General features: G+C 45.7%; 1 protein-coding gene across 1 annotated transcript; it reads right to left on the reverse strand.

The window, feature by feature from the left end:
* Positions 1-42,571: 42,571 nt before the first annotated feature.
* On the reverse strand, positions 42,572-120,690 carry UBE2R2 (ubiquitin conjugating enzyme E2 R2). Its single transcript, XM_069217297.1, has 5 exons — positions 119,777-120,690; positions 76,639-76,725; positions 74,664-74,761; positions 70,711-70,845; positions 42,572-43,669 (listed from the first exon to the last, which is right to left on the reverse strand). The coding sequence occupies exons 1-5, from the start codon at positions 119,951-119,953 to the stop codon at positions 43,450-43,452; spliced, it is 717 nt and encodes a 238-aa protein (XP_069073398.1). The 5' UTR covers positions 119,954-120,690; the 3' UTR covers positions 42,572-43,449.
* Positions 120,691-135,309: the final 14,619 nt, after the last annotated feature.

Below are 135,309 nucleotides of genomic sequence, written 5' to 3' on the forward strand. Positions count from 1 at the left end.
AAGCCTACTGCTCGACCACACTACTACAAAATAGAGCATTGGAATTATCTAATTTTGCCACTATCTTACCTCTAAGGGGAACCCTTGGACTCTCTGCACACTATTTGTCACTTTGAAATAGTATATACAGAGCCAACTTCCTACATGGACACAGTGCAGTTTCAGGCCTATCTTCCTGAAATGCGAGTCCAGGATATTCAGGCTATGATTCCGATATTTCAGCCTCTATCTTGGGTGACTCTGAGGCTGCTGGGCCTCATGGCCTCTTCCATCTTGCTAGTGACATATTCCAGATGGCATTTGCGAGCTCTGCAGTGGGACTTGAAGTTCCAGTAGGCGCAGCATCAGGGGAATCTATCCAACATGGTTCAGATCTTGGAGGGGCCTGCAAAAGATCTGCAGTGGGAGCTTTCAAATCAGGATTGGGTCAACGGCAGATCCCTCTCCCTTCCCCCAACCAGATCTTATAGTAGTGACAGATGCATCACTCCTGGGATGGAGCGGCCACATGGGAGAGGCAGAGATCAGAGGTCTCTGGCGGAGTCTGGACTCTACATCAGTTTTCTGGAGCTCCAGGTAATCAGGCTTGCATTAAAAGCATTCCTTCCTTCCCTCTCTCAAAGGGAAAGTGGTGCAGGTGTTCATGGACAACACTACCGCCATGTGGTACTGCAACAAGCAGGGAGGAGTGGGGTCCTGGACCCTTTGTTAAGGGGCTTTGCGCCTCTGGATGTGGATGGCACATCTGGGCATTACCCGGGTGGTTCAACATATGCCTGGCTCTCTGAACATCAGAGTACACAAACTCAGACATCAATGCATAGTAGATCACAAATGACTTCTCCATCCAGGTGGTGCAAGGTCTCTTTAAGCGGGGGAGCCTTAGTTAGATCTGTTCGCCTCCGCGGATCACGTATAATATTGGTTCTTTTGAAATTGGAGTTTCCAAGGTGGCACTCGCTCTGCGACTCTTTGTCTCGAGTGGAACTCAGGCCTCCTTTACGCCTTCCCACCTATACCACTTCTGTCCAGAGTTGTGAAGAAGATCAAGAACGACTGAGCCAAAGTAATCCTTGTGGCTCCAGACTGGGTACGGAGAGTATGGTATCCAAAGCTATTGGAGGAGCATGGCCACAGATCCTCCAATCAGACTGCCCTTTCGGGAGGATCTTCTGTCGCAGCAACCCGAACAGGTCCAACCATTGCCTTCATGGGTAGAGATTGTGCGGCAGCAGTTGACAGCTTTTGACCTTCCGCCTAAAGTCTGTGACGTTATCTTGGTAGCCAGGAGTCCCTCTACCAAAGCGGTATTCGCCTTTCGTTGGCATAAATTTGTGGCATGGGGTACCAACAATTCTTTTGATCCAAATTTCTGCTCCTCTCTCTGAGGTTCTTTTGTTCCTTTCTTTGGCCCAGCAGGGCTCTGCTTTCGGCACCCTTAAAGGTTACTTATCAGCTATCTCAGCCTTTCTTAGATTGCCAGACCAACCTTCCCTTTTCAAATCTCCTATTTTTTGTAGATTAGTTAAGGGACTCACCCATTTGTTTCCTCCCACTCTGTTTATTATGCCCTAGTGCAGTGGTCTTCAAACTTTTTAGTGCTGCGCCCCCCCAGTTGGAAAAATAAAATCATTGGGTCCCCCTTCAGAATTTTTCACAATTCTTTTTAGAAAGATGCCAATGTTTAAATATGTCTAAATCTATTTAAACATTGCAGTTAAGTACTGTTACCTTTTTAAAACTGCAATAACATGCTTCTGCTCAAAACAAAGGCATGTTATCTGTTTAATATTTCTTTTGGCCAGAGTTTGGCGCCCCCCCGGATCACTTGAGGCCCCCCAGTTTGAAGGCCTCTGCCCTAGTGGGACCTTAATCTGGTCCTCACTTACTTGATATGTGCTCCTTTTGAGCTGTTACATATTTGCCCCTTGCAGCTACTTACTCTCAAATCTGCATTTCTGTTCGCAGAGTGAGTGAGCTTCAGACTCTTTCTTCAAAACCCCAATTTTTGTCTGTTCACCCTAACAAAGTGGTGCTTCATACGAGGGCCTCCTTCATTCGCAAGGCCGTTACGCCTTTTCATGTAGGCCAATCCATCAATTTGCCTACTTTTTACGCACCCCCACATCCTTCTAATGAGGAGGAGAGACTCCTTCTGGATCCAAAAAGAGTGTTGGCGTTCTCCAGGTAAGTACATTTGCAAGTAAGTATCAACACCACTTTGTTTCAATTTGGCAAGTTAAACAGCTTTCAAGAAAATAGCAAATATCTGTTTTAAAAGTTGACTGCAATTTTCATAAACCATTCTAGGGGAGAAAAAAAGATAGGACGGATCTGAGGTAAGTACCAGACTTACAGTTCCAGTCTCCGGGGGTTAGGATGTCCACAGGTTGGGGTTCAAGTTAACCCCAAACACCTACACCAGCAACACAGGGCTGACCGGGTGCAGAGGTCAAGGCTGATGCAAGATTTAAAATGGATTCAGGCCTGCTTGGAGGTTTGTACCCATGTCTCTAGAGAGCAGATCTGGGGGGTTTAGGTGAGCATAGGGGAGGGGGAGGGATTTACATGTCAGTACCAAACATCTCCAGTGGCACAGGGGTGGCTTGGTGCAGGGTGCAAACACAGCATCGGGCTCCCAATGCTTTTCAATAGGGAGATGTTGGGGGTCACAAAATGCTGCAGGCTAGGTCCACAGGCTGGAAAAGGAGGAGGGCCGCCTGCTGAACGTTGCTGGACTGGTAGTCGGATTCCCCAAGACCAGGGGACTGTGGGTGCAGGGATACCTTTAGGCATCGAGAATCTTCATCCGGTTCTCTCATAGTAGGTGGGGGCAGGGGGTCCTCCGGATTTAGGCTGCAGGAGTTGTCATGTTGGCCAGGAGAGGTCAACCCAGGGTGGACACTTGGTCAGAATCGCCTGGGGACCTGCTCTGGACATGGTGGGCCACCTGGACATAGGCCATGGGTGTCAGGTGCAGAGCGGGCAGGACTCGCGGATGCAGGGCAGTTCTTGAGTCCTTTTCTGGAGTTTCTTCCTGGACAGGGCCGCTGTCCATGTCCATGGGAGATCTTGGTCCTCTGGTGTGCAGGCAGTCCTCTTGAGGCTTCTAAGAGGTCGCTGGTCCTGCAGGGTACTTCGCCTTTTTGTAGCAGGGCTTCAGAAGCTGGAGACAGGCCTGTAGGGCTGGGACAAATCGGATGGTGTCTTCAATTTTCTCTGGTGGGGGTCAGCTTAGCAGTGCTTTCTTCTTGTCATCCTCTTGAGGTCGCCACAAATCTGATGAGCTAGCTGCGGGGGAGCCCTTAAAGCCTGGGTTTAGGGGCACATTCCCCCTTTGGGGAGGGGGCGTTACAGCAGTCAGAGGGCACATTCCCCCTTTGGGGAGGGGGACACAGACCTAATTCTATTAGTCCTTGTTGTCCAAACCAAGATGGAGGATTTTGCAAGGTAGGGGATCACTTCAGCTCTGGACACCTTAGGGGTGGTCCTAGCTGAAGTGGTCACTCTTCGTTTTTCCTAATTTTCCTGCCAGACTTGCCGCCAAAAGTGGGGCTTTGTCCGGGGGAGTGGGCATCTCCACTAGCTGGAGTGTCCTGGGGCACTATAACAAGAGGCCTGAGCCTTTGAGGCTTACAGCCAAGTGTTACAGTTCCTGCAGGGGGTTGGTGTGAAGCACCTCCACCCAGTGCAGGCTTGGTATCTGGCCACAGAGACCACAAAGGCACCCCATGTGGTCAGAAATTCATCTGGAAGTAGCAGGCTGGCACAGACCGGTCAGTCCTGCACTAGAAGTTTGGCTAAAATACATGGGGAATCTCTAAGATGCCCCCTTGGTGCATTGTTCAATAAATCCAACACTGGCATCAGCATGGGTTTATTGTGCTGAAATGTTTGATACCAAACTTCCCAGACTTCAGTAGAGCCATCACGGGGCTGTGGAGTTTGTAGTGACTAAGTCCCAACCCATGTACTTTATATGACCACACTGCACTTACAATGTCTAAGAATGGACTTAGATACTGTAGGGGCATATTGCTCCTGCAGCTATGCCCTCACCTGTGGTATAGTACACCCTGCCTTAGGGCTATAAGGCCTGCTAGAGGGGTGACTTACCTTTGCCACAGGCAGTGGTTTGCGGGCATGGCACCCTGAGACGGGTGCCATGTTGTCTTTGTCTTTTTCTCCCCACCAACACACAGAACTGCAACGGCAGTGTGCATGTGTTTGCCAAGGGGTTCCCCCATGTTGGCATAATACATGCTGCAGCCCTTGCGGCCCTTCCCTGGCCACAGGGCTCTTGCTACCATGGGTACCTTTTACAAGGGACTGTGTGCCAGGGGTGTGCCAATTGAAGGAACAATGGTACAGTTTTTGGGAAAGAACACTGATACTGGGGCTTGGTTAGCAGGATCCCAGCACACACTCAGTCAAGTCAGCATCAATTTCAGGCAAACTGTGGGGGGGGTAACCATGCCAAAAGGGGCACTTTCATGCACTTTGGCAAAAAAGCAAACCCCTGAAGGCTTGGCCTTTCACTCCACAAGAGCAATTGCTGCTTCCACAGCGTTAGCACGTGGAGGTCCTGTCCTGGACATCTGCCAGGCAGCAACGTGGGCATTCCTGCACACATTCATGAAACATTACTGCCTGGACAGTCAGGTCTGCAGAGACGGCTACTTTGGTTGTTCGGTTTTGCAGGACTTTTTAGTATGATCTTGGTGCGCAGCCCACCACCGAGGATGGTATTGCTTGGGTGTCTATTCCAAGGTAAGGAATCTCCAACTGGAAATCAGATGAACAAGTTACCTTCGGTTACGATTTATCTAGTAGAGACATATGCTAATTGCAGGTTCCTTACCAATCCATCCAACCTCCCCACTTGCAAACTGATTTCTGAAGACAGGGATTCCCTTTTCAGGGCCTTAGTTTTGGTGCACCATTTTCAGTGTTCTTCATGGCTCTGCGCTTCGGCGTGGAAAGTCATGGGAAGAAACTGACGTCACTGAGGCGGCACACCTATGTACGACCCTGATGTCATTGTGGTGACCACGACGAACGCAGAGTTGACCAACACCACCTGACGGTGCACAAGGGTATTGCTCGAAGAAAAATCTCTGGATCCAGTCTGACACATGGGGGAAATTGTAAGGTAAGAAATCTGTGACTAGAATATGTCTCTACCAGATAAGTCGTTAACAAAGGTAAGTAACTTGTTCAACAGTGCCATAAAGGTTCCCCAGCTGTCCAGAGTGCGAGTCCACTCAGGTTTTACCCCTCTGGACTCTCCCAAGTTGCCTGCAGCCTCTGCATGCAGGACACCTCTCCCACACCCTGTGGTCAAAGAAAACCGGACACCTCCAGCAACCACTGCGCTGTCGCCCCGGACTTGATCAGAGGTGGGCCACTGGGGCCAATGACATCCCTTGGCTCCTCTGGGCTTGCATCCACCCCTGCTGGACTTCCCGACAATGCCTGCAGCCTCAACACACAGGATCCTCGGACCATAAGTACTCCCAGGTGAAGAAACCAGATGCCTAAGGACACCCCTGCATCCATCGGCCCTGGAGAAAAGAACCAAAGGTGTACCTATGTCCCTGAGCACCCCAAGTCTACAACCTACCTGCTTGTTTTCCCCGTCTGGCTTCTTAGCCAGAGCCTGTTTGTCATGCGGTCCTGCTCCCACTGAAAACAATTGAGCACCCGACACCTTGCTGCCCCAGTGCTGCCCGGAGTGACCTGCTGGTGTGGTTCTGATAAGTGCTCAGTACCTACCTTAACTCTCTGAGACGGACCTCGTAAGTTGTTGTTAACCTTGTGTTTGCTGAACATTGTTTTCCTCCATAAGTTAACATTAAAGAGCTCTTGAGGTTTGCACTGTTGGTTTTTGAACCTGAAACATATTTATGCTTGAAAAAGTGCTTACCTTATGATGAAGTTCTTGGGTCTGAAACATATATAAAAAGAAGTGTTATTTTCTAATTTGGTGTTGGATTTATTCTTTGAATGTGTGTCATTTATTCCCTCTGGGAGTACAACAAATGCTTAGCACTACCCTCTTATAAGCCTAACTGCTTGCCCACACTAACAAAATAGAGCATTAGTCCTATCTACTTTTGTCTCTGCAAACCAATTGGGGATCCACTCCACTTTGCATGGTGTACTTCTTTTTAGTGCACCATATGGAGAGCCAGTTTCCTACACTGAAGTCTTCAGTCCCTCTGCAGCTGCATCAGCTGAATCCAAGGCACACCTGCTGGTATCTTTGGAAGTGGCTTTTCCTTCTGCTATTTCCTACCACCCTTTGCAGTACTTATCAGGGATCTATTGGAGTAGAGCCTTCATATGTTTTCACGGTGCCATGTTGTACCAAAATGACTATGTGCCAGTGTGTGGTGGCACTGACTGCTACCCTGTTGCTAGCTGCATCAATAAGCTTACTCTCTGTCAGGAAGAGGGGGACTGTCACTCTTTTCCGGGTGGTGGAAACAACCAGGGAGTCGGTAGGAAGTGATCCCTGGTGTAGAATGGATCTGAGTGTCAGCTTCAACTTCTTTTCAATCGTAGGTGTTATCACCTGGGATTTCACCAGCTTCTTAAAGATCTCAGGGACAGATTTTACCTTCTCCCTTGAGCAGGAGAAAATACTGCAAGGAACACTTTTCCGGTAGAGGGCATCTCCACCAGAAAGTAATCGTCGTCTGATGGAGAGTAGGGACTAGGACTGGCTGTGTCTGAGTAAGACTCTAGTGACTCCTCAGAAGTCTAAAAATGTGAGGGAGAAGGGATCGATGTGGTGCTGAGGGGTGGAGGGAGGTGGGTGGGGAGGAGGGGGGAGGCGGAGGAGGAGGAGGAGGTGGAAGAGGAGTTGAGCCAACAGCCTTGTCCTTTTTTTTCCGCGTTGCTGACATGGAAGGACGTTTTTGGCGATGAGGCGGTTTCTAATAAGATGTACAGTGCACCTGCACCTGATTGGCAAAACATAGCCTGAACAGTGTATATACAACACAGGAGGATAAGCCTTGATAAAGTCCCTCATAGGACAAAACACGTGTCGGCTCAATCTGGTTTGGAGTTTGCAAGCAATTTTTCGCATTGGATGATAAGAACTTTCCTTGCCTCAAGTCAACAAATTGGACATTGCACACTCGTTCCATGGATTAATTGGACCTGGGTGCACGCACTCTGGGTCTTTGGAAAATTATTGTTTTCGACCTAATTAAGGGGCATATTTATACTCTGTTTGCGCCGGAATTGCATAGTTTTTTTTTACGCAATTCCGACGCAAAACTAACTCCATATTTATACTTTGGAGTTAGACGCGTCTAGCGCCAAAGTCCATGGAGTTTGCGTAATTTTTTAGCGTGGACACCTACTTTGCGTTAATGACATGCAAGGTAGGCGTTCCCGTCTAAAAAATTGACTCCGAGGCATGTGCGCCGTATTTACACTCCCGGGCAAAATTCACGCCCGGGAGTGGGCGGGTCAAAAAAAATGACGTCCGGCCGCTTTTGCGCCGTTTTTAGTGCCTGGTCAGGGCAGGCGTTAAGGGACCTGTGGGCTCGGAAGGAGCCCAGAGGTGCCCTCCCAAGCCCCCAGGGACACCCCCTGCCACCCTTGCCCACCCCAGGAGGACACCCAAGGCTGGAGGGACCCATCCCAGGGACATTAAGGTGAGTTGGGGTAAGTATTTTTTTTTTTTTTTTTGTGGCATAGGGGGGCCTGATTTGTGCCCCCCTACATGCCACTATGCCCAATGACCATGCCCAGGGGACATAAGTCCCCTGGGCATGGCCATTGGGCAAGGGGGCATGACTCCTGTCTTTACTAAGACAGGATTCATTTCAATGGGGGTTGGGAGTCGAAAAAAATGGCGCAAATCGGGTTGAGGCGAAAAATTTGCCTCAGCCTGACTTGCCCCATTTTTTGGCGCCCAAGCTCCATATCCCCCTACGCCGGCGCTGCCTGGTGTACGTCGTTTTTTTTCACGCACACCAGGCAGCGCCGGCGGCTAACGCCGGCTAACGTCATTGAATAAATACGGCGCCCGCATGGCGCTTCAGAATGGCGTTAGCCGGCGCAAATTTTTTTGACGCAAAACTGCGTTAGCGCAGTTTTGCGTCAAAAAGTATAAATATGTCCCTAAGTGTTTTTGGATGAAATTTGTGACATGTATGTCTGGTATTTAACAGCTTTGTGGTATTTATGTTTTTTTGTGTACAGCCATGTTTACATACATATTTGTGATATATTGAAATCATTTTGTATTAAATTTGAAATTTGAGCAGAGTAGTCTTGGAGCCATTACACCCATTAGAGATTTATTTGGATCATACCACATTTTTTCATAGAAGCTCTAGTAGTATTGTAGGATCCATGGACAGAACTATTAATTTAAGCTAACTATTTTTGGTGTGCTCCATTCTTATTCTAATTCCAGTTTGTTGGTGCAAGTTTTCTTGCCCCATTATACATGTTTGACAACAGGCATGTTTAGAATGTATTGAGCACCATCCATACACTTGATAACTAAAGGAAAGTGAGGCCTTATGGTAGGGTTTCTGTTGTCAATCATTTTTTGTAACAAAATAGCCTTGTCCTTACACCTGTTTGGGGCAGTGGTGGCAGAGGAATGTCCTCAAAGAAGAGACTGTGCTTTCTAATTAATATCTTTTCTGAGGCAGAGATCTTGCCTGCGGAAAGGTGAATAATGTGCCACTGCCTTTCATCTGACTCCTGTTGGAGCTTTGAGGATAGGCTCCTCCTTGGACTCTTCTGTTGACTGTCTTGGGAGCCGATTTAGGCCAATATTTATACTTTTTTAGCACTGCATTTGCATAATTTTTTGACGCAAAAGCGGCGCAAACGTACAAATTACAATTATATTTTGTAAGTCTGTGCCGTTTTTACGCTAAAAAAGTATAAATATGGGTCTAAGTTTTTCCTCCTCTTGAACTTCTGTTTCTCAGGCTCTGAGCCAGTGATCTCAGGACTGAGGTGGTGGGCCTGCAGAACAGGTGACAAATCAGATTCTTCATTATCGAGTTGGTCTGCCTCGTCAAAGATATTTCAGAGATATCTAGCTGCAGATTCCTTACCTTTGAATTTCCCAGGCTTCAGACTGGATCCGGAAGGTTTCTGCATGAGCAGTACCTCGTCAGGTGGCTTTGTTCGGTACCGCGCTGTGTTGTTGGTGCTGGACGTGACTTTGCAGTCACCTATATAGGCTCTACCCAGGTGCACGGATGTCAGTTCTTTTCTTTCTGTGGCAATTAGTGCTGATCCGGAGAAGAGCTGCCCCCTCTGTCTCTTTTTGACATTTTTTTTTTTTTTAAACATTTTGTCAAGCATTTTTCGTGTCGAGGTATGTCTTCAAGGCAGGAAATCGTGTGGTGCCTGTCACAATGACATGTCTGTTACAGACCCCAATCTGGTCTGTTTGTGGTACCTCAAGCACGACCATAAGTCATTTGCGGACTGATGGGCCATGGCACCGTAGCCTTTGAGGGAGCAGTCCCTAAAGCTGCTTACGGCCCAGCAGTTAACACCACTTAACATGACTCCTCGGAGGTCACAGTCCCAATCGAGGAGAAGGTTGTGGGACCGCTCCGAGAGCCACAAGTCCTCTTCGTCCCACCCTAGGTCATCAGGACACTCAGGTAATGAGGCATAAGAACCATGAGAAGTCGAAGTGTGCTTCGACTCCTCCTCATCCATTGGCCGACACAATGACTTCAGAACATTGGCGTTCCAGGCAGGGTTCAGCGGAGCCATTGCTAGTTCCAAATTCGAGCCTCCCTCCATTTCCGGGAGCCGAAGCAACCCTCACTCAGGTAAGTTTGTCGAGGCCATGCGTCATATTTTGAGTGGGCCGACCCCACCAGGATGCCTTCAGGCCCCGTGGTGCTAAAGGGGCCCCAATCTAATCCCTGACAAGACTGAGTCAGAATGACATCACTTGATGCCTACTATGGCGCCATCAGGGCTCACTGGTCCTATGTTGTTGCCTGAGCATTTTTCTGAGCAGCCAGGCTTAGGGGAAGAATGGGAGGGGTCACTGGACCCTTTACAGTACCAGCTGGGAACATCTTGGGACTGGTATGAGGAACTCTGAGATGCCGATGGAATGGAGACATTGCCAGATACTGGTTTGCATTCTCCCCCTTCAGTGGCTTTGGAGGAGGGATCATCATATGCAATGGTGGTGACAAAGGCAGTGGAGGACCTCAACCTCGAACTTTCCTCTGTGGTAGTAAAGACTAACCTCTTGAAGGAAGTGCTTCAACCTGGAGCATTGACTGATGTCCTACTGAGAACTTGGTCCAAGCCCAGCACATGGGCTCCTGTAAACAGGACAGTTGCCTGCTGCCATCATCACGCCCCAGGTGACCCAAGTTTCCTCAGCCAACACCCAACCCCTGAGAGCCTGGTAGTCCAGGCCTCAACCTCTAATGAGACATTCCCTGCCGCTCCTCTGGACAGGGAATCCAAAAGGCTGGTTACCTTGGGAAAGAAAAAAATTTCTTCCGCCAGCCTAGCATTGCAGTCCGTGAACACAGCATGCCTTTTGGGCCATTATTCCCACAATCTGTGGGATACGATCATAGCCACAGGTCCCGGCAGAGGCCCAGGCCATCCTCTCATAAGCAGTAAAAGATGGGTGAGATGCAGCAAATCTCACCATTAGGTGTAAATTGGACACAACTGACTCACTGGGCAGAGCGGTTTTGTCAACAGTGGCTCTTAGATGCCATACCTGGATGAGAACGTTTGGCTTTTCGGGGGATGTCTAGGCCAACCTCATGGACATGACTTTTGATGGGACTCGTCTCTTCGGAGAGAAGGCTGATTTACGCTGGAGCGCTTCAAGGATTCACAACTACCGCCAAGACCTTGGGCCTCTAAATGACCCCTTGTCCAAAGTCTGCCTTTCGTCCCTTTTGTGGCTACAAAAGGGGCACGCAACCGCGTTATCCCTATGCCAGCCACCGTCCTGTGCAAGCTTCCCAAGCCGTGTGAGGACGTGGTGCATTCCGACTCCATAGATCAGATAGCCAGACGTTATCCACCACCAACACACACACACCCCCCCCCCCCTCCCACCCCACAGCTGCAGCCTCTAAGCCCTCATTATCTGGTTCTGAAACTACAGGTGCCCACTTGGAGGGAGAAATAAACATCATCTCCTCTACTGGCACTCCATTACATCGGACAGATGGGTCTTGCAGATCATTTGGAGGGGCTACTCCCTCCCCTCCGAATCTTCCCATCCCCCTATACTGCCAACACAAGAACGGCTTATGGAGGATCATCTATCTTTAATCCGAGAGGAATTTATGGCTTTCTTGGACAAGGGAGATATAGAGAAGGTTCCGATATCAGAAGTAGGCAGTAGTTGCTATTCCTGCTACTTCCTGGTTCCCAAAAGAACAAGAGTCTTTGCCCTATTCTAGACTTCCAAGCTGTTAATCTCTTGCTCATAAAGAGAAATTCAAGATGCTCACTTTGGCTCAGGTCTTGTCTGCCCTAGACCAAGGAGACTGGTTGGTAGCGTTGAACTTGTAGAATGCATATTTCCACATCCCCATCATGCCTGCCCACATCCATTACCTATGGTTCAAGGTAGGCCACAAGCACTTTTACTTCACCCTCCTCACCTTTGGCCTTACCAGCACCCCTTGGGTGTTCACCAAGGTGATGGGGGTGGTTACAGCTCATGTGCAGAGATTAGGTGTTCCAGTCTTACCCTGACTTGACAACTGGCTGTTGAAGGCAAGCTCACCCCAGGCTGTTGTCTCCCACCTTGAGCCTCTGGCAGTCCTACAATCGCTGGAGTTCACTATAAACATGACGAAGTCACACCTTACTCACCTCAGACGCTCCCTTCCATCCGGGCTGTTCTGGAAACAGTGCAGTATCGGGCTTATTCCCCGGAGTAGAAAGCCCAGGATATTCAGGCTATGATACCGATGTTTCAACCTCTGTCCTGGATTTCAGTGAAAATGACTGAGGCTGCTGGGCCTCATGGCCTGGATCCTTTTGGTAAATCACGTCAGGTGGCATATGCGGGCACTACAGTGGGACTTAAGGTTGCAGTGGGTGCAGCATCAGGGGAATGTCTCTTGCTGTTCCCTCTGCAATATGGACCATGTCAAAGACATTCAGTGGTGGCTGATAAACAGCAATTGGGATAAAGGCAGACTCCTCTCCCTTCCCGAACCAGATCTGACAGTAGTGGCAGATAAGTCACTCCTGGGGGATGCAGGGGCAGCCATGTGGAAGAGGTGGAGATGGAGGACTCTGGTGTCTGGACAAATCCAGAATCCTCATCAACTTGCTGGCAATCCCTGCCATCCAGATAGCACTGAAAGCATTTCTTCCCTCTTTCATGAGGAAGATAGTGCAGGTATCCACAGACACCACCACTGTAATGCAGCACAGCAAAAAGCATGATAGGGTGGGGCCGTGGACTGTCAAGAGGCCCTGCAACTCTGTACATGATGGAAAAGCAGGGCATAACCCTGGTGGTTCAACACCTGGCCAGTTCTCTGCATGCCAGGGCTGACAAGCTCAGCCGTCAATGCTTAGTGGATCACAGGTGGCGTTGCCATTTGGAGGTGTCACAAGGACTCGTTCAGCAGTGGGGAGTTTCCTTGGTTAGAGCTACTCGCCTCCGTAGACAACGCGGATTGTCAGCCGTTTTGCACGCTGGAGTTTACAAGGCGGCTATCGCTCACAAACGCTTTTAATCTCCAGTGGAGTTCAGGCCTCCTGTACACTTTCTGCCCATACCACTTCTGCCCAGTGTTCACAAGAAGATCAGGAATGACCAGCCCAAGTCATTCTTGTAGGATCGGACTGGGCACGGAGAGTCTGGTATCCTGAACTTCTGAAAACTAGCATCAATCCTCCGAACAGGCTGCCCCTTCAGGAGGATCTTCTGTTGTTGATACTCTACCAAGACAGTGTACACCTGTCTTAAGGTTGTATTATATTGTACTTTTTCTGATATTCTTGTCTTCATTCTTACCCTTGCCCAGCAGGACTCGGTACTGGGTACTCTTAAGGCATATCTCCCTGCTTTGTCCACCTTCCTGCGGCTGACTAACCAACCCTCTTTATTTAAGTCCCCTATTGTAAATAGGTTTCTCAAAGGACTTACACATATGTTCCCCCTTCACCCTTCGTTGTGCCTCAGTGGGACCTTAAGCTGGTTCTCACCTACTGAAGGAAGCCGGCTTTCTATATGGTGTACTAAAAAGAAGTAGACCATGCAGAGAGTCCAGTGGAGCCCCAGTTGGTTTACAGAGGCAAAAGTAGATAGGACGAATGCTCTATTTTTTGGTAGTGTAGGCAAGCAGTTAGGATTATCAGAGGGTAGTGCTAAGCATCTGTTGTACTCACAGAGGGAATAAATAAGACACACATTCAAAGAATAAATCCTAGACCAATTTAGAAAAATAACACTTTTTATATATACTTTAAACCCTAGAACTTTGTTATAGAGTAAGTTTTTAAGCATAAATACTTTTTAATTCAAAAATAGACAGTGCAATTTCAGAGTTCTTCACTGTTACCTATGGAAGGAAAACACATTCGGCAAACAAGCACTTTACGAAGACTCACAGGACCAATCTTGTAGACATCAGGTGAGTACTGGGCAAGGGTCAAGACCACACCAACAGGTCACTCCGGGCAGCACTGAGGCGGCCGGGTGCAGAGGTGTAGTACGGCGTCAAGTGCCCGATGTATTTCAACAGGGATTGGTCCCCGTGGATTTAGGCTGCAGGCTCTGGCGGGGGGACCATTCGGGGATGACCAACATTTAAATTGCAAATGTGGGTTGATCAGGGATGTAGGTACACCTTGGGCACTCTTCATCAGGGCCCAGAGGAGACAGATGCAAGGGTATGATTTGGTGTTGGGTTTCCTTGTCAAGGAGCGCTCGCGGTGGAGTAGTTCTGACGTCTGAGGCTGCAGGCTTCATCGTGGTGTCCAAGAGGGGGGTGCAACCACAGTGGACTTGAGCTCAAGAGAGCTGGGGGATGTCATGGACACCAAGGGTCCACCTCAACTGGGGTTGGCTGTGATGGGTGCAGTGATTGCTTTAGGTGTCGTGCCTCTCCAACCTCAGAGGCTGCATGAGAGGGGAATTGTGTGCACAGGCTGCAAGCGACGTCAGGGAGTACAGGAGGGGCAAAACCATGATGGACTCAGACTCTGGACAGCAGAGGGACCTTCTTGGCACCAGAGGTCCACTCCCACTCGGGTCGGTGACAGCGGGTGCAGTAGTGACTTCAGGTGTCAGGTATTTGCGGTTCTGGTGGCTGCAGAGGCCTTTCCCTTGAGTTGGAGAGCAGGTCCACAAAAGGCAAGCAGTCCTTCCAGGCTTCTGGGGGCTCAGCTGCAGGATGAGGTGTCTTCTGGACCGAGTCAGTCGAGGAGTGCAGACAGGCCAGCAGGGTTGGTAACAGGTCAGCTGCTTTTTCTCCTCTTCTGCGGGTGAGACTTTGTCCCCTTTTCTTCTTAGGTCATTATATTCTAAGTTCTGCGGTTCAGAAACTTAGAAACTCAATTTAGGAGCATTACGGGGAGTGTCAGGTGGCAGCCAACGGGTTGCCCACCTTAAGGGTGACTACACCCTTTCTATGACCACTTCTGTTGGAAGAGGGCATAACCCTGACCTTAGTGCCCTAATTCCTTTCAAACTAAGAAGGAGGAATTTAAAAAGTGGTGTCCACTTCAGCTCGTCGACCTTAGGGGTAGGATTGGCATGAAGTGAGCACACCACCTAATCTGCCTAATTTTCCCACCTATCTTGCTGCCAAAAGTGGGGTCAGGACACTGGGGGGTTTAGTCATCTCTGCCATTTAGAGAGACCTGAGTCACATTACAAAGCCAGCTAGGCCTTTGAAGCTTCCTGTCCTGGAATGTCCATTCTGCCTGGAGGAGGTGTCAACACCCCCGCCCTTGCAGGCTTTCGTCTCTGGACCCAGAGAGCGCCGGCTCTCACTTTAAGGGTCAGAAATGTGGCTCAGATGGCTGAACTCATCAGGACCAGTCAGTTAACACACCAGCAGTTGATAGGTTTTCAGGGGTTCACCTCTAGGGTGCCCTCTGGGTGCATGTATTTGGTGAATCCAACACTCGCATCAGTGTGGGTTCACGAATATGAGAAATACCAAACAACCATATGTTCAGTAAAACAATCATATAGCTGGGGAACTTGTGGGGACCAGTGGCAGGTATATGTATTTAAAATGGCTTCCCTGGTCATTTACTATGTCCGAGAATAAATAAAGCCATAGCCGGGGCATATGCATGTAATATAATGAAGTATGTAGTATAATGAAACGCCTGCTGGAGGGGTGACATACATTGTATGTAGGGTTAGGGGATCTGGCACACAGGCTGTGTGCCATGTTGTGTTTTCACTTTGGTCTGCACGAAGACATGCAGCCTGCAATAGCAATCTGTCGTGCTTGGTGAGTGGTCCCTTAGGGTGGCACAATTCGTTCTGCAGCGCTTAGAGACCGAGACCCTCCCTAATGCCCCAGGCCCCAGGGTACCATTTACTAGGGACTTACAAAGGATGCTAAAGGTTTTGCGAATTGGGGAAACGGCTGTGCAGTTTTAGGGGAAAGAAATATTGCACTACAGACCTGGTTAGTAGGAACCCAGTGCGCTTTCAGTTGAAATTACACCAGATACCAGGCAAAAAGTGGGTACTGGCCATGCCAAAAAGGGTGCTTTCCTACAGCTAGCTCGTGTGCTCTATTCAAGGCGCTGCACTATTATCCCCTAGAGCTGCTTACCATCAAGACAGCCTTTCTAGTGGCAATAGCGTCTGCTAGTAGGGTGAATGAGCTGTGGGCTTTATCATACAGGCCTCCTTATTTGACTGTTTCCAGACAAAGTGGTGCTTCGCACTAGGGCCTCTTTCCTTCCAAAGGTGGTGACCCCATTCCATTTGGGACAATCTGTCACCCTGCCCACCTGCCTACGCTCCTCCACCTAATAAGAGCATTGTCGTTCTACCTCTTCATGGGGTATGTTAGAGCAAAGAAAGGTTGGCCAGTACAGAGGCAAACCCTTTCACGTTGGGTCGTTCTCTGTATTAAAATTTGCTACACCCTGGCCAGGAAACAATCTCTGCAGGGATTAAGGACCCATTCCACCAGAGGAAAGGCTGCAACTACGGCACTGACATGTGGAGTCCCAGTCATCGGTCAGGAAGCAATATGGGCGTCCCTGCACACGTTTGCATTACTGCCTGGACAATCAGGTCCACAGAGACTGCCATTTCGACCCATTCAGTCCTACAGGACTTTTTAGTTCAGACAAACTTGTCTGCAGCCTACCGCAGAGACAGTATTGCTTGGGTATCTATTCAATGGTAAGGAATCTTCAATTAGAACCTCCTATCAGGTTTGTAACCTGTGCCTCTTGCCGGGGTATGACGAGACCCACTAGTACTACTGGTCAGCCATCAGGGACAAAAGACCCTTTGGCTGCGGAGTGATAGGCTGGGGCCCACAACAAAATGTACCATTCATCTTCAGAGATGCTGAGCAAACAAGTTACTTACCTTCGGTAACACATTATCTGGTAGAAACAATACCTAGCTGCAGATTCCTTACAGACCAACTCATTTCTCCCTGCTCTGTGAACAGATTTCTAGGGATAGGGATGATTCTTTTCAGGGCCATAGTTTGGACACACAAAAATGTCAGTGCGCTTCATGGCTTTGCGCTCCTGGCATGTAAAGTTGTGAAAAGTAACTGACGTCTGCGCACCTGGGTAGCACTTATATAAATGACCACAATGTTTCTTCCGGCGCTATCAATGCCGCACTGAACGAAGCCACTAGACAGCGTGCAGTGGTACTGCTCATGCAAAAATCTTCCAGATCCAGTCCGACGCCAGGGAAACTCAAAGGTAAGGAATGTGTAGCTAGGTATTGTCTCTACCAGATAATGCATTACCGAAGGTAATTAACTTGTTTGCTCAGCATCTCTGAAGATGAATGGTACATTTTGTTGTGGGCCCCAGCCTATCACTCCACAGCCAAAGGGTCTTTCCCTGAAGGCTGACCAGGAGTACTAGTGGGTCTCGTCATACCCCGGCAAGAAGCACAGGTTACAAACAGCTAGGCTGGCCCAAGGGTACTTTCAGTGGTACTGAGGACATCTTTTGAAGGTCATTCATCCCATTACGTTCTCTGCTTCCGTCATTCTACGGCATTGGTAAGGATATCGTTACCCTGCAGGGGTGAGCTGGGAGGACTGGTTATTTGATGACCATGTCCTGGGTGGTTGATGCCAAGGAGTTGGAAGTAAACAATATACCCATTGAAAAGTCTTCTCAGTGACAGGAAAGACAAGCAGCTTCAGGGCCACAACTTTCGGTAATGTACATGTTGAGACTGGGACAAGCATATTATGGAGTTGGTGCCCATGCACATTCACATTCACAACAAAAGGAGAATTCACCAAGACTTTGTGACTCAGCTTCTTAGAAGAAAAGCACGTTGCAACAGTCTGAGCTCTATACTAAATGGCTGGAGAATGCATGCATATAGAGAGCCACAAATGCTACGAACATATTATTACAGATGGTGCGTAACTTTATTCTTTATGATCTCCCAAAGAAATACCTCTGTGGAAGGTGGGACTGCGTAGTGCTATTTAATCAAGGAAGTCATGCAGCATAGTCTGAGCAAATGACTCATCTTTGCATGCCAAAGATGTGAGGCAGTAATGCTTGGCAAAAGTATGCAAGGCAGACCAGGCATTCATCCACTTTGTACATGTCAGAAACCAGGCGGTCCCAGAAGGGAGCTGAAGAGGCATGCATCGCCAGAGTACAGTAAGCTCAGATGCCCACTGCATGACCTTTCTTAGACAAGATGCAGCAGGTCTTGAGAATGACCCAACACAAAACAGCGTGCTCGGTCACTTCTTTGCCCTTCTTAGCACCAAAGAAGTCCTAAAAGAGCTAATCGTCCACCCTTGTGCTGTCACATGTGGTCAAAGTAGTGCAATTCTGCATACCTGTGTCCCCTCCAAAACTATCATTCCTCTTGGTTCGATGAGGAGTGAAGAAACATCCAAAGGTAATAAACTGGCATGCATGAAATGCAGACATCACATTTGGTAAGAAGGATGGGCACGAGAATAAAACTGACTTACTGGGTACAGAACTAAGAAAGGTGGATAGACAAACTAAGAGCCTGTGCTTCTGTACTTGTAAGTTTCAGTTACAGACATCAGCAACATCATAAAAGGTCAAACCGGGCATCTGCTTGTCCATCAGTGTAAGGAAATGCCTTCATAGGCATGGTTATCCCCTGACGTTTTGCCTTTTGTTGATGACAATTATGACTGAAAGTGTGCTGGGACCCTGTTAACCAGGCCCCAGCACTAGTGTTCTTTCCCTAAACTGTACCTTTGTTCCCACAATTGGCTCAGCCCTGGCACACAGATAAGTCCCTTGTAAATAGTACCCCTGGTACAAACGGCCCTGATGCAAGGGAAGGTTTCTAAGGGCTGCAGCATGAGCATGTATTATGCCACCCTAGGGGACCCCTCACCCAGCACATGCCTTGCAGCTTGTGTGTGCTGGTGGGGAGAAAAAGACTAAGTCGACATGGCACTCCCCTCAGAGTGCCATGCCCACCTCACACTGCCTGTGGCATAGGTAAGTCACCGCTCTAGCAGGCCTTACAGCCTTAAGGCAGGGTGCACTATACCACAGGTGAGGGCATATGTGCATGAGCACTATGCCCCTACAGTGTCTAAGCAAAACCTTAGACATTGTAAGTGCAGGGTAGCCATAAAGAGTATATGGTCTGGGAGTTTGTCAAACACGAACTTCACAGTTCCATAATGGCTAAACTGAAAACTGGGAAGTTAGGTGTCAACCTTCTCAGCACAATAAATGCATACTGATGCCAGTGTGGGATTTATTGTAAAATGCACCCGAGGGCATCTTGGAGATGCCCCTTGAATACCAGTCCAACTCCTAGTGCTAGGTTGACCAGTTTCTGCCAGCCTGCCACAACCAGATGAGTTTCTGGCCACATGGGGTGAGTGCCTTTGTCACTCTGTGCCAAGAAACAAAGCCTGTACTGGGTGGAGGTGCTTCTCACCTCCCCATGCAGGAACTGTAAAACCTGGTGGTGAGCCTCAAAGGCTCATGCCTTGTGTTACAGCATCCCAAGGCATTCCAGCTAGTGGAGATGCCTGCCCCTCCGGCCACTGCCCCCACTTTTGGCGGCAAGGCAGGAGAGGATAATGAGAAAAAGAAGAAGTCATCCACCAGTAAGGAGTCCTGAGCTGAGGTGACCCCTGCCTTTAGAAATCCTCCATCTTGAGATAGGAGGATTCCTCCAATAGGATTATGGATGTGCCCCCCTCCCCTCAGAGAGGAGGCACAAAGAGGGTGTAGCCACCCTCCAGGACAGTAGCCATTGGCTACTGCCCTCCTGACCTAAACACACCCCTAAATTTAGTATTTAGGGGTGACCCAGAACCCAGGAAATCAGATTCCTGCAACCTACACGAAGAAGAGGGACTGCTGACCTGAAAAGCCCTGCAGAAACGACTGAGATGACAACTGACAGCGATGCATCCGACAGCACAGGGACCAGCAACCTCTGAAGACTCCGAGGACTGCCCTGAAACCGAAGGACCAAGAAACTCCCAAGAACAGCGCCACTGTTCACCAACAACATCTGTGCAACAAAGAAGCAACTTTTAAAGAACTCACTCTTCCCGCCGGAAGCATGAGACTTCACCCTCTGCACCTGACACCCCCGGCTCGAGCTCCAACACTGCAGAGAGGACTCCCAGGCGACTGCGACCTCGTGAGTAACCCGAGACAACCCCCCCTGCACCCCCACAGCGACGCCTGCAGAGAGGATCCAGAGGCTCCCCCTGACCGCGACTGCCTAGTAACAGGGAACCCAACACTTGCCAAACTCCAGTGCAGGAGTGACCATCAGGTGGCCCTCTGCCTAGCCCAGTTGGTGGCTGGCCCGAGAAGCCCCCCTGTGCTCTGCCTGCATCTCCTAAGCGACCCCGGGTCCCTCCACTGATTTCTATAGCAAACCCAATGCCAACTTTGCACACTGCACCGAGCTGCCCCTGGGCCGCTGAGGGTGTGTTTTGTGTGCCTGTTTGTGTCCCCCTGGTCTGCTCCCTGAGCACACGGGTACTTACCTGCCAGCAGACCGGAGCACCCCTTTTCTCCATAGGCACATATGTGTTTTGGGCCCTCCTTTGACCTCTGTACCTGACTGGCCCTATGTTGCTGGTGTGGTGACTTTGGGGTTGCCTTGAACCCCCAACAGTGGGCTGCCCATGCCCAGGAGACTGAAGTTGTAAGTGCTTTACTTACCCCAGAAACTTAACCATATTTACCTCCCCCAGGAACCGTTGACTTTTGCACTGTGTCCACTTTTAAAATAGCTTATTGCCATTTTAACCTATACTGTGTGTACTATTGCTTTAATTCAAAGTTCCTTACCTGTGTGGAGTACCTTGCATTTTATGTATTTACTTAAAATCTTCAGCTTTAAAAACTGCCTTGTAATCTGTTTTGTGGGTAGCATCTGTGCCAAAGAAGGCTTCTACTGAATGGGGACATCACCTTGGTACGTTTCAGCTTTTTCTTGGGCACTGGGCTGGAGGTTGTAGAAGCACAGTGACATACTGCTATAACCGCCAAGCCTGCTGAAATGTGCTCCACTTTGGGGCAGGACGCAGCCCAGAGGGTACTGGAGCCATCCTCAACAGGCTTAGTGTAGCTAGTTGCAAAGCCTCAACCTGTAAAGTGTCCGTCCACAAATTGCACCCAGGCCTTATCTTCTTTCCCACTGGGATCTTATCAAACGGCATTGCACATTCTGACATCAGGGAACAATTCCAAGATTCTGAACGATCCGGGGAGTAAGTGTCATCAAGGAAACAAATCAGTTGTCTCCTGCCTATGGCACTGGTTTCTTGTGGGAGGTCCTTTAAGTTATTGCTCCGTAACAGGTGACTTAGCCAGGGATGCGGAAGAGCACTTTGGTGTCTTCCTGGGAGCCGTGGCCAAGAACACATTGGCCTCCAACTCCCCAATAGCATCCAGGTGCATAGGGACAGTAGTGGCTGGTTGTTCAGTACCCAGACACCAGATAGTTGTCTGTGGGTCCAATAATGATTTCTAGATAAAAACAAAAAATGCCTCCTCTGACCCAGAAATGTTCAGAGGAGGCATTTGACCTTGATGAGTGGAAATGCTGAGCAATATAGTGACCCTGACAGAGAATCAGGCCTGTGTTGCATGGAGATGACTGGCAGAGCTGGAGAACCACAGGAGATGTGTGGGGTTGTGGCATGCTTATGAAGTCACTGTTTAGATGGGGTAGTGACAATTATTGAGGCCTGGAATTTGCCTCTCGCTCTGAAGTGTTGGCCTCTATAAGAGCCTCTAAATCCCCCTCTTTGGTATTCATGTTGCTGACCTTGTTTAGGTTGGGAGGTAGAAGCTTGAATCCTCCTCTAAATTGCTGCTTACAAAAGGAGCCTCTGTAATGTGTTGTGTATAGGGCTCCAATTGCTTTAGCAGTGTCTGAATCTTTCGTGAGTTTCTCTATTGTGGTGTCAACCTCAGGACCAAACCGGTGTTTCTTGTCGAAAGGCATATTTAGTACTGCCTGTTGTATTTCTGGTTTGAATCTAGAAGAACGTAACCATGCATGCCCGCATATGGTTACAGTAGCATTTACGCTCCTAGCTGCTGTATCTGCAGGATCAAAAGCAGACCTTATCTGGTTGTTACTTATTGCCTGATCTTCAACAATTTGTTGAGCCCTCTTCTGATGTTCTTTCGGCAGGGGTTATAATTCCTGCATCTCGTCCCAGTGTGCTCTATCATAGCTTGCTAGCAAGGCTTATGAATTGGCAATGCGCCATTGGTTAGCTGCCTGTGTAGCTACTCTCTTGCCAGCAGCATCAAACTTCCTGCTTTCTTTGTCAGGGGGAGGGGCATCCCCGGACGACTGATTATTGGCCCTTTTTCTGGCAGGACTGACAACCACTGAGTCTGGAGGTACTTGACGTGTAATGCAGGCTTATATTTTTTTATCTATGTGTAGTGTTAAAATCCTAGCTTTAACAGGTTCCTTAAATATTTCGTCTGCATGCTTGATCACGACAGGCAGCATTGGTAACGTGAGTGCGTGGAGGATAGCGTATTAAAAAGGAAAGCCTCTTCTAAAAGTTCACTATGCATAAGTACCCCATGGTACGCAGCTGCCCTAGAGATGACCTGTGTGTATGCAGTTGTATCCTCTGGTGGCGAAGGTTTTGAAGGATATAGGTCGGGGTCATTAGTTGGTATGGGATCTGGATCATACTGAAGGCTCAATTGTATCACCATGGGAATAAGTGTGTGAGTGAGTTAGTTAGTTAAGGCAATGGTGGTGGGCTAACGGGTGGGAGTGAAAAAAAAAGTTTTAGTGAATGTGGGGTAGAAGTATGCAAGGGTAATGGCTTCTCTTTCCTTTAAAAAAATCTTTGCTGGTGGTGGAGCAGTATCGAGATGTTCCTGAAAAGCCAACATTCTTTTTGTTTGTGGAGGAGGTGCAACAATGATCCTCCCAGTCTCTTTATGGATATGAATCCTTGACTGACATTCACCCTATTCTGGAAATCATGGATGAAAGACAGCGTCCTCAGAAATGTATTCTGAAGTTTTTGGTGATTTAGAGGACTGTTGATCAGGTCTTTGAGCTCTGCTTTAATCAGCTTGAAAGTCCTTGTTCTTCTGTGTATGAATACTTTTTCGGCTCCGAAGTTTGCTAAATTTTCAGGCCCAAAAATACAGCCTGTTTCGGCTCCGAGGCAGGATGTTGAGGTTTCAACTCTTAAGAGTGTGGGCGCTGGCTCGGAAGTGGAGCTTTTGGTGGATTTGCTCGATTCGGGTACCGAAGTTGGTGTGGCCTTTTTCAGTGCTGAACCTGAAGGTCGGTCGCAGACTATTTTCTTTCAGGTCGAACTATGGCTCTCTGGCAGTGGTGCACCCAAGTGCTTCGATGGTTTTTAGGAATGGGTGTGGGGGCAGTCGTACTCATGTGCTGACATGTATTGATGAGTTGGCTATCCTCCTCAGAGTCTTCTTTGGAGTCGGTGTCCTGAATGGAAACTGCCATCTGGGCCAGTTCTTCCTCAACGGTGTTGATGTATTCTGTAGTCTTCAACGCCATTTCCAGTCTTCTGGCTCTCTGGTCACACGTTGTCTTCTTGGATCGGAACAAACAACAGGCTTCACAGTCTTCTTCTCGGTGATCGGGACAGAGACACAGATTACATACCAGGTGTTGGTCTGTCTGTGGAAATTTCACGTGGCATCAAGGACACAATCGGAATGGAGTCCTATCCATCAGGCTTCGGCGTGGTAGGCCAGAGTTGGGCGCTCAGAAGGGCATAGTCTGGTTTTCAACGGTACTATCGGCTCGACTATAGATGGAAACACGATCAAAACAATACCGATGGTCAAAGAAAGTTATCTAAAGTTTCCGAATCAAAAATCTCAGAGCAAGAGGTAACACGTCCGAACCAGACAGCTGAAAGAAAACAATCTAACAAAGGAGTCGATGCCCATGCACTATGACCGAGAGGAGGAGTCACTAGATCTTGTGACTCCCAAAAAAAAAAAAAAAAGACTTCTTCGAAGAAAAACAACTTGCAACACTCCGAGCCCCACACTAGATGGCAGAAGCAATGCATAGCATGTGTACCTGCAGCTACACATGCCAAACTATGGAAAATGTCACTTACCCAGTGTACATCTGTTCGTATCATGTTGCGCTGCAGATTCACATGCTGTGCACTGTTCCTGCCATCTAGTGTTGGGCTCGGAGTGTTACAAGTTGTTTTTCTTCGAAGAAGTCTTTTCGAGTCACGGGACCAAGTGACTCCTCCCTTTCGGCTCCATTGCGCATGGGCATCGACTCCATCTTACATTGATTTCCCCGCATAGGGTGAGGTAGGAGTGGTAGAATGAGAATACTAAAGATGTCCATGCAATAAAATAGATATGTATGTACATAGTTTGTGTTAAAGGAATGTTTATTTACATATATACAATTTTAATGAAACTTAAACGGCTACAGGCTCCCGGGGAGGTGGGAGGGCGCATGTGAATCTGCAGCGGAACATGCCACGAACAGATGTACACTGGGTAAGTGACATTTTCCATTCGATGGCATGTGTAGCTGCAGATACACATGCTGTGCAGACTACAAAGCAGTAATCCTCCCCAAAGCGGTGGTCAGCCTGTAGGAGTTGAAGTCGTTTGAAATAATGTTCTTAGTACAGCCTGTTCTACCGTGGCTTGTTGTGTTGCTAACACAGCTACACAGTAATGCTTGGTAAACGTATGAGGTGTAGACCAAGTGGCTGCCTTACAAATCTCTGTCATTGGTATATTACCTAGAAAAGCCATTGTTGCTCCTTTCTTTCTGGTGGAGTGAGCCTTTGGTGTAACGGGTAATTCTTTTAGCTTTAAGGTAACAGGTCTGTATGCATTTGACTATCCATCTGGCAATGCCCTGTTTGGATATAGGGTTACTAGCATGTGGCTTTTGGAAAGCAACAAACCATTGCTTAGTTTTTCGAAATGATTTTGTCCTGTCTATGTAATACATTAGTGCTCTCTTTATGTCTATTGTATGCAGTGCTCTTTCTGTTACTGAGTCTGGCTGTGGAAAGAAGACTGGGAGCTCTACACTTTGGTTTAGATGAAATGGTGAAATTACTTTTGGCAGAAATTTCAGATTTGTGCGGAGAACCACTTTATGTTTGTGTACTTGTATAAATGGTTCTTCGATAGTGAACACCTGTATTTCGCTAACTGGTAGTGAAGTGATGGCTATTAGAAATGCTACCTTCCAAGTCAAGAATTGGATTTGGCAAGAACGCCTGGGTTCAAAAGGTGGGCCCATGAGTCGTGTAGGTACAATATTAAGATTCCACAAGGGTACTGGTGAGGTTCTTGGAGGTATAATCCTTTTTAGTCCTTCCATAAAGGCTTTAATAACAGGGAGTCTAAAAAGTGACTTTGTATGTTTAATCTGCAGGTAAGCAGAGATTGCAGTGAGATGAATTTTGATAGAAGAAAAAGCGAGATTTGCTTTTTGTAGGTGTAGTAAGTAACTCACAATTTTTTGTATGGAAGCATCTAATGGTGTGATTTGGTTTGCTTGGCAGTAGAAAACAAACCTTTTCTATTTATTAGCATAACAATGCCTTGTTGTCGGTTTTCTTGCTTGTTTAATGACTTCCATACACTCATTTGAAAGGTTTAGGTAGCCAAAATCTAAGACTTCAGGAGCCAGATTGCTAGGTTGAGCAATGCTGGATTGGGGTGTCTGATCTGTTGTTTGTGTTGTGTTAACAGGTCTGGTCTGTTTGGGAGTTTGATGTGAGGTACTACTGAGAAGTCCAACAGTGTGGTGTACCACGGTTGGCAAGCCCACGTTGGTGCTATGAGTATTAGTTTGAGTTTGTTTTGACTCAGTTTATTGACTAGGAAAGGAATGAGTGGGAGAGGGGGAAAGCGTAAGCAAATATCCCTGACCAATTGATCCATAGAGCATTGTCCTTGGACTGAGGGTGTGGGTACCTGGATGCGAAGTTTTGGCATTTTGCGTTTTGTTGCAAACAGATCTATGTCTGGTGTCCCCCAGCAGTAGAAGTAATCCGGTTTGTTTAGATAGTACATTGTTGTCATATTGTCTGTTTTGACAAGAATGTGTTTGTGGACTAGAAGAGGTTGAAAAGCTTTCAGTACTAGGGAGACCGCTAGTAGTTCTAAGTGATTTATGTGTAGTTGTTTTTGTTGATTGTCCCCTTGTCCTTGTATATTGGGATTGTTGAGGTGTGCTCCCCACCCAATCATGGAAGCATCTGTTGTGATAATGGCGTGAGGCACCGGGTCTTGAAATGGCCGCCCTTTGTTTAAATTTACAGGGTTCTATCATTGAAGCGAAGAGTGTTTGGCGGTCTATCAACACTAGATCCTGAAGTTGACCCTGTGCCTGCGTCCATTGTTTTGCTAGGCACTGTTGTAAGGGCCACATGTGTAGCCGTGCGTTTGGGACAATATCGATGCACGAGGACATCATGCCTAGTAGTTTCATGACAAATCTGACTGTGTACTGGTGATTTGGTTGTATGTTTGACACCATAGTTTGAAACGATTGAACTCTGTGGGCTTGGAGTGGCAATTGCTTTTTGTGTGTTGAGTGTGGCTCCCAAGTATTATTGTAGTTGGGATGGTTGCAAGTGAGATTTATAGAAAACCCTAGATTGTGTAGGGTATCTATTACATATTGCGTGTGACTTTGACACCGGTGTTGAGTGTTGGCTTTTATTAGCCAATCGCCGAGATATGGGAATACGTGCATGTAATGTCTCCTTATATGAGCTGCTACTACAGCGAGGCATTTTGTAAATACTCTGGGCGCTATTGTTATCCCGAAGGGCAATACCTTGAATTGGTAAGGTTTGCCCTGTATGACAAATCTGAGGTATTTCTTGTGAGATGGATGGATGGGTATATGGAAATACGCATCTTTTAAATCCAGTGTTGCCATGCATTCTCCCTGTTTTAGTAAGGGAATTACATCTTGTAGTGTGACCATGTGGAAATGCTCTGATTTGATGAAGCGGTTTAATGTCCTGAGATCTAAAATTGGTCTTAGTGTTTTGTCTTTTTTAGGAATAAGGAAATATAGGGAGTAAACCCCTGTTCCTTTTTGGTGGTGAGGTACTAGTTCTATGGCTTGTTTTGTTAATAGTGCTTGTACCTCTATTTGTAGCAGGTCTAGATGTTGTGCCGACAGTTTGTGCCCTCTTGGGGGAACATCTGGAGGGAAATGTGTGAACTCTATGCAGTAACCATGTTGGATAATTGATAGAACCCATGAATGTCTGTGGTTATGTCTGACCAATGTTTGTAGTATTTTGTTAATCTTCCCCCTACCGGTGATGTGCGTTGGGGAAGTGTGACATTGAAGTCACTGTTTGTTACCGGGGGTCTGCTTGGTAGGCTGAAATTTTCCCCTTGCTCTTGGGAATTGTCCCCGGAATGAACCACGAAACCCCCCCCTCTCTGGTATTGTGACTGGTAGGTGGGTTTTGTTTGAGAGGTGGATGCCTCTGAGGGTTGCTGTCTAAACCCTCCCCTAAATTGTGGCTTTCTAAATGTTCCCCTATACTGGGAAGAGAAGAGTGCGCCCATTGCTTTGGCCGTGTCAGTGTCCTTTTTAATTTTTTCGATGGCGGTGTCCACCTCCAGCCCAAATAGTTGCTGCTGGTTAAACGGCATGTTTAACAACGCCTGCTGTATTTCAGGTTTGAAACCTGAACTTCGTAGCCAGGCATGCCCCCTGATTGCAACTGCCGTGTTTACAGTTCTTGCTGCGGTATCAGCAGAGTCCAGTGCCGAACGGATCTGGTTGTTGGAGATGGCTTGTCCTTCCTCAACCACCTGTTTAGCCCGTTTCTGATATTCTTTCGGTAGATGCTGAATGATATCATTCATTTCATCCCAGTGGGCTCGGTCGTAACGGTCGAGGAGGGCCTGTGAATTCACGATACTCCATTGGCTGGCAGCTTGCGACGCCACTCTTCCCTGCTGCGTCAAATTTGTGGCTTTCTTTATCAGGCGGTAGTGCATCCCCTGATGATTGCGAGTTTGCCTGCTTCCTTGCGGCTCCCACTACTACAGAGTCCGGAGGGAGCTGCTGTGTAATGAACACAGGGTCCGACAGGGTGGTTTATATTTTTTCTCCACCCGCGGTGTGATGGCCCTTTCCTTGACCAGCTCTTGAAAGACTTGTGCATGCTTAAGCATGCCTGGTAGCATAGGCAGGCTTTGATAGGACGCATGCGTGGACGCCAGCATATTGAAAATAAAGTAATCCTCCAATGGTTCCGAGTGCATAGTAACATTATGGAATGTCGCAGCCCAGGCTAGTACTTGTGTATAGGAGTTGCTATCCTCTGGAGGAGATGGCTTTGAGGGGTAGCACTCAGGGCTGTCGTCTGAAACCAGTGGGTCATAGAGGTCCCAGGGATCTACATCATCCTGTGTTCGCACAGTATGTGTGGGTGACTGTGCAGTTGGCGTGCCAAATGGCAACCTTGTCCTTTGTGGCGAATGTGGTGGCAATATTTCTGGTGAGAAATGTGGAGTTGGTGACTTCTCTAGCCACTTTTGCACTTGGCTGATCAGTTTCAGTCTCTGCCTGTGTGTGAAAAGCCAATTTCCTTTTAAATTTGAGAGGAGGGATAGTTTGAATTTTTCCAGTATCCTTCTGGATCTGTAATCTTGGTTGACTTTGATCAAACTCCTCCACATCCAACTCCTGTGCCTCTCTTTAAGTTGTTTGGAGAGCCCATTTTCTTCTGTGTAAGAAGTCTTTTTCAGCTCCCAAGCCGGCTTCCTCGGCACCGAAATACCCATGGTTACGGTTGGCCTCGGCTATGAAAGGCTCAGTGGTTTCGACCAGTCGATGTCTACTTTTTTCGACGCCGGTTTCTCGACTCAAGTCGAAAGACTTCAGCACGATTTTGCCTTTTTCAGTGCCGAAGATGTTGCTTGGTCAACGCTCTTTTTGTGGGTCGAGCCATGGCCTTCAGGCAGTGGCGTCCCCGAGGTCTTTTGCTTTTTTGGCTGACTTTGGGGTTGGGTAGGCGCAGGCGTACTCACTTTTTGGCCCGCTGTCTGTCTCCGTCGGAGTCGTCCGATTCTGATCCCTGGCTAGAGATAGCCATCTCCTCCTCTTTGACGTCGAGGTGATGCACCGATTTCAACGCCATCTGTAAGTGCCTCGCCCTCCGATCTCCCAAGGTTTTTCGACCGAAAGGCCTTGCAGGTATCCTCCCGTTGCTCCGGTGACAGACACAGATGACAGACCCGATGCTGGTCTGTATAAGGATACTTGGCGTGGCACGTCGGACAGAAATGGAAGGGGGTCCAGTCCATGAGGCTGACGACGGGTGTGGTCAGGTCGACCAGGCCTCGGCTGGGCGCAGAAGCCCTGAAGGGCCGCCAAAGCAGTTGTCTCGTCGGTGCCAATGTATCTATAGGAAATCGGTCCCAGATACAACAATACTGACGGATTTTCAATGAATTTAATACTTTCCCGATTCGAATCACGGAGCGAAGAGGAACACATCCAAACCTGATGGCGGAAAGAAAACAATCTAAGATGGAGTCGATGCCCATGCACAATGGAGCCGAAAGGGAGGAGTCACTTGGTCACGTGACTCGAAAAGACTTCTTCGAAGAAAAACAACTTGTAACACTCCGAGCCCAACACTAGATGGCAAGAACAGTGCACAGCATGTGTATCTGCAGCTACACATGCCATCGAACATATATATACATATATATACACACACACACACTCTTCCCCCCCCCCCCCCTATTGTGTTGAGAAGCAATCCATCTAAATTTTACTCTTAGATGTGTCTGTGGCATATATAGAGAAAGGTGGTGTTAAGAAAGCTGATACCCCATCTATACAGCATAACTGCGCTGTGCTAATTATATGCAAGGTGTTCTATCCAATATAGTCTGTACAGGGTTATTACTTCAGAGATTAGTACTGTTGGAAGCAGTGCAAATGACAAATGCAGATACATCAGTGTATTGTTGGTGCGGCTGTCTGGCCACACAGGGCACTGTCAATAACCTGCTGAGGACGTGGATAAGGTTGTCCTGTAATATGAAAGAATACAACAAATGCAGACAATACTTAACCTTACAGAAAACCTCCAGCAAGTGCCTGTTGTTGTGCAAAGCTAATTTGTAGGAGCCTTGTTGACCAGATCGCAGCCCATCGGCTATTATAAGGGAAGCAGATACTATGCAAAACCTTAGATCACCTAAAGAATCAAGATCAAATAAGAAAGATAGGTGCTGAAAATTGCTGTTGAGGAAATGAAGAAATTCAGCCCAAACCTATCTAGTTTAGACTACAAATGTAGTCTGGCAATTATCTAAGAACAATGAATTATTTACTTTTAGTGGTGTCCCTTCTTCTGCATGAAGATTCTTGCAGATTTCCAACTTGAATCCTTTTCAGGCACCAGGGTGGATATGGAAACTATCACAAGCAGCATGTGGCATTTCTTTAAGTACAGAATTGCACCCAGTGGCTCCACTGTTATGGGCCCATATTACCATAAGGGATCACTTTCCTTGTTTGCGCAACAGCACACCTTTAAAACAGGTGTGCCTGGGTCAAACAGGGAAAGTGTGCCCTATGATGGTGAATACAGGCTGCCACGCTGTGCAAAGTTTCACAAGTTTTCTTCAAGTGAAATACAGAGGTGGGGGCAGGGGGAGCTATAAGGGAGGGCAGGGTGGTGGTCAATGTGCCCTTCCCTCTATAGGACTCCTTTAGGGGGTGCATGTTTTCCTCTGCACCCACATCAATAATATGGTGTGGTGCAGAGGAAAAGTGATTCCTTCATTTGCGAATGAGCCCCAGCACTATCAATAGTACAGAAGGGACCTTGTAGGAAGCTGTCCTGGTGTGTGGTGAGCCCCTACGGTGTTATCACCTTATACCAGGTCCAGGTATCCAGTATTAGTGAGGTGTAGGCAGTGTCTAGAAAGCCAGGGCTCTCTAGAGGTAGCTGTGGATGAGCAGCCAAGACTCATCTAGGAGACATGCAAAGCTTACGCCATACCACTATAGTCACACAGCACTCTCACATGAAATAACCACACAGTGTTGCAAAAAAAATAAAGGTACTTAATTATGGTAACACAAATACTAAAATACTTTATAGGCAATACCCCAACTGGAGGTAAGTAAACACATTATATACACATCAGCAATCCAGAAAGAGCATAGGAAGCAACAGGAATTAGTAACAGCAAATATTGAGGGCCATAGGGGAGGGCCAAACCATATACTAAAAAAAAGTGGAATGTGAAAGGCAGTCCCCACACAAGGAGGTGGAATCAGTGGAGGGAAGCTGGAGGAACTTGTAGATGGCATCTACAAGTATCTCTGTCTCTCCTTTACTCCTGCTTTTATACTACTGCCTTTTTTCACTTCGGTTTTTTTTCTTCTATAGTTTTCTGTCTCTTCCTTGACCCTCTCCCTCCTGCGCCACTGCTGCCCCACCCACCCTCCCACCTCCCACCTCACAGCTGAATGGACCCCCCCAGCCCCCAACTCCCGCCCCTTCTTAATGGTGCTCGCAGCACTGTGAGAGGGCAACTCCACTGACTTTCTGGTCTGTTGCGCTCCCCAGCTCCTCTGGCCTTGCCTTGGGAACGAACTGAGAGCCTTCCTCGCACCCGCAGGCCTCCTCCGTTAATGCCTAGTGGCCATCTACAAGTATCTCTCTGTGTCTCTCCTTTACTCCTGCCTTTTTTCACTTCGTATTTTCTTTTTCTGTTTCTCTTCATTTTCTATCTTTTCCTTCACCTTCTCCCTCCTGCATCACTGATGCCCCTTACCCCCTTCTCCCCCCGCTTTTCCTGCCCTCTCGCGTCCCTCCCCTTCTTAATGGTGGCCGCAGTGCAACCATGCACAGCGGGCATGCCAAAGGTAAGCCCATCTGCGCCCATCCACATTCAGCACCAGGAATCGTTGCTCTCCAGCAAGCCATTCCTTGGCCAGCCTCCATTACGACACCAAGACCCTCCACCACCTTAACACCGGACATCTCAGCACCTGCTACACCACATCTACTAAGGACACCCACAGACCTTTTTCCTGCCAGAACTGCAACCTCAAGTTCAACCACAACAAACCGGAACACCACAGACTCCCGCCACGACCTCATCAGCTGCATCCTTGTACATACACACTCCCTCCATAAGCACACCACAGGACACACACTAGGCTCCATTTTCACCTCAAGCAACCAGATTACCATCAAGAATATCTCAATCCCAGACTGGATCGACCATCACTGCCTGAACTTCGCCATCACCGCACCAACAGCCACCTCCGTGTCCCCAGGCGCCACACCCCCCCATAAGAAATGGAATAAAATAACAGACAAGCAACTCACCACACCCCTTGCCAAATCACCAATGATGACGCCAACACTGCAGCATGCAACCTCAACGCCTGGATCACCGAATGCACCAACTCCTTGTTCCCCCCCCCCCCCCCCCATGATCAACTTGTCAAGTGCATCCCAAAAAGAGCCAGCTGGTTCACTACCAAACTCCAACAATCCAAGTGCACTTTCAGGTGCCTAGAGCAGAAATGGAGAAACAGCAAAACCGGCTAAGATCTTGCCTCCTTCAGAGCAGTCACTGCCACCCATCACGGACGCATCAAGAACGCAAAAAAAGCTACACTCCGGGAATGCATCAACACCTCCCCACACAACACAAGAGAACTCTTCATGGTAATCAACAAATTCACCAATCCTCCCTCCAAAACCACGAACAACCCTTCCCCCGCCAATTGCAAGACCTATGCAACAAACTGGCCACCTTCTTCCACCGCAAAATTAAGGACATCTATGACAATTTCCTCCTGCTGAACCCACCCAGCATCAGAACCTACGACAGCCCCAGCCCCCCCAGAACCCACCCAAACTGTCCACAGATGGTCCACTCTCACCACAGAAGAGACTGAAATCATCATGAAAAGCATTCACTCCAAAGCACCCACAGACCAGTGTCCGCACCACATCTACAACAGAACCAGTGCTTCCATCACCCCCAAACTCAACAAGACACTGAACTGCTCTATCAAAAGAGCCACCTTCCCCGATGACTAGAAACACAACGAAGTTCGCCCTCTCCTGAAGAGATCCACAGCCAACCAATCAGAGCTAAAGAATTTTCAGCCAATCTCGCTATTACCCTACCCAGCCGAAGTCCTGGAAAAAGCCATAAACTCACAGCTGCGACAATTTATCAAAGACAGCAACTCTCTGGATACCTCCCAGTCTGGCTTCTGCAGCAACCACAGAAGAGAGCCAGCTCTTCTTGCAGTCACCGATGACATCCAGACTCCTCAACTGAGGCCACACCGCAGCACTCATACTCCTCGACCTCTCAGCAGCCTTCTACACTGTCTCCCACAGCACCTTATGTACCAGAATCCACGAAGTAGGAATCCACAGAAAAGCCTTACAATGGATTCACTCCTTCCTCACCGGAAGAGTAGTCAGGCGCCCACCCTTCATATACAAACCAACAGAAGTCCGCTGCAGAGTCCCTCAGGGATCCTCCCTGAGCCCAACACTCTTCAACATCTACATGGCCCCGCTTGCAGCCATCGTCAGAGGCCATGGAATGAACATCGTGTCATACGTCGATGACACACACAACTAATCATATCCCTCACTGAAGACCAGGATAAAGCCAAGAAGAACTTTCACACCGGAATGAAAGCAGTCACCGCCTGGATGGGGGGAGAGCTGCCTCAAGCTCAACTCATAAGACAGAGCTAATCTTCGGAAGCACCACTTCAGCCTGGGATGACTCCTAGTGGCCCACATCACTCAGCATCCCACTTACTCCGACTGACCACGCTTGCAACCTGGGAATCATCCTTGACTCCTCCGTAACAATGACCCGACAGGTAAATGCAGTCACCTCTTTCTACTGGCACACCCTCAGCCAACTCCGCAAAATCTTAAAGTGGATCCAGGACTACTGCCGCAAGATAGACACCCACGCCCTAGTCACAAGCAAGCTAGACTACGGCAACGTACTCTACCCCAGCACCACGACAAAGAATATCAGGAAACTACAACTCATCCAGAACGCCGCCGCCAGACTCGTCCTGAACCTCCCCCGCCAGGAACACATCTCCCAACACCCGAGACTCGTCCATTGGCTCCCAGTGGAGAAGCAAATCAACTTCAAACTACTCACCCACGCCTACAAGGCCCTCCACAACATCCGACCGGCCTACCTGAATCATTGCATCCGATTCCATAACCCCGCCAGTGGCTACCCAGAAGGCACTAGCCACCACTCCACGCATCCAGAAAACCACCGCTGGAGGAAGATCTTTCACCTACCTCACAGCCAAGAACTGGAACAACCTACCCACACACCTTAGACAAAGCTCATCACTCACCATCTTTAGGAAGAACCTCAAGACATGCCTCTTCGAATGAGGCCCAGACCCTCCACCAGCGCCTTGAGACCCTCACGGGTGAGTAGTTGCACTTTATAAAAACTGAGGCACTAGGGACCCCAAGAGGTAAGTACCCGGGTGCCCCCAGAAACCAGGACCGAAGTACCTGGTTTGCGACCCCCAAAACTAACAGCGAGAACTTGGAAAAGAACTGTGCAAGACCTAGACAAGACTGGAAGAAACCAAAAGTGGATCCTGACAGAAGAGGACCTGCAAAGGAAGGGACCAAGTCCAGTTCGAGTTGAAAGTCCAGCTGTGGCAGGAGCCACTACCCACCCTTCTGTGGATGCAGGACCGGATCGACAGTAGATGAAGGCCAGCAGTGCAGCACAAGAGAAGAAGAGGTGGCCCAGGAGTGATGCAAGTGATGTCTCATGTCGGCAGTTGGTCAGTGGTGCTGGAAAACCACCAACAAGCCTTGGCAAATGCAAGAGTCGGAGACGGTTTTGCAAGGCTGAAGAGGAACAGCAAGGTGCAGGGGAATCGACCCAAGGAGTGGAGGCCAAGGTGACCCTCAGCAGCTGGGAGAGTCAAGAAGAGAAGGCAGCACCCACAGGCGGCCCACAGGCAGCAGGCACAGGAGATGCAGTGAGGCCTACTCAGCACACTTGAAGAGCAGTCCCACACTGCTGGAGCAGCAGGCAGGAGACTGCTTCGCAGGTGTGTGGGGAGGGGATGGGGGGGGAGGAGACAGGGTAGTGCTGGGGGTACACGAACCCTGAATATCCCTTGGAGGAGAAAAGAAGCCTTGGTAGCTGCAAGAGTCGCAGTGCACAGGGGTACTGTCCTGCGAGGAGAGGCAAGGGCTTACCTTCTCCCAAGTTGGACAGCTGGTACAGAGGACCAAGGGGACCACTCCAGACCACCACCTGTGATGCAGGAGCCACGCAGTTCCAGATGAGAAAGGATCAACACAGGCCAGTTGTTGCAGTTGGTGCCTGCGAATGCAGGGGAGTGACTTTCACTCCAAGGGAGATTCCTTTTTACTTTTTGTGCAGGATGAAGACTCCTCGCCCTTGGAGGATGCACAGCCAGGGAAATATGTTGCAGTTGCTGGAAGGAACTGGAGAAACAATGTTGCAAAGCAGAGTTGTAGATTGTCAATTTCTGGAGGGTCCGGTTGCAGTCCTGGTGGGCAGAAGATGACTGCAGAGGAGTCCTGCTGGAATCTTGCAAATCGAATCAGAGGACCCACCTGAGGGGGGGGGGGGAAGACCCTAAATAGCCCAGGAAGGGTGATTGGTAACCTAGCAGGGTGACCACCTAACAGGAGGGGGCTGTGAGGTAATCTGCCTGACCTGGCCACTCAGATACTCCCAGGGACCCCTGCCCACCTTGGATTCATGTTTGTAGGATCAAGTGGCGACCTGGAGGAGCTCTGGGAACCACCCCTGGGGAGGTGATGGACAAGTGAGTGGTCACTCCCCTTTCCATTGTCTGGTTTCACAGCAGAGCAGGGGTCCTTGGTCTGGTGCAAAATGTAAGTGTATAAAAGTAACATCTCCCTGGAGTTCTAGACTTTCTGGGCTCACGGTTGCATACATGAGCTTTTGTGGCTATGTTTACAATCTTCAATTATATTTTTAATTACCTTCGGGACTTCCAGTAGTTTTTCCAGCAGTGGTCCACAGGCTTGCCTATCCACCTTATCAACCACAGCCTGATACTGCAGATTTTCCCTTACAGCGCCCTCTACCAGGGCCATCCTATAATCGATAGTCTTTATTGAGGCTGTAAATTGTTTGGCAGGCTCAAGTTGATTATCAGGTTTAAGGGACTGGGCCATGATCATTGTTGAAATTGAGTCCAAAGTTGTACATTTAACTTTCATAATGCTAATTGGTTCATGTAATGAGAAATCTCTATTTTCCCAAGCTTGCCCGTTTTTCTTGTTAATTCTTTGGTCTGCTAAGGTCTTGTCATTCTTGCCCTTAAGGCCTTTTATTAGATAGCCATCCAAGAAATGTAGGTCTTCCGATGTGTTTAATGGGGATCTATGTTGCCAATTACAGAGTTATCAAGTGAGGCGAGCTCTAGACTAAATGAGCTTATTTTGTGTCTACGTAGTGTTGAATTGTTTTTTTTCCTACTTGGCTTCCAAGATAGGACTGCGGTGCTGAAAGCTTATGCGTCTGCTTTCTCGATGGTTGTTCTGTTTCAGGCCCCTTTATATTCTGATGTAGTATTGGCTCTGCTTGGGCGCATTCTGTGGGGGTTGTTTGTGAGGAGTTCCCAAGGTTTGGTAATCCTATTTAGGCTCGGGAATAATTCCTATGTAATTCATGACTTGTTCTTTGCTCCCCTAAGGAATGACCCTACTCTGGTAGCTTGTTTAGTTCTGCTTCACCGCCCTTTGGGGAGTCGTTCATTGGTCGGGATGATTGCAGCGAAGATAGATGAATATCCGGCTGCTAAGTCTGATTGCTCTAGCTCAACTCCCCTCACATTGGCGTCGCCTCACCCCCCCGTGACTGTACTATGGAGTCACTAGCCCTGGAGCTTCGCATCTGCAGCCAGTCAGTGCTTGACTTAAGATAGTAGTTGGTTATGGTGTTTGCTTTTGATTTGGCTCTCCTGGTCCCCAGCTAGTCCCAGGTGCGTCGGTATGTTCTGTTTCCTACTTTGAGGACTTGTGGGCCCCCCTCAGTTTCTCCTACATTCGATGTTGCATGCCCAGTATCGTGGGTCAAGCTCGGGCCGTCCCCCCCCACTGGGTCACTTGTCCTCCGTATCGTCAGGGACAGCGCAAACTGGCAGTGAAGGTTGCAAATCAGGCACCCCACCAGTCTTCTCTACTGATTCACTTTCATCGAGGTGGCTTCTGGGTTGAGTCCCCCCAGCTGCGGCCTCTACTTGCCATGCGAGTTTCCCTTGGGTTGGTTGTGAGGTTCCGGGATTCTGATCTAGCCCATGATCTTGCGGATGGTCGAGCTTCTGCTTTGAACGTTGGAGTTTCATTGGGTAGGCTAGTCCTTCATTGGCTTCCTTAGCCCTCTGTTTTTCCCCTTGTTCCGAACATCCAGGTGACTGACTTCACCTTCGTTCCTTGCTAGATCTTGGAGAAGGACTTTTTTGTTGTTGGGCTCTTGCCATCTAACAGTTTTAGCAGTTCTGTTTTTACGGAAATATACGAGGTATAACTATCCCTCTGGTGTCGTTAGCATCTGCTCCACTCCCCTCCTTATCGGTCTCCTTTCTGTCTCCCCTTAGCAGCCACTCGTTCCGCAGCTCAATTGTCTATAGTTAATCAATCAAATCAAGCAATTTATCAAGTTGCTTACTTGCGTCTACTGGGGTCTGGCATCTCCACTCCTCTCCTCCTCACATCGCTCAATATATGCCTTGTGTCACACGAGGCTAGTGGGCCATGCAGGCCAGACGGCAGCCGGGCAACCAGACCACCAGGAAGCAGCAACAGCTGGAACGTTGGGGGGGTGGTGGGGGTTTGGGGGGTGAGAGGAGAAGCAAAAGGCGACCGGGCCCCTCGTCTCAAGCCAACAGCAGGGACAGCAAGGACCAGCACAGGGGCACAGGATCAGCTCACCACACCACCAACACTGCCGGTGGAAAGGCAGCACACTCCACGGCAGGATCCGTGCCGCACTGCCCCTGTGATCCACGACCCGCCACCACTCGCCTCTGGGAGCTGGAGAGCAACGAGCCACCCCGCACCAGCGTCGGCACAGTCCGACCGCCAGCAAAGCATGCTTTCGATCTGTTGCTCCTGAAGCAGATTGTCTTGGGACTGAGACAGATGCGTTCACAATTTAGGAAAGTTAGTAGAGCTGTCCTCGAATTTGCACAATCCATTTCCAATGAGTACAACGACTTGCAGAAAATAGAAGCCCAGAACTGCCAACAGGTTCTCAGCTCAGAGTATTTCCTCAATGCTGCTAGTAAACTACATCCTCAATGCCGCTTGTAAACTCAATTTGCAGTTTAAAGATCACAGGATTCCATATATCATCTTTCCAGATATGTTAGCCCAAAGTCTCAAACGTGATCAGAAATTAAAAGATCCCATATAGATGCAATTTACCATTTAGGTTTTCCCTTTACCTACTGTAAGGAAATGGCTCCCTGTTGCAGTTACCCCCCACTTTTTGCCTGATACTGACTTGACTGAGAAGTGTGCTGGGACCCTGCTAACCAGGCCCCAGCACCAGTGTTCTTTCACCTAAAATGTACCATTGATTCCACAATTGGCACACCCTGGCATCCAGATAAGTCCCTTGTAACTGGTACCTCTGGTACCAAGGGCCCTGATGCCAGGGAAGGTCTCTAAGAGCTGCAGCATGTATTATGCCACCCTAGAGACCCCTCACTCAGCACAGACACACTGCTTACAAGCCTGTGTGGGCTAGTGAGAACAAAATGAGTAAGTCGACATGGCACTCCCCTCAGGGTGCCATGCCAGCCTCTCACTGCCTATGCAGTATAGGTAAGACACCCCTCTAGCAGGCCTTACAGCCCCAAGGCAGGGTGCACTATACCATAGGTGAGGGTACCAGTGCATGAGCACTGTACCCCTACAGTGTCTAAGCAAAACCTTAAGTAAGTAAGTGCAGGGTAGCCATAAGAGTATATGATCTGGGAGTCTGTTTTACACGAACTCCACAGCACCATAATGGCTACACTGAAAACTGGGAAGTTTGGTATCAAACTTCTCAGCACAATAAATGCACACTGATGCCAGTGTACATTTTATTGTAAAATACACCACAGAGGTGCCCCCTGAAACCTAACCGACTATCTGTGTAGGCTGACTGGTTCCAGCAGCCTGCCACACTAGAGACATGTTGCTGGCCTCATGGGGAGAGTGCCTTTGTCACTCTGAGGCCAGTAACAAAGCCTGCACTGGGTGGAGATGCTAACACCTCCCCCAGGCAGGAGCTGTAACATCTGGCGGTGAGCCTCAAAGGCTCACCCCTTTGTCACAGCACCGCAGGACACTCCAGCTAGTGTAGTTGCCCGCCCCCTCCGGCCCCGGCCCCCACTTTTGGCGGCAAGGCCGGAGAAAATAATGAGAACAACAAGGAGGAGTCACTGGCCAGTCAGGACAGCCCCTAAGGTGTCCTGAGCTGAGGTGACTAACTTTTAGAAATCCTCCATCTTGCAGATGGAGGATTCCCCCAATAGGATTAGGGATGTGACCCCCTCCCCTTGGGAGGAGGCACAAAGAGGGTGTACTCACCCTCAGGGCTAGTAGCCATTGGCTACTAACCCCCCAGACCTAAACACGCCCTTAAATTTAGTATTTAAGGGCTACCCTGAACCCTAGAAAATTAGATTCCTGCAACAACAAGAAGAAGGACTGCCTAGCTGAAAACCCCTGCAGAGGAAGACCAGAAGACAACAACTGCCTTGGCTCCAGAAACTCACCGGTCTGTCTCCTGCCTTCCAAAGAACTCTGCTCCAGCGACGCCTTCCAAAGGGACCAGCGACCTCTGAATCCTCTGAGGACTGCCCTGCTTCGACGACAAGAAACTCCTGAGGACAGCGGACCTGCTCCAAAAAGATTGCAACTTTATCCAAAGGAGCAGCTTTAAAGAACCCTGCAATCTCCCCGCAAGAAGCGCGAGACTTGCAACACTGCACCCGGCGACCCCGACTCGGCTGGTGGAGAACCAACACCTCAGGGAGGACCCCCGGACTACTCTACGACTGTGAGTACCAAAACCTGTCCCCCCTGAGCCCCCACAGCGCCGCCTGCAGAGGGAATCCCGAGGCTTCCCCTGACCGCGACTCTCTGAAACCTAAGTCCCCGACGCCTGGAAAAGACCCTGCACCCGCAGCCCCCAGGACCTGAAGGACCGGACTTTCACTGCAGAAGTGACCCCCAGGAGTCCCTCTCCCTTGCCCAAGTGGAGGTTTCCCCGAGGAAGCCCCCCCTTGCCTGCCTGCAGCGCTGAAGAGATCCCTTGATCTCTCATTGACTTCCATTGCGAACCCGACGCTTGTTCTAACACTGCACCCGGCCGCCCCCGCGCCGCTGAGGGTGAAATTTCTGTGTGGGCTTGTGTCCCCCCCCCGGTGCCCTACAAAACCCCCCTGGTCTGCCCTCCGAAGACGCGGGTACTTACCTGCTGGCAGACTGGAACCGGGGCACCCCCTTCTCTCCATTGAAGCCTATGCGTTTTGGGCACCACTTTGAACTCTGCACCTGACCGGCCCTGAGCTGCTGGTGTGGTAACTTTGGGGTTGCTCTGAACCCCCAACGGTGGGCTACCTTGGACCAAGAACTGAACCCTGTAAGTGTCTTACTTACCTGGTAAAACTAACAAAAACTTACCTCCCCCAGGAACTGTGAAAATTGCACTAAGTGTCCACTTTTGAAATAGCTATTTGTGAATAACTTGAAAAGTATACATGCAATTGAAATGATTCAAAGTTCCTAATGTACTTACCTGCAATACCTTTCAAACAAGATATTACATGTAAAATTTGAACCTGTGGTTCTTAAAATAAACTAAGAAAATATATTTTTCTATAACAAAACCTATTGGCTGGATTTGTCTGAGTGTGTGTACCTCATTTATTGTCTATGTGTATGTACAACAAATGCTTAACACTACTCCTTGGATAAGCCTACTGCTCGACCACACTACCACAAAATAGAGCATTAGTATTATCTCTTTTTACCACTATTTTACCTCGAAGGGGAACCCTTGGACTCTGTGCATGCTATTCCTTACTTTGAAATAGCACATACAGAGCCAACTTCCTACACCTACAATAATAGTCACAACAGAAGGGAAGGGAAGGGAAACCGCTCAAGTCTTGAATCTAAAAGCAGCATTTATTGCTGAAACCCCAAGTATGTAACATCAAAGACGAAGGGAAAAACATTAGGAGAGAATACTGCATTCTCAGACAGCCCTGCAACCAGTGTGTAAAAGAAAAAACAAGCATTTGCAATGCTACGGGTTTCGCATTTGCGAGTTAGAGCTATTGGCATTGTAAATGCATAATTGGACTTTTCTTGCAACATAAATTGGCCAACCCTTCCTTACAATTTGGTCCTTTCCTGCCACATAATTCCAGTGGCCCTGCATATAAATATTATGTTATGAGGATTTATAGAGTGCATGGCTACCCAAAGGCCTCCCAGATCTTAAACCTTGTTTAGAAGTGACTCAAACCAGTTGGAACTGGCTCTGACTATGAAGTAGATTACTGCCTGACCTCCTGATTTTCCTGCTGTGATGACAGAAGTGGTGTCCCTATGTGTTTTTGTCCCCTCGTAGTCTTGGCAAGCCTCAACCTCCAACAAGATCTAGTCCTGTATTTGCTGTGTGCCCTAAAAGGAAGCATTCAACAACTTATTCACAAAGGCCTTAAAAAAGCATTTGGGGAGAGAGGGGCAAAGTTTAAGTTTGTGATGCATCTTTTGGAAACAAGTTGTATGCCTGGATTATGCTTGTTGCCTATATTCAAGAAACATGAGTCAGTTACTAACATAGAAGAGAGGATAACTAAGATGAAATACTGAGAAACAGACTACAGATGCTGCTGCTGCATCCAATTAAGCTATGGAAGGAAAGAAACAGGATTGATGTATGTGGTGCCTTATATGGCAGACCAGCCGTTTCCAGTGGGGCAAGGAAACCCTGTGGTCAAGCAGCATCACAGGACGCAGGAGACTGAACAGCAAGGAAAATAAAATCGAAATCCAGCCCGATAACTCCGGTCAACGGGTTAGATCACAAAAGTAAATAAGAAACTGGATTGTGTGCAGCATTTATGGTCTCAATACAGAGAATCCAAGAACACAAAGTAACCTATCTCCCGTTTCTTAGAAGATCCAGCACAAGTAGTCGTGGGGAGTGATTTTAATACACAGAATTTTGGGAAGATCTTCCACCAAAAATACCTCAAAAAGCAATTAGGTTTTTAAAAAACATTATCTATCAGTTGGTGCTAGGTAACCGTGGTTGGGGGGATGAGATGTGCTGGTTTATCTAGGGATTATACTTTTCACTGAACAAAATATGGTTACTACTCATACCCGTGTGTCTGACGCTAATTTCTGAAATCTGGTGTTTTGGGCGGATGGTTTAAGGGATTTGGGGTGGAGGTAGAAGGGCACAGCTGGGTCAAGTCTGCTGGAGCATGGTTATCAGGAAAAATAAACTGGTCTGAAATAAGTCCTTGAAGGTCGATAACAAGGAAGACCAAACCAGACTGTCACAGTGACCAACAGTGTTCAAACTAGTGATAGTACTGATGTGCTAGCTCAGTGATCTTGATGAATGTAGTCAAAAATGAGGTAAAAGTGCTAAACTGTTGGCATGCAGCACTATACAACCGTACACCTAAAGACCCTTTTACACACAATAGTAAGTTAAAAAAAAAAAAAATACAGTCCAACAGATCAAAGGTTAAATATTAAATGTTTATTTCAGGGCTCAAATTCACAATCATTTCAAAACATAAAAAAAACGAATAGAGACCATCTAGGCCTCAACTTTATCCGGTGACATCAAACTAGAGAAATGTGTGTTATCTAAAGGTTATATATATACATATCTTCCCATTTATAAAGATAGATATACATATATGCAAATGACAAACGATACTGGAATATTGTACCTTTCAGTAACATTCCATCAAGCTCACAGTAGCTCACTTCCAACCCACACCTTAAACAAAAGAAAAAATTAAAAAAAAAAAAAACCAAAACAAATGCACCACAAGAAAAAAAAAAAAAAAAAAAAAAGAGGAAAAAATTAAACACGAATGTGCACACTATCACTTTTTTGATCAGCTAAACCTTGGCATTTTTTTTTTCTCCATTTTTTAATGCTACAAATTACTTACGACTTAGGGTCCGGCGCCCTTAGGGTGCCCCAGCTCACAAATACATTAAACACCTCGATGTGAGATTCGTAGGTTTTACTTCCTCACAGAATCTAAACAAACTTTTGTGTTAACTATTTTTTAGATATTTTGTTTCCTAAAAGAGGGTGTTATGTCTTTCCTTTAAAAAAAAATCTTAATACAGTGATGAAGGATTAAAGAATGCAACAATTCAGGGTCAATCTATGGAGGTTCTTTCTCAATCCGTAAGAGGTCCATAAAAAGGAGCAATCGAGATCCATACAACAGGAGACAGCAGAAGACAAGTTTTTTTGGTTCCCCCCATATATATATTTGTTTTGTTGGCTGCCGCTAGATTATCGCTACTCCTTTTGGCCTGAGTCATCAGGGTAGTAAGGGGGAAGTGAGGATGAAAAAGGGCCCATCCAAGTAGGTCACGATTCCTCATTCCCAGAATCATCGTCATCATAACAGTCGGCATCTTCTGCCTCTTCATCTTCATCATCAATATCATCATCATATAAATCGTCGTAAAGCAAGTCTGAACTGTTGTCATGCGAAGGCACTTTAGTTTTGATGCAATATTCCGCTAGCGTAGTTGGGACCTTGACACCATCCTTCTCTGCTTCAGCTTTTGTAGCCAAAACTTGTTTTCTGCAAATTAAAAGAAGAGGAGTTTGTTAATGATGTGGCTTCAGAAAAAAGGAAGGTGGCCTTTTAAGTTCAATGATGCAGAGTTAGATATTTAAGGCCCAAGCAACAAAGACAAAAGAAAAGATCATTTTAAGTTAGGGAAATGATAAACAGAAAGAGGTAGTTACTAATAAACACAAGAATGGTGTAGGAACAATATAGGATCTGAAGTTACACCGTCAAAAGTAGAAGAGTTGCATCAGTCCAGAGATGAACTACCAAAACCCCTTGTATTTTCTCACTGTAAACCCAGGATAGGAGATAAATCCTTTGTGAGAAAGATGGCACAAACTAAATACAAGCTTTCCAGAAGTGTAACAATGAAGCTACCACACTAACGGTAAATAGCAGTCTTTTCCTGCCCTGCTTTTCATTGGTTCCATTTATTCTACCTCAGGACTATGTACTATTCTACCTTTCTGGTAACACTAGTTGAGCCAGGCCCCTAGATTTGCATTAAACAATCACTTCAGTCCCCAAGCCAAACCCCTGCAAAAGTGACTAAAACCTGGTCAGGTTTGTCAAGTCTGCTCATTTTCTAGCAACAAACTAGTCCCTGAATGAGTATCCCAAAAACTTGAAGAAATGCAGGAGCAGCATTTCAACAACCACTGTGCAACCACATAGTGTGAAAATGAAGACACCAACTACATTACCATCTTCAACACTAACCCTTACAATTACCAGATTCAATACTAACCCTTACAATTTGCCTGACCCTTCCCACTGTGTTACATTAATCTGATAACGACTGAAATATTAAAGTTCTTCTCACGTTCTTCTTATGGCATCTCTTCATTTCCCAGCCTTAAAAAGGCAGTTGGGGAAAGTGAGTGTGATTAAATGAAAATCAGGAAGAGCTGGTCTCAGATTTACAGTAATGCTCGGGTATAGGGGTTATATCTAGGGGAAAAAGGTAGCTCTAATGTGAATAAGAGGCTTAACAAGAGAAAACGTTCAGTATAACTTGCTTCAATAACCCAGAGACACTGGTCACCATACCGCACCACATTCTCTACTAGTAGCAGCCAAATTCACTATATATCATGGGTACCAACCTAGGGAAACCAAGTAACTTGAGTCCCATTCTACACCCTATAAAAACTTTCACTTGGTTTTCTAGGCAGTGGGTGGAAAAGACAAATGCATCAAAAAGAGAAAGAACCACCAACTGTCTAACCCTCATGAAAGGTCCAGCCCTTTTAAAACATTTCTACCCATTTTACAGTGATAGGTCAGGTTTCCCTGCTGGAAAAGGGCATTTATAGTTCGTAGTTCTAACAGTCCCAACATGCATATGAACACCTGCATACCAATGAATTATAAATAGAGAAACAAATGCACACCCAAAATTATCGTTCCACCAACTCTGTAAATCTGAAGCCAAAAAGGGGAGGTTCAATGGTGAAATGGATACAAATAAGTTACAGGAGAAGAAAGAAAAGTGTGAAAATGAAATGATAAAAAGCAAAGACGACAGACTGTGACATTAACACCAGACAGACAAAAGATGTAGGATCAGCCCCCTGTAATAAGCTCACGATCAGCAGAAACGTGAGCTGAATATTTAAGGCTATCGCCTGCCATGGCAGGAGACACAACCATCTAGAATAAGGTCAGATACGACAGAAGGTCAGAAACAAAAAACAGGAGATGTTGCTAAGAAGCAGAAGTTTTGGGGGCGGGGTGAAGCTGGGAGTGAGCAGGAAGTGAGGCACCACTGTTCCTCTATAGCCTGGAATGTTCTCACAAATGCTCTCCTTCTAGTAAAATAATCAGCCGGGGCTGCAACGTCTGGCAACTGTGGAAGACAGTGTCAGAAGCAGCCAGGAGCTTAACCCACAGGGAACCTTGCAAACAGCCTAGGTTCCTAGCAAGCGCACTTGTGGTGACCACAGCCATCATCTTGCTTTGTCACATAGGAGATGGAACCAGTCCCTCTTGCAGTTGTTTGGCCTGCTCAAACCGAAGTCCCCAGTTTAGAGCCAGTGACAGTGCACTCAGGCCCCTGAGGGAGCCAGCAGTGACAGGGACCCAGGAATGGATCTAGTGGGCCCTGATCCGACCCACCTACCCACGCTTCACCCTTAATGGACTATGCATAGCAGCATTTTTCCCACTCATCACATAGCCTGGCAGGATGCCCTGCCACAAGCCTACTGGGGCAGATTTAAACGTGAAGCACCCCCTGAAGCAGAAGCATATTTTCCACTGTAGGAGATTGTGGTACACTGTCCCTCGCCCCCTTCCCCCCCCAACCTCACCCCCCCATCCCAAACCTCCCCACCCAACCCAACCACTCCCCCCCCAACCCCCGGCACCTAAGGCAATGACGTCCGGCTGGTGGGATCTTGTGTCCTCTGGATCCTCTCTGCCTTCTGTCCAACGTGGGAGACTGTAAGCTATTGCCTCTGCCACTGGGACAGACCCCCTGTGCACCACGACTGTTGGACCAAGAAATGCTTGTTGACTCCTGCTCCGAGGGATCTTCAGGCTCCAAGTAGCCCCGGGCACTTGCACTCTACCGCTGCAAGGACAGTCTCTCCTCTGGCACTCCAGTGACATAGGACTCCTCTTCAGATGTCCTGACTGGGACTCACTGCGACTTACTGTGTCTGCTGCCAGTGGGGGCTCCGACTGCCTCTCCTGGCTCGCCTGTCTTCTGAGGGTCAGCCCAGACTCCCTTCTAAGGGTCAAGTCCCTAGGACTTTGCTGGTCCTCCACAGCTCCTGGGACCAGCAAAAAGGTCCAACAGCCCCCCCCCCCCCCCTTCACATTCCATTTTCATATCTTGTGTTTATATCTCCAGTGGGAGGTATACCAACAGTAGTCTAGTTTGGTGTGCCTATAATAAAGTACCTTTATTTGTGCAACACTGTGTGGTTTTCTTTCATTCGTGTGATAAGTTACTGTGCGACTACTGCAAGAGCTTCAAATGTCTTCTAGATAAGTCCAGGCTGCTCACCACAGCTACCCTAGAGAGCCCTGGTTGTCTAGACACTAACAGTCTAACAGTAACTAATAGGGTTTTTTGCTTGGACCCAGTATAAGGTGTAACACCATAGTTGTCCACCACACACTGGGCCAGCTTCCTACATAGCATTTGGACAAAAAAATATTACATGGATTAATTAGCCTGTTACGATTGCCACTTGGGTCACACATCCTCTAGACATATGCTTAACATGCAACATTCATGCCCCACAAGGATGGGCCAAAGACCCAGTTGTAAGGGAAACTTTTTTTTTTTTTTAAAGGCAGCAGAGGCCAATTTGCAAATCACTGGCGGACTAGGAAAAGGGCCTGCCCTGCACCCAGAATTACCACGGTTAGTCTTGTACAGAGGGTGAGCAGATGGTGGCCATGCTTAAAGGAGAGGGTGCACATTGTGTGCCCCTCCAGGCCAGAGCCTTATTGGGGATAATCCTTATTATACAAAGTCTTCCAGGACACAAGCATGTTCCTCATGTATGCTGAGAGGAGGCTCAAGAAAGCTTCAACATATCAGGATGAATGGAGGGAGTCGTTGCATGAACTGGGTGAATGCTGCATGCTCTGCAGAGCCATGCGGGGCTCTCAACATCCCATAGATCACAATGGTGTCAGACATGGTTCAAAAGAAGCAACAATGGTTCTACTGCATACTATTCAGGAAGGCTACATCACAGCATTTCAACAGGTTTGGTAGGACCTCTCCATGTCTTTTGCTATCTGCCTACCTCTCTGTATACCAGCTCGATCACTGTTGTCCTGAATTTTGACTAGGGTCCTCAAATTTTGACATACATCTTAGAATTGTACCATAATATATAAACAGACACTAACTCCATCCCAGTCACAACTCAACTTGGGCACTGCCATAAACAAGGGCTACAGTGATGTGTGCATGGAAGACTAAGTCCACATAAATTCTAGAATTTCTAACACTTTTGCTAATACTCCACACACACAAAAAAAAAAAAAGAAAAGTAGTTACAGAAGAATGACAGTTAAATGAAGTCAACCACCCCTTAGAAGCTGCACAAAGGTGATAAAGTGGATGCTAGCAAGTGCACCTTGAAAATAGAATGGAGGTGGAGGAGTGGAGAGAGGGAGACAAACCCAAGGCTCGAGAAAACAAGGGACTTAAACAAAAAGGAACATAAGAATGGAATGCTGAACAAGTGTTCGACTGCCCTGGTTTTAGATGCCATTTCTCAATATTATTATTTCCTGGCCAAGGAATCATCCTGCTATAACAGCCAGGATCAAACACCAATTTAACCCAAGGATCTTTGCAGAGGATAAGCACAATCACACTCCTATTTAGGGATGACTAAGATACCTCCAAAGATAAGACAGAATGTGGTTAGCCAATGTGAATGAATTGGATCCAATCCAAACAAGGCCACTTAAGTCTCCAGGGATTGTGGCAATAGTCACACAATAAACAGGTGAGTTAATCACATGCACCTTAATGCGTTTCACATACGCCGTTCACGGGGATTGGTTCACGAGCACTAAGTGTTAACTTTTTCTCTATTCGCTTGCACTTATCGTTGATTAATGTTGATGCTGCTATATATTATCTTGCTTACTGTTTTGATAACAAACATTCTACTTGGGGCTTCCCTTCTGAGTTTTTATTCCGTATATGTTGATCATGCCACGAACAGATGTACACTGGGTTAGTGACATTTTCCGTTCGATGGCATGTGTAGCTGCAGATACACATGCTGTGCATAGACTGGTAAGCAGTTATCTCCCCAAAAGTGGTGGTTTAGCCTGTAGGAGTTGAAGTTGTTTGAAATAATGTCCTTAATACTGCTTGTCCTACTGTGGCTTGCTGTGTTGTTAACATATCCACGCAGTAATGCTTGGTAAATGTATGAGAAGTAGACCATGTGGCTGCCTTACAGATTTCAGTCATTGGTATGTTTCCTAGAAAGGCCATGGTGGCACCTTTCTTTCTAGTTGAGTGTCCCTTTGGTGTAATAGGCAGTTCTCTTTTTGCTTTTATATAACAGGTTTGAATACATTTAACTATCCATCTGGCAATGCCTTGTTTGGATATTGGATTCCCCGTATGAGGTTTTTGGAAAGCAACAAACAATTGTTTTGCGAATTAGTTTGGTTCTATCAATGTAGTACATTAGTGCCCTTTTGATGTCTAATGTATGTAATGCTCTCTCAGCTACAGAATCTGGTTCTGGGAAGAACACTGGGAGTTCCACTGTTTGATTTAAGTGGAACGGTGATATGACTAAGTAAGAATTTAGGATTTGTGCGTAGAACTACTTTATGTTTGTGTATTTGTATAAAGGGTTCTTGTATGGTAAAGGCTTGTATTTCACTTACCCTTCTGAGAGATGTGATCGGTATTAGAAAGGCTACTTTCTAATGTTAAGTACTGTATCTCACATGAGTGCATGGGTTCAAATGGTAGACCCATGAGTCGTGTTAATACGATGTTGAGGTTCCACAAAGAAACTGGTGGTGTTCTTGGTGGGATAATCCTTTTCAGACCCTCCATAAAGGCTTTTATGACTGGGATTCTGAATAATGAAGTAGAATGCGTAATTTGCAGATAAGCCGAAATTGCTGTGAGATGTATTTTAATGGATGAAAAAGCTAACTTGGACTTTTGTAAGTGTAGTAGGTAGCTTACGATGTTTTTTGCAGATGCGTGTAATGGTTGGATTTGATTATTAGGGCAGTAATAAACAAACCTTTTCCACCTATTTGCGTAGCAATGTCTTGTGGTTGGTTTCCTAGCCTGTTTTATGACCTCCATACATTCTTGTGTAAGGTCTAGACCTCCGAATTCGAAGATTTCAGGAGCCAAATCGCTAGATTTAGTGATGCTGGATTCGGGAGTCTGATCTGTTGTTTGTGTTGAGTTAACAGATTTGGTCTGTTTGGCAGTTTGATATGAGGCACTACTGACCGGTCTAGTAGTGTTGCGTACCAAGGTTGTCGTGCCCAAGTTGGTGCTATCAGTATTAGTTTGAGTTTGTTTTGACTCAATTTGTTTACTAGATACGGAAGGAGTGGGAGAGGGGGAAAGCGTATGCAAATATTCCTGACCAACTCCTCCATAACGCATTGCCTTGAGAGGGAGGCTGTGGGTACCTGGATGCGAAGGTTTGGCATTTTGTGTTTTCTTTTGTTGCGAATAGGTCTATTTGCAGTGCTCCCCATCTTTGGAAGTAAGTTTGTAGTATCTGGGGATGAATTTCCCATTCGTGGATCTGTTGGTGATCCCGAGAGAGATTGTCGGCTAACTGGTTTTGATTTCCTGGTATGAATTGCGCGATTAGGCGAATGTGGTTGTGAATCGCCCAATGCCATATCTTTTGAGCTAAGAGACAATTGTGTCGTGTGTCCCTCCTTGTTTGTTCAGATAATACATGGTTGTCATATTGTCTGTTTTGACAAGAATGTGTTTGTGGGTTATTAGTGGTTGAAATGCTTTCAATGCTAGAAATACTGCTAGTTTTTCTAAGTGATTTATATGAAGTTGTTTCTGTTGAGTGTCCCATTGTCCCTGGATGCTGTGTTGGTTGAGGTGTGCTCGCCACCCTACCATGGAAGCATCTGTTGTGATTACGTATTGAGGCACTGAGTCTTGGAAAGGCCGCCATTGGTTTAAATTTAAATATTCCACCATAGTATTCCACCATTGAAGCGAGGTGTATGTTTGGCGGTCTATCAACACTAGATCTTGAAGTTGACCCTGTGCTTGTGACCATTGTGATGCTAGGCACTGTTGTAAGGGCCGCATGTGTAATCTTGCATTTGGGACAATGGCTATGCATGAGGACATCATGCCTAGTAGTTTCATCACTAATTTTACCTGGAACCTTTGGTTTGGGTGCATGGCCTGTGTTACGTTTTGGAATGCCTGTACCCTTTGTGGACTTTGAGTGGCAATTTTTTTTGTGTTGATTGTTGCTCCTAAGTACTGTTGTATTTGACACAGCTGTCGGTGTGATTTTTGGTAGTGGAGTGAAAACCCTAGCTTGTGAAGGGTTTCTATAACGTAGTGTGTTGCGAACACCGTTCTTGCGTATTGGTTTTGATTAACCAATCCTCCAGATATGGGAACACATGCATTTGCTGTCTTCTGATATGGGCTGCCACTACGGCAAGGCATTTTGTAAAGACTCTTGCCGCTGTTATCCCGAAGGGCAACACTTTGAACTGGTAATGTACCCCTTGGATTACAAACCTTAAGTATTTTCTGTGGGAAGGATGTATGGGTATACGGAAATACGCATCCTTGAGGTCTAATGTTGTCATGTAGTCTTGCTGTTTGAGCAAGGGGATTACATCTTGAAGTGTCACCATGTGAAAGTGATCTGATTTGATGTAAAGATTGTGTTCTGAGATCTAAGATGGGTCTTAGAGTTTTGTCTTTTTTGGGTATGAGAAAGTACAGGGAGTAAACACCAGTTCCTTTCTGATGATTGGGTACTAGTTCTATTGCATCTTTTTGCAACAACGCTTGGACCTCCAGCTGTAATAGATCCATATGTTTTGACATGTGTGTTTTGGGTGGCACATTTGGTGGAAATTTTAAGAATTCTATGCCATAACCATGTCGGATAATGGCTAGGACCCACTTGTCTGTTGTTATTTCCTCCCAGTTTTGGTAACACTCTGTTAGTCTCCCCCCCCCCCCCACCACTGGTGTCATGTGTTGGGGATTTGTGACACTGAAGTCACTGTTTAGTTTGATTGGTCTTGGGACTTTGCCCTAGTTTTAGGGAACTGTCCACCTCTGTATTGTCCCCTAAAACTTCCTCTCCGATACTGGCTCTGGTATGTGGGTCTGGTTTGTGAGGTTGAGGGTTCTGTGCTTTGTCCCCGAAACCCCCCTCTAAATGGTGTTTTCCGAAATGTGCCTCTGCCCTCTGGGGAGTAGAGCGCGCCCATGGCCATGGCTGTATCTGTGTCCTTTTTAAGTTTCGATAGCAGTGTCCACCTCCGGCCCAAACAACTGCTGTCCATTAAAAGGCTTATTAAGCACCGCCTTTTGAATTTCGGGCTTGAATCCTGAGGTGCGTAGCCATGCATGTCTCCGTATGGTGACCGCTGTATTTACAGTCCTTGCAGCTGTATCTGCTGCATCCATTGCTGACCGTTCTGGTTATTAGAGATACTTTGGCCCTCTTCCACCACCTGTTGTGCACGCTTTTGGAACTCTTTGGGTAGATGTTCTATGAAGTGTTGCATTTCGTCCCAATGAGCTCTATCATATCTCGATAGCAAGGCCTGTGAATTGGCGATGCACCATTGGTTGGCTGCTTGTGCCGCAACTCTTCTGTGCTGCGTCGAACTTGCGACTTTCCTTGTCGGGTGGTGGCGCATCTCCGGAAGTGTGTGAGTTCGCCCTTTTGCGAGCTGCACCTACTACCACTAAGTCCGGTGTCAATTGCTGCGTGATGTACACAGGGTCTGCTGGGGGAGGTTTGTACTTTTTCTCCACCCTAGGAGTGATGGCCCTGCCTTTCACAGGCTCTTGAAATACTTGCTTTGCATGTTTCAACATTCCTGGTAACATAGGAAGACTCTGGTACTGACTATGTGTGGACGACAGTATTAAACAAAAAGTCATCTTCAATTGGTTCTGCGTGCAGGGTGACATTGTGAAATGCGGCTGCTCTGGACACCACCTGTGTGTAAGCAGTACTGTCTTCAGGTGGTGAGGGTCTTGCTGGATAACTGTCGGGACTGTTGTCTGATACAGGCACATCATAAAGATCCCATGCATCAGGATCATCTTGGCTCATCCCTGTGTGCGTTGGAGATTGCATCATCGGTGGGGTAGCCATTGGTGATGGTTGTGGTGATGGTGGCGGAGTTACTTGTTTTGCCACCTTTGCCTGTGGTTGTTTGTCTTTTTCTTGGAAAGCAAGTTTCCTTTTCATTCGGATTGGAGGGAGAGTTCTGATTTTTCCTGTCTCCTTTTGAATGTGGAGCCTTCTCTGAGTGTAATCTGGCTCCCCTGCTTCTAGCTCCTGTCCTTGCATTTGTGAGGACAGGCCTTGTTCCTCAGTGTAGGAACTTTGTTTCGGCTCGGAAGCCGGATGTTTCGGTATCGAAACCTTTTCAACCGTCTTTTTCGGCTCCGAAGACACTTTTTTGGCTTTCGGTGTGCCGATATCTCGGTGCAGACTTATTTTGGTGCCAGTATCTCGATGTCGAGATTGCTCTGACCCGGTGTCTTGGGGCAGAGTCTGTTCTGTGCTGGTATCTCGACTGAGTCGGATGACTTCGACACATGCGTGCCCTTTTTCGGTGCCGATGGACGGTCACCTAATTTTCGGGTTAAGCCATGGCCTGTCTGCAGTGGCGTCCCCTGGGATTTGATGTATTTTCCGTGAGTCTTGGCCAGGGGTGTTTTACTCACGGTTTTCGGCATCTGTTGGGTTTCGGCCTCGTCCGAGTCACCAATGGAGAAGGTTTCTTCTTCCTCCAAGTCTTGGTGTCCTGACGGCGCAGACGCCATTTGAAGTCTTCTTGCTCTCTGGTCCCTTAGCTTTTTCCTTGACCAAAACGCTCGACAGGCCTTGCAGGTATCCTCTTTGTGTTCGGGAGACAAACACAAATTACAGACCAAATGCTGATCTGTGTAAGGATACTTGTTGTGGCATTCGGGGCAGAAGTAGAATGGGGTCCGTTCCATTAGCCTTGAAGACGCACGTGGTCGGGCCGACCAGGCCCCGCCGGGGAATAGAAACCCCGAAGGGCCACCGGAGCTCTTCAAAATTCGGTGTCGATCTGAGTTATCTAATCCGATACCTAACGCAAACAATACTGTCGAATTTGCCGAGATTTAACTAACTTTCCGAACCGAAACATGGAGCGAAGAGGAACACGTCCGAACCCGATGGCGGAAAGAAAACAATCTAAGATGGAGTCGACGCCCATGCGCAATGAAGCCGAAAGGGGAGGAGTCCCTCGATCTCGTGACTCGAAGAGACTTCATCGAAGAAAAACAACTTTTAACACTCCGAGCCCAACACTAGATGGCGGGATATGCACAGCATGTGTATCTGCAGCTACACATGCCATCGAACATACTATCTATCTATCTATCTATCTATATATATATATATATATATATATATACACATATACACATACATATATACACATATACACACACACTATATATATATATATATATATACACACACACATACATACACATATACACACACACACATACATACATATAAGAAATGATTGATGGGTGAAAGGACGGCTGCAGAGGGATACATACACTCCCACAATCATCATGGATGTCACCAGCTAGAACAGTTTGTAGTTCAGGTTATTTGTTATTTTCTACATGTATACCTAATGCAGTCCCCTTAGTCAGGATAGCAGATATGCTTATATAAATATTAACAGCATATGATTTTACCCCCTAATAACTTCAAACCCCTACTTGTCTCGCCATTTACTTTAACTGCTAGTAATTTTATTGTGGAGGTTGGGGGATATATGCCCTTATCATTTATTTCTTCAGATGTATAATGTTGGATGTTTTTTCAATTTACTAGAAAATGCAAATAAAGATATTGGGAAAAAAGTGGATGCAGAGGGATTGTCAGGCTGCAGCCATTGCAGTGATGTCTGTCTTGTAAAATGTGAAAAGCTAAACAAACCAGGGGTGCCAACTCGTTTCCAAGTTGTACATTTTAGCTACATCAAATATTTGACAGTATTTTTTTATGTACAAGCTTACACAATATTATTCTGAGAAGGCAGGGTACAGGACGTTTGTTTCTAGTTAGCTTTTTTGACACAATCAGTAACACTTCCTCCAAGGCTACATATGGAATGAGATGTTCTGGGGGCCATGTTGCCAGTTACAGCTCCTAATACCAAGACAAAGCACCACGTCAGAGCTGAGTTTTCTAACACAATGCAGTTTTATTACATGAGCAATTAATTGACCAGACGTGTTAGAGGTGTTACTTACTGCAGCTCACTCTATTTAAGATAATGTCAGTTTCAATGAATGCATTGAAAGCTCCGCACAAATCTTGTGTTTTTGCCGTGGCATGCAGAAGTTATATGAAAGCGTAAGATCGGTTTCAAAAGCTTTCCAGGGGAGTGAGAGGCATGTTTGAGGTTGTCACAAAATCACATTCTCCTTGTATGGAGAAGGGTTCAGGTGAGGCACTGCGAGCTAGCCAGGAACCGGGCCGACAGTTTGATGGTGTGGAAGGACTCAGTCCCTCACATTGTGAAGTTCTGCCATCCCAAACATGCAGTCCTGTTTCATAATAGGAACTACACCGGACCATGCCGGGATGTGTGTTTTAGGAACTCCTTAAAAGGCCACTTTTGGTGCATTGTGAGCCCTCAGCATCACTCACCTGTGGACATGTTTTACGGGATCACAGTATATGATTTTACTCCCTAATAACTTTAAACCCCTACTTGTCTCGCCATTTACTTTAACTGCTAGTAATTTTATTGTGGAGGTTGGGGGATATATGCCCATGTCATTTATTTCTTCAGATGTATACTGTCATACTATTGGATGTTTTTTCTATTTACTATAAACGCAAATAAAGATATTGGGAAGAAAAAAAAAAAAGAAAAAAACAGCCAAGCTTCAGAGGAAACTTCAGCGCATTCAGAACGCCTCAGCATGCCTCATCCTTAACCTCCCTCGCCACGGACACATCTCAGAGACCTTCACTGGCTCCCCATCAACAAAATGATCTTCAAACTCCTGATCCACGCTCACAAGTATCTCCACGCCGCCGGCCCTGCCTACCTCAACGAGCACCAGCACATCCACCGTACCACTACCGGCGGCAGATCCTTCTCCCACCTCGCCGCCAAAACCTGGAACTCCCTCCTGTGAGAAAGTAGCCTCTTTCTAGCCTTGTTACCCCCCCCCCCCGACTTTTGGCCTATTTGTGAGTAGGGGGCAACACGCCGGCGGCGTGGAGATACTTGTGAGCGTGGATCAGGAGTTTGAAGATCATTTTGTTGACGGGGAGCCAGTGATGGTCTCTGAGGTGGGCTGAGATGTGTCCGTGGCAAGAAAGTAGCCTCTTTCTAGCCTTGTTACCCTACCCCTTCCTCCACCCCCCCCCCCCCCACCCCACACACACACACTTTTGGCCTATTTGGTGTTTTCACTGTCTCACTGGGATCCTGCTGGCCAGGGCCCAGTGCTCATAGTGAAAACCCTATGTTTTCAGTATGTTTGTTATATGTCACTGGGACCCTGCTACCCAGGACCCCAGTGCTCATAAGTTTGTGGCCTATATGTATGTGTTCCCTGTGTGATGCCTAACTGTCTCACTGAGACTCTGCTAACCAGAACCTCAGTGGTTGTGCTCTCTCTGCTTTATAAATTGTCACTAACAGGCTAGTGACCAGGCTAGTGACCAATGTCACCAATTCACATTGGCATACTGGAACACCCTTATAATTCCCTGGTATATGGTACAGAGGTACCCAGGGTATTGGGTTTCCAGGAGATCCCTATGGGCTGCAGCATTTCTTTTGCCACCCATAGGGAGCTCTGACTTCTTACACAGGCCTGCCACTACAGCCTGAGTGAAATAACGTCCACGTTATTTCACAGCCATTTACCACTGCACTTAACTTATAAGTCACCTATATGTCTAACCTTCACCTGGTGAAGGTTGGGTGCTAAGTTACTTAGTGTGTGGGCACCCTGGCACTAGCCAAGGTGCCCCCACATCATTCAGGGCAAATTCCCCTGACTTTGTGAGTGCGGGGACACCATTACACGCGTGCACTGTACATAGGTCACTACCTATGTACAGCGTCACAATGGTAACTCCAATCATGGCCATGTAACATGTCGAAGATCATGGATTTGTCACCCCAATGCCAGAATGGCACTGGGGAGACAATTCCATGATCCCCTGAGTCTCAAGCACAGACCTGGGTACTGCCAAACTGCCTTTCCTGGGGTTTCACTGCAGCTGCTGCCAACCCCTCAGACAGGTTTCTGCCCCCCTGGGGTCCAGCCAGGCCTAGCCTAGGAAGGCAGAACAAAGGACTTCCTCAGAGAGAGGGTGTTACACCCTCTCCCTTTGGAAAAAGGTGTCCGGGCTGGGGAGGAGTAGCCTCCCCCAGCCTCTGGAAATGCTTTGATGGGCACAGATGGTGCCCATCTCTGCATACGCCAGTCTACACCGGTTCAGGGATCCCCCAGCCCTGCTCTGGCGCGAAACTGGACAAAGGAAAGGGGAGTGACCACTCCCCTGACCTGCACCTCCCAGGGGAGGTGCCCAGAGCTCCTCCAGTGTGCTCCAGACCTCTGCCATCTTGGAAACAGAGGTGATGCTGGCACACTGGACTGCTCTGAGTGGCCAGTGCCATCAGGTGACGTCAGAGACTCCTTCTGATAGGCTCTTACCTGTGTTACTAGCCTATCCTCCTTCCTAGGTAGCCAAACCTCCTTTTCTGGCTATTTAGGGTCTCTGCTTTGGGGAATTCTTTAGATAACTAATGCAAGTGCTCAGAGTTCCTCTGCATCTCTCTCTCTTCACCTTCTGCCAAAGGATCGACTGCTGACTGCTACTTTGTTGCGGTTTTGCAGGCGTCCTGAGCAAAGACGACTACTGCAACCTTGTATCACTGATCCTGCCGCCTTTGACTGTTTCCTGGCGGTGCATGCCCTGGGGGTCCCCTGCCTCCTTTCTGCACCAGGAGCTCTGAAGAAATCTCCCGTGGGACGACGGAATCCTCTCCCTGCAACCGCAGGCAACAAAAGACTGCATCACCGGTCCCCTGGGTCCCCTCAGCACGACGAGCATGGTCCCTGGAACTCAGCAACTCTGTCCAAGTGACTCCCACAGTCCAGTGACTCTTCAGTCCAAGTTTGGTGGAGGTAAGTCCTTGCTTCCCCACGCTAGACTGCATTGCTGGGTACTGCGTGATTTGCAGCTGCTCCGGCTCCTGTGCACTCCTCCAGGATTTCCTTTGTGCACAGCCAAGCCTGGTTCCCCGACACTCTAACCTGCAGTGCACAACCTTCTGAGTTGTCCTCCGGCATCGTGGGACTCCCTTTTGTGACTTCGCGTGGACTCCGGTTCACTCTTCTTCCAAGTGCCGGTTCCGGTATGTCTGCGGGTGCTGCCTGCTTCTGTGAGGGCTCCCTGACTTGCTGGGCGCCCCTCTGTCTCCTCATCCAAGTGGCGACATCCTGGTCCCTCCTGGGCCACAGCAGCATCCAAAAACCCGAACCGCGACCCTTGCAGCTAGCAAGGCTTGTTTGCGGTCTTTCTGCGTGGGAACACCTCTGCAAGCTTCTACACTACGTGGGACATCCATCCTCCAAAGGGGAAGTTTCTAGCCCTCATCGTTCTTGCAGAATCCACAGCTTCTACCATCCGGTGGCAGCTTCTTTGCACCCTCAGTTGGCATTTCCTGGGCATCTGCCCACTCTCAACATTGTCGCAACTCTTGGACTTGGTCCCCTTGTTCCACAGGTACTCTCGTCCGGAAATCCACTTTGGTTGCATTGCTGCACTTTACACCTACTTTTCAGGGTCTTGGGGTGGGCTATTCTTCTAACCTTCACTGTTTTCTTACAGTCCCAGCGACCCTCTACAAGCTCATATAGGTTTGGGGTCCATTTGTGGTTCGTATTCCACTTTGATTATATGGTTTGTGTTGACCCTATACCTATGTGCTCCTATTGCAATCTACTGTAACTTTACATTGCTTGCATTACTTCCTTTTGCTATTACTGCATATTTTTGGTATTGTGTACATGTATCTTGTGTATATTTGGCATCCTCATACTGAGGGTACCCACTGAGATACTTTTGGCATATTGTCATAAAAATAAAGTACCTTTATTTTCAGTATATCTGTGTATTGTGTTTTCTTATGATATTGTGCATATGACACCAGTTGTATAGTAGGAGCTTTGCATGTCTCCTAGTTCAGCCTAAGCTGCTTTGCTATAGCTACCTTCTATCAGCCTAAGCTGCTAGAAACACCTCTTCTACACTAATAAGGGATAACTGGACCTGGTACAGAGTGTAAGTACCCCCTTGGTACCCACTACAAGCCAGGCCAGCCTCCTACACCTCCCCCGTCAACCTATGTCTGGCCCAAGACCTCCCAACCTTCAGGAAGCGTCTCAAGACCTGGCTGTTCAAGCAGTAGCACCCACCTCAAAAACTCCCCCCTTCCCCCCCAAAGCACCTTGAGACCCTAGCAGGTGAGTAGTTCACTTAACAAATGTCTGATTGATTGATGCTGAGCAGGAGACAAGAGGCAGAAACTGGCACTCCCTAACCTGCATGTACCCTGCAATGAGGTTCAAGCTAGTTGCTGTCTAGCTGACAGAGTCCAGGTCTGCATTTTTGACTGGGCACCACCCAGGAGTTGCATCTATCCACAGGAGCACAGATATAGCACCAGTGAATTGCAAGAAAGCAATGGTGAGTAAAAGCACTCGAGCACTGATAAGATTCTTGGGATTTAACGTCAAACTGAGGCTAGCCCCAGATGTATTGGTGAGTAGTTATATACAAGTGGTCAGGAAACTGAACAGAGAACTACGCATGGGTGAAGAAGCTGGAGATTGGAGGATCCAATGAACATATGGAACAAATCCCTCAGAAGATCGGATGAAGAGCTAAAATACTAAAGGGTTAAAGAGATGAGGTGTAGAGCAGAGAGTGGGGCACAGCCAATGGTGGTTTGCAGAACTTTCAGAACTCTACTGAACAAAATTGTTAATATGTCCAACGTAGTCACCTAATTTGAACAATGATTGTCTTTTTTGTGACCTGCAGGAATTTGGGACTCTAATGAACTGGGAAGAGCTATTCAAAAGTACTGCTGTCTTGATGTCCGAGGCAGTGCATGAGAAACCGGAATAGAAACTGACAGATCAGGAGATAACTTAGCTACAAAGTATCATAGTTCCCCTTTAGATTCAACCTGACTTATGAGAGCAGCCTGTGTACAGCTGTACGATGGAGGTGTTCCAGCTGCTGACAGTTAGGAGTCTCAGAAGAATGTGTTCGAAAGAATGCACAAGGAGGGAACCAGAGAATCAAATGCAGCAACAGAAGACAGACTAGACAAATCCAAACACTTACATGGGGGCCCTGCATAGTCTCCAACCCAAAGAAGAAAAGACTTATCAATATGGCCAAACTGAAGAAAAAACAGTCACCAAAACATTTGCTGTGAAGTACATATGACTCGAAGACTTTGAAAGCAACACAGATGTATACTCCGAGTGCACATTAGCCACTCACCCCCCCCCCCCGTAGCTTTTGACAGCCCAGCCGTTCTTAGTTCAACCCCATCCTCTCATTGTAGCCCCATCCCCCACATTTTCTTTGGAGGTTTCCCAAATAACTCTGGGCTTTCTGAAGTGCGACTGTTTAACAAGACCACCTCCAAGCTCTAAAGCTTTAAAAGTACAAAAGGGTTTTTATTTTATTTATTATTTTTTTCTTTAAAAAAGGACCGCATTTTATTTTTTTATTTCCAAGCAATTAAACTTTGGTATCTCAGACAAACCTTTACTGACTTGAGGCATATATGTTTATGTGAAATCCTTAGTTTCGTTGTGTTAACACCTGCAGGTCTGAAATGTTGTGGGCTCTGAATTGCCCAGTTATGTGGTTTTCCTTCATAATGGGATCAGATTCATAAGATAAGGATGACTGTTGGAGAGAAAGAAGCAATGGATTAAAAGGCAAAAGGATGGTTAGTTAAATGAAGGATAGAATGAGAATGGATAAAAAGATGAAAGAACAGGTGGATGGATGAAACATCAGCTGAATGTATGGAAGATTAAAGAACTTTCTTCCATGGACGTCAGTCTTTCTCGCTCAGTCCCATTAAATGTGTGGTTCAAACTTTAGAGGAGGGGGCTAGGGGAAAATATGGAAGGGTGCTTCAATTTTGTACTTTCTTCTTTGCAGGTACGTGGATGTTTGGCCAGTGGACCTAATTTATTATCTATGAATGCATAACTTCTTTATAAAAATGAAGGGGTAAATACATCCAGAACAAGAGGACTGGTGTGAGACACTGTTACAAGTCCATATGATGGAGCAAGCAATACTTTTATTTATAGAAACAACAGTTACAGAAATTGGGTCACCGCTGGACTACTCTCCAGTAAGTCCTTGTACCACCAGGACTTTATTTTATTATAGATTATAACAAAACAATTTAGGGAAAAAAGGTGACTGAATAGTTACTATATTATATTTGAAATCTATAAAAAAAAAAAAAAAAAAAACTGTAAACTTTGCACTTGTATAGCGCACTACTCAATTGTTAGGGTCTCAAGGCGCTGTACTCATACCGCTATGGAACCCCTCCTGGCTTTTCCCTGTGAGGTGCCCACTCCTGCCCCAGGGTGAAGCCAGGCATCCAAGCGCTGTTGGGGCCGTTGTGGAGATTAAGCAAGCTATTGCCCAGAGTTGCAGAGTGGGACTCATTAGATTAGGCACCGAGGCGAGAATTATCTGGTCCAAGGGAATTGAGCCGAAGACCTGACAAAGCGGGACTTGAACCCTGGTCTTGAGACAGATCTCTGCTTCAGGGTCTGCCGCTCTAATCATTGTGCCACACTTCTCCACCGAATTGATTTCCTACCGGTGGTCGCGAACGCCAGTGAACAGGAGCTGAATGAAGAGAAACACCTGAAGTAGCACCATTTAGAGGCAACTTGCGGTGTAGCTCGGCGGTCCATGTGATATAATAGCAAGTAAGCCAGGACCAAAATGGTCCCCCCCCCCTCCCCAAGACTGTTTTGAGCCAAACATTTCTGGACACCAATTTCAATTGTTGGGATATGCTTAAGTGTGCAATAATACTATGCATTCGGTAAAATGAGATGACCTGCTGAAGCACATAAAATAACCTTATTCCTGCTCCCGCCCCTACCACCCCCCCCCCCCCCTCCCTCTTGCGGAAGAAAGCCCACTCTTCAATTTCAAAAGTCTCCTTAAAAGTAACATTTGTGGTACACTTTTAAGAACACTGCTTCAATAACCACCCGCAGTAGTCACCACCTCAATCAGACAAAGTTGTACTGCAGTATGAAGGGTATAACTAGGAATGTTCTACAGACGTGGAGGCCTAACATTACCATAAGCCATACTGGGTAATGCCCAGAAAAAAAATATTTCTTGGTCCACAATTGATCCATATGAATTAGGAATCAATTAAGGAAGGACATTTCTCTTCCCTCAGGCATGCTTCTACTCCACATCACTGAGCTAGTCTCCATTTGCCACAGGCCATTATTAGGCCAGCGTAGAGCAAGGATAGGAGCTTGCTCGCCAGGTTTCTCCTTTTCAAGGAGTCTTAATATATGGGGGTAAATCATTGCGGAAGGTAAAAGTATGGGTTTTTTCTTCATGTTGTATTTTCAGTCTGGTGGGAATAGCATTACATACCTAATGTCATGAACATAAAAGCATTTGTTTCTTAACCCTCCTGTACTGTTGCTGTGATTCAGGGAAATCGCAGAGGATGCATTGTTTTTTTTACTTTGCCCCGTTCCCTAGCAAGGCACAATAGGTTACTGTCCCAGTGATTCAGGAATCACTCTAAACCAACTCTTGGTGCCACCCAAGACCTATATTAGACTTCAGTGACTGGTAGGTGGTTTCTTTGACAGAAGGTGGAGAAATACAAATCAAAGACTTGCCAGCATGTTCTCAAGCAGTTGTCCAGTCTTCCACATATCAGTAGATATGGGCAGACCCAGAATTCTGATCTTTCAGGATGGAGACTCAAGATCATGATGTTATTCCTACCAAACAGGGAATAGAGATACTCATTTGTTGCTGTAATTTCCACAAGCCACAATATGTCTGATGATTTCGAAGTGTCCTCCTCCAAGTTAGAGGTTGGAAGATCTTTGATCAAGTCACCCACTATGCTATCCCAGCTACTCTTATGCTTTGTCTACTGAGACTAATGGAAGAATCTATTTTGGAGTCCATCGCTTTCAGGCTGCCTCATTTCCAGCAACACCGATTTCATGTCTCATTCGAACCAATTGGGTGCTACTGCATCAGAGTAAGCTTCAAATCTTTGAAGTGTGAAATCCATATACCACACCAGAAGTTAAGTTTCATTTAGAATGACATATGAGATGAGATGATTATGTTCCAACTCAAACAATGCAGGCATCATACAGTAACAGGTTTTGCATTATAACATTGGCAACACGGATTGGTTTTTTTTGTACATGTACTCTGTGGCAAACTGAATTTCCTGGACTTATCGGACTAATCCGATTTTAGTACTTTCAGCTGTTACCGTTCATTCCAAGCAGAATTAAGTCTCCACTAAACAGACACTTGCATATCTGAACAATTCCACCCCAATTCACAACCCGTTCCTCCCAGCAAAAGGACTTTAATTAATGCCCCTCTTTACAAATCTTCACAGCGGGTGCAGCAATTTAACATTCATTGGCCTGGGAAGGTAAGCCTTTTTGTATTTTACATAGCCATTAAGACCCCAGGTTTGATCCACTTCAATTTCTCACAGTCATGGTTTTCACTGTTTCTCTTTGGTGCCATGTAGTACGGCGACAAATTATGGCAGCAATTTCATTATATAAGAGCTCTTATAAAAGCCTCTGATTACGCCAGGGCATATACTAGGGCTTGGATACTAGCAATTTCTTTAGTTCCACCTTTCTGCAGTTCTACATACTGGGGGTGGTGGTGGCAGCAGTAGGCAATAGTTCCAGGGTTGGAATGCCTTCAAGTCAATACAAACCTACTAACTTGCATGTTTCAAGTATTTACACCAGCTCTTCTCTAATATTTTCCTGTACTGAGAAAAGTAGAAAATGTACTCCTGATAAGGACAGAAGACGTTCTTCCAGGCTTGGGTAAAAGAGTGGTTGAAAGGAAAGTGAACTTGTAAGCGTTCAATAGATTTTCATTTGAGCAAATCTATGCATGCATATTTGCTCATGCTAAAATACAGTTCTAAAATATCTTTTAGTAATATGATTTCCTGGTCTACTTCTGTATATTCTTGTGAATTCCTAAAAGCACTAATTCTGCACTAATGCAAATACGTATACCATGGGTGCACTCGTGGCTAAGAATTGGATCCCTAATTAGGTCAGGCGTTACCAAAGACCTTAATTTTTATTCAAATTCAAATTTTCTCTCCATCTATCGGCTGGCTTTACTGCAAGTTATAGCATTCTGCTCTTTCACAAGTAGCATACTGACACACACACATAGTTTTGTTCAGTGCTAGAAACTACTGTGGCAATGTGTGCTTTTTGAGACCCAAAAATATTTTTGTCAATGTTTGATACAATGTTGAGAGCCTGGCAGCTTCCACAACAATAAAGTTTTACAAAAGCTGTGACAGAGAAGCATTGACAAAACCAATAGCCTGATCACCAATTTCGGGTTGGTTGCCTTTGTCACTGCTCCCCCGCTTTCCCATACTATTGGGTAAACTAATTACAGTGGTTTTGGATTATGAATATTTTTTGGAAATACTAGCATGCTTCAACACATTCTACTAAATAGTTCTTCAAACAAATGATACCTAAAATTTCACAATTTAGCAACACGTTTTTCCCTACTTGCAATGTTTTTCTTAACATTTTATTTTGAAAGCAGAGAACAATCCGTCCTGCTTACAAGCTTCTACAAACATTTGAATCTAATCAGAGAATTCTGGGGGCATTATACATAGCATCACTTTGTTAAACTTTTCAAACGTGTGTACATATTTTTGTATTACTGGAACCAGTCAGTAATGCAGACAGAGCTTACAACCTTTATTTACAGCGCTCACCCTAATAAGGAATTTTAAATTAACGAACCATAAATACAAGTTTGAACAGCATTAACATAGAAACAAATATTACCTAACTGCAGCCAGGCCCCCTTCCTTGTAAACTGGCAGCAAAAGGGTTTGTGCAGCAGATGATATATAGTGACAGAGTCCCTGTTGATAAGTGATGTATGTGTGTATCTCTATCTTTAGAGAGAATCCACCCAACCAAACCACTGTTTTCATTGATCCCATTGCCGGCCAAGTCCTAGGAATACTGGACTAGTCTGCAGTGTGGCAGAACGATCAGGCACTTTTCCTACACTGAAAAGCTTGCTTTCTTTGTTCGGGAACAATATTCTCCTGTGCCTCGTTATGGATGTATGAAGTAGCTTTGAGCCAGGCAGGTAAATGTCTCACTACCATAGTTAAGGCCGGGTGACAAACCCAACCCCCCCCCCCCACCTCCTCACCCCCCCCTCCCCCAAAGTGCCTTAAGGTGGTAGTGTAGCCAGGGAGTACGCAATTCAATGAGCTAAGGGAGTAGGCGAATGTGCCCACAGCTGCAGGCCAACAGCAGTGCATGTCTAGTCCAACCATCTCCACTTCAACAGCAACAATCAGTTGTCAGCATCATTAAGCAGTTCCAGCTAAATGGACACAGATCAAGTCACTTACAAAAGCCCATCTGCAAGCAGATTAGGTCTTCAGATACAGAGGCGGTCATACATACCTGATCCTGCTAGCAGACCAAAGTCCTGCCCTAGTAACAGCCAGTCCCTAACAGCTGCCTTACTCCTTGGTTGCCCCTCTCAGCCGTGGCGCCAAAACAACCCACAGACCACTTCACCCTCTGAGGTCAGCAGCAAAGGCATGCAGCCCAACATATGGCACTGCCACTGTCTTCTCTAGCTCTTCTAGAGGCTCCCCATTCTGGGGACGGAGCGTTTGCCAGCACCCCTGACCTAAAGTTGCGCAGCTTCCTGTTCTCCTGGCAGAATCCCCACTTTACCTGTCCAATAAGTTGACCGTTGAGATTGGGTCTAGCCACTGAATGGCTAAGGATGGGTGCAGAACAGCCCGAATGCAATGGATCTAGAGCCTCAGAGGGGGAGTTTGTCGTTAAGTAGCCATCTGTCAGTAACCCTCTCACCATAAAGGCTCAGCATTTCTTACACCGCATTAACAATCTGTACTCTGAAGTCATTCCGCTGCTTCACCTGTGGGCATCCATAGCTAAATCGGATTCTCATCCCTCTCCGTCACTGTGGCCAGTCCGCCCCCTTCTTGTGATGCACCTCTTTTGGTGTACAATGTAAACGCTGCTTATATGCATGTATGTGATATTTGTTAAATATGACCCAAGTGCAAAAAAATAAATAAAAATAATCTGAGAACTGTACAGGATCAATAGCAAACATACAGTCAACTAGTAGTCATAGGGGTAGAAAAATAAGCTTAGAAGAAGCTAAACAAGCACTGACAAAGCCAAATGCTATTGGCTTTGACAATACGTTTTTGCAATGTTGTACACCAGTGTGGCTGCTGTTCGGCATAGCTAAAAGTTAGTGGTGTGGAGTGTCAGAGTTGGATATGTTGGAATGTGGTAGGGTTGAGTAGAGTCACAGCTGAGCAAAGGGGAGCAGAGGTAAGTGGCAGAGTGTGTTGTGGGATGGGATAGAGTGGAGTGGGTTGGTATAGATGGAGTATAATGGGTGGACTGAATTGGGTTAGAGTGGGGTGGATTGGAGTGATAGGACTGGGATGGGGACGACTGAATTGGATTGGGGTGGGCTGAATTTGAGTGGGTGGAGTAGAGTGGGGTTGACTGGATTCATCTGACTGGGGTCGGGTGGACTGTACTGCAGTGGGGTAGACCGGATTGGTGTGGGTCAATCTGGAGCGGGGTGGATGGACTGGAATGGGTTGATTTGGGGTGTAGTGTATGGATTGGCGTGGGGTCATTTGGAGTCTGATGGATTGGAGTGGGGTGAACTGGAGAAGGGTGAAATGGCGTCTAGTGAATTGGGGTGCAGTGGGGTGAGACGGTGTAGGGGGGGACCTGGATTGGGCTGGATTAAGGTTGTTTGGAGTGGGATAGCGTGGATTGTAATAAAGTGTCATGGGTTGGGGTGGTGTGGGTTGATTGGAGTGAAGTGGTCTGGGTTGCAGTGGACTTGACTGGAGCGGAATGGATTGGAGCGGAGTGGAATGGAATGGAGTGGAATGGGATGAATCGGGGTGGGTTGGATATGGTGGAGTGGGGTGAGGAGGTGGACTGGAGTTGGGTAGTGTGAGGTGTAGTGGCCTGGATTCAGGTAGATTAGGGTTAACTGAAATTGAGTAGGGTGGAAAGAGGCAGATTGTTTTGGATTGGAGTGGGTTATGGGATATGCTGGAATGGGGCATCTTGAAACTGAAGTTGGACAGATTGCTTTGGACTGGGCTGAAGTGGGGCAGATTGTTTTGGATTGGAGTATGGCAGATTGCTTTTTATAGCGGGGAAGATTTAATTGGAGTGGGGTGAGGTGGACTGGAATGGAGAGGGGTGGGACGGGGTGGAATGAGGTGGACTGGATTTGGTTGAGAGATATTGGGGTGGCCTAGAAAGAACTGGATTGGAGTGAAGTGGATGGAATTGAGGTGAGCCGTACTGGATTGAAGTGGGGGCGTATTGGGTTGAAGGGGGGGGGGGGTGCGTATTGAGTGGGGCAGATTGTTTTGGATTGGAATGGGCAAGACTGGAGCAGGCTGTTTTGGATTGGAGTGGGGAGATTGGAATAGGGCAGACTGGAGTGAGGCGGATTGTTTTGGAGTGGTACAGATCGTTTTGAACTGGAGTGCCAAAGATTGGAGTGGGGTCAGTTGTTTTGGATTGGAGCAGATAGTTTGATTCTAGTGGAGCGAACTGCGATGGAGCAGATTACTTTGGGGTGGGTTAGAGTGGAGTGGATTGGGTTGTGAGTGGTGTGAATTATAGTGTGGCCAACCGGTGTGGGGTGGACTGGGTTGTGCTGCACGATTATGTGTTAAAGCATCATTTCAGCAATTACAGATAAGAAAGAAACAATGTCACGCTGTGATATGTAGAACAAGATAGTCATGTTTTGAGCACAGCACCCATAAGCAAAAAAAAACAGAAAAAACATGAGTGCAAAGTGTGAAAAGACAACTTGGCAAAATAAAAGAAAGTTAGCTGTAGAATTTAAAACTTTGCTATTTTGTTTGCCCTGCTGGGCACACTTTTGCCAGTCACACACCTACGGTTTGCAGGGCTCTAGAAGTTAAAATTAACAAAATACTACCTCAATCGCATTGAGAGCAACAGACAGGTAATGATTAAGTTGAATCATTAAGTGCAAATACCTGTTCCACGGAGGGAAAATGAAATGATGCTAGGCCTGCAGTGAGGAATTACAAGGCTATAAAGAAGAGTGCCACTCAAGCCAACAAATGGTAAGTAACAGGTAGGCTCCAAACCCTTTACTGTAAACAAGGGTCTCACAAGTTAAACGCATCCACTAGCACATGTACTCGCAGACTCGACCCTCAAAATAACTCTAGGTTGACTCTAGTTACCCCCAATCCCCTCCCCCTTCAACCCACAGCAAGAATCCAAAGTTGCTAAAACAGATGGGCCAATCCTTTCAAATCAAACCGCATTAACTATATATGACCAGGGAGTAGTCCAGCACCCATATTTGTTTCACTGAAAATGAATTAATGTTTCACTGTTTCATATGAAAATGAATAGTTAAGCAACTGCAGCAGATCTGAATTCAAGATTTAATTCAATGATATTACCTCCTCATTGCCAACAAGATCACCTTTTTTTGTCAAATCATATGGCTGCATCTACTGGTTGTGCAAATTATATATCAGGTAATCCAACCCTTCCCTTTCTCGAACATCAGTGCATTACACCACATTGAGAGCCCTACTGGGGTGCCCACCATTCATCCCATCCATGCTGCTTTCCGGTCTGGGGTCTTGGCGTAAAACTATCCAGTTGTACTTACACTCATCAATTGCACGTTGTTTCACTAGTAGGTGCCTCCCCAGTATTTCTCCAGCCCCATGTCCAAGGCTAGGTAAGAACCACAAAGTGTTACCTGCTGCAGAGTTGCCAGCTTCATAATTATTTGGCTAAACCTAAATGCATGAATCACGCTAGATTGTGAAGTGTTCCAGATCATATCCATTTTAAAATCATACTTCTGAATTAAAAAAAAAAAAAAAAAAAAAAAAAATCAGTAAGGGTTATGCACTGAATAAGTTCTAGCTACGAAAAGGTCCAATTAAAAACTAGACTGAAGGAGTCATGATTCAGGAGTCATACATGAATAGTGTAAGAGGACGGCAGTTGTCAGGTTCACCCCTACTGCGGTGCTGGTGTATTGACTCTGCACACTGGGGCACCAACACCCAGCACACAGTAGGTGCTCGGACTCCTTCAAGGTGTATACCAATGAGTGCATAATTGCTAATCCAGGACTGGCAAGTTTACCTTACATAAGTATCTAGTAACTCAGAGTAAACTTAGGACCTGTAGGTTAAAGTGTCACTAGTGGGTGCTAATGAACTTAAGTGTGCACCACTGCAGGGTCAACTATAATCATGATAGTTGCAACACTGTCAAATTCGACCTGTAAAATTAACCCTTTTGACAGGCCCAAACCTACCTATTTATTACCTAAAAGTCACCCCTAAAATCTATTGTAAGTGCCCAGAGGGTAGGACAGTGCAAAATCTCTAAAGTCGATTTCCCCTTTTCAGAAGCTGGTAGCCCCTTTAGTTAACTTTTGTTAATCCTAAAAAAGTGACAAACTAATAGCTACATTAAGCTCAACTTGTTGCCAAGGTCAGATTAAATATAACTAATTTAGAAAAGTAGATTTACTCTAAGTTACTTAAAAGGATACTGGCAAAACTGTGATTGACCCAGAAGCTTAGTTGTCAGCCCCCCTGTGATTAGGTGTGAAGGTGCTGGGAGGAGTTTTCCTCTCCTGTAGCAGAATGGCTGGAGAAGAGGCTAGTAAGCTAGTTACACTGCTAAAGGCAAGCTGCCGCTGTAAAAACAGATGACACTGAGCCTGTCCCAGCCCCTTTTTCTTTGTTGGCTAGCCAACCTAGCTGCACTCAAATTAAATTAGGAGTCATTCTGAAGGGTGAGTGTAGTTCCGACGTAGCCAGACCTCTGGGGTCGGCTAGGAAACTCCACATGGGAAAATAAAGGTTTGGCCATGTTGGCAGTGGATTGCATAATGAATACTGGGAAATTAGATGCCAAACTTCCCAGGAAGTAGTCTTAAGGTAAGCGGGAATGTTATTGGCTATCGAGTCCTCTTCCAACGAGCTTGTTCAAAGGATTACATTGGCAGCCCTGCAAAGAGCTCAGATCACTGCTGGACCTGTGGAAACCTGAATGACCACTGTGCCTGCTGGACCCCCTTGACTGCACAAAGGCTGACCCTGCTGCACCAAGGATTTCACCAAGTAGGGCTGTGAGGAGCAACACCAGGGTCCGGACCTGCTCCCACTTGTACCCAGGACACAAGATTGCTCTCCAAGTGCTAGTTGGCTAGTCCCCAGTACAGCTTCAAGGCACAAGCTGGACCATGCTGGTGCATCCTTGGAGTGAGTCCTGACTAGTAAGTGGTGTCCCCGAAGTCCTGGGGAACTTAGAAAGTAGAGTGGAGTCCTCCTGCATAAACCCAAAAGTTTGGACTTTAATCTTTTTTGAAAAGTTTCTAAGATAATAGGACAAACTGGAAAGCCAAGCTGCCAAAGGTTCACTGCTGATTGGTTTCAATTTGCGTTTTTGCCCTGCAGTAAGCAGCTCGAATTCCAGATATTTTTCAAGTCCCCAGTCTGCCCCCGCCCACCAGAGGATTTCAGTGGGACAAATGCCACATCAAACCCTCCATCAGATCCTACAGACAGGCCCTGCTTTAAACAGGAAACATTGAGGAAAAGACTACATCTGAAGGTAAAAGGATTAACCTGGTCCCAGTATCTAATGGCAGATAGTTTCAGCGCTAATTGGGGGGCTAGCCAAATTCCTAGGCTTTTGATATAGATTACATGGCATAGATTAAGTAAACAGTCTGAGAAGTGTCTAAAATCCACAACACGATAACTGTACTGGTATAGCAGACTATTAAACGTGGTTAACATTTTAATTTACCACTCTTGCTTACCTTATGATCTCTGCATATTCTTTGTCTTTTCCTTTACTGTCCCTCCATTTTCTAAACATGACTGAAGCATCCACATTGGCTGGTGAGAAGGTGTTGGGCTCATTGAGCAACGATATTACACTTAGTAAGATGGTCCTAAAAAGTAGTACATTAAGTTATCAAAAAAAGAGCGCTCGGCTTAAGTTGCATAAAAATATTACACATGAGTAAACAAAATATTAAAGAACTCGCATGATTTTGGATTTCGAAAAGAGGAGGAACAGCTCCATATTGTGATCATTTTGCCAGATGCTAAGCCTTAAAATAAATATTAAAAAAATAAACTGAAGTTCCTAACATTTTTAATGTAGGGCCCACTAGATGCATGCTACTAGTTTAAAATACATAAGGACGCTACGCCATTCAGGAGGATGCAGATATTCTGCTTTATGCTGCAGTGAAAGCATGACACACATCCTCTTGTACGGAGAATGTTAGCTCATCATGAATGGTTCATGTTTTGTTACCTAGCCATCTTGAAACCAAAATGACACATTCTTGTTAAAAAAAGAAGAAAAAAAAAAGTTATATTTGCTCATTTGGATAAACAAATAAGACATTTGAACCAGTTTCTTAATTATATTTATGTACATGTAAAATTACTACCTGGCTCCAGTAACTGTCTGTACCCAACTGTATAGGCTGAAGCAGCTTCGCCTTTGATATGAGGAAATTCTCTGTCCAGAGAAGGTATCAGAAAAAGCATATAGAACTAGCTACCTCAAAAAGGCATTTTTGTAACTGGTTTATATTTTGGTTTTGGTTTTATCTATGCAATAAACTGTAAATCAGCAATAAATTACATCAGGAGATGTTCTCATATACACCGTGACATAGAAAATGACTAAGCGTTGACCTGATCGCGCACACTGCAAAAAGAGCTGCCAACATTTTTAGTAAAGCCAACTGATATTAACAAATCCTCCTTCTATACATCTCTGTGGGTTAGTATTGTCGTATTTCAGTATCGCCATGTTGTCAAGGTTATCCAAAAGGCCAGGGAGCATGCACATGCATCCCCCCCCCCACCCCACCACCACCACCCACAAACTTGTGTGGTTATCGGATTGTCTCGATCATTTGGGACCCTGGTGTGTTGGTTTGTGAACTAGTATAAGCAAGCAGTTGTTCTAGTCTATCCACCCAAGCTAACAGTGTTTCCTGGGCTCTGTCAACCCTCTTGGTCCTCCGGATATGTACCTCCTCCACAACTGCCCATTCTGTCTCATCAGATTTCCATAACTTTCTTGTTGGGGCCCTGGGACTAAGGCAATGAATAGCTATGTGGTGTTTCTCAACCACTAGGCCCAGTGTTAGATAGTGTCTACTCAGTTTCCTAGCTGGGGTGTGTGGTAGGAGTCCCAGAAGGCATTGTTTGATGTGTAACAGTATTTCCAATCCTGTTTTTGCTCTTGATTGGGCAATGACCTCTCAGAAACTCCTCATTAAGGGGCAAGTCAGGACAGATGAAGAAAGTCAGCTTCCATCGACCCACATTTTAGGAAATTGCGATCGAGAGCGGTATATGGCGGGTAAATGTTAAGGGGTCAGATGTAGCATATGTATGACATTATACTGAATTAATTTAAAACGGGCATTAACTGCTAATACCTTAACTCACATGTATTTTAGTTAAAAATTTCAAGGATAATTCTTCTCCCATGTGTGTTCTATCGATTTTCTATCGGTATGGGTTGTACTGTTTTATTAACGCATAGTGAGCGGTATGTGTGTTATAAGCCTGCATCCCACTCCCATCTTGAGCACAGTGGTCTGCATTTGGGCAGGAATAGGTGCCTCAGGAAACATGGGCCATAATTGTCTGGCAATTGCCACAATTTTAGCAAATTGTAAAAAAGTATTCGGCACCTATATTAAATGATTCTTGTGCTTGTTGATAAGTGAGAAATCTACCCTTGGGTAGAGGTCAGACAGCATTAGACAAGCACCCTCCTGCCATTCGGCTGCAGACATTAACCACGTCATCTGAACAAAGGGAGGTAGTATCCAGATAACTGTTCAGACTTGGTTTGTTCCCAAATCCTCTATCAGTTAAATTAGAAGGGGGAATGTGTGGGGTTTACCTCCACCCCTCATCAGAAGTTTCCCCCAGCAGGTGGGTGCATATGCGCCTTCTAAAAAGCATCTCTCCCAGTTTGGCTCCCCATCCAGCCAATGTATTGCATGCTATAACTGGCTGGCGATGTAGTATAATTCGAGGTCTGGGACCTCAAACCCACCCTTCTCTACGGAGTGTGAAGAGACCGACCCTACACCTCTTTCCTTGCCAAAGTAGATCAATCATCAGTTGGTCTAACTCTCAAAATACCGATCCCGAGAGCTCAGGATTTACACAAAAACAATTTTTTGCAGTGCCATTCCATTACATATTAACGCCACTGCATTTCTACAGCCAGTGCTGAACTGGGCACAGTCTCCGCATCGATTATAAATTCATGGAAGATTTTGATGCTGAAAAATTACAGGTGCACATCAAAAATGACAACCTGTTTTTCCTTAGGCTAAAGGTTTAGTACATATTAAAGAACGTTTTTCCTCACATATTATGATACAACAGCTATGTCAATTGCCATGATACAAAACAGTAATGTCAATGTCACTTGTTCAAATTTTACACAAATGTCTTGATTGCTAACTAGTGTTTGGGCTCAGAAAGACAAACATGTGCAACCGGACTACGAAGCCTGCACAACTGGTTACATCCCAAATGTTGATCAGAGCAGGCTCCATTAATAGTTTCCCACAGAGGTGCTCAACTGCTGAAAATGTGCTACAGAAAAAGTACAGAAGGGCATTTAGAAAATCAATCTCATTTTATAATGAAGTAAGGCCAGGGCAAGATTCAGGAGAAGCCATTTAAAATAGTTAAGTTTTAAAACCGTGGTTCCCAACCTTTAGACTTCTGTGAACCCCCACTTTATCATTAATGGAACCCAGGGATCCCCACGGACTCATTGCTGGGATCCCCCTCAATGAGTCCTTACTGAAAGCTGGGGACCTAATCTGTTATTTAATTTTCTAGGCAGTCACGGACACCCTGAGAAGGCTTCACATACTGCCAGGGGTCCCCAGACCACAGGTTGGGAACCATTGTTTTAAAATAACTTTTCAATGAAATACTATGCCAACTTTTTAAACATTTAGTGCCCCAAAACTTGTCAGGCAGTGTGCTAACAGACAATTTTAAAGGAATCTTAAATATAGATTTCTCGGATAATCTTGTTGCCGGGGTGAAGTTTTGTTGCAGCACACATTTTTTAATTTGAAAAGAGCACTAAATTTGATTGCTCTACAAATACGATAAAATGGTGTCTCATGCAGCACGTGCTGTTCTCAGGCACCAACATTCAATATTCGCACCTTTCTGTATCAAGCTGTGTAGGACTGATTACACTGATTTAGCAGACATAAAATTAAAGGATTATGTTCAAAGAAATTACTTTGGAAACCTCGTGCTTAAGGGGTACCCATCACAAGGGTAGAGGCAAACGTTTTTAAATACTAAAAGGCATTTAAAGCACCTCTTGCTGCACGCCTGTGTGTGCTACATCTGTGCAATGAATGACATTGCCCAGTATTCTTTGGCCTTCTGCAAAGGTAATAGTAAGGCAAGTGGGGTTCAACTGTTGGATATGTATGGAAGCAATAAGTGGCTGAACAACAAATGTGCTTCCTGAATTATTCCTGCAACTGCAAAGTTCTCCCAAATGAACATGTACGGTTCAGTGTATATTAGAACAAAATTATTTTGAAATTTGTCATGCAACACGTGTTGGTAGGAAAGTGTGTACAACTTGGTTGTAGGTCCACAGATAAAACAATCTTTAGATTCATTTTTTAAAGTTAAAAACTAGCCATGAAACAGTGCGGCAGACAGAATGACAACATAGTACCTGACATTCTGTGTAGGGTTCCACCTCTCAGATGGTAGCTCTCCACTTTGCGGATCATCTACAGGTGGATGAAGAATTGAAATGCATACATCCCCATTCTAAAACAGATCAAGATTAAGCAATACTTTAAGTCAATAAATAAGTTAAGTTAAAGCTTTCTGACACCAAGTTCAACAGAAAGCTATCCTTAGTGTATTACATGGGGAAATGATGTAAACAATGTATAGAAAAGTTGAACCCAGACAAAAGAATTGTCACGATTGTTTTATTAGGATGACCAACATGTTTTAGGCAACAGTTTTGTTAAATGTTTATGATGACAATGTATTTGAATCCAGTCCCAAAAGGTGCAACATTGCTTAGAACCGAGATATACATTTCAAGTTAATGTCATTTAAATTTGGAAAAACAAAAAACAAAGGCCAGCTTCTGGATCTTACAGCAGAATTCCCTCAAAATCTGTAAGAAGATATTACAACAAAAAAGTCTTAGTTTCTTAATTGCCACTTGAAATATTTAAGATTCCTTAAAAATCGTTCCCCAGTAGTTCTATTTCGGGTTAACATGGAGGTGTAGGGGGTTTTGTGCAGTTGGTTAAAGGCGGACAGGGGGTGATATGATTTTTAGGAGTCTTCATCAAAACAAGGGTCTTCGGCATATGTGGATGCGTATCAGTTAAAGCCACAACACAGTGACCTTAATAAAATGATTGTGTGGTTTTGCCTCAACATCCGCAGACTGTGCCGGGAACTAAAGCAACCAACTTAACATTTAGGTTACCCTCTCACAGCTCCCTCTGCTAGCCAAAAAGCTAATGTTTGCCTTCAAAGTAAAAGAAAGCCAATACATAAATCGGAAGAATCTGGTCAAGAGCAAATCAGGAGCCTGAGAGACCCTCTGAGGTGGGCTGCATCACCTGAAAATGTCAAATCTTACCAGGGAGAGGTTGATACAAAAGTGTCTTTCCCCGTCTGGGGCACTCACTAGGATTATAAAAATTGCTGCGCTTTGTAGAGCGTTTGAGAGGACTGTATAAACTGATTAGGCGCACGGACAAATGGATATACTTTTCAGAGCCAGAGGGCCTTTCACCTTAACATTTTGCTTTTAAGAAGAAAAAGACTGATCAGAAAAAAAGCCCCAGATTCAACGTACAATAGAATCATATATTTAGATATGCCTACGAGAAAAGGTTTTGCCGTTGTACTAGCCACATGTAATAAAAAAATTTTTTTTTTAAAAACACACCTTTCATCATCAGACTTGGCTAACTTCAATCAAAGGAAAAATCAGCAGCACTACCGAAAGAGCTTGCCTCAGTGGTAGCTGTGAATGCTAATGCAACTGAACAAGCTTATGTAATTCCCCCCCCCCCCCCCATGTATAAGGTATCTAGGCAGCATATGAGTGGCCATTAAGAAAACGGTTATTCTGCTTTTGCTGTCTTGGGAAGATTCTGAAATATGCACCAATATAAAATCGTTTGATCATTCATTTCAATGAAGGATACAATCTAAGATCCCAGTGATTAATATTGTTTTATATTGGATAGATTGAATTTTAAAAAGTTGTAGAATTGAACAATAAACGTTTTACTGTTCTCACTTATAAATCATTTTAATCTATGGAAGAATTTTAGCCATGAAATATTTGTATTAGCTTTAATACATGAAGAATGTAAAGAAGTGTACAGGTAAATGTATCACTTGCACTAAAGCCACTAAAGAATTCAACTGGACTTCATAAACCAGAACACATATCCAACAAGTGATAGGAGCACTCCGCGCCCCCCCCCCCAAAAAAAAACACAAAAACAAATAAAGAATGCTTTGTGAAGTTCACTTTTAAGCATTCATATCGTGTCAGTGAGAAGGCATTAAAAAGAACAAAAGTAATAAAAAAACACAAAAAAATAAAAACACACAACTTTAAAGATGCATATATTTTAATTTCAATGACATTCATTCAGCCTCACCTCGTAAATATTGGGATGCCACATTTTGGTCAGGAACCTGAAAGTTGGAGGTGAGTAAGGATAGTCCATAGGAAATTTAATGTGAGCCTAGGATGAGAAAATTGTGAAAATGGTCAATCTCCCATGAAGACTTTTAGGAACATTAACAAAATGATTACTTGTGTCCAACAAATGTGTTACCAAATGAGCAAGTTACTTACCTTCGGTAACGCTTTCTGGTGGATACATTAGCTACCTGTGGATTCCTCACCTAATGAATTCTCCCCTTACGTAGCAATCAACGGAAACTTCTCTCTAGCTCTGCATGTCGGCGAGGACGTCACGTCACAATTGCCCGACTCCACGCAGCTCTGTGTGACGTCATCGTGGCAATAAGAGGCCCTCGCCGCCGTGCTGACGTCAATACATGCCACTTTTGACGTGCCTTTGAAACATATAGAGAAAACTGACAATTCACACCCTTCAACACTTCTACATATATAGAAATCTTGAAAACAAAGCACTGAAGCGCACACCCAAGGAGACAACGGGGAGGTGGGAGGGACCGTGAGGAATCCACAGGTAGCTAATTTATCCACCAGAAAAAGTGTTACCGAAGGTAAGTAACTTGCTCTTCTGATGGATACAACTACCTGTGGATTCCTCACCTAATGAATAGAGTACCAAAGCAGTACCACCTCGGAGGAGGGTGTCCGTCTGGTCAAACCAGGAACTCTTGCAGCACAGACCGCGCAAAATGGCCATCCCTCCGCACCTCTGCATCCAAACAATAATGCTTCACAAAAGGTGTGGAGGGAAGACCAAGTCGCGGCCTTACAGATGTCCACCATCGGAACACCTCTGGCCAAAGCTGATGAAGCTGACTTGGCCCTGGTGGAATGGGCTCTGATCCCCTCAGGAGGATCCTTCTTTGCCAATGAGTAACATATTTTTATACAAAGAACGACCCACATGGAGTGTCCTCTTGTGGGCTGCCTTCCCCTACCTCTTCCCCACGTATCCAATAAAGAGAACTCTCTCGTCCTATCGATATGAAAGCTGAGAGCCCTCCTAGGGTCCAGACAATGGGGTCTTTCCTCCTCCTTAGATCGATGCGGAGGAGGGTAGCAAGTGAAATGGAAACACCACCGTGGAGGAAAGCCACCCTGGTCCTCAAAACCACCTTGTCTTATAAAAAGTCGTAAAAGGTGGGTAAACAGTTTTTGACAAATAAATACCTTAAAGGGCATGAATGAAGTGGCTCAAAGGGGGAGCCCTTCAGAAAAGACAACACCAAATTGAGATCCCACTGCGGCATAATAAAAGACTTGGGAGGAAATGTATTAGTAAGTCCCCGCAAAAATCGCAAAACTAAGGGAGTCTTAAATAAAGAAGGCTGAGCTGGAAGATATAAAAAAAAGCCAAAAAGGGCTGAAAGATAACCTTTAACAGTGGCCACAGCACAACGGCGCTGAGCCAACGACAATGCAAACAAAAGAATATCAGAAAGATGGTCACTTAAGGTATCAATTTCCTTCTCTCCACACCAACGAACAAAATTAGCCACCTATTCGCATAGACCAACTTAGTGGAGTGTCACCCGGCCGATAAAAGAATGTCCCCCACCTCTGGTGGGAGAGAAAAGGAACTCCGGTTGCCCCGTTCAATCTCCAGGCATTAAGGTGCAGGCTCTGGAGGTTGGGGGTGAAGAAACTGCCCCTGCAACTGCAAGAGGAGGTTTGCCCTGATAGGGAGACGGAGCGGAGGGCACAGTGAGAGTCGAAGTAGGTCTCCATACCACATCCTTCATGGCCAATCCGGAGCTATTAGAATGACTTGAGCCCGGTCTTGGCGAATCTTCCTCAAAACCCGAGGAATCAAGGGTATGGGAGGAAACGCGTAAAGCAACTGGTCGCACCAGGACATCTGGAACGTGTCCCCCAACGCTCCTTGCATCGGATACTGGAGGCTGCAGAACGACGGACAGTGCGCGTTCGAGTGGCAAACAGGTCTATATGGGGAAACCCCCACATCCGAAAGATGTAAAGAAACAGATCTGGATGCAGACGCCACTCGTGGTCGTCCGAGAAGAAGCGACTGAGCCTGTCCACACTTAAGTTTTGGACCCCGGCCAAATGGTTTGCCAGTACATAAAGCCGATGGTCCCGAGTCCAGGACCAGCGTCTTAGAGCCTCTCTGCAAAGAAGGCACGACCCTACACCCCCTGTTTGTTGATATACCATATCGCAGTCGTGTTGTCAGTCAGAATCTGAACTGACGGACCGCGAAGGGAAGGGAGGAAGGCCTTGAGGGCCAAATGAATCACCCGCAGCTCTAGCAGATTGATATGAAACCTCTGCTCTACTGGAGACCAAACGACCCTTGCTCTCCAGATCCTTCAGATGAGCTCCCCACCCTAAGGTGGAGGCATCAGTTATCACCGCGGCCACCGGAGTTGGCTGCAAAAACGGCTTCCCTTGAGAAAGGTTGCCTTCCACAGCCCACCATCGGAGATCCGCTGCAGTGTCTCTGGAGATCTTTATCGACTGCCAGAGATCTCCTCTGTGCTGAAACCACTGCTTGCGGAGGCACCACTGAGGAGCCCTCATATCCCAGCGTGCTTGAGTGACCAACAGAATGCAAGAAGCGAACAGACCGAGCAAACCTGGAGGACCGGAACTACTGCTCCTTCTTGAAACATTGGAACCAACACCTGAATGTCCCGTATGCGCTGTGGCGGAGGAAAGGCCCGATTCAATGTTGTGTCCAGTACTGCCCCTATGAACAGGAGGCAGTGAGAGGGCCGAGAGACATCTGACACCGACATCCGACCACTCGGCTCCATCACCTCCGACACAGGTGTCGAAGGTCTCTCCCTCGATGTCGAGGGCTGCCCTGTTGGCATAGGGGCCTGACCTGGGTCTCCAGCCGAACAAAATGGCATAAACGGCGTCTGCTTATATGGAGCCGGAACGCTGAGATTGAAAGCCAGGGGACCAGTGGGGCCAGCCGGCGCACCACCTTCCGGAGCCATATTTTGAAAATTTTGAAACATGTCATTAAGGAATGCCGCCGGATCCATACCCGGAAACGAAGGATAACTCTGTGGAGCAGGAGCCGGGCTGGACTCTTCAGGTTCTGGATGCACCGGCGAAACCAGATGACTGAGGCTCCACGACTTCAAAGACTGACGGCGCCGGGGACGTCTGCGGTGTCGCAGGTTGAGGGGACACCGTCAGACTCACTTCCCAAGACTTGCGGCGCCTGGACAATGGAGACCTCGACCGACTTCGGGAGTCACGATGACGCTGCTTCTTATGGGACGATTTTCCAGAAGAGGACCGATGGTGCCGCTTCCTCTCCTTCTTGGACCAAGAATAGCTTCGCCTCGTGTTCCTTCAACGCCTTCGGATTCATCTTCTGGCAGGATCTGCATTCTTGGACGTCGTGATCGGAACTGAGGCACCAAAGGCAATCGTTGTGTGGATCAGTCACCAACATTCAAGCTCCACATTCCCTGCAGGGCTTGAAACCCGACTTTTTTGGAGCCGACATCGTGGAAATACACAAAGTATTCCTTCCGAAGAGCTAACAATACAGGTAACAGAAAAGTAACCGTTATCGAAGACATGGAAAAAAGGGAACCGGCGTCAGAACGGCGGCGAGGACCTCTTATTGCCACAATGGCATTGCACGGAGCCGCGTGGAGTCAGGCAATTGTGACGTCCTCACCGACATGCAGAGCTAGAGAGAGAAGTTTCCGTCGATTGCTACGCAAGAGGAGAATTCATTAGGTGAGGAATCCACAGGTAGTTGTATCCATCAGAATTTTAAATTTCAAATGGTAGATAAAAATTAACTGGTGAACTTGCCCAATAATAAAAATCTGTCAAACTTAAATGGGTACCGTAGTTGGGCCTAGGTTTGTTTTGGTTTACTCCCCCCCCCCCCCCCCCCCCCAACCCCAAACCTGTTAACCAATCTACATATTCCTCTTGCCAGGCATCAATTTGCTCCACTCTCCAAACTGTACCATAACAGGAGCCCCCAAGTCTAGGAAATTGAATTTTAATACGTCACTGCATTTATACATATTCAATTTTTGCTCACTGTTTACATTTTGTGAAAAAGCTATAGTTAGAATATTTCCACAATTACTTAAGTGATGCATGTTCACTTGTACCTGAATGCAAGATAGGTTTTAGCAATAAGGAAGGATATTAGATATCAATAAACTCCCATTTAAATATGTAGATTACAATGCAAATATGCCTAGCTGTTTAAACTTAAGAAAATTGTGTCCTTTGCTAATTTTTCTGCGTTAAAACAAAGAATTATATTCCATATTTTAAAATAAATACAGACAGGAAACTAGATGACTGCTGTCTTGTTTCAATTGTTAACATCACTGAAACCGAAAATCATGACCCCCCCCCACCTCCCAATAAATACCAAACATTAAAAGCAATGAGTACCAATTCAGATTACTCAATACTTTGCCACACACATACAAATGTTGCACAGATTACTCTGCACTGCTAGTGCCACTATGCCCTGGTGTCTGAGCCTTTTCGAACACATTAACTTTGAACTCCCATTAACTATTGCATGCATCTCCTATTATTTTTTTAAAGGTTTTGTACATGTTATGTTCTTCTATATCAACAAGTTACTTTTGATACAGGCATTGATTTTGTTTAATCACCAGAATGTCCATAGCTGGCATAAATCATTCCCTGAAGCACATGCATGCATTCATTAGCAATGAAGAAAGCAATGCTACAAAACTGCTCTTAGCCTTAAATGCTGTTCCACTGCGCTGGCTTTGCCCAAGACGTCTGGGTACATCACCGACAGCTGATCACCTTCTGTTGAATTTTAAATATGTTGAATTGTGTAAAAGGCTCTGTGCACTAGTCAACCTACCTTACTGAAAAGCAATCTCATTATCAAAATACATCTTGCACTACCAGAAGCGTGACGAGTGCCAATGTGTACAAACAAGACAAGAATACAACTCCAAACCTACTAAAGCCAATCACTGCGTATATGGTTAAGTTAAAGGAACAAGTTACCTTATCGGGTACACCTTTGATAATACCCATTCAACTGTTACCTTTCATCAGAGGGGAAACTCCAGAATGCGTTAAGAGGCCTCACCAGCAAGGTGTACAGTAGGCAGCCTCATCTCCCTGTCCAAGGGACAAATACATGCCTTTGTATTCAACACCTGCCTCCAACCAAGTAATTATCAGCGGTTGTAGTTGAGTCTCCTCCTTGCTACCCTCTTAACAGATCAGAACTACATAAGTCTTCCCACAATCTTCGGGAACTTTCCTGTCTTGTGCATCTATTCAACTCAATAGGCTTGTTTGTGGTACTGATCTGTGCTTCATTATATTCAAGTTTACTCCAAATTTGTGTTAAATATACCTGCAATGTATAGACACGGTCACAGTAGCAGATCCAGAAAAGCACTACTTTACCATCATAAAAACTCAAAAATCTATTAACCAATCAAAACTACCACCTATTAGAAATACAAATTTGCATTCATACATAGAAATCAAATTTTGAATGTTGAAATGTGTAAAACCACATTTCAATCTGGTTAATTCATGATTTTTAGAAAATAAAAGTATGCTTACAAATAAAAATCTGACATACCTGCATGCAAAACGTTACCTATAAAATATCATGAAGCTTATATACGTTTTTTTAAATGCAAATAAGCCTTCAAAAGCATAAACTAACTGCCACTTATCCAGCATTAAGATTGAAAACTGCCAAAGTGCCTCCATGAGTCAATTTCGAATAAACCCTAGGTTTCCTTCATTAGTTTAAGTTTTATAAATACTCTGAGCTTGTAGTTCTAGATTTGCTGTTAAATATAAACCTGCATTACACCACAGCTAGAGAACAAACAATTTACAGAGTTGCAATCTGCCTACATTGTTCTTGGTCACTTGATAACTTTAGTTTCATTAGTTTGTTTACATTAAAAAGGCAGAAGTTTGATCGAATCGTGTGCAGAAAATTCCCATCTCAAGCGGTATCTCGGAGTAGAAAATTAATTGTTCAAATAAACCTTAAGGGAATCTGGAGTTAAAAAAATAAATTAATAAATAAAACCCCTTTCAAAACTATTTAGGACCATTTTCTGGGCTGGAGAAGGGTTTATAGGCATTACGTAAAATCTGAACAAATGCTCTAACAATTAATGCCAGTCCACTACCTAGGTAAGATTCGCATAATTTAGATTCAATATTCGCACACCTCTTCAGGGCCGCAATTGAGGACGATTCTGTATTATATGCTGCTACTACAGGTATTTTGGCTACATGCATCTGTAGTACAGCGCAGAATCTCTCTACCCCCAACGGATTTAAAAAATAAAATAAAAAATATAAAAAATAAAAATAAAAAAAAAAAGCACTGGATGTACATACAAGCTAAAAACCATGCTTTTCATTGAGAACACTGGACATTGGATGAATAGTAAATTTAATTATCCAACATTTACTACCCCTTCTCCTTTCATCCTCACAAAGCTGTAATTTCCTCAAAGCTCAGGTATTGCTTAAAAAGATTTTTGCCTAGTGTTAAGCAATGCAGTTTGGGACTATGCAGTCATAAGCACTTCAAGATTAGCAAAATACTGTACACCCATTACTCAAATTTCTCAGTTGAGGTCTGCCTTTACCCAGTCTACCTCCTCAACTTGTTTTTCTTCACTTTTGCCAATAATCAATTTTCGTGTGCCTACACTTTTGTTGCGCAAAAAAATAAAAAATAAAAAATAAATTAAAAAAAAACACAAACAGAGCAGCTCAGCTACTGCGCTTAGTTGGAAACAATATTTGCAGGTCACTTGCGTTCAAGAGTAACGAAATACAATGCCCCCTGTTCAGATGAATGTGGCCTTACTAGCTGTCCCTGCCAGAGTGGTTAGGTTAATGCATCTCATCTGCTAAATCATTTTATAACAGGTCTCCCTTCGAAGATGGCTTATGAATCATACTTAAGTTCCACAGCAGAACCAGAATATGTCCACTGCTGCCAACATTCCTTCTACATTGATGAGTCGCTTCAACTATACAGCATTTTACAACTACCCCCATTCTTCCTGGACCGATTATAATTAAGAATAAGGATATCAATAAACTAATGTGCATTAATCAGGGCTGATCTTGCATCATGTGCTAGTAACAGCAAGGGTATTCTCTGCAACAAAAATGTGTAGACCTAGGATCTTATTACAAAGGCTACAAGCACAAAACTGCAATTGGTGCTCTTATTAGCACATCTCACTTCATAATCTGTTCTCTTCTCACACAGATGCTACTTAGTGCAGTAACAGGACTAATGGTTATCCATCGACTAAGGTGGATTGCCAGCATTTGGTCTATTTACTTTCCCTACAGTCAGCGGCTCAGAATAAACTCTTCACTAAGCCAACCTCACGTATTTGTTTAGTTTATAGCTCTTGTATTAGTGACAACATTTTGACGACCAAGAAATGAATTCTTTAAAGCACAAGTTGAGGCTCAATAAGGACAACCAAGTGGGTGTATTAGTCGAGCACCAGGTACCTTTGAACTACAGATGAACTAAGGCTTGAGAGCTGGGGAAACGGAAAACAGACCTGCAATGATTTGTCAGCACTGAGGGCATGCTTATTACAGACTGTCAGGTGGCACACAAACTCAAACTGATGTTAAATTGAGAATCACTACTCAGGGATAGTATCCCCCAAATCGGACTGTAGACCACAATAGATGGGGAACTCTATGAACATTTAAATGAGGGCTCGCCCACCTGCATAGTAAGTTGAGCATCAGGACATTGTTAGTGTAAGGCTTTTTACTTCTATTTTGAGCGCTCATGGATCTCAACTCGAACCAAATATTGCACAAGTAGGTGTTTCATACAGAAAGTGTTAGCTGGATACTCTCTGGGGTAGAGGAGGAGGAGGATGATGGGAAGCTCATGGGAGGGTAGTTTGACAAGATGGCATGTGTCTGGGCTCTGTAGACATAGAAACTTAACACGGTCTAAACCATATCAAATGATTCACCGTCAATTCTGTTTTCCTGACAGCAGAATTTTTGTAATATGAGGCGCAAACATGAAAATCAAATGGAATACGATTGCATAATGGTCACATTATTTACCCGAAAAGAAAAAAAAGAAGGGCAAAACCACTAAGAGTAAGAATGTGTGCTTTATTTCAGTTAGCACCGACACATATAATGGGCAAGCTATAAGGTGAAAGACAATTCTGACCCAATTAGCACACTGTGATCCTATCCAATACTTGACCTCAAATCAAACATTACCAAAGGGTATCACTTCTTCATATTTACAAGATCATGAAAGCAGCGTTAGCTGCAAGTCCACAACTGATGTAACAAGTGTGCCTAATCCTATTTCTCATTAGCACAATTGCTCTAGGTTTAAGAGTGATAGTATGGTTGAAATGCACACACCTGAAAACAGTTCTTATTCTCATGACGTAGGCAGCGTCCCAAATAAGCCTAAGGGAAGTCAGGGCCATTCACAATATAAAACAGAAATGATCTACATATTTAAGTAAAAACCTTCGCTGTAAGATTAAAAATTCAATCAAAAGTAAAACTATGCTCAGTCTATAAGCAGCTTGTTGTAAGAAGTACCAGGAAGAAATTAGGGAAATAGTAGTATGCTTTATTGGTCTCCACTCGCTGCTTCCTCCTTTCACTCAGTCGATCAGCAGTCTGCCTCACACCACCATTCTAAAGTAGACTCCCACTCAACTGAAGGGTTATTCCAACTAGCATGTAAGAGGAGGTGGTAAGGGCTATACCATTGTATTTGTGAACACTCTAGCGAAAGGTTTAGCTAAAAGATAATCTAAACAATACTAATTATATAAACACAGCTGTTCTTCAGTATCCATATTTTCAAAAACTGTCAGGGGTGTGGAATGTAATAAAATATCTACTTGTCCATGGGAGAGGTTGCTTCTTAAATCTACTTGTCCCTGTGGTGCCATGTAGTGTGGTGACAAATTATGGCAGCAATCTCATTAGGTAAGCGCTCCAATAATAGCCTGTATATGCCAGGGCTTCTGCTATAGTAGGGCTTGAATACTTGCAATTTCAATCCCTACTATAGCAATTTCCTTAATTTGCCACCTTTCTGCAGAACTACATACTGAGACTGGAGGAAGCAGTAAGCAATAGTTTCAGTGCTGGACTGCCATGGAGTCTGCAAACCAACTATCTTGCAGGTTTTAAGAATGTTTCACCAGATCTTCTCTAATCTTTGGGGTGGGACAAAAAAAAGTGCCTGGAGGGGAAGTGAACTTGTAAACGCTCAATAGATTTTCACATCAGCAAATCTACACATTTATATTTGCTTATGCTAAAATAGAGTTGACAGATATTTTCTAGGAGTATGATTTCCTGGTTTACTTCTGTAAGTTCTTGTAAATTCATGAAAACCACTTATTCAAAGACATACCATGGGTGCACTTTTGTGACTTTCTTTAAGAATTGGGTCCCTAATTAGGTCTAGCGTCAAAGAACTTGTATTTTATTAAACTTCTATTTCTCTATATCGGCTGGCTTTACTGCGAGTGATCACATTTTGCTCCTCCACAAGGAGCATATTGGCACACAAAGTAGTTTTGTTCACTGCCAGGAACTACTACTACTATGGCAATCAGTGGTGTAACAAAACTGGAGGGGATCCCCCTGGAAAGAACATGGAGGGATCCCCTACCCCACGGACTCCCTCAGGGCAGGTGCTGTGGGGGATTCTGGAGGGGGGCTGCAGGCCTTTGTCACACCACTGGTGGCAATGTGTGCGTTTTTTGCCAAATGTTTGTTACAATCACGAGGGCCTGGCAGCTCCCACAGCAATAGTTACAAAAGTCAGGTAAAAAATAAGACCGGCATTGACAAAAGCAATAGACTCACAAAAAATAAAATATATATATATATATATATATATATATATATAATCAGTTGACTTTGCCAGTGCTTAGTTTCATGCTTCCCATAATCCTGTTGAAAATGGTTTCACTGATTTTCCATTAGGAATATTTTTTGGCAATACTAGCATGCATCAACACATTTTACTAAATGACGCTTCAAAGAATAATCAGAGAGCATTCTGGGGGTGTTATACTTAGCCTCATATGGTTAAACTTTTCAAACGTGTACATTTTTTTTTTTTTTTTTTTAATACTGGAACCACACGGTCCGTAGTGCAGTGCCACCATAAAATGTGTATTTACAGCGCACATCCTAAAAATGAAGGCTTTTCATTAATGAACCACAAATACAAGTTTCAACAGCATTAGCATATGGACACACATTACCCCAAATGCAGACAGTTTCCTTTTCTGTAAACTGGCAACCCAAGGGTTTGTGCAGCAGGGGGTTGGGCCTACATGTCCCAAGAACAAAAATATTAATACTTGTTGCCCCTAACCCCAAGCAATATGTCCTGGGCGTCGAGCGATTGGAATGCAACATTCTTGAACCGGCCATGGGCTAATTAGCTCAAAAAATGATTTCCATTTTCATGGTATTAAACTAATGTCCAGCATTCATGCACCAAGTAGTACTGTAGTCAGAAGCAGCAATATTTGATTGGGGAGGGGTGGAGGTTTCAGTAACTGATACGGACACAATTTTACCTTTAAATGTTACATTCCTTAGGCTCTGCAACAGAGGAGCAGTTGGGCTGGTGACATTTTAAAATATATATATTTCTCTTAACTAGTACTTATAACTCAAAACAAATACAAGCAGCACAACATCACATCTTTCCAAGCAAAAACATTATCTTACAAATCATAGCTCCGTTAAAGTAATTGGGAAGGCAGTAGCTAGCTCCCTTGTGAAAAAATTAAGTCACAATCGGTGTATAATGCCACCACTGAGTCCATCTTTTGGTATGCATTTTCAAGAAGCCTCTTATAAACCAATTCTTCTGTGTAGGAAGTTGGCTCTGTATGTACTATTTCAAAGTAAGAAATAGCATGCACAGAGTCCAAGGGTTCCCCTTAGAGGTAAGATGGTGGCAAAAAAATAATTCTAATGCTCTATTTTGTGGTAGTGTGGTCGAGCAGTAGGCTTATCAGATGGTAGTGTTAAGCATTCGTTGTACACACACAGGCAATAAATGGGAAACACACACTCAAAGACAATGCCAGGCCAATAGGTTTTTAAATGGAAAAATATATTTTCTTAGTTTATTTTAAGAACCACAGGTTCAAGATTTACAAACAATACTTTGAAAGTTATTTCACTCAGGTATCTTAGGAACTTTGAATCACCACAATAGCATGTACAGTTTTGGCAAAAATCGCAATAAGCCATTTTAAAATTGGACACAGTGCAAAAATCAACAGTTCCTGGGGGGAGGTAAGTATTTGTTAGGTTCACAGGTAAGTAAAGCACTTACAGAGTTCAAAGTTGGGACCAAGGTAGACCACCATTGGGGGTTCAAGGCAACCCCAAAGTTACCACACCAGCAGCTCAGGGCCGGTCAGGTGCAGAGGTCAAAGTGGTGCCCAAAACACATAGGCTTCAATGGAAATAGGGGTGCCCCGGTTCCAGTCTGCCAGCAGGTAAGTACCCGCGACTTCGGAGGGCAGACCAGGGGGGTTTTGTAGGGCACTGGGGGAGGGGGGGGCACAAAAAGTACACCCTCAGCGCACAGGGGCGGCCGGGTGCAGTGCGCAAACAGGCGTCGGGTTTGCAATAGGCTTCAATGGTAGACCCGGGGATCTCTTCCCTTCAGCTGGGGTGGGGGCATAACCAGGCCCATATTGGTTGGTAGCCACCATCCCACTATTTACTAGATGCCAGGGAATTTAAAAAAAAAAAAAAAAAAAAAAAAAGACTTTCTGCCTTCCCCAAGGTGTGGATCAGGGGTAATTGCCCCATCTGCCCACTGGTGGGCAAAAACAACTTCAGCCCCATTTATTGGGGGGGTATGGCCATACCCCCACCCTCTTATTGTGGAAAGAAAAACTTCCCTGGAGGGCTTTCTGCCCCCCACCCCGGGGGCAGATTGGCCTTCCGAAAATAGGCCAAGCTGCCCCCAAGGGGGGCAGATAGCAGATATGGCCAACAGTAATGTGCCCCTATGGGGAGCGACCCTTACCCAAGGGGCTGCCTCCTACAGAATACACACACACCTAAATACTGCAAGATAAGAGTGTAACCAGGCAGGCAACGGGGAGGTGGGAGGGACCGTGAGGAATCCACAGGTGTATCCACCAGAAAAAGCGTTACCGAAGGTAAGTAACTTGTTCTTCTGATGGATACAACTACCTGTGGATTCCTCATCTTATGAATATAGTACCAAGCAGTACCACACTCTGTGGTGGGTGCCCACCTGATTACACTAAGAAATCTTGCAATACCGAGCGAGCAAAGTGACCGTCCCTCCTCATCTCGGAGTCTAAACAGTAATGTTTCACGAAAGTATGGAGGGACGCCCAAGTTGCCACTTTACATATGTCTATCAATGGAACTCCCCTCGCCAAAGCCGAGGATGCGGATTTAGCCCTAGTAGAGTGGGCCCTGATACCTTCAGGAGGGACCTTTTTGCCATAGAGTAACAGATCTTTATACACAAGATGACCCACCTGGAGAGTGTCCTTTTCTGTACAGCTCTGCCTTTTTGTTGACCAGCATACCCAACAAACAGTTGCTCATCCAAACAAAAGTCTTCAGTTCTTTCAAGATAAAAAAAATAAAAAATAAAAATAAATCAGGGCCCTCTTAGGATCCAACCTATGGAGTCTCTTCTTTAGACGGGTGGGGAGGAGGGCAAAAAGCAGGAAGAGTGATATTCTGCCCTAAATGAAAAGGGGTGACAACTTTCGGCAGAAAAGCAGCCCTGGTTTTTAGAACCACTTTATCAGGGAAAAACACAGTGAAAGGAGTCTTAACGGAGAGCTTGAAGCTCACCAATCCTTCTAGCAGAAATAATCGCGATCAAGAAAACAGTCTTGAAGGCTAAATATCTCAATGGACATGAATGCATGGGCTCGAAAGGCGAACCCATTAAAAATGTTAAAACAAGAATGGATGTGGAGGACTACATCCGGATGGAGACGCCACTCGTGATCTAATGAGAAGTGACGACTGAACGTCCGCACGTACATTCAACACTCCGGCCAAATGATTTGCCATCAAGCAAATCACATGGTCCTGAGCCCAGGACCAAAGTCGTAGGGCTTCTCTGCAATATACCACATCGCTGTAGTGTTGTCCGTCAGGATCTGAACTGACTGCGAAGGGAAGGGAGGAAGGCCTTGAGCGCCAAACGTACAGCCCGCAATTCCAACAGATTGATATGCAACATCTGTTCCACTGGAGACCAACGACCCTTGATCTCCAGGTCCCCCAGATGAGCTCCCCACCCTAGAGTGGAAGCATCCGATATCACTGTGGCCACCGGAGGTGGTAGTGAAAACGGTTTCCCTTGGGAAAGGTTGCTGTCCACTGACCACCAATGAAGATCCGCTACATCGTCCCTGGAGATCTTTATTGAATCCCTGAGATCCCCTTTGTGCTGGAACCACTGTCTGCAGAGACACCACTGAAGAGCCCTCATATGCCAGCGAGCATGAGTGACCAACAGAATGCAAGAAGCAAACAGACCTAGCAGGCGTAAGACTGAGGACTGGAAGTGCCGCTCCTCTTTGAAACAAAGGAATCAGTGCCTGAATGTCCTGCACCCGCTGAGGTGGGGGTAGGCCCGAAACCTTGTCGTGTCCAATACTGCCCCTATGAACAGGAGGCGTTGAGGGCTCCAGGTGAGACTTGGGTACGTTCACCAAAAAACCCAGATCGAACAAAAACTGCGTTGTCATTCGCAGATGAGACAACACAATCTCTGGAGACTTGACTTTGATCAACCAATCGTCCAGGTAGGGGAAAAAACGCTACCTCCCTCTTTCTGAGATGTGCTGCAACAACTGCCATCACCTTTGTGAGGACCCGGGGTGCTGAAGTGAGACCAAACAGGAGGACCGCAAACGGGTAATGCTGCGATCCGACCACAAAACGGAGATACTTCCTGTGCGACTTGACTATGGGAACATGAAAGTATGCGTCCTGCAAGTCGACAGACACCATCCAGTCTCCTTCGTTCAACGGCAACAGCACCTGCGCTAGGGTCAGCATTTTGAATTTTTCCTGCTTGAGGAACAAATTCAAAATCCTCAAGTCTAGGATCAGCCTTAGACGACCGTCCACTTTGGGAATCGGGAAATACCTTGAATAACACCCCCGACCCCTTTCCTGCAACGGTACCAACTCTATAACGCCCTTTGCCAACATGACTACAACCTCCTGTTGCAACAACAGAAGATGTTCTTCTGAACAAAAGGAGGGACGGGGAGGGAAGGGAGGAGGAAACTCTTGAAAAGGGAGACCATAGCCCTTTTCCACAATTCCTAGCACCCACGAGTCTGTTGTAATTGACCTCCATTGCTGCAGAAAAAGACTCAATCTTCCTCCTACAGGAGAAGTGTGACTGATAAAGTGGGGAAAACTAGGGCTGCTTCTGCTGCTGTCCACCGAGGAGGATGAAGAAAAGAGCTGCTGGGCTGGACCTCTAGCCCTGCCTCTACCTCGCCCTCTGAAGGCACAATAGGGCGGGTTGGTAGGTTGTTGGGCATAAGATGGAGACCTACGAAAGGCAGAACCTCTAGCAAACCCTCGAAACCTACGAAAAGGCCTGTACAATGTAGCAGCAGGGGTCTGCAAACCCAGGGACTTAGCTGTAGCCAGACAGTCCTTAAACCGTTAAAGGGCAGAATCTGCCTTGTCCCCAAACATTTCCCCCCCCCCCATCAAATGGAAGGTCCATTAAAGTGGATTGTACATCCGACGAGAAACCCGAAGACCTTAGCCAGGCATGCCTTCTCGTAGCCACCGATGTTCCCAGGGCCCTGGCTATAGAATCCGTAGTATCCAGGCCAGATTGAATAATCTGCTGTGCAGCCGCTTGCGCATCCAAGAAAAGGGCCCCAAAAGATTTTCGCACTTCCTGTGGCAGATCTTTTGCCATCTCCTTCGCAGAGTCCATTAGGGCATGAATGTATCTGCCTAGCACACAAGTGGAATTGGTAGCTTTCAGGGCCATGCTGCAAGAAGAGAAGATTTTCTTCGAGGATTGCTCCATCGTCTTGGATTCTCTGTCTGCTGGAACACCAGGGAATGTACCGGGGGCAGATTTTGCAGAACATGATGCCTGAACCACCAAACTCTCCGGAGTCGGGTGACGAGATAGAAATGATGGATCTCCTGGGGCACTCCTATGCCTTCTCGCCACTGCCCTGTTCACCGCAGGAGAGGTCACCGGCTTTTTCCACAGGTCCACAATAGGCTCAGTCAACGCCTCATTAAAAAGGCAACAAGGGGTCAGCACTGGAGGAAGAAGGATGAAGAACCTCCGTGAGCAGGTTAGTCTTGACTTCTGCCGAGGACAAAGGCAAATCCAGATAGTCAGCCGCCTTCCTCACCACAGCATGGAAAGAGGAGGCCTCCTCAGTAAACTCCCCCGGAGAAGCAATGTCCCACTCCGGGGAAGTATCCAAACCACTTGCAGTGGCAAGTCCTTGGAAATCATCAGAAGGCTCTATCTCACCTTCCTCAAGCCTTCTGTATTCCTCTTCCTCCAGAAGCCTCAACGCCTTCCTTCAAGATCTTAAATGCGTTTCCAGAGCCGGCGTCGACAAGGACTCCATTGACGCCGATGATCTCCGACCTTGAATTGGTTCCGGAAGGCTCCCGGATTCAACCGGCACCGGAGCCGGCACCAGCCCGAAGTCGGCAGATGACCTCCTCGACGCCGAATGCGCAGAAGGAGATGGAGCCGGTCTGGATGAGCCACCAATGACGCCGGATGGCGCGGAGAAGGAGTCGGACGAGAAGCCGACAGATCCACGGTCCCAGGCGAAGGACTCCTGCCAGGGGAAACCCCCGGCGCCAGACCACCAGGCTCTGAAGGGCAGAAGGGCATGAAAGGAGCAGCCCTGTACGACACCGGTGAGCCCAAATTGAATGCCAATGGCCCAGTGGGACCCGCCGGTGCACCAGCAGGGGCTATGGCTTGAAACACAGCATACATCGCATTCAAAAATGCGTCCGGATCCGTCCCTGAGTCGGGAACGCTGGGTACTGCTGTGTAGACGCCTGGGGAACATCAGGATCCCTCGGTGCGAAACGAGGACTACCTTGAGTGACCTCAGACTGAAGGCGCCGGTGACAACCCCGGACTCTCCGGCTGAGGCGTGACCGTAGGACTCATTTCCCACGTCTTCTGGCACCGTGACGAACGAGACCTCGACCGACTCCTCGATTGGCTCCGCTCTGACCGGCGCCGAGAGTCATAACGGCGCCGGGAGTCATGATGACGCAGCTTCTTATGTTTTTTGGGAGAAGCATGGGAAGAAACCTTCTTGTGTTCCTTCTTCTTTGCCTTGGCCAAGAAGAGCTTTGCTTCTCGTTCCTTCAGAGCTTTCGGATTCATGCTCTGGCACGAAGAACAGCCTTCCACATCATGCTCAGAGCTCAAACACCAAATACAATCCGAATGGGGGTCGGTCACCGACATAAGACCCCTGCATTCCCTACACGGCTTAAACCCGGACTTCTTCGGAGGAGACATTGTAACTACAAGAGATCGCTACAGTAACCAACGGGCCAGGAAGAAAAACCGTTGAAGTCGAATGCACGGAAAAAGGAAAACTGACGTTAGTACTCCGACGGGGACCTCTTATTGGCACGCTGACGTCAGACGGAGTCACGCGGAGCTGTGCCATTATGACGTCGACAGCTAGGAAGAAGACTTTCCGTCGGATGTTGGAGCAAGGATCGAATTCATAAGGTGAGGAATCCACAGGTAGTTGTATCCATCAGAAACAATTTGCCCCCCAGGGGAGCGACCCTTGCCTAAGGGGTCGCTCCCCACCTCTTAAAAACAGGTGGGGGTGCAGAAAAGGCCTTGAAAAAAATTGTCCCCCCCTGGGGAGCGACCCTTGTCCAAGGGGTTGGTCCCCTAGGCCAATTTCATTTTTAGAATAAATCGCTGCTGTCTAGAGTGCATTTCAGAAGCCGGATCGCTTTACGATCCGGCTTCTGAAATGCTCTGAGAGACTTCAAAAGGGAAGGAAATTCCTTCCCTTCGAAGCCTCTCAGGCCCCCGTCACATGATCGGAAGAGGAATGCAAAGCATTTCTCTTCCGATCGCACTGGAAGCGGAGCTTCAAATGCGATAGGGAAGTGGCCTCAGATGTCATGGGGGAGGGAGGGATGTTGTTTTCGGGGAGGGCTTCCCCTTCCATCCCTGCCTTGGAGGGAAGCCCACAGAGGGAGCACTAGCGCTCCCTCTGAGATCCGTGCCGAGGATGTAATGGTTATATCCCCAGCACAGAAGGGGTTAATCAGGGCCTTTGAGCTTGTACACTGATTACAGTTTGAGGGCATCACCCTCATATGTTGCCATGCAGTGACTAAGGTGCTGTGATTAAGGTACTATTTTATTTTGGTTTCCTTCTTTACCCACCCATGTTGCTCCTGGTCCATGCTGCGCTTGTGTTTATAAATAAAAAAAAAAATAAAAAAAAATAAAAATAAAAAAAAAAAAAAAAAAAAAAAAAAAAAAAAACTTTCCAACCACACATTTTGCTTTTATTTTTTCTCCTTCTCCGTCCCAGCTTCTTCCCAAACAGTCCCATCCCTTCTAACACCCCACCCACCCCTATCTGTGTTCCTTCCCTCCCCCAATGACCCCAGTTTCTTATCCAGCTTCCCCACAGACAGAAGGAAAAAAAACTGCCATGACCCTTCATGGTGCTTGTGTGTACCATCATGCTCTTCACCCCCACCTGCCCTTGTGCGTACCACTAGTTTGGTAACTACCCCATACTTCCATGATTCCCAAAAACAATTTTAGGGTCGAGCTCTACTGCACTCCCCAAAACATATCTTATGGCAATATCTGACAACTATGGGAGACAACTGCAGGGCAGTCTCAAATCATTAAGGAAGTATTGTTGATTCGTATCTCAAACAGTAGGGATCCCATGCCCTACCCGTCTACCAAAGCATTGTTGGATTGGACTAGTTTCTATGGAAGTATTTAGAGTGGTTAAGATTGAGGCAGGAGGATACTGCCAGAGACCTCTGTGCCATCTTTGCATCTGACCATTCTTCATCGTTTCACAGGACATACTCCCATTTGCTCTTCGGGTTTCATAAAGGGTTGGGAGAATTACTCACCAACAATCTATATAACTGCAAAATGCTATTTATCAAGATTAGTGGGAAGTTTCTAACATTTAAAGTGTTCGCTGTCAATATTTAGTTAATCCAGTGGGTAGGAAAAAACTGACAAGTTCTTTAAACAAAGTCTGAATTCAACCAATTATTTCCCCACTGAATAGCAATTGAAATGTATATATTTGAAGATAAAAATAAATTATTTTTAGGGCATAATGTATTATATGTCCCAACAACATTTTCACTCAAACAGAACACAAGCACTGGCCAGGAACTACACACACCTGCCACTGTTTAGAGCACATTAGACAAAATCAGTGCCAATTTCAGATGGTGGCTCACTTAAGATGGCTTGGCTCAGTGTGGACATAAAGCATGAGTATTTGTGTGACAAGCATCCGCGCAAACCAACAACTAGACATTTCTACTGCCTCTATGCAGGATGGTTACAGCAGCCCATGAGTTAACGCCACATTTGAGGCAGAACGGCAGCCATCCCTAGCAACAGGCAGGCTGCACACCCTGAACACAGACTATTTATGCCAAAGCCTTGTCAGCACCTGGCTTCTGCACGTTTGAGCAGCATGATCCAGGCCGTTTTTAAAGCCCAACTCCATGCAGGACAGGCCAGACTCCAACTCAGCAAATGTGCATGTAGATAACAACCGGGCAAACTAAACAGGGTGGTGGCCCAGAAACTAATGATGGCTACTGGCCATGCAGTGCTTTTGTTCACACCAGGCTATGGAGGCTTCCAAGTAATCAACTGTAAGTGCTGCAGCCCTGCTCTGCAGGAATCGAGATCTTGATGCAGCCACTTTGCGCTCATGGCATTTCACATTATAAACTAACAGGAGCATGTACACTGAACAAAGGCCTCAATTTCAAATATCAAGGGATTCAATTTCAATTTTCAAAAAAGAAACTAAACATTTAGGTGGTAGGGATTACGTTGGGTGGCTCTGTTGCACGCAAAATATATAGATTTATTTTCTAGAGTTACCCAGATGCCACAATAAGGGTGGCATGCACAGCTCCCCAGGCACTTTCTAGAGATTACTACTGACCAGGTGCCTACACCACCAGAGAATTTTCTTTCTACAAATTCAGCTTAATGCTCTGTTTTGCAAGTACCTTAACGAATCCGCAGGGTTGCATGCGATTCCATATAAACATTTTCGATTTAGGAACTAGGGCTACCCACACAAGTGAGGTACCATTTTTAATCGGGAGACTTGGGGAAACGCTGGGTGGAAGGAAATTTGTGGCTCCTCTCCGATTCCAGAACTTTGTCACCAAAAAGTGTCCAGCAGACTTAACAGTATATTGCTTTAAAAAAATCTGACATTGCAGGAGAAAAAGAAAAAAAAAAAAAGTAAAACGTTGTGAAAAATGGCCGTATTTTTCACCTCAATTTCATTTTTTTATTTTTTATTTCAGCTGTTATTTTCTGTAGGACATCCTTGTAGGATTTACACAAATTACCCCTTGCTGAATTCAGAATTGTCTATTTTTCGTCCAGCATTGGTTTCCCACCCATTTCTGTCACTAACTGGAAGGATGCTGAAAGCACGAAAAAAAAAAAAAAGTAAAATGCCAAAATGGTGTTTTCTGATTCAAGTCTGCCTGTTCCTGAAAGCTGGCGATTTTAGTACTGCAAACCCTTTGTTGATGCCATTTTCAGAGAGAGAAAAAAAAATAAAAAAATACAAGCCTTCTGCAGTCCTTTTTCCTCATTTTTTGGGGGAAAAAACCCGCCCAAAAAACTAACTTTTCACTGTATTTTGGCCAATTTCTTGGTCTACATCAAAGAACCAAGCCCCGCTCTCGAGGATTCCCAGTGTTTGCAGGGTTTTCCTTACCAGCTCAATCGCCAGGCTCCACTGACCAGAGATCATTCCAGAAACAATGAGCATGGCCCCTCCCTTCTTCGCTGGATCACAGGCAATCCACAAATCTAGGATGGCTACTCCACCTCCACATGCATTTCCAACACCCTGGGTTTCCAATATGGAACCTACAGACCTCCATGTAATGTACCACACACACACACTACAGCAAACATGCTACACAACGATACAAACCAATATGATGTAAGCCCAGGGGCAGGTGAAGTACACCGTGGCAAAACTTTACACAAGGGGGTATGGCTCACTCTAGAGACACAGGTAAAAAGGCCAGTTCACACTACTGATCACACTTACAAAGAGTATGCTGCCCCCTCCAAGCTGTGCCACTTAACTCTGGGTAAGGACAGAAGCCCTCTACTACTATGGGGGTTATGCTTTGCAAACAGATGATACATTTTCACCAATGACGAAAAAGCAGTACCAAAGCCTCAGATATCTTAACAGCTGGGACACTCAGGGGAGGGGTGCATGCAGTAGCAGCTGTTAGCCTAAAGTGGTGGGGCAGCACAGGGAACAGTAACAAAAAAATAATAATAATAAAACATAACCAACCTGCTGCCTGTCTCCTCGCAGCCTTGGTGCGAGGCTGTTCCTCTGCGGCTGGTCCACAGGCTCCCAGACTCCCTTGCACCAAACCAGACCTGCTGTCATGCTGGTTACTATCACCCGGCATGTGAGAAGCACCCAGATTGGTCTGAGTGCCTGGTTTTGCACTCCCACAGGGACTGTGAGCCTGTGCTTGCTGCTCTCCATCTGGCTATGCAACAGCTCAGGTTGGAATTTGCGGAAATCTAAGAGCGCGTAATGGGTCAGCTGTCCTTAGAAAACCAGCCAAACTCACATGGACACTTGCAGTGCCCACAACTCCTTTTCCATGATTGCTGCCCTACACCCCCGCCCCCCCCCCCCCCCCCAAAAAAAAAAAAAAGACTACGCTCCAGCTCCGTCATTAAAGATAAAATGATAATAACTTTTTTTTTTTTTAATTATCATTTATTGGTCATGTTTGTAATTGCATCTTCTGGCTCAAGCAGGGGGGCTAAACTCTTCTGCCATAACTGTGCCGCCTCTAGGTGTACGTCTCACCATGCAAGAGGCTTGTCAGTCCCAACGGGAATATATATTATGTCTGAAGTAGCGGTGTAAGCTGATGGTAATTAATTAGCTAAGGAATATAAACGTTATGAGGGTAAATAGCACTGACTGAAAGCAAATGTGTACATATGTTAGTAAAAAGTTTTTCACAATATATATTTAGAATGCAGAGTAGTAGTGCAAGGGTGTTCGCTGTAACAGCATTGTAATTCATTCGCATCATTTTGTTGGTGCAAAAGAAATGAATTGAAGTGGGGGTGGTGTGATGGGGAGCAAGGAGACACCACACATTTTACTTTTAAAGTGTTATCCTAGGTCCCTCCGTCACCTCCTATGGCCAGCCCACAGCTGCTTCGCTCCATGGATGCCTCCCCTTCCCCGCCCTCCCAAATTTACCCCTTACTTGGCCTCCGTTCTCGGTCTGCATGCCCATGCCACCTCCCTCCTGCCCTCTGTGGTTAACTTGCATGCAGACTTGATCTCCGTAGTAAACTTGCTGCTTTCTCCCACTTCTGCCTGCCTTACATTTTGTAGGCGCAGCCTTGCCTCCTCTTATGTCTGTTGTGCTGCACATGCCATCCTTCCCTCCCTCCATGTTCAGTGCACCACCCCCGACTCCCTCTTTTTGGCCCTCTGTTCTCCATCTGTATGGCTCTGCCCCCTTCCAACTGCTCTAGATAGTTTATTTGCTACCCCTGCAGGCCTCCCCTGTGTGGTTAGCTTGCTGCCCCTGCACCTGTCCCCATTCCCTCCGTTCTGCATGTCTCCTTGCCCCCCTCCCTCCTGCTTTCCAAGACACAATATGCTGTCCTCTTGGCCCTGCTTCCGTGGTCAGCTTGCTGCTCGTGCATCAACCCTTCCCCTACGCACTCTGTTTTCCACGAGTGTGCGCACCTGCCCCATTCATCCTGCCATCCCAAGTCCATTAGATTAATCTGCTCATACCAACCTTCTAAAACAGATGTGTATTGTTTAAAGTGCTCAGGGTGTCGTTTGGGAGACGTACATGAGGCATGTAGTCCTCTAGGCAGTGCTGCAGGTGTGTCTGTTCCCAGTGGTAATTCCCCATTCTTAGTCCTCTAGACAGTGCTGCAGCTGCATTTCTGTTCATACATCCACTATACTCCAAACAAAAACACATAGGTAAAAGACAATGTCATTTACAACGTCAATAGCTCTCTCACAAATGGGAGCCCTATTGCACTGCAAATGCTTGTTGGTTTGCGTAATAACATTTGACCCAGTGAACAGAACTGCATTGCACAAAGCGTACGAATCTAACTTGCCGAAAGATCACATGACTTTGGCAGTAAGGTATGCCATAGTGTTCAGTTCTCAACCCACAGCCCACATGTACCTATCCTGCAGGTCATTCCTTTGGCCATGCCCTACGCCCAGGCACCTTAGAGTCTGTGCAGTGGCCTTTCTCTAGGTTTGCTAACTTCCATGCAGAGCAATTGAACGGGGCTACACTAATTGGTGAATGAAACTAACACGTCTCCGACCCCCTCACCCCAACGAGGATCTACTGCACATGTGACACAATAAGCTAAATTTCAACCTAATTTACTATGGATTCATCAAACGGCACCAAATGTATGAATACTTCCTTTACCATTAAATTTTACCCTAATACCCCATGGGCCTGCATGAAATTGAAACCTAAATCTAGACGAAAAAAAAAGTTACGTTGCTGCCAATTTTAATGCACGTCCATCAGGCTAGTAAATCAAACATGTATTTTTTTTCTAGGTGTTAACTACAACGTCCTTCCTCTATAAGCACTTTGATGGATGCGAACAGCGTATCGGTCATTAATTTGACAGTGCACTGGTCTGTTAGTTAATAAGTGCCTCTATTGCTACAACTGTTACTCTACAAACTAAAAACTACTGGTTTTTACTAAGCGAGGGATCTGATTTATCTCGTATATAAATATTAAACAGCAGCTATAAGTTTTTGGTTTTCAATAAATACCCTAAATTTTCGTCGCTTTATGTTGCTGACAGTCTGAAAGCCAGCACAGCTTTCAAAATAAATTAAGCACATTTTCTATTTTAAACGAATAGTACAGGTTCCTAGTAATTGCGGCTATTTATAATCCAATCCAGGCATTCACATTTCTAAGGCGGAAAAAGCTTTATTTACACTGAATAATTAAACGTGTTTCAAGACCTCTGTGGTGTAGAAACTTCATTTTTAAAACAAAATAAAGCCTATACAGTGCAACTTTTTTTGTTTTACACCTGGAAGTTTTTCCCCAGTAATAGGTTTGAGTCGACTGAGCCCTTTTAGTCAAGCCTGGCGCCATTTAACTAGGTTCGGTCACAATGTGTTTGTTTTGAATGCCATTCTGTAATCAATGGAGTATCAGGTAGTCTTGGGAGTGGGACTATCTTCGCCAGTGTGGGGTGAAATGTGTGGGTTGGAAGTGTGTAGTTCTTTCACCATAACCTTCCACTGCATCAGATTTTCAAATACCACCAGACATCATACGAGTTTTAGCCTAATTTGCTAACCTGGCAGAAAGCACACCATTAGATTTGATAATGACACCCCCACTAAAGGTGTTGGAAATTGCCCCTCCAACTAGGCCACCCAACCACCACTACCCATAACCCAGATCCATAACAAGCTTTCAGCTCACTCGAACATACTGGGCGATAGGTCCTCCAAATGCTACGGCTATGCCAGAAATATCCCAATTACCTCCGCTTCCATGAGAACAGTGTTTAAGGGGGTCAGCAAACACCCATAAACGCCTACCAATTCTTGACATCTATAAGAACTAGAGACCAAGGTTAATCAATGTTGGTGTAGCTAACATGAACCCAACCACATTTTTATTGGCAGAATGTCTTTCAAATGTCAAAGTATAGATTTAAACAAATACAAATTTATCACAATTTCTTCATTTTCTGTGACAGAAAACTCCTGAACTTCCCGATAGCAAATGTTGGTACTTTACCATGTGCGAGTGGTTCTAATGTGCACGACAAGTGAAGTCAAAACTCTGACTTTGTAAGACTACCACTGCGCTAAATTCAGAGTCACATTTTGACCTGTTTATAACTATTATATATATTATTATATATAAGCCCACCCACATGATGTGATGTACAGTTATTTGTTCAACTTTGTTAACACAAGCCGGTAGGACATTCATTATTTCCCGAAAATTCCTGAGTGCCATTTTTAGAAAAATGCTACACATTTGTGCAGAGCACTTTCCTTTAAAAACACTTTAGTAAACAGTGACAGTTTTCTCGGGCATCTCTACATAAAAAAACAATTCTGTACACCGCCGGCTGTAATACTCCTTCAACACTCCCTTTGGCTCTCACTAAACACCCAAGAGATCCTTCAGGTCTACCCTCTCTTCTGGTGCTCCCTTAGGCTTAATGGGTTCTTTCTACACCAACGGGACACAGGCCGATTTCTGGAAAGCCCCCCACCACACAGACACTCATTCGGAACGACAGACACCTGTAGCAAACATGCATCTCTTGCAACCCCCCCCGCCCCCACACACACACACAAGTGGGGTACCATTTTTATCTGGAGACTTGCGAGAATGCTGTTTGGTAGAAAGAGTGTGGTTCCCAAGATTCCAGAAAATTTCCTCAGAAATGGGAGGCAATTTTTTTTTGTTTTTAGTCAAAGTTTGAGGTTTACAAATCATTGTGGCCAAGAAAACATTGTGATATGCATGCACAGTACACCATGGACTCCGCTAGATGTCTAATTTTCAGAACTGTCTGGATCTGGTTTTTCCAGGTTGCAGCCCCCAAGTCCAAAACGTACAGTCATCCACCATTGTAGGTGGTACAATTTTAGAAGTTAGCCATACTTTTGGCCCATATGCAAAAACAACCCCCCCGCTTGCCATTGGGATGAGATGCTGTAGTCTACAGGGGAGCAGGACTGATGTTTTAAGGTTAAGGGTGGGGCCTCATGTCTGGATGGGTAAGACCCACCCCATTATTTACTAAAAATATATATACATATTCCTGCCATTTATTGGGCCTCCTACCCCGCTCTCCCCCCTTCCAGGGCAATTTGGGGGCACACCTCAAATCTGTCCCAGTCATTGCTGGCATAAGACCAGGAACCCTGTTGCAGAAAAGGACTAGAGGACCTGCTGCAACTCCTCTGCACAGAACCCAAGGGTGAAAGTTAGTCTGCTTAGAACACTGTTCAACCCACAACGAATCCGAATACGAAGACAGGCAGTCTTGGCTTGTCTTAAGTCAGAGGATCCATAGCTGAACAGTCGACCCACATCATCTGTATTGGCAGTCGCCTCAGAAGTGTGAGGCACCGGACACGTGGCATTTGAACAGTCCTGCTAAGCAGTGCACCCTCTGACTGACATCATTCTGCATCTCCACAAGTGTATCCTATAAGTAAGTATGGCACACTGCGTCTAGTGGGCTTCCTAACCTCAATGCAGTGATTTAATCCAATAGCTTAATGAAGCACCTCCATTTAGTTTAGATAAACATTTTTTTTTTTTAAACCTTGGAAGATATCATGTAAAAGTATGAAAAGGTGTTTGTTGCGTTGTTCATAAGCTAAATACCTCGGATCAAGCTACCGTATTTAGAGACGAGCATTTTCTGACCTTCCTACCTCTAGGGTCAAAGCAGAGATGACACCTTCTGCCAGGCAGAATGTGGACACTGCACTGCATAAGAACTGTAAACACTCAATAGTTATTAAAATCTACCCCATTCTGACATTTCAGCATTTGAAAGTTCAGACACTGAAGACCTCCTGTGGGTAGGGGTGGGTTTTGGGCCCAAGGAGCGAGAATAAAAGGCTGCAGCACCTTCACATGAAACTAAAGGGTGCTTATTAAAATTTCACAGCAAAACAGCAGGTATCAAAGGCCAGCTCATATTGCTCAATTACCCATGCTGGTGCATCAAACATACCCAGCAAGCAGGGAGGACAATGTATCATATTCCCTCACCAGCCACAAAATTCTGTCGAGGTGAAAGAAGACATAATTTAGTAAGTTAGGACATAAATCACTGCCACCAATGATTCTATATTTAAGGAAGCACAGTAATGCGTTGCAAGTGATTGCAGAAATCTAAAAATTGTCAAGACTTTACTCTGCACAAAACATTGTTTTTAAAAGTCTACTTTAATTTCTCAGTAAATCACAGTCCTTTCACCTTAGCATTCTGCTCGACATTTTCTGAAATACCAAACTACCCTTTCTGTTGCTTGAAAATAAGAGTCTAAACAAAAAGGGAGGGAGACTGTAACCTTAGCAGAACCTGACCATGAAACAACGTCACAATACCAGTTCTCCGCATGGATAAACTACTTGGTCAACAATTATGTCATCTTGGTGGACATGCTCTATTATTTAGTACAAGCGATTATATTATTGCCATGTACGGAACACATTTTAGTTCATCCATACAACAACATGTATGCCTGAATTTGTCATGTTACAAAACGTGTTCACATCAAATTTATTTAAACAAAATAGTCTAAACACTCTTCTCCTGGTGTCAATAGTTTTTTTGTGTTTTTTTTTATTTAAATAAAGTACGGCCTATGTTGTCATGTGGTACGCCTCTATGTAGTACAGTAAACAGTCATGAAGGTACAGAGGAGCCAAATGTTGCCATGGAATATCCTCCAAACTCATTGGCCTTTGTATGCTTGGGAATATGCTGTTGTGTTAATACAAAAGGGAGGTCAACGTGTTTCCGGCAGGGTCTTGAAGCCTACTGAAATAAAAAGGTCAGGCGCTGAGAAAAATCTGTGAATAAATAATTGGCATGAATATTAACATTACATCACGAACAACCTTCAAAACATGCCAACCAGGTTTAAACGACTGAGTGACTCAAATCTGGTCCTTGTAAATATCACTTCAAGGGCGAACCAGAATAAAACCACTTTGAACCCCTCCACTGGGACATCTCCAATCCTCAAAAGAAGGCTAAAAACACTAAAAGGAGGCCTATTTAACACGAAATAAGAAACCTCTCGAAGGAGCTACCAAAAGAGACTAAATATAACAGAGGTAAAAAAATTGAATAACTGCATATATGCATCCTTATTACTCCTAAAGACTGAACCTGCTACAAAGCCTCATAGATCAGTGGTTTCCCAACCTGTTGACAAGGGTCCCTATGGTGTCTACGGCTGCCCATAAAATGTAATAATATTAACAGATTAATTAAGTGTATATAAATACAGTGGATAAATGCACAACTGAAAGTTGTAAAACATACTGTAAATAAATATCAGGGAATTTGAAAATGGAGGCCAAAAATGAAATTACTATCCTTAGATTTATGTGCGGGAGCAGTGCACGTGATTCAAACAGAATATAGCATGACAGTATGGACGATGTGTGAATTCAATTGCATTTAGAAAAGCTCCAACCTGCTTATTAAAATTATTTGTATACAAATTAAAGTGTTATTTGTGTATGTGTGGCAAATCCTTGCGTCTATTTTTTGCTTTACGGTTCAAATCGATGTTTAGGCCGTGGTCTGACTCAGTGGGACAGGGGTCAATGTCTGAAGGTTGGGGGAGGAGGGGGAGAAGGGAGGGAAGAGTTTGTGTCCAGATTCCAATAATGATTCAGTGGGTCCCCAGGTTACTGTAATCATTCAGTGGGTCCCCAGGTTACAGTAAGGATAACGTGTGTGTGTGTGGGGGGGGGGGGGGGGGGGGGAGGTCCAGAGAAGTCAAAAGTTTAAGAACCACTGTTCTAGATCTCCAAACAGAACATGGTGCAGTGCTGGGCGCAATACTGCAAGGTCAAAATACAGACAAATTGGAACTAAAAAGGCCTTCAAAACTGCTAAAACCTGGAAAAAGGGCAGTTTGTCCTCACCCACCAGGCTAACCACAACACAGAGAATCATGTGTGCCAGGAGCACTTGAACTAGCCCCCCAGGAGTACATGTGATACAATGGCCTACTGCTGATCAACAGTGGCATCATACGTCCACCTCAGCAAAAACGAGGGTTGGTCTTTTATTCTTTATTCGGCCAATAACACTATTCACCAATAGTCCAATATCTGTTCTTAAACTGATCAATCATCTGCTGGATACTGGAGGGTGGATTATCCTACATTTCACTCCTATCAAGATTACTGAATAATACTCTGATTTAGTTAAACAAAATTATCTAACAACCTACATCTAAAAATTTTAGTTCAATAAAGAGCATCTTGTACTGGTCTAATTTGTTTTCCAACCATAACCTTACCCAATAAAAGAGTAGTTTAAGAGTTGCAATGTGCATGATATTCTGTTGTGTTAGATCTAGTCGCAATGCAGTCAAAAGGGCATTTAGTATTAGGCCAGTAAAAAAAAAAAATTGTTTCAATTGTTAACAACTGTGATCAGTTGCCAAAGCCCTTAGAACAATAGAGGGCTGCGCTAACCATTTTCGCCCAATAAATCTCCAGAGTAGGTGACAATCGAAAGAAGATTTTAAAGTTCAATACAATCCCACCTCTATGGTGCAGAAGTAAGTCATCGTGGACAGCAGAGTAAGAAAAATAATGTATTTGTCAGCCGAACAGCCAAGAAATCAAACTCTTTAACATCCGCAAGAGGGATAACCTGAATACGAATTTTCCCTCAGAAAGACCCCTGGGGTGGAAGGCCTTGAATTTCATTTTATTAGTGTTAATTTGCAATCCATGTAAATACCAAACGTGAAAATTTGCTTTATTACCAAATTAATGTAAGGAGTGAATAAAGAAGAGGCAGGACACAAACTCGACGAATGCCCCTTTAAATAGGAATTATTTCTGTCAATTCACCCTGGCTACCCATCCTAACTGTGCATAACTGTTACTGTGTAGGCGTACGATTCAGGACAACAATGGTTCTAGCAGTCCTATTTCATAGAAATAGGATCACTTTTCCCCAGGATCTAGGTCAAAGGCTGCCCCCAGATTCACCAAAAAATAAATAATAAACATACATACAGGTGCTCATGGGTTAGTCAGACAGTCTTCCAGACCACTAAACATACTCTTGTTCTCCCTAAACCCTGCCTGAGGTAAGAGAAGATCCTTGTTTCTCATATCCAGTACTGCATTCTGACACAAAGCTGCCTACAAAAGATCTTTTGGCCAGTGTCAATAAAATTGATGGTCTATAATAAACCAGATTACCTCTTGTGCCTTTCTTAAATAATGGATTATTCCGGCCACACCCCTACTGCCAGGAATAGAGGAGACGGCTTCACTCTAATTTGGCGGTAGATTAACATATGGTCCCCATATTGAAGGCTCGAATCGATATAAATCTGCTGGAATTTTATCCAACCCAGACATTTTTCCCACCTTCATTGAGCCAATTCCACCAGTGTCTATTCAAGAGAGAAGACAATGTGTTTAGGGTGATCATCCTCTTTATTACATGGGATCCCGAGAGTTGTTCCAGTTGGTTGCCATATACAACTGTTTGAAGTGCATAAACCAAACCTCAGATTGTCTATGGAAATCACCTACCATAACCATCTACTTTCTGTGGCTGCAAACTTTTTTAGATTAAATAAACTTATCACTGGTAAAAATATGAAATTAATGAGTTCACAGAACTGTGCTGATACAAAATTAGTTTGCACATAAGTCATGAATAAAGAAATATTTAATGTAGTAGACACCAGATGCCTTTCAAAGAAACATTTGACACCACCTGAAATCAGGCATAAGAGTAAAAACATGTTTAAGCTAGAACTACAACGCCTACCCCAAACCAAGAGCTTTCAAACTTTGGAGGGGCCAGAGCCTAAGAAAACAGGTATTGGCAAAGCCAATGGGTCTTGCCTTTGGCTCCTATTGGCTCTGGTTTTAAGCATACTGCACCACATCACCAATGATCTTCTACATATGCACACCTACAAAATGATGGGCATTTTTTTATGTTTGGTTACCAATGCAATTTGGATTGGCAACTAAAAAAAAAAAATAAAAAAAAAAAACGCAACCATTTGCAATGCAATGGGTCTCACATTTGCTCGGGTTACAGCTATTAGAGTTGTAAATGCCTAGACTTTTCTTGCCACACAAACTGAAAATGAAAAGTAAAAAAAAAAAAAAAAAAGACAGTTGACATCAGCAAGCCTATTCACAGTGCCACCGCCACAAGAGCAAGAGACAAAAAAAGTTAGGTCACAGTCAAAGTTATCGGCAAACGTGCAATTACCCATGTAAAATGGTACATGCCCAAGGCGGTAACCAAACCACCCCAAGGTGGAGCAAACAAACCATTTGCCAACAAAATAAATAGATTTTCAAAATGCAAGCCCATGAACGAGCAAGTGATGTGCGTACGGTGGGCGGGGTTAAAAGCCCAAGTACATACCAACATGTCCGAAAAGCAGCACTTGAGTGCTGCTATGCTCAACCTTAAAAAAAAAAAAAAAAAAAAAAATTATGCTGTCTACGAGTCAGCGTGGGCTTACCAAGAACATACAGGAGCTTTGAGCCAGCCCATTGTTTACCGTTGGTTAGCTTTCACTCATTTGCCTGCTTCTTATTCATGTCCTAGATCTCCCCCAGCTGCTTGCTCGCCCTAGGTACTTCTCTTCTGCCTGCTCCACACGGCTGCCATGCCCTTTGTTTTTCCTCCAGCACCCCAACTCCCCCAGCTCACGGATGCTTCTACCCACCCATGTTGCTTCTGTTCCCCCACCGGATGGATATGGATATATATCTATATCAATCCATCAATGTTTTAGTGTATTGTTCTTTTTTTAGTTACAAATCCAACTGAAACCAGTAACTAAAAAAGGAAAAGCATGACTAACAACCATTGGCAAAGCCAACAGGCCCCAAAGGTGAGACCTTTTGGCTTTGCCGATATTTGTTTCTTTTAGCATGTTTACTTGCTCTCCCGCAAGTGCTGCTTCCTGGCTGAAATCACCACACTCCCCTCTTTGCAGCTTCCCCATACTCCCCACTAGACTGTTGCTTTTCCTGTCCCTCCACATCAAGTATTTGCCGTCACCTCCCATTGCTGCTGAGCATACACCTAACCCCAGCTCCACCCCCCCCCAAAAATGTAATTCCTTTAAAATTATTGGGAGGATCTAGCAGCTGCATATTACTTTGGTAAATGACAGGTTTTTGTAATCTCAAAAACGATCAACCAAATATCTATAATTGAATGTTTGTGAAAAGTGATATATTGGCATTGTGCTGAACTACTGCTACACCAATGAAGTCTAATCTGTACACTCATTAAAAACATGGAACACATGCAGCCTGCCCAAACTGAAAGACCATAACTGGCACTGGCCACATAAGCAAACCATCGAATTCAGGATAATAAGGGAACTGAAAGCAGTAGTGCTTCAATTAGATCTCAGACTTGGGATAGCACAGACTAAACCTCAACGTGGTAAATAGAAAAAAGTGCATGCTTACCTACCACTAATACACCTGGATTCCCCTTTAACTAAACATACTAAGAAGACCTCAACTGCCGAGAAGGAAGCCAACACTGAACACAGCAGATAATTAGGGCCAAAACACAAATTCATGTCCAGAGGGGGCGGATGTTACCAGTAGAATCCAACGCGTGTAGAAAAAAAAAAACGGAGAAAAAAAAAACGTTGTCCTTAAGAAGCTCAAGTCAGGTTCGGATAAACAAAGAACCAACTTACCCATTTGCATAAATATTACAAAAATGCACCCAAACGGTACAGTTGTCATGACAACCAAAAGCTGATCATACGGATTCTGCAGCAGCAACTTCACCTATTTTGCATTGTCCCTGAAGATGAAGTTGACAATGTTGCTTTATAGAGTGGATGTACAGCTTTACATCAGGAGTTCCCTTATAAGAAAAGCAGTGATAGAGTTAAATCGTTTACGTTTCCTACAGTGGAAAGGCTTTATTTAGTGTCACTACCTGCCAGACAACTGTAACATGGCACATTGCAAGTTACCCCTCACATACACAGAACAGCAGAAAAACAGGCATCAGCTGCGTTTCATTCAGTGTTTACGACAGTCTGCGGTTATTGTGCAGGAAGTGTTGTAACGGTTGGGCTTCTGCAGGGCACAAGTTGGGGGTGGATGCAGGTGTAAGGAATCCCACCTCAATTAGATGGGAGGACTGTTGCCCTTAGCCTTAAGGTCTGAGGAGGCTATGGTGTTTTCTGGGGTCACCTTGTGTCTCACACACAGTCTGCTCATATTTTCCTATCGATGCATAGCATTGCATACACTTGGATGGCGATCTTGGGTGCTTTCAATCGGCTGTAGATTGGTCTTTATTTGTGGTTATGGCCCACCAGGAGGCTACCTTTGAATCTCTCAACTGTGCCCCATTAACTCTTCTGTCTTAAAGAGGTGGTAAAGTAGGAAAGAAACATTAAGTGGTTAACTTTTAAAAATTTAAATATATCCAGCAAACTTTAGTCTGTAATACACATTTAAAATATAATTATTAAGTTCTACATCTTCGTTTAAAGAATGCCACAGTAATTATATAAATGTAAACAAAAAAAAGAAGAATTAAAAATCTACTCAAACTAACCCAAAAACGGTTAATCTTTCTGCGTGACTGCATACAGTTTTACCCCAGGTGATCACTTCAGAGAATAAACTTCTCATGCCATGTCACATTTTTAAATGAATCCCAAATAATTAGCTTTAATATAGTGATCAATGTGTAACAAAATATGGGAGTAGAATTTTTGGAGCCCAACACCCAGGTCACAGTGGATCAAGGATAACAAGGTTGTATGGGTTTTGTGCAGTAGACGAGTAGGCCAGGTCAAATCTCTGCATCACAAACCATTTGGATGCGGGTTTACAACACATTATGCTTACAAGTGAGGTTGCAAGAACTGGTTTGCCACTAAGTCATGATTTATGTCCAAATTGTTCATAAAATTAATTACTGCAAAGCCAGTACTATTAGAGTGGGGTCTCTAAAGAAATGAAGTGAGCTTGCATTTCTGACAGTGGTTGCAATATAAAAATATATACAAGTTTTCAAATTTAACAATGAGATATATATTACCAAGTGGCTGTCGCCACAAGGTAGTTCTAAGAGTTAGGACCAAGTTTCCATAGAAGAAGCGTTTTTTACTTGCCTATATCTTTAGCACCATCTGATGAATCTTCATAAAAATTTACCAAAGAAGTGCCCCGGCGATTTTTGTTACACAAAGTTTCGGAGTGGTAAGAGGAAAAAAAAAAAAAAAAAAAAAAAAAAAAGGCAGGGGGGGGGGGGGGTTCAATAAAATTGCGTTTCCCGTGGTATTTCTTATTGAACCCTTAGACACAACTACAGCTCAAACCACCAGACAGAATTACATCAAATTTGGCAGAAAACTAGCTTTTGGTATGCAGATTGTGCTTTCGCTTATTTTATGTAAATCTGTTCAGTAGTTTTGGAGATATTCAAAAAGGGAAAATAAATGTGTGCATCTCTGGCCGTGCCAACTTCGAAAAAAAAAAAAAAAGACACGCTTTTTCAGGGATGTGCACAGCTCTGATTGGTTGCCAACACTTTAAACCAGGAAGTGTTGGCAGCCATCTTGGGGCTCAGCTTCAGCAGTCCCACAACAAAAAATAAATACAGGGCACAGGCTCCCATGCTTCATTCTGAAGCCCCCGGGGTGGGTCAAGTCCCTGGGGCATCACTAATTTAATGCTGCGGGCTGCTCGCCCCCTCTTTCTGTAGCCCCGGGGACAACCACCACCCCGGGACTTTACAGAAATGTGCTGCGGGGACCACCACCTCTCCAGGTCGTCACAGAAATATGGTGCAGGGGGCCAGAGCTTAAAAAAAAAAAAAAAAAAAAAAAAAAAAAAAAAAAAAAAAAAAATGTCCCACCACCTCCAGGCAGTTTGGAGTGCAAACCACGCAAAGGCATTGTTCCCTAAGAATAGCAAACGTGCTGCTGTAGCAACTTTGCTCGAGACTCTAATTTAGACAAAATGTACCATATTCAAAGTCCACTGGCATTAGGTGAGACTGTCAATGGCAGAAACCTGTGCAATATCTAGCCAAAGAACATCTTCTGACAGAAGTCAAGTAGCAGCCCTTACTTACTAAATCTTACCCGAGATTGTATTTCTGACATTAGTTAAGGCATGTCAGATGTAGATTATAAGCATCAAGGCATGCATCTCAGATGTTTGCCTATGAACATATAAGGTGAAAGGACATTTCAGACTATACTGTTTTGGTTATAAGTCTGTATTTGTTTTTATTCAACCTTGACATGGTGTTAAGTGGACACTTGTCCAAGACTGATGTCGTATCGGGTGTTATATTTATGTCTTTAGCTGAATGACTTGACACTTTCACAGTTCTTAGAAAAACGACATCTGCATTAATGGCAGACAATACAATGATTCTACGTATACTGAAGAAAAACGGCGACTCCCTTTACCTAAAACTGAGAAGACGGCGACCCGAGATGGAGTCTGGGACTACCTAATAATGAATTCAGACCTTGAAGACATTACAAAATTCATCAAGGCCCCACAAAAGGAACACAACAGAATCAAAAATCAAGTCAAACAATTCTTATAATTTGCTGGTCATGTTTCTCAGCCTTTAGCACAGCAGAAACAGATACATACCACATTATGCTTACAAATTCAGGCTGAAGTAATTTAAGATGCAACAGGGTAGGTCTGCAGAGACAGTCAATGAATTAAAAAACAGTTTCCTAGGTGCTATATATATATATATATATATATATATATCTCTCACAAAACAAAAACAAGCATAGGAAAAGACAATAGGTCTCATTAATGGAAGGGCAACTGGCTTTCCCAATGTGTTTTACTCATGTTGTACACCAGTGTAGCTGCTGTTCAGCATGACCAGAAGTTAGTGGCATAAAGGAGAGTGGCGTGGCCTGGAGTGGAAGAGCGCAGAGTTGCGTGCCATAGAACAGAGTGCAGTGGCATAGATTGGAGTAAAGTAATGTGGAGTGACGCAGAGTGCAGTAGGGAATGGTAGAGTGCTATACAGCAGAGTAGGTTGTCAGAGTGGAGTGGCACAGTGGAGAAGTGCAGCAGAGTGGAATGGCATAGGGTGAAGTAGTTTTGAAGAGTGCAGTGGAATGGTATAGAGTCCCATAGAGTGGCAGAATGGAGTACTGTCATAGACTAGAGTTGAGTAAAGTGGCATGGAGCGGTGTCAAGGAAGTTGCATAGAGCGTTGCAGAAGGTAGGAGAGCATTGTAGAGTGGCAGTGGGTAGAGTAGAGAGGAGTAGACTTTAATAAAGCAGAGTACCACAGTGGAGTGTAAGGGCGTAGAGTACAGTGGTGAGGAGTAAAGTGGTGCAGGGTGCACTTGTTTTGCGTAAAGTGTTGTAGAGTGCATTGAGAAGAGTGCAGTGGCACAGCCCAGAGTGCAGTGCCATAGAGTAGATTATTTTAGAGTACAGTGAAGTGGCGTAGAATCAAGTGGTGCAGGGTAAAGTGACAGTTGTGTAGGGAAGACTGCAGTAAGGCAGGGAGGAATGGCAGAGTGTAGTAGCAAAGAGCGACAGATTAGTAGGCTAGCACTGTAGTGCGGTTACAGTGCCATAGAGTACAATGGCAGAGTGGTTCAGAATAGAACACAGTGGCGCAGAGTAAAGCGCAGCAGTCCATAGTTATCCGGCGTAGAGTGCACTGGCATAGAGCGGTGCAAAGTAGAGTTCCGTACAGAGCAGAGAGTACAGAGTGTAGTGGCATAGTGCAAAGTGGTGCAGCGGAACAGAGTGCAGTGCCCTAGGGTGATGTGGAGTTTAGTAGTGCAGAGTAGACTAATGTGGCAAAGAGCAGTGGTTCCCTACCAACCTGTGGTCCAGGGAACCCTGGGGGTCCGCAAAGCCTCCTCAGGGGGTCCATAACTACTTAGAAAATGTACTAATTTCTACAGATTATGTCCCCGGTGTAAGGAAATGCCTCCTTGGCATGGTTACCCTATGACTTTTTGCCTTTGCTGATGCTATGTTTTGATTTGAAAGTGTGCTGAGGCCTGCTAACCAGGACCCAGCACCAGTGTTCTTTCACATACCTGTACTTTTGTTTTCACAATTGGCACACCCTGGCATCCAGGTAAGTCCCTTGTAACTGGTACCCAGGGCCCTGATGCCAGGGAAGGTCTCTAAGGGCTGCAGCATATCTTATGCCACCCTGGGGACCCCTCACTCAGCACAGACACACTGCTTGCCAGCTTGTGTGTGCTGGTGAGGACAAAACGAGTAAGTCGACACGGCACTCCCCTCAGGGTGCCATGCCAACCTCACACTGCCTATGCAGTATAGATAAGTCACCCCTCTAGCAGGCCTTACAGCCCTAAGGCAGGGTGCACTATACCACAGGTGAGGGCATAGGTGCATGAGCACTATGCCCCTACAGTGTCTAAGCAAAACCTTAGACATTGGAAGTGCAGGGTAGCCATAAGAGTATATGGTCTGGGAGTCTGTCAAACACGAACTCCACAGCACCATAATGGCTACACTGAAAACTGGGAAGTTTGGTAGCCAACGTCTCAGCACAATAAATGCACACTGATGCCAGTGTACATTTTATTGTAACATACACCCCAGAGGGCACCTTAGAGGTGCCCCCTGAAACCTTAACCAACTACCCGTGTAGGCTGACTGGTTTTAGCAGCCTGCCACACTCGAGACATGTTGCTGGCCACATGGGGAGAGTGCCTTTGCCACTCTGTGGCTAGTAACAAAGCCTGTACTGGGTGGAGATGCTTATCACCTCCCCTTGCAGGACTGGAACACCTGGCGGTGAGCCTTTAATGGCTCACCCCCTTTGTTACAGCATCACAGGGCATTCCAGCAAGTGGAGTTGCCCGCCCCCTCCGGCCACGGCCCCACTTTTGGCGGCAAGGCCGGAGGAGATAATGAGAAAAACAAGGAAGAGTCACTGACCAGTCAGGACAGCCCCTAAGGCAACCTGAGCTGAAGTGACTGACTTTTAGGAATCCTCCATCTTGCAGATGGAGGATTCCTCCCCCCCCCCCCCCAATAGGGATAGGAATGTGACCCCCTCCCCTTGGAGGAGGCACAAAGAGGGTGTAGCGACCCTCAGGGCTAGTAGCCATTGGCTACTGCCCTCCCTGACCTAAACACACCCCTAAATTCTGTATTTAGGAGCTCCCCTGAACCTAGGAACTCAGATTCCTGCAACCTAAGAAGAAGAGGACTGCTAAGCTGAAAAACCCTGCAGAGAAGACGGAGATACCAACTGCTTTGGCCCCAGCTCTACCGGCCTGTCTCCCCCCTTCTGAAGAAACTGCTCCAGCGACGCTCTCCCCAGGGACCAGCGACCTCTGAATCCTCAGAGGACTGCCCTGCTCTAGAAGGACCAAGAAACTACAGAGAACAGCGGCCCTGTTCACCAAAGACTGCAACTTTGTTTCCAAAGGAGCAACTTTAAAACAACTGCGTTTCCCGCCGGAAGCGTGAGACTTGCTACTCTGCACCAGACGCCCCCGGCTCGACTTGTCGAGAACAAACACTTCAGGGAGGACTCCCCAGCGACTATGAGACCGTGAGTAGCCAGAGTTGCCCCCCCTGAGCCCCCAAAGCGACGCCTGCAGAGGGAATCCAGAGGCTCCCCCTGACCGCGACTGCCTGACTCCCAGATCCCGACTCCTGGAAAAGACCCTGCACCCTCAGCCCCCAGGACCTGAAAGATCGGAACTCCAGTGCAGGAGTGACCCCCAGGAGGCCCTCTCCCTTGCCCAGGTGGTGGCTACCCCGCGGAGCCCCCCCCCCCTTGCCTGCATCGCTGAAGAGACCCCTTGGTCTCCCATTGATTCCAATTGAAAACCCGACATGTGTTTGCACACTGCACCCGGCCGCCCCCGTGCTGCTGAGGGTGTACTTTCTGTGCTAACTTGTGTCCCCCCCCCCCCCCGGTGCCCTACAAAACCCCCCTGGTCTGCCCTCCGAAGACGCGGGTACTTACCTGCTGGCAGACTGGAACCGGGGCACCCCCTTCTCCATTGAAGCCTATGCGTTTTGGGCACCACTTTGAGCTCTGCACCTGACCGGCTCTGAGCTGCTGGTGTGGTAACTTTGGGGTTGCTCTGAACCCCCAACGGTGGGCTACCTTGGACCCAAACTTGAACCCCGTAGGTGGTTTACTTATCTGCAAGAACTACCAATTACTTACCTCCCCTACGAACTGTGAAAATTGCACTGTCTAGTTTTAAAATAGCTATATGTGTTTTATGTGAAAAGTATATATGCTATTGTGATTATTCAAAGTTCCTAAAGTACTTACCTGCAATACCTTTCGTGCAAAGTATTACATGTAGAATTTGAACCTGTGGTTCTTAAAATAAACTAAGAAAATATATTCTTCTACACAAAAACCTATTGGCCTGGATTTGTCTCAGAGTGTGTGTTCCTCATTTATTGCCTGTGTGTATGTACAACAAATGCTTAACACTACTCCTTTGATAAGCCTACTGCTCGACCACACTACCACAAAATAGAGCATTAGTATTATCTCTTTTTGCCACTATCTTACCTCTAAGGGGAACCCTTGGACTCTGTGCATACTATTCCTTACTTTGAAATAGTGCATACAGAGCCAACTTCCTACACCCGGCTACAGTAGTGCGGAGTAGACTAGAGTAAGAGTATGCATGATATGCAGGGCACTGTCATTACAGACAACACATTTTCAATTGAAATGACCATTACATTTGCGCTGACATACAGTTTTACTGATAAAAGTACACAGCCCACAAATGATAATGCGTGGGAATATCACCTACTGTATTGATAACTTTAAACTAGTGGTTGGCACTACACTTCAGAATTACCAATAAATTTGTGCTTCACTGGTGCTTTTCTAATTCTGATATATTCTGAAATAGCTGCACGTTTAGCTAACAGACATTTAAATGTGTGCTAGAGAAGAAAAAAAAAAAAACATTCTACATCCTTCCTCCAGCACACTCCTAGTAGACAACACGACTGGCACATAAATTCTCTCACTTTGAAGTCAGAAAGATTGGAACACACAAAGCTTCCTTAGTAGACAGAGCCTCAAATCTGACCTCAGTCCTTGAATGCACAGCATATGTGACAAGATTAAAAAGACAGACCCATTCACAGAAATTGAGCACCCTGAAAGATACAGTAAACAAGGGACGCTCCATGGGAAGGACGAATTACAACTTGACAGCTTAAAAGGAAAGCTTAATGGTCCTGGTGCCCGATCCCTTGGGCTACATTCTATATATACACACACGCAACTATATATCTATCTATCTCCTCATGGCTGTCGCCAGTAGGTAGTTACAGTTAGGACCTAGTTTTCATAGGAAAAAAAAAAAATGTTTTTGACTTTGCTATATCTTTGGCATTGTTTGACGACTTCATTAAACTTTCCAAAAAAGGTGTGTCCAAGGGTCTTGTTGTACATGGATAGTTTCAGGGGGATCTATCAAGCGGGCTGAGAAAAAGGGGTGGGTGAGTCAAAAAAAAAGTGTATTTTCCTTTTTAATTCTCAATGTATGTACTCTACCACATTACTACACTTGCTGAAGCTGGCACTCAACAGCATGTCAATAGCTACACAAAACATCCAAATTTAGCCCCAGTTATGGTCACTCTTCTATTATGCATGTGGAATACCCACAGATCTAACGAGCATACTTTACATAGCATGTACATCACACACACAAAAAAATAATTATATATATATCATGCTTAGTGTCTGTGAACAACTGTTTAGATGGCAAAGTGAACAAAAGGGCCCAAAATTAACCAAATGCATTCCATCATGCACTACATTTCATGACGCTTTCTATACAAGTGTATCCAGTTTAATGCTTCACGATTACTTTGTATTTTTGTCCGTGCATATGGGAGCGTTCCAGTTGTGTTTTTAATGCCAGACAGCGATGGGGCCAGAAAGTTACAGTAGGCTGAAGCTCTCAAACGGGCGGAGGAGACGCCAAAGGCAATAACAACAAATACAACTCCTCGCCGTGGACCAAGACAACACAAGCATCACCAGATGTGAAATAAACAGTTCAACGGGGATAATATCAGGAGTTAAGAGTTCTCTAGCTCACTGAGAATGGCAATACCCCTCAGAATACATACCACACTACCCTTTCATGTCTCAGCAAGCATTTCTGCTGCCCTTATACTTATGCATAAGGGGAGCGGCCCCTTGGGCATGGGCTGCTACCCAGGGGGGCAAAGTATTTTTAGACCGTTTCTGTTAAAATTAGGCCGATCTGGCTTGGGGGTTACCCCCTAGACACCAGGGACATATTTTTGTTTATATTTACTTTTGGTTTTTTTTATATATGGGGAGCGACCCCTTAGGCAAGGGTCACTCCCCTGGGGGGCAAATTGTATTTAGGCCATTTCTGCGCCCCCTCCCCCCCCCCCCGGGAGCAGATTGGCCTATTTTTACTAGGTCGATCTACCACCAAGGGGGTCAGAAACCGCTAGACACCAGGGATATTTAATTTTTTTGCGTCAATGTCATGCCAGGGGAGCGACCCCTTAGGCAAGAGTCGTTCCCCTGCGGGGACAAATTTATTTTTGCCCATTTCTACCCCCTTGGGGGCAGATCGGCCTATTTTTGGACAAGGTTCCCTCCCCATGGGGAGGCATTGTTGGACATATCAGATCGGCCTATTTTTGGAAGGCCCGTCTGCCCCCAAGGGGGGCAGAAAGCCCACCAGAGACCAGGGAAGATCCCCCCCCCCCCAAAAAAAAATAAGAGGGTGGGTGTAAGGCACTTGGCCCACCTACACAAGTGAGGTATCATTTTTACCAGGAGAATGAGGGGAAGAAATGTTGGGTGGTAGAGAGATATATATATATATATATATATATATATATATATATCTCACACACCGACATCTATTTGAGAAATACCATGTAATTCACACGCTAGTATGGGCACCCCGGAATTCACAGATGTGCAAATAACTACTGTTTCTCAACACCTTATATTGTACCCATTTTGGAAAATACAAAGGTTTATTCGATACCTATTTTTCACTCTTTATATTTCAGCAAATGAACTGCTGAAAACCGATTGCAAGGTGCAGCTAATTTATTGGCTCTGGGTACCTAGGATTTTTGATAAACCTACAAGCCCTATATATATATATATCCCCGAAACCAGAAGAGTCCAGCAGACATAACAGTGTATTGCTTTCAAAAATCTGACATTGCAGGAAAAAGTTAGAGTTAAACGTGGAGAAAAATGGCTGTTTTTTCACCTCAATTTCAACATTTTTTTTATTTAAGTTGTTATTTTCTGTGGGGAAACCCTTGTAGGATCTACACAAATGACCCCTTGCTGAATTCAGAATTTTGTCTAGTTTTCAGAATGTTTAGCTTTCTGGGATCCAGCATTGGTTTCACACCCATTTCTGTCATTAACTGGAAGGAGGCTGAAAGCACAAAAAATAGTAAAAATTGGGTATGGCTCAGTAAAATGCCAAAATTGTGTTGAAAAATTGTGTTTTCTGATTCAAGTCTGCCTTTTCCTGAAAGCTGGGAAGATGACGATTTTAGCATCGCATACCCTTTGTTGATGCCATTTTCAGGGAAAAACCACACGCTTTCTTCTGAAGCACACCCCCCCCCCCCGTTTTTTTTTTAAAGAAAAAAAAAACAAAAACAAAAAAAAACACATTTGCGCTGTATTTTAGATAATTTATTGGTCTCCTTCATGGGAACCCACAAAGTCTGGGTAACACTAGAATCCCTAGTATGTTGGGAAAAAAAAAAAAAAACGCTAATTTGGCGTGGGTAGGTTATGTGGACAAAATGTTATGAGGGCCTAAGCGCTAACAGCCCCATACAGCCAAAAAGGCTTGGTACCTGAGGGGGAAAAGGCCTGGCAGCGAAGGGGTTATCGACACTTTGAATTGTAGTAGTTGGTAACCAATGCTGGATCTTTGTACAAGTTTCAGTGTTTTGAGGCGTATTATAGAAGGCATGGACTTCACAAAATAAAATAAAAAACTATACTAGTAACTTCACTCGAGGGGCTACGCACGTACGTGGTTACTAAGGAGTATTTGTTTTCTGCCAGAGCATGTTGCTTAAGCTTTAAAAATATATTGTTTCACAAATTGTTTTCACGATATCTGAGAGAGTAATGATGGTGCTAGGTTTGAGACGGACAAATCAAAATGAGAAAATATACAGGAACTCAAACTACATATCCGACGCAAATATGGCACACTGCCGGACAGCGGTAATGAAAGCTATGGAATATAATTGCGAAACTATGGGCATCGATGAGAACAATATAATTCAGTGTCTAACACTACGGCTGAGGTTTGGTGAAAGTATCTTGCTTGTTCTAAGAATGGCGTGGCAAATCCTTAAGTTTGTTAGGGAACATGCATGAATGTGGCTTTTTTTATTCTTATAAACAACTCGATTCGTAGAGTCTAACTGGGACAGCAGAAAGTTGTCATACATTATCCCCTCAACCATAAAGTACTCATTACTTAAGAAGTCAAAGAGCAGAGCAGAGCTATAGCGAGACAAATAGCACATTAAACCATCAATAAATGTAAATCCTAGCACTACAGATTTAGAATTCACCCATGCAATACATACGAGAAGCTACGTTTTACATTTTCAACGGGAGATTTCGCCTACCATAACGCGGCCATAAGGGAGATCATTTACATCACAGTACCCTGCACTAGGTGGAGATTTGGACGTGTGATCCCCATGTTTGCGCGAGTTACGCCACCGGTAACCTACCAAGTAAACAATGCGCGGCGGGGCTCGCGGCTGCCACCCCGTGACGTGGGCGCGCAACAGCACAGGAGGGGACCCACAAGGGTAGACGTGTTTACCTTGAAGTAGCCCCCCTCGTAGAGAGTATTGGGGGGCCCGAAGATCGCCACCTCCCAGTTATAGAGGTCTGACTCGTCCACCAGCGTGATCCTGAAACCTTCGACTGGCTCCTCCTGCAGGGACTTGAGCTCCAGCATCAGGGCCTTCTGCGAACTGGTCACCTGCTGGTGTGCCATGCTGGCGAGAGGGCCGCAGAGAGCGGCAGGGGCTCTTCAGCCGATCTAGGAAGGTGGGGGGGTTCCTTGCCCAGGTGTCTTTTGAAGGGTCACCTCCCCCCAAGGCAGAGCGCAGTTCTTACTAGGAGTGTGCGAGGGGTACCCTCACCCTATAGTCACTGGCAGGCATCCCAGGTTGAGGGGTACGGGGTGCTTGGTGGCCTCGCCACCCGGTTTCTTTTCCTGGCGCTTCTTGGTCAGGGGGCCCGGGTTCAGTGACGCAGGCGGGAGGGCAGCTGAGCCCCGGCGCGTGGCGCTGACAGCAGCCGGTGTCCGCGGGACACAGAGCGCGCTTGTGTGTGTCACAGAGGTACGCTGCGGTAGAGCTCCCGCGGGCTATGTCTCTCTATTGTTTCACCGCACCTTCCCGGGCCCCGGGGAGCACCGGCACAGCGGGCCGCCGCCGCGGAGCCTGCCACCGGGTGGAGGCACTGAGGCTCGCGCTGCGCGTCGGCTCGTGCCCTTATTGTTGTGCTAATAAAGGCTGAGCTTCCGGTCGCGCGGTGTTTCCGTCCGCGATCGCTGTTTGTCCCTCGCCACCACCCGTAGCCTTCCTTGACGGGGACCGGTTCAGGAGGTTTGACGTCCTGACTCCCTTCCCCACAATTCCAGCTGCTTCGGCTGACTGCAGCACCCCGCTCTTTCTCTCACCGGTCCTCTTCACTGCTCTGCACCTTTCTAATACTTCCTTTTGTGACGTAAAATATAGACGGTGACGTCATGACGCCACTCTACAACGTACGATCAGCTGTTCCTTCCTCTCTATGATCGCCTTCCCGAGAGGCGTTGAACTGAAATAGAAGAAAGACTAGGCTATATAGGTTTTCTGACAGCTTCATGGTATTCTTGGTAAATGGACAGTATACAATTCTGTCAGGACCGGAGGCTCGAATTATGTTTCTCTTTCTTTTACTGTATTTTCAACAGCCAATAAAAATTAAACATGGGGTGGACGTGGTTGATATCACCTCAATAAAGGGCCACAAGGACAGGCAGATATGCGAAGACCCACAAGGTAAGAGCCCTCCTGTAACAAACACAATGGACTAGAGCAACCTTGTGTCAAATATGGCAGTATATGCCCTTGTAAAGAATACCTGGTGAAACACAAGAATGAAAATGGAAAACTTAAAGCCTGCTATAATACTGAACATGCACACTTTATGCTGTATTTGTTATTCAGTTGCTTGTACTACAGTATAGTCGATGTAAAGCTTCCCCGCAAGTAATGTTGTTCCTTCTGCTCAGTCTGTCATTGAATGATCCCAAGGGAAAAGCTAACTGTAGATCTCAACCACCACACGTTCTGCACAGGAACAGTAACAAGCTCAGGCATTGACAACGCACCAACCACGTACAGGAGGCGGCATAACAAAGAGCCCCACACTCCTCTTCTCACAGAATGTTACTTTATAAATGTTTTTTTTTGCTTTCTGGGAATGTATTGTTATGCAGTAATTTTTACTGTGACTTTGCCGGTCTGTTGCTGTGCACAGCTGGTCTTTTAAATGGGTTGTATTACTCGCCGGCTAGTATGCAGTCTGCAAGTGTCCGATTTCACCAACCATATCACTAAAGAGTTCTTATGGTGCCGGAAAAGGAAGAAAAAGAGCCATTCATGATTTACACACCTACAACCGTCCGTTATATCAGCCACCTTCACATACTGAAAAATTGAGGAAAGATATATCAATGTTAAAAAAAGTCCACTTATTAATTAACATCAAATATTATAAATCTTGAAAGTCTGTGTTTATACAATCCGAATTTACTTCTCATATGCCCATTATTATATTCCTTGCCCATATATTTCCTTACTATGTATTTACATATCTATTTATTTATTACTCTAGTCCTACTGTACTAGAGAATAAATAAATACAATTACATCTATAAATAAAATTAAAAAAATATATAATTAAATTAAAAAATAATATACATTTTACTCTCTCGTAAGCTTTACTCTGTCTCCCCATCACTCTATGTCTCTATCAATCTATCCCCCATCCCCACTCTGACTAATCCCAAACCCATTCTACTACTTTGATCTCCAAAATAACCCTGCCTAACCTCTTTCCTCTTCTACCGCATCTAGCTCACCCCAAACCTCAGTTTACCACAATGATCTCCCAAACAACCCTACTAAATTTATCTCACTTTTGACTCATCCAAAACCCCTTCTGCTACCATGATCTCCCTAACCCCTTTTCACAGACTCTTCCCTCCATCTCTTCTTTACCCATCCCAAGCCTCATCCTATTACTATAAACTCCCAATTAACACTTCTGGATTCTTCCCTCCGCTATTCCTCCATTACTTTAATCAGTCCAGCTAACAGACTCACATATCCTCTGCTCAAATTAACTCATAGTAATACCATACTCGTATTTCCTTATACTAAACCACCACTAATTGCTCTTGGGTTCTGGAGTAGCACGCTACTCGCCGAAAAGCGCTTTGATGCCTCGTCAGGGTTAGTAAGCGCTATACAAATACAATTACAAAATAAAACAAAAACTACATTACACATGAACATGTTATATTTACATCACATGCCCAAATCACAATAGAGTATCCTTAGTATATATACAGTCAGCCCCCAAATGTACTTCCTCATTTGTATGCTGTTTTTTTCTTTTCTTTACCTTGGTAACGACGCGATTCAGCGTGCTTTCTTTAATTTTGTACGCTGCTTTGGCACATTGTACTCAGCGTTCGTCTCTTCCAGCCTCCACGCTTTGCCTCCAGTAGAGCCGGAGCGGAAGCACTCATTCTCTTGAGCACAGTCCAATTTCTATAATCTTTGCTGGCGAGCTGTGTTGCACAGCGAGCGCGGGTAACAAAGTTGAAAGGCTTTTGATCGTCGGCACTCGTCTCTGCAGCAGGATCGTTTTGTGCCCTTCCACATTCATTGTTGTCCCCCATTTAATGTCCTGGTGACTGTGAGCACAGGTTGTAATAATTCATTCAGGCCTTGCTTAGAGTGTTTCCAGGCTGGTCCTTCCACACTTTACTGAGGCCTTCTCTAGCCTGGCAAGGGTTTTTACACTTTTGCACAACTCTAGGCAATTGAAAATCTACTTGCAAGAGAATGGCTCAGTGGGATCCTCATGAGGCAGATGGGGATTATTACCCTGAAGATGCCAACAGTCAGTTAGAAATTAATCTGATAGAAGCGAAGACTTCAGGGTCCAACAATCGGTTAATGACGCCCTAATCAGGGCTTTGGGCCCATTTACTGAGCAACTACTTGATTATTCCTGCACTCAAGGTTGAATGCAAGGACAGCCAGCTGCAGGGGAAGGTTCTACCCACACGGGTAAAATGAAAGCAGCAGCAACAACGCAATCAGAGGCGCACACAGAAGCTTTTGATAAATTATGCTACAAAAGGGCAAACAAGCATAATTATAGTACGACCCAACCATCTGTTAATCTACCTTTTCTCTCTCTTCATCAGGTACCTCCCATGAGGAGGAGGCCTCCTCTTCTGATTCAGATGACGCTGACAAACCAGGACCCAGTAAATAAGCAGAGAAAAGGCCCTCTCCTACAGTTCCTGAGGTCCTTACTTTTGAACCGACCGAAATATTTCACCCCAGAGCTTCAAATTGGGGCCCTCCCCAAGAGGTTGTGAATTATGTTCAGTCACATATATGTAAGAGTTTCAGGAAGGAAGTCTGCTCTCGTCTAAAGGCAGAATGTCTCAGACCTGACTTGGCGGGGAAAGTTGCTGATACTCCCAAAGTTGACCCCACCATGATCACTTTTATGAAGAAGTATGCCAGGGATCCTGAAAAGGGCCTTGATAGAGCTTGGCGTATTTGTCTGAACAAGCTCTTTGACATAACTGTTCCGTTAACCAAAATCCTGGAGTTAGCATACCAAGCCAAGGACTCCGGCTTTCCAATGGATACTGATGTTTTAATCGGATGGGCGCAAAGAGTGATCTGCCAACTCGGAAACACTAACTGCGTCATATCCTCCAAACGCAGGCATTCTATTCTAATGCGGATTGACCCTAAACTTAACAATTTAGTCACCTACGAAGCTGGTCCGGTTGAAGAGGGTCTTTTGTTTGGAGGCCATTCTGTAAAAGAACTCACAAAATTCAGTTCCACATATTCCACTCTTGATAAGGCACAAATGTCTCTAAAAAAAAGTATTTAAGAGAAGCCTTTTTGCCAAGGCCGTACGTTATGGAGGGTGCATTCCTGGCCGAGGTTCCTTTATAGGCCCTCAATAAGCCTATTATCCTGAGGGAGAGGCGGTTGGTATGGAGATATCTCAGAAACTACCTTCTACCCTACACACTCCAGAGAGGGTCATCCCAGATTTAGTTGAGGTCCCAGCCGTGGACAAGAAGGAGCAATCCAAGATTCAGGATACTCTGGTAAGCATTATTCCTTTCTCAGAAGTGACTTTGGGGGGCAGAGAGGGTTTATGTCTAGACAAATGGAAGCAAATTACTGGTGACCCTTGGGTGCTAGAAACCGTTTAGGCATTCAAACTGGAGTTTTACGATATGCCCACTCAAGTCAACCCTCCAAACCAGATGTCTTTTTCCCAAGTAGAGAAGTCTTTTATAGACTCAGAAGTTCAGTCTTTAATAGACAAAGGAGCAATGTGTTTTTCCACCCCCTACCCACAGGCTTACATCAGTCCCATTTTTCTAATAGCAAATAGGGGTAAGGGGGCATTGCCTGCTCTTAAACCTTAAGGAATTAAATCTTTGGATTTTGTACAGGCATTTCAAAACGGAGGGAATTCACATGCTAAGGGATATTCTGTTAGAGGGCGACTGGATGGTCCGATTGGACCTCAAGGATGCCTACCTGGCCATTCCTATTTTCCCTCCTCACAGGAGATTTTTAAAGTTCCTATGGCAAGAAAATGGCCTGGAATTCAAAGTTCTCCCCTACGGGCTGTCATCAGCCCCGTGGTGTTTTACCAAACTGATGAGACCAGTAGTGAGTCTCTCAGATCCCACGGAGTTCGGTTGATAATCTGTCTGGACGATCTACTGTTGATGACTCGAGACCCTCAGACTCTCCTGAGGGTCCTCGTTTGGACCATACATCTACTACAGGAGTTGGGATTCCTAATCAATGTCCAAAAATCTCTTTTGATCCCCTCTCAACAGATCAGTTTCTTAGGATTCCAGAAAGACTCAATCCGCTCCCTCTTCATTCTACCATTCCAGAAGATTTGCAGTATCATGAGAGAATTGAGGTCTGCGTTATCCATCCAGATGGTATCATTGAGGTCGATTGCCAGGATTGTGGGTCTCTTGGCTCTGTCCATCCAAGCCATTTTCCCCGGCCTTCTCCACTACTGGGCTCTTCAGAGGCTAAAAATGTTGACACTTACGGAAGGGTCTAACCTACTTGGAAGAGATCGCTCTGTCCATGGAAGGTAAGATGGAAATAGTGTGGTGTACATTGGAGGCCTGGAATGGCAGAGCCATCTTCAGTTCCTATCCAGAAATACTGATCTAATCAGATGCAAGCAAAGGGGGCTGCGGAGAAAGATGTGGATCAATCTCGACAGGGGGTCGATGGTCGGAAACCGAACTGGGGTTCCACATCAACTGCTTGGAGCTTCTGGCAGGCTCCTTTGACATCAAGAGCCTCTCTCCTCAGAAGACCAATTGTTGCATCCTATTACAGATGGATAACATTTCAGAAGTTAGCTATGTCAACAAATTGGGGGGGAATGACATTCTGACAGAGATAGCCAAAGACTTTTGGCATTATTGTTTCAACCATTGCCTATTCATCACAGCAGAATATCTCCCGGGATCCAGGAATACCATCTCAGATTGGAACTCCTGGTTTCTGAGAGGGACTCAAGTGACTGGAGACTGGATCCCTCTGTATTTTGACAATCACAGAGGGTGTGGTGTCCCTGCAAAGTGGCTCTTTTTGCATCGTGACTCAACCACCAATTACCGAAATTCTTCAGTTGGCACCCAGATCCGCAAGCCCTGGCTACGGTTGCTTTTTTCCCGGACTGGACTCAGTCTCTTCCCCCGTTTTTGATGATTCCCATGGCTTTGTCTGTAAATCAGACAGCAGAAGGCAGAGATCATTCTCCTGACTCCGTTGCGAGGGCTCAACAATGGTTCCCAGTGGCCCGGATGTTTTCCTCTGCTCCTCCAGTTCTACTTCCCCATCCAAATCTACTACTGCACCCAGAGGATCTTCTGCACCCATTGATTCCCTCAGGGAAACTTCGATTGATGGCCTGGGTGGTTTCAGGGAAAGATGGAATACTCCAGGCATTTCACAGCAAGCTACTGATTTCCTTGGACAGCCTTGGGGAGTGGGCAACCATAAACGTTATGCTTCAGCCTGGGGGAGATGGAGTGGTTGGTGTGACGTGTGGACTCTCGATCCAGTGGGGGGGGCGGATGGTTGCATGATTGTAAATTTCTTATCTAAACTTGCAGCTTCAGGCCTAGCTTACAGGACAGTTAATTGTAGGTGTGCCATTTCTGCTGATCACATTTTGGTACATGGTAAGCCAGAGGGGAAACACCCCCTAATTTGCAAGGTGATGAAAGGGATTTATTTATCCGCTCTGCCTAGACCCAAATATTCTTCACTTTGGGATGTTAATATAGTGTTGTGTTTTTTAGATAAATGGCCAGCAAATCGATATCTCTCATGAAAACAACTCTCAGCAAAATTGACAATGTTGTTATTTCTGATCTTGCGTAAACAAGTTTCAGATGTCTTGGCTCTGAATCTAGCGGGTAGCATTTATTCCCTGGAAGGTGGACGTTCACTATTACTAGAAGGATTAAGTCTAATTGCAGGTCAGTAACTTATCCTATGTTTCCAGAGAATCTACAATTGTGTGTTGTTAAATATTTGAAGACTTATATGACTGTTACATAAGAACTGAGATAAGAATTGAATGGTCAATTGTTGATTGCCCTTCAGAAACCTTCAGGCCTGTGTCAGCGGCTATTTTAGCCAGATGATTGACATAGCTCCTGGCGGAAGCTGGTATTGATATCTCAGTCTTTGGAGCGCATTCAGCCAGGGGAGCCATAGCTTCAAAATCATACGTATTAGGGTCACGTTTAGAGAACATAATGAGGGCAGCGTATTGGTCATCCAAGTCTACCTTTAGAAAATTCGATCATAAACCGATTGTTGATGTAGCATCTTTGGTAGTGATGCAGCTTTGAACAACCATAATCCGAGCCTCCGGTCCTGACTTAGAATAAAACATTTTCTAGCTCACACGTCAAGAATTTTCAATTCTATTAAGGACACAGAGACGAGGATTATCCCACCCGATCTGTGAAATTGTGTCATATATTATTGTATTTAATGACGTGTTCTGTTGTAATCTTTCCTGCTCGCCCAGCCTGGTTCAATTGTTTCTATACACTATAGATTTTGGGTTATATGTTACTCTTTTGGGGACGTTACGATCATTTTTTCTGTTCCAGGGAATGACCACAAGGCTGGTTGACTACAGTTTGATGATCGAATACCCGTATATTAGGAGATGATGTCCCATTGACGGTGATCTTCTTCGGATCAAGATGGTCAGATGTCCATCCCTGTGCAGGCTCCAGTTGAGCTGTTGATTTTTTCTGAAAGTGTGAGGTTTTCGGATGTTGATAGATCCACAATGGGATCAAATTGGACATTTGGTGACTCTACATTTGCCTTGAGATTTTAGTACTTATGAGACTGCTTACAAAGAAAGAGGACACTATTTGGGAGCTGACTGTATTAATACTAAGGATACTCTACTGTGACTGGGGCATGTGATGTGAATATAACATGTTCATGTAATGTAGTGTTTACTTTATTTAACTTTGATTGGCTAATGAAAAACATAGTAAAAGAAAGAGAAGCATAATCCTCGCCTCTGTGCCCTTAACGGAATTGAAAATTCTGGACACGTAAGCTAGAATTATTCGTATTTGCTAGCATTCGCACCAAGAATTTTCATTTCTATGTCAATACCGGAGGCGAGAATTATGCATTTCTTCCTTCTCTTTAATTACATAGCACTCCTATTCAAAGAACATTTTTAATTAAAAATAAACACAACCAGAACTACAACTCCCATCAAACTACAGGATGATGGTGTCCATAAAACCAGTCCTCCAATCACATCATGTTCCCTTGTTCATATATCTCCATGAATGTCCCTTCCTGTTCCTCTTTCTTCTCTGCTATGTTAGTCCCTTGTTTTTTCTATGTCGCGTCTTTCTTGCGCAATATAGTGCTTTATTGTTGCTGGATTGTATTATTTGTTTTTTTTCATGGCATTTCAGACTGCAGTAGGCTCCTTTGCCTGATCGCTTTCTCATTGTTTGCACCGCAAGACGGCAGTGGGCCTGTCGGGCATGATGCAGCCTGTCAGGGAAGCCCTCTGCACTCTTACAAGCATGTCGCATGTTAGGGAGTTCCCTGGCAAATACCCTCTCCGTGGTTCTCCCAGGCCTGTTATGTTGGGTTTTGGAACATCCCATGTTATGGAGTGAAGGAGGGGAAATACGTGGTTGACCCCATCACGCATGGCAGAAATAGTATTAGCCACGATGTGTATGGATAGATAATAAAGGGCCCGGGGCTGTGTGCTTCATAGACAGTAATAGTACTCAACAGGTATCACCTCCTCACTGTGTGGTCTGATGTACGTTAGTTAGGCTGCACAGCGTGACCTAACAAGTTGGTGACTAAGAGGGAGTACAGTGTTCCTAGCCCATGCACCCTGAACCTGCTGGTCACCGCCTTCTGCCAGTGTCTGCCGTCCGGCATCCTGCTGCATTGTCGCCGGCTGGCGAGAATTATTTGTTGCTCCCGGCCGTGCCGCGCCCAACAGCTGCTTCTGCCTTATCAGATGGGCTGCTTGGCTGTGGCTGCAGCCCTTCTGCGGGTGCACTCCTGCATCTCCAGGCAACCCTGACACAGCGCTGTGGCCATATTCAACTGTTCTTCCTGCTGCATGTCACCATTGTGGCCCCACTTGGGGGCGTCTGCAGCTGTCCTGTGCCGCAGAGTGTGCTAGTGCAACCGTATTCAAAGAGCATGCAAGTCATTTCTATCACGGGGGTAGGGCGGTGAGGAGACCACCAGAAGAGGACCCAGTGACAAAGGTCGGCTGGGGGTGATACTGCTTGGGCCTGACCAGGCTTGTGGATACCCCAGATTCCCCCTCCGACACTGCTGCGGCAGGTACGGGACCGTGGAGGCCAGTTCTAATAGGAGATCCTGGATTAGATAGCCGGCCACACACTACAGACCCCCACAAGCACTACTCACACTATACAGGCCTGGGGCCTGGGGCCTGGAGCCTGATTCGCGGTGAGATCCTAACCCTTCTCTGGAGTCCTTTTGGAAGGTTTCTTCTGGACAGGGCCACTGTCCGTGGGAGTTCTTGGCCCTCTGCTGCAGGCAGTCCTCTGGAGGTTTGTAGAGGGCGCTGGTCCTGCAGGATGTGTTGCCTTTTTGTAGCAGGAGTCTTGGAAGATACAGACAGGCCGGTAGGGCTGAGGCCAAGTCAGTTGTCATCTGTAGTCTTCACTGCTGGGGTCAGCTCTTCTGTCCTTCTTCTTTCTTCTTACTGTGGTGTAGGAGACTGACCTGGCTTGTAGTGGGTACCAGAGGTACTTACACCTTGTGCCAGGTCCAGTTATCCCTTATTAGTGTAGAAGAGGTGTTTCTAGCAGCTCAGACTGATAGAAGGTAGCTATGGCAAAGCAGCTTAGGCTGAACTAGGAGACATGTAACGCTCCTTCTATACCACTGGTGTCATATGCACAATATCAAAAGAAAACACAATACACTAAGTTACTAAAAATAAAGGTACTTTATTTTTATGACAATATGTCAAAAGTATCTCAGTGAGTACCCTCAGTATGAGGATAAGATATATACACAAGATATATGTACACAAACCAAAATTAGGTAAGTAATAGCAAGAAAAGTAATGCAAACAGTGTAGAATTAGGAAAATCCTGGAAGAGTGCACAGGAGCCGGAGCAGCTGCAAATCACGCGGTACGCAGCAATGTAGTCTAGCGTGGAGAGGCAAGGACTTACCTCCACCATACTTGGACTGAAGAGTCACTGGACTGTGGGGAGTCACTTGGACAGAGTTGCTGAGTTCCAGGGACCACGCTCGTCAGGATGAGAGGGGACCCAGAGGACCAGTGTTGCAGTCTTTTGGTGCCTGCGTTAGCAGGGGGAAGATTCCGTCGACCCACGGGAGATTTCTTCGGAGCTTCTGGTGCAGGATGAAGGGAGACTACCCCCAGAGCATGCACCACCTGGAAACAATCGAGAAAGCCGGCAGGATGAGGCGCTACAATGTTGCTGGTAGTCGTCTTGCTACTTTGTTGCGGTTTTGCAGGCGTCTTGAGCAGTCAGCGGTCGATCCTTTGGTAGAAGGTGAAGAGGGAGATGAGGAGGAACTCTGGTGAGCTCTTGCATTCGTTATCTGAAGAATTCCCCAAAGCAGAGACCCTAAATAGCCAGAAAAGGAGGTTTGGCTACCAACAAAGGAGGACTGGCTACCAAGACAGGTAAGAGCCTATCAGAAGGAGTCTCTGACGTTACCTGCTGGCACTGGCTACTCAGAGCAGTCCAGTGTGCCCCCAGCACCTCTAAATCCAAGATGGCAGAGATCCGGGACACTGAAGGAGCTCTAGGCACCTCCCCTGGGAGGTGCAGGTCAGGGGAGTAGTCACTCCCCTTCCCTTTGTCCAGTTTCACGCCAGAGCAGGGCTGGGGGATCCCTGAACCGGTGTAGACTGGCTTATGCAGAGATGGGCACCATCTGTGCCCATCAAAGCATTTCCAGAGGCTGGGGGAGGCTACTCCTCCCCAGCCCTTCACACCTATTTCCAAAGGGAGAGGGTGTAACGCCCTCTCTCAGAGGAAATCCTTTGTTCTGCCTTCCTGGGACTGGGCTGCCCAGGCCCCAGGCGGGCAGAAACCTGTCTGAGGGGTTCGCAGCAGCAGCAGCTGCAGTGGAAACCCCGGAAAGGCAGTTTGGCAGTACCCGGGTTCTGTGCTAGAGACCCGGGGGTGCATGGAATTGTCCCTCCAATACCAGAATGGTATTGGGGTGACAATTCCATGATCCTAGATATGTTACATGGCCATGTTCGGAGTTACCATTGTGACGCTACATATAGGTAGTGACCTATATGTAGTGCACGCGTGTAATGGTATCCCCACACTCACAAAGTCCGAGAAATTTGCCCTGAACAATGTGGGGGCACCTTGGCTAGTGCCAGGGTGCCCACACACTAAGTAACTTGGCACCTAACCTTCACCAAGTGAGGGTTAGACATCTAGGTGACTTATAAGTTACTTATGTGCAGTGAAAATGGCTGTGAAATAACGTGGGCGTTATTTCACTCAGGCTGCAGTGGCAGTCCTGTGTAAGAATTGTCTGAGCTCCCTATGAGTGGCAAAAGAAATGCTGCAGCCCATAGGGATCTCCTGGAACCCCAATACCCTGGGTATCTAGGTACCATATACAAGGGAATTATAAGGGTGTTCCAATGTGCCAATGAGAATTGGTAAAATTAGTCACTAGCCTGCAGTGACAATTTTAAAAGCAGAGAGAGCATAAACACTGAGGTTCTGGTTAGCAGAGCCTCAGTGATACAGTTAGGCACCACACAGAGAACACATAAAGGGCATACATTATGAGCACTGGGATCCTACCTGGCAGGATCCCAGTGACACATGGGCAAAAACAAACATACATACAGTGAAAATGGGGGTAACATGCCAGGCACAATGGTACTTTCCTACATATGTGGCCTAAATATTTATGTCAGAAGTAATCAGATTTATGCCTACTTGAAGTATTGGGTATCAATTGCATTTCTACGAGAAACTCATTTAAGAGGGGAATGCATAAAGTATGTCAAGAGAAGATGGCGGGGCCACATGTATGCTACCTCCTACTCGGGATATGCACGAGGGGCTTTAATCTAGGTGGCCCCTGTAGTTCTCTTCAAGCCCACTAGAACGTGTATTGATGTTGATGGTCGCTATGTGATGGTAGAAGGAACACTTGATGCACATCCTGTATGTTTACTGAGTGTATATTGCTCCAAATGCAGATGATGGGAGCTTCCTAGGCGGGAAACACCCGGAACAACGACTCCGAAACAACAAAGTTGTGAAAAACGAAAGCAAAACAACGCTTTCGCTTTCCACGACTTCCTGGTTTTAGTACCTTAACCACACATGCCTGAACCATGTACATGCGTGGTTAAGGTACAGAAGAAGGGAGTCGGAGTCGATGCGGTGAAGGAGGAGGTAAGTTGGGCTGGGACTGGGGCTGTTTTTTTGGGGGAGTGGGGCGCTCGGGGTGATTAGGGTTTGGGTGGGAGGGGGTCAGGGTTTAGGTTTAAGGGGTGGGTTGAGGTGTTTAGGTTTTAGGGGTGGGGAGGGGACTTGGGGTATTTTTAGTTTTTGGGGTGGGGTGGGGAGCTCGGGGTGATTAGGGTTTGGGGGAGGGGGAGGGGTTTAGGTTTAAGGGGTGGGTTGGGGTGGTTTAGGTTTTAGGTGTGGGGGGTTGGGGTTGTGGTAATTTTGGGGGTGGGGGGTTGGGGTAGTTGTGGGGATGGCGGGTCGCAGTAATTTTTGGGGGTGGGGGGGCAGGGGGGAAGCATGCTAGTACCGTGCATGCTGATCACTAATGCCTTTACCAGGAATGCGTTTACGAAAAATTGTTGTAAACGCATTTGTGGTAAAGGCATTAGTGATAAGAACGAGGTCGTTGTTCCGACTTCGTTGTTGAGCCATGGGTGCTTGAAGCACTTGTGGTTCCGACATATAACCTCATAGGCGCTGGGGACGGTCCATCTCTTCCCTGCCGCAGGGATTATGATGGTCAGAGACTTCAACTGCGTTCTAGATAGTGCGTTGGATGGATCCCCACCCTGCGACTACATCAAATGAAGGAGTGGCTCTTGGAATTTTGAATAAGATTGAATAACTTGGTGAATGGATTGAACTTTTATCCTTGTGAACAATAGTCTTCACTATAGAAGATATGTCCTTCCCTCAACAGTCACTACCTGGAAATATGAATGCTTACCACTAGATGGTTTAGCAGCTTTCTTTTTATGTACCACAGTGCCCTTGTTTGGTTTTTGTATGGTGTTTTACATGTGTTATGGTTATGTACAGGCGACATTTGGACTTCTGGATTTAATTTATCTATTCGGAATAAAATAAATTATTTTTCAGTAAAAGATTTAGTTTTTTGCTTAGATAATTAAATATATATCTATCCCTGCTGGATATTTAGCTTTCTTTTCTTTACCTTTGTCCCCTATCCAGGTGGGTTACCGGGACTGCCCCTTACTTGGTGTACATACTAAACCCAAGGCAGTATCAGCCCTACAGCACGCGCAGAGTAGTTTAGGCCTGATAGATATATGGAGGAGGTGAAACCCAACAGCGCACGTTTATTCCTGCATTTCCCCTGCGACAGAAACCTACAGTCGCTTGGACTATGTGTTTGTGCATGGACCAGAATCACATAAAATCATTGATGCCCAGTACCTGGCCGCTATTTATCTAACCACTCCCCACTGATGATCACATACACATTGCATAGACCACGCCCCCAGATCCCACTGTGGCGACTTAACACAGACACAATTACAGACCTGGTATTTAGAGATGACATTGCACAGAGCGTAACAACTTATTTTGAGCACAACTGGGGGTCCACTAATAGATGAGCGACATAGTGGGACGCCATGAATGTAGTGGTGAGAGGGCCATGTATATCAGCTGCAAAGGGGATATGTTGCACACTAGAAGAGGACCTCTCCATACAGGAAAGAGATTTATTATCACTTGAGCAGTCACTTACTACGGGGAAGGCAGATGTAGAGCAAAGGAGCGCCTTATGACAGATAGTAGGGGGGACGTAGGATAGGCTAGATAAATATGTTATATCTGCTAACCAAAGGTGGTGGTACTTAGAGGGCGAAAAATCTGGACACCTCCTAGTGCATTTATAAAAGTGGACAACAAAACTCTCCCAGTCTTAGAGATGCAATACACAAATGGAACACTAGTACATACACAGCATGCAATTAATCATGCTTTTGTGATGCATTTGAGAAAGGTCTACACGGAACGCTGTGGACGTCCAGCGGATAGAGAAATATATGGAGGGGATTACACTCCCATACCTCAGCCCTGAGGGCCATGAAATCCTGGTGTCCCCATTAAGCAAAACGGAGCTCCTAGAGGCGATGAAGTCATTGAAGCCGGCTAAATCCCCTGAGGCCGATGGCCTTCCAGCAGTATTTTATTGACAAGTCCCAGAAGTGCTGGTTGACAAATTATTGGAAGTCTATGTGGAGGCCCTCAATACGGGTGACCTGCCATGGTCCATAAGGGAGGCTCTTATTATGGTGATCCCTAAGCCTGACAAAGAACCCACCAAACCGGGCTCTTATAGACCTATAGCCATGCTGAATGTGGACCTAAAGTTACTCAGCCATGTACTGGCAGCAAAATTGCTGCCCTTTCTCCCTCAATTAATACATGATGACCAGTCGGGATTTATACCACGTAGAAACACCCTCCGTAATATCTGCTGAATGGCAAGAGTTGCAGGGTTGGACTTGGCGTATTGCATAGGGAGTGGGTGGATTAGAGATCCCAGACTTAGAACTATACTACCTGGCGGCACATCTCTGTAGCCTATTGGCAGGCACCCATGAAGGAGAATCACTGGGGGCACTTATGATGAGCAGAAGTGCAAACAGTGGTGAAGAGAGCGCCCTATGCCCTTGACCTGGATATTTGGATCATACCCCCCTTTGCACAGATAATAAAATAAATGTCAGTTGAGAAGTGGCAGGAGGGAGGTTGCTTGACGTTATCGGATCTGTATCCAAACAGGAGTTTCATAACACTTCACAATGCCATAGAAAGGTTTACCCTGGGCACTGGGCAATTTCTCCAGTATGCTAAGATCGCTGCCACGGCAAGACAGTTGTGGCCGATATTCCTGGAAGCCCCGGATACCACCCACACACTACTCTGTATGCTCTCAATGGTGAGGGGACAAAGACTTGTGTCCCATCTATATCGCGCACTGCGAACAGACAGACCACTTAAGCCACTGAAAGTGGAAGAGAAATGGCTAGCTCTTAGTGACGAACCCCTCTCCCCAGATATTTGGTCCCAAATCCATGCAGAGGTCCGGGCGTGTTGGACTGCTCAAGATTCAAGCACATACAACACAATGTCATTCACATGACATACTTATCTCCCAAAAGACTCCACACAAT

The sequence above is a fragment of the Pleurodeles waltl genome, chromosome 1_1, assembly GCF_031143425.1.
Source record: "Pleurodeles waltl isolate 20211129_DDA chromosome 1_1, aPleWal1.hap1.20221129, whole genome shotgun sequence".
Lineage (NCBI taxonomy): Eukaryota > Metazoa > Chordata > Amphibia > Caudata > Salamandridae > Pleurodeles > Pleurodeles waltl.

Coding starts and splice junctions, on each gene's coding strand:
- UBE2R2 (XM_069217297.1), bottom strand. CDS start 119,953: ATGGCACACCAGCAGGTGACCAGTTCGCAGAAGGCCCTGATGCTGGAG. Junction 76,726..119,776: donor ACGAGGGGGGCTACTTCAAG/GTAAACACGTCT, acceptor TTCTCATCCTAG/GCTCACATTAAATTTCCTAT. Junction 43,670..70,710: donor GAATATGCAGAGATCATAAG/GTAAGCAAGAGT, acceptor TTTAATTTGCAG/AAAACAAGTTTTGGCTACAA.